At 32.8% G+C, this 144,179-nt stretch overlaps 1 protein-coding gene and 1 long non-coding RNA gene across 2 annotated transcripts; one reads left to right on the top strand and one right to left on the bottom strand.

Annotated features, from left to right (window-relative positions):
* The first annotated feature begins 41,504 nt into the window (after window positions 1-41,504).
* LOC143083959 (uncharacterized) lies at window positions 41,505-136,115 on the top strand. Its single transcript, XM_076260376.1, has 13 exons — window positions 41,505-41,566; window positions 44,984-45,085; window positions 67,959-68,051; window positions 96,446-96,470; window positions 108,364-108,603; window positions 113,805-114,341; window positions 115,478-115,584; window positions 117,424-117,877; window positions 120,546-121,324; window positions 121,909-121,939; window positions 127,970-128,241; window positions 129,033-129,060; window positions 133,859-136,115. Exons 1-13 carry the CDS (start codon window positions 41,519-41,521, stop codon window positions 134,242-134,244), a joined length of 3,102 nt encoding a protein of 1,033 aa, XP_076116491.1. The 5' UTR covers window positions 41,505-41,518; the 3' UTR covers window positions 134,245-136,115.
* Window positions 71,786-73,515, bottom strand: LOC143082043 (uncharacterized). Its single transcript, XR_012980234.1, has 3 exons — window positions 73,323-73,515; window positions 72,541-72,613; window positions 71,786-71,943 (listed from the first exon to the last, which is right to left on the bottom strand). It is a non-coding gene; the product is annotated as an uncharacterized LOC143082043 (long non-coding RNA).
* Window positions 136,116-144,179: the final 8,064 nt, after the last annotated feature.

Here is a 144,179-nt window from a genome sequence, read left to right as displayed (position 1 = left end):
GTAGTTTAGAGCGGTTTCATCAGTATTAAATACAAGATTACCACTAGTAAGAATAATTATTTTGGTGTTGGTTTTTTTATAAAACCTTCAGTTTTGCATAATTTCTCTGTCAAAATGCACTTTAAGGCACAAGAAAATTTTATAGAATGCTTTATCAGGGTCTGTGTATTGTAATTAAAGGTTATAATCAGAAGTTTTGTCCTTGATTTGACTAGTGGAGGTAATCTGGAAGAAATTACTTATACATACTCATTGTATTCAAAATAAATGAATATAGCGACGAAAGTGTCATTGCCTTATAGTGCTAAAACAACTTTATTTTTTTTCAGAAATGGACAAAAATACAAAGATTTATTCAGAATATTATACCGATGAAGATCACATAAAAATATTTGGAAAAATCAGAAGTATGGATTACAATATGGGACAACATCCCTAATGCGCCTTGAAATGAGGAACTCAAAAGTCACGTGTAAAGAAAAAATCTCTGTGTAGTGATATTGGACATGTTTCTATTTTTAGCAAATGACTGAACTTAATTATTTGTGGTGATTAGGAAAGAAGAGGAACATAGAATAAATGTGTAAAAACTATGGAGCTATTGAATGTGTTCAAAGTATTAAATTTTCAAAGAACTTATTGTGTTAAAAAGGGGATATATTACCACTAGGAGCCGCATCACAACAGGATGTTCGGGGTTTGCTAATTTACGGAAAAAGTAATCTCACTTCGTACCCCGAAAATTTAACCACATATGTGAAAATGTCACAGCTTCGAAACAAGCTATCATACATATCCAAGTTAACGATATGGACTGAGCTACAGGAAAAAACGTTACCATTACCGCCTATGTAAAAACAATTAAAGATTTTGACCCATATGCACATGTACAACACAAACAGTTAGGTTAATGTATTAGAAATCAAGGAATAGGAGATGATAAAACATTTTGCGGCTCATTTTTAACTTTATTTTCTAACTGTGGAGTGCTACCTTATGGCACATCAGAAAGCACAGAAATGCACTTTTTAAGATAAGATTGACCACAAATCTTTAGTCTTTTATGTTCTTGTTTTAGTTCTGAAGGTAAAAAAACTGCTAGGAATGCAATTTATGTTAATTTTATTGTTTACTGTCCTTAGCAACCAAGTATACACATTTTGACACTTAGACATGTTGCGGTCTTAAATTTTTACTCCGTAAGCTTTGCCCTTGTAACCAAAGATTGCGCTTTATATGATAATCTCAGAATGTATCGCTTTATATTTTTGAATGCGAATAAGTCAAATAAACATTTTTAGCAGGATTTTATATTATAATTTGGCATTAATTAAATTTAATGATGCCAGTACTGTTAGAAATTTATACCCTGCTTGAGAGCTTCTAAACCAAGGTTAGGTATGCTATTCACAGCAAAAATTACCTATAAGTGCTTTCAAACACCTAAAATTTGTACAATTTGTCCTCTTATAAGGTAATTTTATAATTTCAAATAAAAAAAAGGGGAAAGTTTTAGAAATTTACCCCAAAAATGAGACAGACTTGGGGTTTTTCACTATGATCCAGCATTTATTTTTAAATCACTTTTTGTCGCGTTTCAACATCAACTGCTAACCTTCATAAAATCTTTATTACTGAACCAATTTTTAAAACTAAGGTACCACTTTCATCGTAACAGCTAGTAGAACACAGAAAATATAAAAAATGATGATGCAGAAGGGGAAAAATTTCACCTTAAGGTAGCACTCCACAGTTAGGTGTGTAGTTTCGCATTTTGGCCCCTGTGGATTTTTCAAATATGAGAGCTAGTGTGCAATAAAATTCATTTTTGGATAGCTGAGTATTAAAATAGCCTTTGTATTGGGTTTATATGAACATCAAGGTTATGTAATGTATGTAATATAGGCTGTTTTCTGTATGACAGTCCGTATTTGCATGTCCATACCATACATTGGTCCGGCAATTATTGCAATGTTTTTTTCCAACTTTTTATCGCACGAACTTTGTGATTGGATTTTACGAAAAAATGAGGCGAAAGACACCCAATTTTTATTTGATCATAAGGAAGATTTAAGAAAACAGTTTCTAAAAAGGTATCACTCAAAGGCATTGAAATTCTAGTTTGATCCAAATTTTGGGGGGATATATGACATGTTCACCCCCCTTTTTGCAATATTCTATGGTAAATAAATGCAGAATGTTGCCATGGATACACATGAAAGGATTTAACTTTCATCCTTTTAACTTTTGAAAATTGAATCTATGGAAGATACTGATTACATACATATGCACATGTACAACACAAACAGTTAGGTTAATGTATTAGAAATCAAGGAATAGGAGATGATAAAACATTTTGCGGCTCATTTTTAACTTTATTTTCTAACTGTGGAGTGCTACCTTATGGCACATCAGAAAGCACAGAAATGCACTTTTTAAGATAAGATTGACCACAAATCTTTAGTCTTTTATGTTCTTGTTTTAGTTCTGAAGGTAAAAAAACTGCTAGGAATGCAATTTATGTTAATTTTATTGTTTACTGTCCTTAGCAACCAAGTATACACATTTTGACACTTAGACATGTTGCGGTCTTAAATTTTTACTCCGTAAGCTTTGCCCTTGTAACCAAAGATTGCGCTTTATATGATAATCTCAGAATGTATCGCTTTATATTTTTGAATGCGAATAAGTCAAATAAACATTTTTAGCAGGATTTTATATTATAATTTGGCATTAATTAAATTTAATGATGCCAGTACTGTTAGAAATTTATACCCTGCTTGAGAGCTTCTAAACCAAGGTTAGGTATGCTATTCACAGCAAAAATTACCTATAAGTGCTTTCAAACACCTAAAATTTGTACAATTTGTCCTCTTATAAGGTAATTTTATAATTTCAAATAAAAAAAAGGGGAAAGTTTTAGAAATTTACCCCAAAAATGAGACAGACTTGGGGTTTTTCACTATGATCCAGCATTTATTTTTAAATCACTTTTTGTCGCGTTTCAACATCAACTGCTAACCTTCATAAAATCTTTATTACTGAACCAATTTTTAAAACTAAGGTACCACTTTCATCGTAACAGCTAGTAGAACACAGAAAATATAAAAAATGATGATGCAGAAGGGGAAAAATTTCACCTTAAGGTAGCACTCCACAGTTAGGTGTGTAGTTTCGCATTTTGGCCCCTGTGGATTTTTCAAATATGAGAGCTAGTGTGCAATAAAATTCATTTTTGGATAGCTGAGTATTAAAATAGCCTTTGTATTGGGTTTATATGAACATCAAGGTTATGTAATGTATGTAATATAGGCTGTTTTCTGTATGACAGTCCGTATTTGCATGTCCATACCATACATTGGTCCGGCAATTATTGCAATGTTTTTTTCCAACTTTTTATCGCACGAACTTTGTGATTGGATTTTACGAAAAAATGAGGCGAAAGACACCCAATTTTTATTTGATCATAAGGAAGATTTAAGAAAACAGTTTCTAAAAAGGTATCACTCAAAGGCATTGAAATTCTAGTTTGATCCAAATTTTGGGGGGATATATGACATGTTCACCCCCCTTTTTGCAATATTCTATGGTAAATAAATGCAGAATGTTGCCATGGATACACATGAAAGGATTTAACTTTCATCCTTTTAACTTTTGAAAATTGAATCTATGGAAGATACTGATTACATACATATGCACATGTACAACACAAACAGTTAGGTTAATGTATTAGAAATCAAGGAATAGGAGATGATAAAACATTTTGCGGCTCATTTTTAACTTTATTTTCTAACTGTGGAGTGCTACCTTATGGCACATCAGAAAGCACAGAAATGCACTTTTTAAGATAAGATTGACCACAAATCTTTAGTCTTTTATGTTCTTGTTTTAGTTCTGAAGGTAAAAAAACTGCTAGGAATGCAATTTATGTTAATTTTATTGTTTACTGTCCTTAGCAACCAAGTATACACATTTTGACACTTAGACATGTTGCGGTCTTAAATTTTTACTCCGTAAGCTTTGCCCTTGTAACCAAAGATTGCGCTTTATATGATAATCTCAGAATGTATCGCTTTATATTTTTGAATGCGAATAAGTCAAATAAACATTTTTAGCAGGATTTTATATTATAATTTGGCATTAATTAAATTTAATGATGCCAGTACTGTTAGAAATTTATACCCTGCTTGAGAGCTTCTAAACCAAGGTTAGGTATGCTATTCACAGCAAAAATTACCTATAAGTGCTTTCAAACACCTAAAATTTGTACAATATGTCCTCTTATAAGGTAATTTTATAATTTCAAATAAAAAAAAGGGGAAAGTTTTAGAAATTTACCCCAAAAATGAGACAGACTTGGGGTTTTTCACTATGATCCAGCATTTATTTTTAAATCACTTTTTGTCGCGTTTCAACATCAACTGCTAACCTTCATAAAATCTTTATTACTGAACCAATTTTTAAAACTAAGGTACCACTTTCATCGTAACAGCTAGTAGAACACAGAAAATATAAAAAATGATGATGCAGAAGGGGAAAAATTTCACCTTAAGGTAGCACTCCACAGTTAGGTGTGTAGTTTCGCATTTTGGCCCCTGTGGATTTTTCAAATATGAGAGCTAGTGTGCAATAAAATTCATTTTTGGATAGCTGAGTATTAAAATAGCCTTTGTATTGGGTTTATATGAACATCAAGGTTATGTAATGTATGTAATATAGGCTGTTTTCTGTATGACAGTCCGTATTTGCATGTCCATACCATACATTGGTCCGGCAATTATTGCAATGTTTTTTTCCAACTTTTTATCGCACGAACTTTGTGATTGGATTTTACGAAAAAATGAGGCGAAAGACACCCAATTTTTATTTGATCATAAGGAAGATTTAAGAAAACAGTTTCTAAAAAGGTATCACTCAAAGGCATTGAAATTCTAGTTTGATCCAAATTTTGGGGGGATATATGACATGTTCACCCCCCTTTTTGCAATATTCTATGGTAAATAAATGCAGAATGTTGCCATGGATACACATGAAAGGATTTAACTTTCATCCTTTTAACTTTTGAAAATTGAATCTATGGAAGATACTGATTACATACATATGCACATGTACAACACAAACAGTTAGGTTAATGTATTAGAAATCAAGGAATAGGAGATGATAAAACATTTTGCGGCTCATTTTTAACTTTATTTTCTAACTGTGGAGTGCTACCTTAAGGTAGCAATACACAGTTAGGAGTTTAGTTTCGCATTTTGGCCCCGGTGGATTTTTCAAATAGGAAAGTTATTGTGTAATAAAAATCATTTTTAGACAGATGAGTGCTAATTTAGCCTTCAAAGATGGTTTATAAGTGCATCAAGATTATTTTTTACATGTTTTATGGGCTGTTTTCTGTTTGACAATCCGTATTTTCATAGCTAGACCGGCCATCGGTCCAGAAATTAATGTACTGTTTACAAACACTCTTTTTCTACACGAAGTTTTTGACGCAATTTTACAAAAAAATGAGACGAAAGACATATGATTTTCATTGGAATTGCTGAATGATATATGTACACAGTTTCAGAAAAGGTATTACTTCAAGCGATTGAAATTCTACTTTTAGCCAAATTTTGGGGACATATGTGACATCTTTCCCCCCCTTTTTGCAATATTTTTTAACAAATAAATGCAGATTGTTGCCATGGATACACCAAAAAGAAATTATATTTTACCATTTTATATACTGGATATAAAATCTATGGAAGATTCTGATTACATACATATGCCCATATATGACACAAACAGTAAGCTTGATATTGCAAGAAAGCAATGAAAAGGGGATGGTAAAATTCATAAGGGCAAACTTTAGTATTTTTTTCCTAACTGTTTATTGCTACCTTATGGCATACTTACCAAGCTCAGAATTGTATAATTTAAGACTTTTCATGCCACAAATCTATTGATATTTAGATTCTAAATCACCTTCTGAGTAAATTAAGTGTTTAAGAATGACAATATATGTCAATTTTATTGTTTACAGTCCTTAGCAACCAAAATTAGACATTTTGACACAAGGCTTATATTTGTACTCTATCGGCTTAACTCTTGCTTCTGATGGATTGGGCTGCATGTAGTAGCCTAAGTATTGAACGCGTTGGTTTTTTTCTTGCGAATATATCAAATTATTGTTTTTATCAAGATTTCATGTTACATTTTGGCATATATTAAATGTATAGTTAAATCAGATGTAAGAAATTGATTCCCTATCACCAAGTTTTTTAATCAAGTCTTTGGTATGCAATAAGCATAAAGATTAACATTTTTATGCTTGAAATTGCTAAATTTTATACAATGTTGCATCATCAGAGATCTTATTAAGATATTCAACATTAAAAACTGACAAAAGAAGTTACAGTTTTTAAGATTTGGCTAAATATTGAGGTAGAGACAAGATTTTACACTTTGACTTGGCACCTTTCTTTAAAATCAGTTTTTGTCGCGTTTTAGTGTCAACTGCTAACCTTCATAAAATATTCATTACTCAAACAATTTTCAAAAATAAAAGGCCATTTTACTCGTATTAGCTAGCAGAACTCAGAAAATAAGTTAAAAGGGAAAATTTGAAAAAAATATATACTATTAAGGTAGCAATACACAGTTAGGAGTTTAGTTTCGCATTTTGGCCCCGGTGGATTTTTCAAATAGGAAAGTTATTGTGTAATAAAAATCATTTTTAGACAGATGAGTGCTAATTTAGCCTTCAAAGATGGTTTATAAGTGCATCAAGATTATTTTTTACATGTTTTATGGGCTGTTTTCTGTTTGACAATCCGTATTTTCATAGCTAGACCGGCCATCGGTCCAGAAATTAATGTACTGTTTACAAACACTCTTTTTCTACACGAAGTTTTTGACGCAATTTTACAAAAAAATGAGACGAAAGACATATGATTTTCATTGGAATTGCTGAATGATATATGTACACAGTTTCAGAAAAGGTATTACTTCAAGCGATTGAAATTCTACTTTTAGCCAAATTTTGGGGACATATGTGACATCTTTCCCCCCCTTTTTGCAATATTTTTTAACAAATAAATGCAGATTGTTGCCATGGATACACCAAAAAGAAATTATATTTTACCATTTTATATACTGGATATAAAATCTATGGAAGATTCTGATTACATACATATGCCCATATATGACACAAACAGTAAGCTTGATATTGCAAGAAAGCAATGAAAAGGGGATGGTAAAATTCATAAGGGCAAACTTTAGTATTTTTTTCCTAACTGTTTATTGCTACCATAATTATGGCATACTTACCAAGCTCAGAATTGTATAATTTAAGACTTTTCATGCCACAAATCTATTGATATTTAGATTCTAAATCACCTTCTGAGTAAATTAAGTGTTTAAGAATGACAATATATGTCAATTTTATTGTTTACAGTCCTTAGCAACCAAAATTAGACATTTTGACACAAGGCTTATATTTGTACTCTATCGGCTTAACTCTTGCTTCTGATGGATTGGGCTGCATGTAGTAGCCTAAGTATTGAACGCGTTGGTTTTTTTCTTGCGAATATATCAAATTATTGTTTTTATCAAGATTTCATGTTACATTTTGGCATATATTAAATGTATAGTTAAATCAGATGTAAGAAATTGATTCCCTATCACCAAGTTTTTTAATCAAGTCTTTGGTATGCAATAAGCATAAAGATTAACATTTTTATGCTTGAAATTGCTAAATTTTATACAATGTTGCATCATCAGAGATCTTATTAAGATATTCAACATTAAAAACTGACAAAAGAAGTTACAGTTTTTAAGATTTGGCTAAATATTGAGGTAGAGACAAGATTTTACACTTTGACTTGGCACCTTTCTTTAAAATCAGTTTTTGTCGCGTTTTAGTGTCAACTGCTAACCTTCATAAAATATTCATTACTCAAACAATTTTCAAAAATAAAAGGCCATTTTACTCGTATTAGCTAGCAGAACTCAGAAAATAAGTTAAAAGGGAAAATTTGAAAAAAATATATACTATTAAGGTAGCAATACACAGTTAGGAGTTTAGTTTCGCATTTTGGCCCCGGTGGATTTTTCAAATAGGAAAGTTATTGTGTAATAAAAATCATTTTTAGACAGATGAGTGCTAATTTAGCCTTCAAAGATGGTTTATAAGTGCATCAAGATTATTTTTTACATGTTTTATGGGCTGTTTTCTGTTTGACAATCCGTATTTTCATAGCTAGACCGGCCATCGGTCCAGAAATTAATGTACTGTTTACAAACACTCTTTTTCTACACGAAGTTTTTGACGCAATTTTACAAAAAAATGAGACGAAAGACATATGATTTTCATTGGAATTGCTGAATGATATATGTACACAGTTTCAGAAAAGGTATTACTTCAAGCGATTGAAATTCTACTTTTAGCCAAATTTTGGGGACATATGTGACATCTTTCCCCCCCTTTTTGCAATATTTTTTAACAAATAAATGCAGATTGTTGCCATGGATACACCAAAAAGAAATTATATTTTACCATTTTATATACTGGATATAAAATCTATGGAAGATTCTGATTACATACATATGCCCATATATGACACAAACAGTAAGCTTGATATTGCAAGAAAGCAATGAAAAGGGGATGGTAAAATTCATAAGGGCAAACTTTAGTATTTTTTTCCTAACTGTTTATTGCTACCTTATGGCATACTTACCAAGCTCAGAATTGTATAATTTAAGACTTTTCATGCCACAAATCTATTGATATTTAGATTCTAAATCACCTTCTGAGTAAATTAAGTGTTTAAGAATGACAATATATGTCAATTTTATTGTTTACAGTCCTTAGCAACCAAAATTAGACATTTTGACACAAGGCTTATATTTGTACTCTATCGGCTTAACTCTTGCTTCTGATGGATTGGGCTGCATGTAGTAGCCTAAGTATTGAACGCGTTGGTTTTTTTCTTGCGAATATATCAAATTATTGTTTTTATCAAGATTTCATGTTACATTTTGGCATATATTAAATGTATAGTTAAATCAGATGTAAGAAATTGATTCCCTATCACCAAGTTTTTTAATCAAGTCTTTGGTATGCAATAAGCATAAAGATTAACATTTTTATGCTTGAAATTGCTAAATTTTATACAATGTTGCATCATCAGAGATCTTATTAAGATATTCAACATTAAAAACTGACAAAAGAAGTTACAGTTTTTAAGATTTGGCTAAATATTGAGGTAGAGACAAGATTTTACACTTTGACTTGGCACCTTTCTTTAAAATCAGTTTTTGTCGCGTTTTAGTGTCAACTGCTAACCTTCATAAAATATTCATTACTCAAACAATTTTCAAAAATAAAAGGCCATTTTACTCGTATTAGCTAGCAGAACTCAGAAAATAAGTTAAAAGGGAAAATTTGAAAAAAATATATACTATTAAGGCATACTTACCAAGCTCAGAATTGTATAATTTAAGACTTTTCATGCCACAAATCTATTGATATTTAGATTCTAAATCACCTTCTGAGTAAATTAAGTGTTTAAGAATGACAATATATGTCAATTTTATTGTTTACAGTCCTTAGCAACCAAAATTAGACATTTTGACACAAGGCTTATATTTGTACTCTATCGGCTTAACTCTTGCTTCTGATGGATTGGGCTGCATGTAGTAGCCTAAGTATTGAACGCGTTGGTTTTTTTCTTGCGAATATATCAAATTATTGTTTTTATCAAGATTTCATGTTACATTTTGGCATATATTAAATGTATAGTTAAATCAGATGTAAGAAATTGATTCCCTATCACCAAGTTTTTTAATCAAGTCTTTGGTATGCAATAAGCATAAAGATTAACATTTTTATGCTTGAAATTGCTAAATTTTATACAATGTTGCATCATCAGAGATCTTATTAAGATATTCAACATTAAAAACTGACAACAGAAGTTACAGTTTTTAAGATTTGGCTAAATATTGAGGTAGAGACAAGATTTTACACTTTGACTTGGCACCTTTCTTTAAAATCAGTTTTTGTCGCGTTTTAGTGTCAACTGCTAACCTTCATAAAATATTCATTACTCAAACAATTTTCAAAAATAAAAGGCCATTTTACTCGTATTAGCTAGCAGAACTCAGAAAATAAGTTAAAAGGGAAAATTTGAAAAAAATATATACTATTAAGGCATACTTACCAAGCTCAGAATTGTATAATTTAAGACTTTTCATGCCACAAATCTATTGATATTTAGATTCTAAATCACCTTCTGAGTAAATTAAGTGTTTAAGAATGACAATATATGTCAATTTTATTGTTTACAGTCCTTAGCAACCAAAATTAGACATTTTGACACAAGGCTTATATTTGTACTCTATCGGCTTAACTCTTGCTTCTGATGGATTGGGCTGCATGTAGTAGCCTAAGTATTGAACGCGTTGGTTTTTTTCTTGCGAATATATCAAATTATTGTTTTTATCAAGATTTCATGTTACATTTTGGCATATATTAAATGTATAGTTAAATCAGATGTAAGAAATTGATTCCCTATCACCAAGTTTTTTAATCAAGTCTTTGGTATGCAATAAGCATAAAGATTAACATTTTTATGCTTGAAATTGCTAAATTTTATACAATGTTGCATCATCAGAGATCTTATTAAGATATTCAACATTAAAAACTGACAAAAGAAGTTACAGTTTTTAAGATTTGGCTAAATATTGAGGTATAGACAAGATTTTACACTTTGACTTGGCACCTTTCTTTAAAATCAGTTTTTGTCGCGTTTTAGTGTCAACTGCTAACCTTCATAAAATATTCATTACTCAAACAATTTTCAAAAATAAAAGGCCATTTTACTCGTATTAGCTAGCAGAACTCAGAAAATAAGTTAAAAGGGAAAATTTGAAAAAAATATATACTATTAAGGCATACTTACCAAGCTCAGAATTGTATAATTTAAGACTTTTCATGCCACAAATCTATTGATATTTAGATTCTAAATCACCTTCTGAGTAAATTAAGTGTTTAAGAATGACAATATATGTCAATTTTATTGTTTACAGTCCTTAGCAACCAAAATTAGACATTTTGACACAAGGCTTATATTTGTACTCTATCGGCTTAACTCTTGCTTCTGATGGATTGGGCTGCATGTAGTAGCCTAAGTATTGAACGCGTTGGTTTTTTTCTTGCGAATATATCAAATTATTGTTTTTATCAAGATTTCATGTTACATTTTGGCATATATTAAATGTATAGTTAAATCAGATGTAAGAAATTGATTCCCTATCACCAAGTTTTTTAATCAAGTCTTTGGTATGCAATAAGCATAAAGATTAACATTTTTATGCTTGAAATTGCTAAATTTTATACAATGTTGCATCATCAGAGATCTTATTAAGATATTCAACATTAAAAACTGACAACAGAAGTTACAGTTTTTAAGATTTGGCTAAATATTGAGGTAGAGACAAGATTTTACACTTTGACTTGGCACCTTTCTTTAAAATCAGTTTTTGTCGCGTTTTAGTGTCAACTGCTAACCTTCATAAAATATTCATTACTCAAACAATTTTCAAAAATAAAAGGCCATTTTACTCGTATTAGCTAGCAGAACTCAGAAAATAAGTTAAAAGGGAAAATTTGAAAAAAATATATACTATTAAGGTAGCAATACACAGTTAGGAGTTTAGTTTCGCATTTTGGCCCCGGTGGATTTTTCAAATAGGAAAGTTATTGTGTAATAAAAATCATTTTTAGACAGATGAGTGCTAATTTAGCCTTCAAAGATGGTTTATAAGTGCATCAAGATTATTTTTTACATGTTTTATGGGCTGTTTTCTGTTTGACAATCCGTATTTTCATAGCTAGACCGGCCATCGGTCCAGAAATTAATGTACTGTTTACAAACACTCTTTTTCTACACGAAGTTTTTGACGCAATTTTACAAAAAAATGAGACGAAAGACATATGATTTTCATTGGAATTGCTGAATGATATATGTACACAGTTTCAGAAAAGGTATTACTTCAAGCGATTGAAATTCTACTTTTAGCCAAATTTTGGGGACATATGTGACATCTTTCCCCCCCTTTTTGCAATATTTTTTAACAAATAAATGCAGATTGTTGCCATGGATACACCAAAAAGAAATTATATTTTACCATTTTATATACTGGATATAAAATCTATGGAAGATTCTGATTACATACATATGCCCATATATGACACAAACAGTAAGCTTGATATTGCAAGAAAGCAATGAAAAGGGGATGGTAAAATTCATAAGGGCAAACTTTAGTATTTTTTTCCTAACTGTTTATTGCTACCTTATGGCATACTTACCAAGCTCAGAATTGTATAATTTAAGACTTTTCATGCCACAAATCTATTGATATTTAGATTCTAAATCACCTTCTGAGTAAATTAAGTGTTTAAGAATGACAATATATGTCAATTTTATTGTTTACAGTCCTTAGCAACCAAAATTAGACATTTTGACACAAGGCTTATATTTGTACTCTATCGGCTTAACTCTTGCTTCTGATGGATTGGGCTGCATGTAGTAGCCTAAGTATTGAACGCGTTGGTTTTTTTCTTGCGAATATATCAAATTATTGTTTTTATCAAGATTTCATGTTACATTTTGGCATATATTAAATGTATAGTTAAATCAGATGTAAGAAATTGATTCCCTATCACCAAGTTTTTTAATCAAGTCTTTGGTATGCAATAAGCATAAAGATTAACATTTTTATGCTTGAAATTGCTAAATTTTATACAATGTTGCATCATCAGAGATCTTATTAAGATATTCAACATTAAAAACTGACAAAAGAAGTTACAGTTTTTAAGATTTGGCTAAATATTGAGGTAGAGACAAGATTTTACACTTTGACTTGGCACCTTTCTTTAAAATCAGTTTTTGTCGCGTTTTAGTGTCAACTGCTAACCTTCATAAAATATTCATTACTCAAACAATTTTCAAAAATAAAAGGCCATTTTACTCGTATTAGCTAGCAGAACTCAGAAAATAAGTTAAAAGGGAAAATTTGAAAAAAATATATACTATTAAGGCATACTTACCAAGCTCAGAATTGTATAATTTAAGACTTTTCATGCCACAAATCTATTGATATTTAGATTCTAAATCACCTTCTGAGTAAATTAAGTGTTTAAGAATGACAATATATGTCAATTTTATTGTTTACAGTCCTTAGCAACCAAAATTAGACATTTTGACACAAGGCTTATATTTGTACTCTATCGGCTTAACTCTTGCTTCTGATGGATTGGGCTGCATGTAGTAGCCTAAGTATTGAACGCGTTGGTTTTTTTCTTGCGAATATATCAAATTATTGTTTTTATCAAGATTTCATGTTACATTTTGGCATATATTAAATGTATAGTTAAATCAGATGTAAGAAATTGATTCCCTATCACCAAGTTTTTTAATCAAGTCTTTGGTATGCAATAAGCATAAAGATTAACATTTTTATGCTTGAAATTGCTAAATTTTATACAATGTTGCATTATCAGAGATCTTATTAAGATATTCAACATTAAAAACTGACAACAGAAGTTACAGTTTTTAAGATTTGGCTAAATATTGAGGTAGAGACAAGATTTTACACTTTGACTTGGCACCTTTCTTTAAAATCAGTTTTTGTCGCGTTTTAGTGTCAACTGCTAACCTTCATAAAATATTCATTACTCAAACAATTTTCAAAAATAAAAGGCCATTTTACTCGTATTAGCTAGCAGAACTCAGAAAATAAGTTAAAAGGGAAAATTTGAAAAAAATATATACTATTATGGCATACTTACCAAGCTCAGAATTGTATAATTTAAGACTTTTCATGCCACAAATCTATTGATATTTAGATTCTAAATCACCTTCTGAGTAAATTAAGTGTTTAAGAATGACAATATATGTCAATTTTATTGTTTACAGTCCTTAGCAACCAAAATTAGACATTTTGACACAAGGCTTATATTTGTACTCTATCGGCTTAACTCTTGCTTCTGATGGATTGGGCTGCATGTAGTAGCCTAAGTATTGAACGCGTTGGTTTTTTTCTTGCGAATATATCAAATTATTGTTTTTATCAAGATTTCATGTTACATTTTGGCATATATTAAATGTATAGTTAAATCAGATGTAAGAAATTGATTCCCTATCACCAAGTTTTTTAATCAAGTCTTTGGTATGCAATAAGCATAAAGATTAACATTTTTATGCTTGAAATTGCTAAATTTTATACAATGTTGCATCATCAGAGATCTTATTAAGATATTCAACATTAAAAACTGACAAAAGAAGTTACAGTTTTTAAGATTTGGCTAAATATTGAGGTAGAGACAAGATTTTACACTTTGACTTGGCACCTTTCTTTAAAATCAGTTTTTGTCGCGTTTTAGTGTCAACTGCTAACCTTCATAAAATATTCATTACTCAAACAATTTTCAAAAATAAAAGGCCATTTTACTCGTATTAGCTAGCAGAACTCAGAAAATAAGTTAAAAGGGAAAATTTGAAAAAAATATATACTATTAAGGCATACTTACCAAGCTCAGAATTGTATAATTTAAGACTTTTCATGCCACAAATCTATTGATATTTAGATTCTAAATCACCTTCTGAGTAAATTAAGTGTTTAAGAATGACAATATATGTCAATTTTATTGTTTACAGTCCTTAGCAACCAAAATTAGACATTTTGACACAAGGCTTATATTTGTACTCTATCGGCTTAACTCTTGCTTCTGATGGATTGGGCTGCATGTAGTAGCCTAAGTATTGAACGCGTTGGTTTTTTTCTTGCGAATATATCAAATTATTGTTTTTATCAAGATTTCATGTTACATTTTGGCATATATTAAATGTATAGTTAAATCAGATGTAAGAAATTGATTCCCTATCACCAAGTTTTTTAATCAAGTCTTTGGTATGCAATAAGCATAAAGATTAACATTTTTATGCTTGAAATTGCTAAATTTTATACAATGTTGCATCATCAGAGATCTTATTAAGATATTCAACATTAAAAACTGACAACAGAAGTTACAGTTTTTAAGATTTGGCTAAATATTGAGGTAGAGACAAGATTTTACACTTTGACTTGGCACCTTTCTTTAAAATCAGTTTTTGTCGCGTTTTAGTGTCAACTGCTAACCTTCATAAAATATTCATTACTCAAACAATTTTCAAAAATAAAAGGCCATTTTACTCGTATTAGCTAGCAGAACTCAGAAAATAAGTTAAAAGGGAAAATTTGAAAAAAATATATACTATTAAGGTAGCAATACACAGTTAGGAGTTTAGTTTCGCATTTTGGCCCCGGTGGATTTTTCAAATAGGAAAGTTATTGTGTAATAAAAATCATTTTTAGACAGATGAGTGCTAATTTAGCCTTCAAAGATGGTTTATAAGTGCATCAAGATTATTTTTTACATGTTTTATGGGCTGTTTTCTGTTTGACAATCCGTATTTTCATAGCTAGACCGGCCATCGGTCCAGAAATTAATGTACTGTTTACAAACACTCTTTTTCTACACGAAGTTTTTGACGCAATTTTACAAAAAAATGAGACGAAAGACATATGATTTTCATTGGAATTGCTGAATGATATATGTACACAGTTTCAGAAAAGGTATTACTTCAAGCGATTGAAATTCTACTTTTAGCCAAATTTTGGGGACATATGTGACATCTTTCCCCCCCTTTTTGCAATATTTTTTAACAAATAAATGCAGATTGTTGCCATGGATACACCAAAAAGAAATTATATTTTACCATTTTATATACTGGATATAAAATCTATGGAAGATTCTGATTACATACATATGCCCATATATGACACAAACAGTAAGCTTGATATTGCAAGAAAGCAATGAAAAGGGGATGGTAAAATTCATAAGGGCAAACTTTAGTATTTTTTTCCTAACTGTTTATTGCTACCTTATGGCATACTTACCAAGCTCAGAATTGTATAATTTAAGACTTTTCATGCCACAAATCTATTGATATTTAGATTCTAAATCACCTTCTGAGTAAATTAAGTGTTTAAGAATGACAATATATGTCAATTTTATTGTTTACAGTCCTTAGCAACCAAAATTAGACATTTTGACACAAGGCTTATATTTGTACTCTATCGGCTTAACTCTTGCTTCTGATGGATTGGGCTGCATGTAGTAGCCTAAGTATTGAACGCGTTGGTTTTTTTCTTGCGAATATATCAAATTATTGTTTTTATCAAGATTTCATGTTACATTTTGGCATATATTAAATGTATAGTTAAATCAGATGTAAGAAATTGATTCCCTATCACCAAGTTTTTTAATCAAGTCTTTGGTATGCAATAAGCATAAAGATTAACATTTTTATGCTTGAAATTGCTAAATTTTATACAATGTTGCATCATCAGAGATCTTATTAAGATATTCAACATTAAAAACTGACAAAAGAAGTTACAGTTTTTAAGATTTGGCTAAATATTGAGGTAGAGACAAGATTTTACACTTTGACTTGGCACCTTTCTTTAAAATCAGTTTTTGTCGCGTTTTAGTGTCAACTGCTAACCTTCATAAAATATTCATTACTCAAACAATTTTCAAAAATAAAAGGCCATTTTACTCGTATTAGCTAGCAGAACTCAGAAAATAAGTTAAAAGGGAAAATTTGAAAAAAATATATACTATTAAGGCATACTTACCAAGCTCAGAATTGTATAATTTAAGACTTTTCATGCCACAAATCTATTGATATTTAGATTCTAAATCACCTTCTGAGTAAATTAAGTGTTTAAGAATGACAATATATGTCAATTTTATTGTTTACAGTCCTTAGCAACCAAAATTAGACATTTTGACACAAGGCTTATATTTGTACTCTATCGGCTTAACTCTTGCTTCTGATGGATTGGGCTGCATGTAGTAGCCTAAGTATTGAACGCGTTGGTTTTTTTCTTGCGAATATATCAAATTATTGTTTTTATCAAGATTTCATGTTACATTTTGGCATATATTAAATGTATAGTTAAATCAGATGTAAGAAATTGATTCCCTATCACCAAGTTTTTTAATCAAGTCTTTGGTATGCAATAAGCATAAAGATTAACATTTTTATGCTTGAAATTGCTAAATTTTATACAATGTTGCATCATCAGAGATCTTATTAAGATATTCAACATTAAAAATTGACAACAGAAGTTACAGTTTTTAAGATTTGGCTAAATATTGAGGTAGAGACAAGATTTTACACTTTGACTTGGCACCTTTCTTTAAAATCAGTTTTTGTCGCGTTTTAGTGTCAACTGCTAACCTTCATAAAATATTCATTACTCAAACAATTTTCAAAAATAAAAGGCCATTTTACTCGTATTAGCTAGCAGAACTCAGAAAATAAGTTAAAAGGGAAAATTTGAAAAAAATATATACTATTAAGGTAGCAATACACAGTTAGGAGTTTAGTTTCGCATTTTGGCCCCGGTGGATTTTTCAAATAGGAAAGTTATTGTGTAATAAAAATCATTTTTAGACAGATGAGTGCTAATTTAGCCTTCAAAGATGGTTTATAAGTGCATCAAGATTATTTTTTACATGTTTTATGGGCTGTTTTCTGTTTGACAATCCGTATTTTCATAGCTAGACCGGCCATCGGTCCAGAAATTAATGTACTGTTTACAAACACTCTTTTTCTACACGAAGTTTTTGACGCAATTTTACAAAAAAATGAGACGAAAGACATATGATTTTCATTGGAATTGCTGAATGATATATGTACACAGTTTCAGAAAAGGTATTACTTCAAGCGATTGAAATTCTACTTTTAGCCAAATTTTGGGGACATATGTGACATCTTTCCCCCCCTTTTTGCAATATTTTTTAACAAATAAATGCAGATTGTTGCCATGGATACACCAAAAAGAAATTATATTTTACCATTTTATATACTGGATATAAAATCTATGGAAGATTCTGATTACATACATATGCCCATATATGACACAAACAGTAAGCTTGATATTGCAAGAAAGCAATGAAAAGGGGATGGTAAAATTCATAAGGGCAAACTTTAGTATTTTTTTCCTAACTGTTTATTGCTACCTTATGGCATACTTACCAAGCTCAGAATTGTATAATTTAAGACTTTTCATGCCACAAATCTATTGATATTTAGATTCTAAATCACCTTCTGAGTAAATTAAGTGTTTAAGAATGACAATATATGTCAATTTTATTGTTTACAGTCCTTAGCAACCAAAATTAGACATTTTGACACAAGGCTTATATTTGTACTCTATCGGCTTAACTCTTGCTTCTGATGGATTGGGCTGCATGTAGTAGCCTAAGTATTGAACGCGTTGGTTTTTTTCTTGCGAATATATCAAATTATTGTTTTTATCAAGATTTCATGTTACATTTTGGCATATATTAAATGTATAGTTAAATCAGATGTAAGAAATTGATTCCCTATCACCAAGTTTTTTAATCAAGTCTTTGGTATGCAATAAGCATAAAGATTAACATTTTTATGCTTGAAATTGCTAAATTTTATACAATGTTGCATCATCAGAGATCTTATTAAGATATTCAACATTAAAAACTGACAAAAGAAGTTACAGTTTTTAAGATTTGGCTAAATATTGAGGTAGAGACAAGATTTTACACTTTGACTTGGCACCTTTCTTTAAAATCAGTTTTTGTCGCGTTTTAGTGTCAACTGCTAACCTTCATAAAATATTCATTACTCAAACAATTTTCAAAAATAAAAGGCCATTTTACTCGTATTAGCTAGCAGAACTCAGAAAATAAGTTAAAAGGGAAAATTTGAAAAAAATATATACTATTAAGGCATACTTACCAAGCTCAGAATTGTATAATTTAAGACTTTTCATGCCACAAATCTATTGATATTTAGATTCTAAATCACCTTCTGAGTAAATTAAGTGTTTAAGAATGACAATATATGTCAATTTTATTGTTTACAGTCCTTAGCAACCAAAATTAGACATTTTGACACAAGGCTTATATTTGTACTCTATCGGCTTAACTCTTGCTTCTGATGGATTGGGCTGCATGTAGTAGCCTAAGTATTGAACGCGTTGGTTTTTTTCTTGCGAATATATCAAATTATTGTTTTTATCAAGATTTCATGTTACATTTTGGCATATATTAAATGTATAGTTAAATCAGATGTAAGAAATTGATTCCCTATCACCAAGTTTTTTAATCAAGTCTTTGGTATGCAATAAGCATAAAGATTAACATTTTTATGCTTGAAATTGCTAAATTTTATACAATGTTGCATCATCAGAGATCTTATTAAGATATTCAACATTAAAAACTGACAACAGAAGTTACAGTTTTTAAGATTTGGCTAAATATTGAGGTAGAGACAAGATTTTACACTTTGACTTGGCACCTTTCTTTAAAATCAGTTTTTGTCGCGTTTTAGTGTCAACTGCTAACCTTCATAAAATATTCATTACTCAAACAATTTTCAAAAATAAAAGGCCATTTTACTCGTATTAGCTAGCAGAACTCAGAAAATAAGTTAAAAGGGAAAATTTGAAAAAAATATATACTATTAAGGCATACTTACCAAGCTCAGAATTGTATAATTTAAGACTTTTCATGCCACAAATCTATTGATATTTAGATTCTAAATCACCTTCTGAGTAAATTAAGTGTTTAAGAATGACAATATATGTCAATTTTATTGTTTACAGTCCTTAGCAACCAAAATTAGACATTTTGACACAAGGCTTATATTTGTACTCTATCGGCTTAACTCTTGCTTCTGATGGATTGGGCTGCATGTAGTAGCCTAAGTATTGAACGCGTTGGTTTTTTTCTTGCGAATATATCAAATTATTGTTTTTATCAAGATTTCATGTTACATTTTGGCATATATTAAATGTATAGTTAAATCAGATGTAAGAAATTGATTCCCTATCACCAAGTTTTTTAATCAAGTCTTTGGTATGCAATAAGCATAAAGATTAACATTTTTATGCTTGAAATTGCTAAATTTTATACAATGTTGCATCATCAGAGATCTTATTAAGATATTCAACATTAAAAACTGACAACAGAAGTTACAGTTTTTAAGATTTGGCTAAATATTGAGGTAGAGACAAGATTTTACACTTTGACTTGGCACCTTTCTTTAAAATCAGTTTTTGTCGCGTTTTAGTGTCAACTGCTAACCTTCATAAAATATTCATTACTCAAACAATTTTCAAAAATAAAAGGCCATTTTACTCGTATTAGCTAGCAGAACTCAGAAAATAAGTTAAAAGGGAAAATTTGAAAAAAATATATACTATTAAGGTAGCAATACACAGTTAGGAGTTTAGTTTCGCATTTTGGCCCCGGTGGATTTTTCAAATAGGAAAGTTATTGTGTAATAAAAATCATTTTTAGACAGATGAGTGCTAATTTAGCCTTCAAAGATGGTTTATAAGTGCATCAAGATTATTTTTTACATGTTTTATGGGCTGTTTTCTGTTTGACAATCCGTATTTTCATAGCTAGACCGGCCATCGGTCCAGAAATTAATGTACTGTTTACAAACACTCTTTTTCTACACGAAGTTTTTGACGCAATTTTACAAAAAAATGAGACGAAAGACATATGATTTTCATTGGAATTGCTGAATGATATATGTACACAGTTTCAGAAAAGGTATTACTTCAAGCGATTGAAATTCTACTTTTAGCCAAATTTTGGGGACATATGTGACATCTTTCCCCCCCTTTTTGCAATATTTTTTAACAAATAAATGCAGATTGTTGCCATGGATACACCAAAAAGAAATTATATTTTACCATTTTATATACTGGATATAAAATCTATGGAAGATTCTGATTACATACATATGCCCATATATGACACAAACAGTAAGCTTGATATTGCAAGAAAGCAATGAAAAGGGGATGGTAAAATTCATAAGGGCAAACTTTAGTATTTTTTTCCTAACTGTTTATTGCTACCTTATGGCATACTTACCAAGCTCAGAATTGTATAATTTAAGACTTTTCATGCCACAAATCTATTGATATTTAGATTCTAAATCACCTTCTGAGTAAATTAAGTGTTTAAGAATGACAATATATGTCAATTTTATTGTTTACAGTCCTTAGCAACCAAAATTAGACATTTTGACACAAGGCTTATATTTGTACTCTATCGGCTTAACTCTTGCTTCTGATGGATTGGGCTGCATGTAGTAGCCTAAGTATTGAACGCGTTGGTTTTTTTCTTGCGAATATATCAAATTATTGTTTTTATCAAGATTTCATGTTACATTTTGGCATATATTAAATGTATAGTTAAATCAGATGTAAGAAATTGATTCCCTATCACCAAGTTTTTTAATCAAGTCTTTGGTATGCAATAAGCATAAAGATTAACATTTTTATGCTTGAAATTGCTAAATTTTATACAATGTTGCATCATCAGAGATCTTATTAAGATATTCAACATTAAAAACTGACAAAAGAAGTTACAGTTTTTAAGATTTGGCTAAATATTGAGGTAGAGACAAGATTTTACACTTTGACTTGGCACCTTTCTTTAAAATCAGTTTTTGTCGCGTTTTAGTGTCAACTGCTAACCTTCATAAAATATTCATTACTCAAACAATTTTCAAAAATAAAAGGCCATTTTACTCGTATTAGCTAGCAGAACTCAGAAAATAAGTTAAAAGGGAAAATTTGAAAAAAATATATACTATTAAGGCATACTTACCAAGCTCAGAATTGTATAATTTAAGACTTTTCATGCCACAAATCTATTGATATTTAGATTCTAAATCACCTTCTGAGTAAATTAAGTGTTTAAGAATGACAATATATGTCAATTTTATTGTTTACAGTCCTTAGCAACCAAAATTAGACATTTTGACACAAGGCTTATATTTGTACTCTATCGGCTTAACTCTTGCTTCTGATGGATTGGGCTGCATGTAGTAGCCTAAGTATTGAACGCGTTGGTTTTTTTCTTGCGAATATATCAAATTATTGTTTTTATCAAGATTTCATGTTACATTTTGGCATACATTAAATGTATAGTTAAATCAGATGTAAGAAATTGATTCCCTATCACCAAGTTTTTTAATCAAGTCTTTGGTATGCAATAAGCATAAAGATTAACATTTTTATGCTTGAAATTGCTAAATTTTATACAATGTTGCATCATCAGAGATCTTATTAAGATATTCAACATTAAAAACTGACAACAGAAGTTACAGTTTTTAAGATTTGGCTAAATATTGAGGTAGAGACAAGATTTTACACTTTGACTTGGCACCTTTCTTTAAAATCAGTTTTTGTCGCGTTTTAGTGTCAACTGCTAACCTTCATAAAATATTCATTACTCAAACAATTTTCAAAAATAAAAGGCCATTTTACTCGTATTAGCTAGCAGAACTCAGAAAATAAGTTAAAAGGGAAAATTTGAAAAAAATATATACTATTAAGGTAGCAATACACAGTTAGGAGTTTAGTTTCGCATTTTGGCCCCGGTGGATTTTTCAAATAGGAAAGTTATTGTGTAATAAAAATCATTTTTAGACAGATGAGTGCTAATTTAGCCTTCAAAGATGGTTTATAAGTGCATCAAGATTATTTTTTACATGTTTTATGGGCTGTTTTCTGTTTGACAATCCGTATTTTCATAGCTAGACCGGCCATCGGTCCAGAAATTAATGTACTGTTTACAAACACTCTTTTTCTACACGAAGTTTTTGACGCAATTTTACAAAAAAATGAGACGAAAGACATATGATTTTCATTGGAATTGCTGAATGATATATGTACACAGTTTCAGAAAAGGTATTACTTCAAGCGATTGAAATTCTACTTTTAGCCAAATTTTGGGGACATATGTGACATCTTTCCCCCCCTTTTTGCAATATTTTTTAACAAATAAATGCAGATTGTTGCCATGGATACACCAAAAAGAAATTATATTTTACCATTTTATATACTGGATATAAAATCTATGGAAGATTCTGATTACATACATATGCCCATATATGACACAAACAGTAAGCTTGATATTGCAAGAAAGCAATGAAAAGGGGATGGTAAAATTCATAAGGGCAAACTTTAGTATTTTTTTCCTAACTGTTTATTGCTACCTTATAAAGGGTAATTTCTGTTATATCTGACTCAGGTGAAGAAATGACACATTCATTTTAGGTCATTTTAAAAATATTTGTTACAGTTTGAACACAGCAACATGTCGATCGATGCAAATATTTCCGGGTTTTCATATCTCTTTTTCTTTGCATTAAGACGAAATGTTAACAATGACTGAGAAGAAATTTCATTTGAACATTTAACTGAGTAATTTTATTTTCTTCAAGGTATTTAAAAGTATTTATGAATTCAAATTTGAAAGTTAAAAGACAGTAAACTGTTGAATAGTTTTTAGACACCAGGCGGCGCTGATGTTTGTACTTTTTTGGTAAACAAGTATTTTTTTTTATAAAAAGCTTGTCTTAACACAGGGACTTGTTTCAATCCATGGAAAGCCGAAGAACCACTATAAACGTATATTTAGAAGGTATCAAACTACTTTTTCACCTCTCCGCTTCAAAACCTTATTTTGCTGTCAATTCCATGCTCAAATTTCTTCCCATGGATCTGTGTGTCTGAATCTCTCATTTATCAGTCAAGGGTCTATAATTTAAATAAGTTATTAGAGAAAAATAACATACATGTTGTTATTGTGAGCTAAATATTAAAAAAAACTGTGATAACATATACATGTATGTTACATGTTTCCAAGGGAAAATATACAACCTTTATTTTGTTAAATTTTTCTCAAGTTCTATTGTATTGATATCATAATTTTCTTTATGTATACTAATCTTTGCAAAGATATAACAGCTCATAGTTTACCAATCATGCATAGTACACCTATGTTATTACAGAAAATGTATTCCTGCAATAACAAAAGGGTGTTATTACTGCTTCTCTTATATCTCTTTAAAGGCTTTGCTCTGACTTGCATAACAACGTATTTCATTTCATTGTAAGAAATGATGATCAGAGCTTGTAATGAGGCACTGCGCAAGATTCCTGGTGTCTCATTTACTCTCATATAGTAAGTAACATGCTTGTAATAACTTAAGCTTTGTTATTACTGCTTAGATTGCCCTTAAAGGCCTTGTCTCATTGATTTACCATGGGTGATCAAAATTGTACATGTAATATAGGAATTAGAAAATTAGTTATCAAGGTAATATATTAAGCTACTGCGCAAAGTTTTAAGAATTCCCAAGTGCCCATTAAAGATAAAATACTTATGATATATTTAACTGATATTACAGATAAAGGAAAAAAGAGTAGACAACTCATGAAAGTGTCTGTAATAACAGATGCATGTTATTTTTCTCTGATAACTTATTTAAGTTAGACCCTTGACTGTTTATAATTTTATAAATGCATATAGTATCAAAATTACAGATTTCTTGAAATTTTTTTTTTCATCATGTTCATTGTGGTCCTAAAATTGAGCCCAAGCGGGTCTGAGGTCAAATCCATGGAAAGCTGAAGAACCACTATAAACGTATATTTAGAAGGTATCAAACTACTTTTTCACCTCTCCGCTTCAAAACCTTATTTTGCTGTCAATTCCATGCTCAAATTTCTTCCCATGGATCTGTGTGTCTGAATCTCTCATTTATCAGTCAAGGGTCTAATTTAAATAAGTTATTAGAGAAAAATAACATACATGTTGTTATTGTGAGCTAAATATTAAAAAAAACTGTGATAACATATACATGTATGTTACATGTTTCCAAGGGAAAATATACAACCTTTATTTTGTTAAATTTTTCTAAAGTTCTATTGTATTGATATCATAATTTTCTTTATGTATACTAATCTTTGCAAAGATATAACAGCTCATAGTTTACCAATCATGCATAGTACACCTCTATGTTATTACAGAAAATGTATTCCTGCAATAACAAAAGGGTGTTATTACTGCTTCTCTTATATCTCTTTAAAGGCTTTGCTCTGACTTGCATAACAACGTATTTCATTTCATTGTAAGAAATGATGATCAGAGCTTGTAATGAGGCACTGCGCAAGATTCCTGGTGTCTCATTTACTCTCATATAGTAAGTAACATGCTTGTAATAACTTAAGCTTTGTTATTACTGCTTAGATTGCCCTTAAAGGCCTTGTCTCATTGATTTACCATGGGTGATCAAAATTGTACATGTAATATAGGAATTAGAAAATTAGTTATCAAGGTAATATATTAAGCTACTGCGCAAAGTTTTAAGAATTCCCAAGTGCCCATTAAAGATAAAATACTTATGATATATTTAACTGATATTACAGATAAAGGAAAAAAGAGTAGACAACTCATGAAAGTGTCTGTAATAACAGATGCATGTTATTTTTCTCTGATAACTTATTTAAGTTAGACCCTTGACTGTTTATAATTTTATAAATGCATATAGTATCAAAATTACAGATTTCTTGAAATTTTTTTTTTCATCATGTTCATTGTGGTCCTAAAATTGAGCCCAAGCGGGTCTGAGGTCAAAGTACCTGGTGGTATTGGGTTCGAAGAGGCGAAGCCCCCGAAAGCTATCTATTTATTCAGGAATAAAATACCATTCCTGTCATTCAAAACTCATCAATAGTAACGTTAACAGGCTTAGAATGTAATGGTGTATTTTTGATGTTGAATGTAACTTTGGAATCTAAGGTCATTGGTTTTATAGAAAACGTACAAAACAATAACTTCGAGATAAGTTTTAAAGAAGCCGTTGGGTAAAGCATTCAATCGAAAAATAAAATCGTAAGTAAGCATGGAAAAATTAGTTTTCAGACATGTGCCGGTACAATATCAAAACTCGTAAAGAGTTCTGTGGAACCCTGGGTCCTGTCTTGGAGTTCTTCTCGCAAATAAGTTTATCCATTTACCAGTCATGTCAGTTCTTTACAGGATTTAAATAAAATAATTAAACATTTTCTTTAAATATGCTTTGAAGTTTCTTGATCTAGAATATTAACGTTTGCCTGTTTTGTAAAGGAGAAGGTTCACGAAGGGTTAAAATCGGCCCTAAATTTTTGACGTTTTTAAAATCGGGCCAATAAATTACAAATTTTGCATAGAAATACTTATGACAATAATATCAATATAAAAATATATTTTATTGGCACCTTCCTTTTAAATTTATGAAGCTATGACCCCTGAAATATACATTATTTGTATTTTTGGTCAATTTTGGTCAAATTTTTCCACAATTTTAATTATTTTTGGAATAATTAACCTTGGCCTCCATCCACAATCCAAAAAGTCTTTATACATGTTATATTGATGAATTCTGCATCAAAATTCGAATCTTTTTGATTCAAAACATTTTGGATCGTAGGTGGCGGCCAATGTTTTCCGAAAGCTTTTAAGTCTGAAAATTGAACAAATTTACCATATTTTGACAAAATGTCCAAAAATGGGCCTTCTTTGGAGAATATTATGTACTTTTATGAAAAGAACTGATTTATTTAGCATTAGGTCTTTTAAAATAGTTCCATTTAGGAATCAAATTGTAACCTTTTTGGGGTTTTATGATAAAGTTGATATTTTAGGCCATATTGTGCCATAAGTGAACCTTGTCCTTTAGCCATAAAAGATTTAAGAACCCTGCAACACAGACCAAAGTTCATCTATTACTGTATGTTCCAAACAATAAGTCATCATCTTATACACGTACACGTTTGAATGTCGATTTCTACCCGAAGCAGCTCATTTGACATGATTCTTGGTTGAAAAGAAAATTTCATCCCTCTTATTCGAAATTCATTGAAGAAAAAAGTAAAAGGCTAATGTGTATTTTACCAGTTATTTATAATTCTTTTTAGATTATAATTCATTTCATCAAAATTCAAGTGTACGCCCGGGCGTTTTGACCTAAATGTAGCTACGCGTCTGTTTTCGTTCATTTTTTTTACATAAATATAAGGCAGTTAGTTTTCTTGTTTGAATTGTTTTACATTGTCTTATCGGGCCCTTTTATAGCTTTAAGCTTACTATGCGGTATAGGCTTTGCTCATTGTTGAAGGCCGTACGGTGACCTATAGTTGTTAATGTCTGTGTCATTTTGGTCTTTTGTGGATAGTTGTCTCATTGGCAATCATACCACATCTTTTTTTTTTATATTTAACATCTATTTACAAGGATGTGCTAACGTGTGCATATGAACTCCCTGTAGGGCTTTAGACTTGAGATAAGTTTTTATGCCCCACCTATAATAGTAGAGGGGCATTATGTTTTCTGGTCTGTATGTCTGTTCGTCCGTTTGTCCGTTCGTCGGTCCGTTCGTTTGTCCGTTCGTCGGTCCGTTCGTTTGTCTGTCTGTTGTCCCAATTCAGGTTAAAGTTTTTGGTCAAGGTAGGTTTTGATGAAGTTGAAGTCCAATCAACTTGAAACTTAGTACACGTGTTCCTTCTGACATGATATTTCTAATTTTAATGCCAAATTAGAGTGTTTACCCCAATTTCATGGTCCACTGATCATAGAAAATTACAGTGCGAGTGGGGCATTCGTGTACAGGGGACACATTTTTATTAACATCAGTTCACAAGGATGTGCTAACGTGTACATGTGAACTACCTGTAGGGCTTTAGACTGGAGACAAGTATTTAATATCAGTTTACATGGGTTTTTCTAGCATTCCACAGGGTCAGGTATTCGGACCCATTCCCTACATGTATGGCAAAACCCCTTCATTTTTCCCAATTTCAGCAGGAAAATTCCCAAACAAGATTTTTAGGGACATCTGCCGGCTGGATTGAAAATTTTTCAAATTGCGTTTTCATCTATATTATTCATGACAGCGATGTACTTTTTGCTTAACTGCTAGCTTTATGCCGAAAATCGCAAACAAGCAATGTGTAAAACCGAGTGAAAAACATATCCAACTGACAAAATACAACCATGACAACTTCGACAAATGGCGGCTATAAACTGAAAATGTAGACAAAATCAATAATGGACCAGATTCCGGAAGTGGACAATCAAATAAAACTCTTGAATTGAAAATTATGAAAAAGAAAAACATGAAAAAAGAAAAAAGTAATATATTTTTTTTACAGAAACTAATTGGAAGAGTTAACAAATGTTCATGTATAAATCTAATAAAATGTTACTTTCACTTTCTTCCTCACTAAAAATTGACATTAGATATTTGTATAATATAATAAAATTGAGAATGGAAATGGAGAATATGTCAAAGAGACAACAACCCGACCAAAGAGCAGACAACAGATGAAGGCCAGCAATGGGTCTTCAACGCAGTGAGAAAATCCCACACCCTTCATGTACAGTGCTTTAGGTGGTCATTGATCAGCTGGCCCCGAAATAAAATTGTGTATTAGACAGTGAAAATGGACGTCACACTAAACTCCAAAACATATAAAGACTAACAAAGGCTAACTAAACACATTACTACGAATCTATGAGGTAATTCTTTCTCAATTTTGAAGGAAAAGTAAATATCAGAAAGGGCAAATGAATTTAGAAAAGTGTTAGCCTGCTTGGCCAGTTAAAAAAAAATCTTATTTTATAGGCTATCCCAGAATTTATTAACTGTAATCATGGTTTCTGTCTTTGAAGGAGAAAAAAATCTTATCACATGTGGAATATAAGAAGTACTGTATTTTGATGCCATGTCATGCATGTTGTCAAGTTTAAAAACGAAAAGGACAGGACAATAAAATTATAAATGGCAATCATGTAGTTTCTTTTTTTCTTATTTTCACAAAAGAGGTAATTTCTAATGAACTATACACATCAAAACTCACATCTGGTATATTTGTTGGGTTTTCCCAATTTCATTGAAAATTGTGTGAAAAATTCCCCCCAAACTGCCCAGGGTCCTTTTTCCCAAAATAATCAGGATTTTAACAAATAAAAGTTTTTCTATGCGATTTTTACATGTATCCAGTATATTTGTAGTTTTATTTTCTGAATCTTTATTTTTTTATTTCTGGAAAAGAATAAAAGTTATATATATTGAAATATTATTATCCTGAAATCCTGAACATACAGTGTTTATAAAGGCTGCGCATAAAAGAACCATTGCAACAACTCTCATGACTCTTGGGAGGCTTAATGTACATGTCTATTCCCATCAATCATATATACCCTTTTTTCCAGTGGCAATCAAATTCCCTTCCCTCTTTTGTACCACTTACATTTTTATATGCCCGTTTACGGGACGTATTATGGTACACTGTTTTCCGTCGGTCTCTCTGTTCATCTGTCCGTCCGTCAGTCCTGTTCATCATGTTCATGTCATTGCAACTCCTCTAAAACCAAACAACAAAAATTCATGAACTTTGTAGATAATAAAGACATACATGTACTATGAAGATGTGCATATAGACAGAAAATTACGATTCGATTTTTATACAACCACAAATTGAAAATTTTTTGGTCGTATATTGGTATCACGTTGGCGTCGTCGTCGTCCGAAGACATTTGGTTTTTGCACTATAACTTTAGTATAAGTAAAATGAAATCAATGAAGTTTTAACACAAGGTTTATGACCAAAAAGGAAGGTTGGGATTGGTTTTGGGAGTTTTGGTCCCAACAGTTTAGGAATTAGGGGCCAAAAACCCTTGCAGAAATAAATCCTGACAATTTTTTTAACCAGGATATCTCAAGATTATCCTGGGAAATCCTGAAAATATCCTGTAAAGCATTTAGCCCCTTTTTTAGGGAAAAAGTTAATGGGAGAATTACAGGAAATGTCAGGACTTTCAAATCAAGCAGCTTTAAACTAGGGGAATTCTCAGGATATCTCAAGACTTTCAAAAATAAATATACTATAGACCAGGATATGTCAGGACTTTTCCTTCAACATTCATCCTACTTTCAGAAACTTTACACTTTCTTCCTGAATGAATAAACCGAAATAAAGTCCTTAATGATTCCTGGTATTGGGACTTAAGAAATACTATCATCTGCAAATGATCTGTATCACAAATTCAAATAAAAACAATCTTTGGGACTGAAATTAACTATTGTTTGTTAAATTAAATAAGTTTTTTTGGCCTTCAGGATTTGTGAAGGGTGATAGAATCGGGAGAAGAAACACAAATTATTTTGTCAAACATTTTTAAAATACACAAATTATGGTGATAATTAAAAATATTAAACATATTTTGACAGTTAACTTATTTACACAGTTACTGCTGATCTTCCTGTTCAGGAAGCATAACGAGTTTTAGTTTGACAGTATTTCAAAGTCAGAGATTTTTGCGATAAAAACCGCAGGGTGTCCAAGAAAGACCCAAGCTTGTCTAGCATAGTCAAGGATTACAATGTCCAATGGCAGTTTTGCAAGACGGGGCCACAAGCTGGGTCCGTAGCCCCAGCTTGTCCAGAGGCGGATTTAGGGGGAGCCCAGGGGCCCCAGGCCCCCTTTTTTTATGGAAATTTTTTTTTTCATTATATAGGGAATCACTGAGGCATGACCGAAGCGGCCCCCTCTTAGGCAGTCAGTGGGCCCCCACTTATGAAATTTTTTAGATCCGCCACTGTTGTCAGTACTTCAGAGTAATCTTGGACTAAGCCTTAGCAGGTTAAGATCATACATGATCATAATTATGTCATGTTTTGAATTCCCGCATCTGCGCAGAAATCTACAATGTACTTCCTTTTTCCGCCTCGTTTGCATGAAAGGAGTATGTTCGATAAGGTCCTAAAATGGCCCCCATTTTTAGCGTAAATTTCAAATTCGGATTTATTTACCAATATCACGATAAATTATTGCTAATACATTGACTAGATAGGATATAAGCCGTTTTATTGAAAATTTCACGTTTCTGCGTTTCATTATGACGTCACAAGTTCTACTCATATTGATTTTTGACGAAAAAATCAATAAAAATGGGTAAATTTCCATAGATTATTGGACAGGAAACATAGAGCGCATACGTCGACAACAAAGATCTTTTAAAATAATGTTTGTGAAGACATTTCACATGTCTTATTTGAATATTAAGCTTGTCGACGCCTGCGCTCTATGTTTCCTGGTCCTTTATTTGGTTGAAATCCAGCTGATTTTGTTAAATTTCACAAAAATCCCTTATCTTGACCTTTTTGGGATGTAAAAATCAACGTGTTAGAATTAAACTTTGACAAAAACAGTTCTGTTTAACTTTCTCACATGTCTTTAAGGCAACTTAAAGCATTTATTGTCTTGTAACTATGAACTTTATAATTGGGGCCAAATATGACCCTTACCGAACTTACTCCTTTTGAGTAAAATATATAATTATCAGTCTAGTATAACATGTATAAAATAGGAAGGAACACAATATCAATTTCATTTTTAATAATTCCTTGATATGAAAAAATGTTACCTAATGATATTGATAGTGTTTCTTTGTTTACATTGCATATGACGTCATAACTTAAATAACGTCACAACTAAAATCCCTAACAACAGATTTAAAATCGGAAACGTTACGGTACATCCGTTTTGAAATTAAGATATGTTTGAATTAAAAAAAGATCATAGTTGTTTGGTTTTATTGATCATACAGCTAAATTTTAATTTTATCTTCATATATATATGTGTGTTAAGAATCAGAGTTGTAACTTGTCATTATGTCCCGTAATTAGGGGCCCTTAATTGTAAAATAAAGAACTTTGAACTTTGAACTTACAGTGCTGGTGGTACATTTATTTGTACATGTTGTAACTGGTATCTTTTGACTTTTCCTTTCCCTACAGATGTAAATTCTGATTTTCTCCAAGTTTATATATGTGCCTTAAGCTTTCTATTAATTGTCGTCCGGCATATAAATAATTTAGAAAAAATATCAGATCAATGATAGATTTCTCAACGTATGCAAAATGTAAACAAATTTTGACCTCATGGTTTTTCGTAATTGTACTGAACAGTTCGGACCTAAATATATCGTCCTAGATAGTGACTCCACTTCGGCACTTGTTCATTCGCATGTACCATGTTCTGTTTAAAATAAAGATTATTTTTATTATACTTAATAAAAAACTGCATAATATTAATAAATATTTGTTTGCGACATCCTTGATTTATTTTCATAATACCGTTACCGTGACGGATCAACTTTTGGCCGATATAATTTGGGACGATATTGTCACCTCTATGTCATGTATGTGAGCTTACATAATCTGTGCTCTTGGAATATTTCTGTACCTTCCCAATTCAATGCCTAGAGAATGATCACTCAGTCTAAATTTAACTGTCTATGTATAAAATTATTGCAATTTAAATATTCCTCAGACTGACAATTAGTTTTTAATTTCCCATTAAGACAAAGTTTGGATGAGGAATCCAATTTTGAAAGTTTATTTAAAGTAGTGTTTTCATATTCCTCTGAAACACACTTTTTAATATTACATTTTAACACGTTTTTGATTGCTTAAAAGTTACATTAATATAAGAGTAATTTTCTGGGTTTATTTTCATATCTTTAAAAAATTTATCTGCAAATGAGTACCAAGAATAAATTCCTGCAGAATGTAAATTTATGTTTGTTTGTAAATATTCTTTAACCAGGGGATAAATATCATTATAGATAAAGATAAACTGTAAGCCGCAATAATGTTCAGCAAAGTAAGATTTACAAACAAATCAACATGACTGAAATGATCAGTTGACCCTTTTAACCCTTTAACCCCCAATCCCGCCTGTAGGCGTGATGGCGACAACCATTCTTTGATGGCCCGTATGACCCTCCATACTTTTTTTGAACTGCCCCAGTTGAACTGTCATGATAGCAGGGACTTCAACCAAGCAGTTCATGGTCCATTATCTCTTCTCAGATGTCTGTTCATGAAAATATGGCACTTTGAAAGCCGTTTAAGAGTTCAAAATCGGAAAAACATGAAAAGTAGCCAAAATCAGGTGGGGGTGGGCATCTTTTGATGGCCACTACGTAATGGAAGTGACTGTTGGTAAAAACTATTATCATATATGCATGCATAGGTGGTATAGGAACACAACGAGGTATAATATGGCCAATAGGAATCTAGTCTGTAAAATCTAGGTCACCGTTTTGTCAAAAATCCATAAAAAACGGACATTTAGGCAGACCTGACTTGACAATAATAATTCCCAAGCAAGACACTGAAGTCCAATATACTCCCAGTTAGCATGAATGGACTACTGTAACTATAGGGTAATACTTGAATGACAAAAAAACACAGTCGTGTCAGTGTTCACCTCTCAAGGTCGTTTTGAAATCGGAAAATAGACGGAAAATTACCATTTTTCACTGGGGGTGGGTTCAAACCCACGAGAAAATATTCCACCTCCCACCACACCCCCCACCCATGCCATCCGCCCCCAAATCCCAATAGTTTAATAGATGAACATCAGTTACAGCATCAGGAGTTTGCTCATTTGCATATAATTTGCATATGTTTGCAAATTTTCGAAAATGCCTCATTTTCCAAAAATGTCTTGGGGGCGAATGAGTTAAGAGTTATTGCCCTTTATAGTCAATTTTTAATCATTTTTCGTAAATTTTAGTAATCTATTACAAAAATTTTCTCCTCTGAAACTACTGGGACAAATTAAACAAAACTTGGCCACAATCATCAGAGGGGTATCTATTTTAAAACGTGTCCGGTGACCCGGCCAACCAACCAAGATGGCTGCTATGGATAAAAATAAAACATAGGCATGATAAGGGTAACATGCAGTTTTTGGCTTATAACTCAAAAACATAAGCATTTAAAGCAAATCTGACAAGGGATGAAATTGTTTATCAGGTCAAGATCTATCCGCCCTGAAATTTTCAAATGAATCAGACAACCCATTGTTGGGTTGATGCCCCTTAATCTGTTATAATTTGAAGGAAATTTTGCTGTTTTCAATTATGGTTATTATCTTGAATATTATTATAGATAGAGATAAACTGTAAACAGCAATAATGTCCAGCAAAGTAAGATTTACAAATAAGTCATTACATGACTGAAATGGTCAGTTGACCCCTTTAGAAGTTATTGCCCTTTATAGTAAATTTTTAATCATTTTTCGTAAATCTTAGTAATCTTCTTCTCTGAAACTACTGTGCCAGATTATTCCAAACATGACCACAATCATCTTTTGGGTATCTAGTTTGAAAAATGTGTCCAGTGACCCGGCCATCCAACTAAGATGGCTGCCACGGTTAAAAATAGAACATAGGGGTAAAATGCAGTTTTTGGCTTATAACTCAATAATAATGAAGCATAAACAGAAAATCTGACGGGGTTAAATTGTTTATCAGGTAAAGATCTATCTGCCCTAAAATTTTCAGATGGATCTGACAACCCTTTGTTGTTGGGTTGCTGTCCCTGAATTGGTAATTTTAAGGATATTTTGCCTTGTTAGCTCACCTGGCCCAAAGGGCCAAGTGAGCTTTTCTCATCACTTTGGGTCCGGCGTCCGACGTCGTTGTCGTCCGTCGTCGTTAACTTTGACAAAAATCTGCTCATTCTTGTTAACAGCAATAATGTTCAGCAAATTAAGATCTACAAAAAGTTCATGTGACAAAAATTGTCAATTGACCCCTTTAAGGAGTTATTGCCCTTTAAAGACAATTTTACACAATTTGTTCATCAAGTTTGTTAACATTTAAAAATCTTCTCCTCTGAAACTACTGGGCCAAATACCTGCAAACTTTAATTGAATGTTCCTTAGTTACACTTTACACTTTCAACACATGTCAACATTCAATGATTATCAGTAAAGCAGACAAAACAGATTGTGCACTTTTGTTTACAGGTTTTCATATGTGTATTTGTTTAACATTTTTTATAAAACTTTATTTGCAGTTTCTTATCATGCTAATTGACTGTTGGCAGAAAGGGTATGTAATATAAAGTGGCATTAAGGCCATGAAGACAGACTTTACATAACATGCTGAAGTTGAAATTAGAGTTTGACGAAGGCCCACGTGTAAACCTTTATTGACATTTGCAGAACTTGGACCTACAGATTTCACTTTGGGTATTTAATAAAATTGATAATTAGCTTAAGATAGGGGCTTTACTTTACTTTAAGTTTTTTTGAATGATTTATGCTGAACACATGCTGAAACTGATAATATTTTAACAATATAAAAATAACGAGATGTGGTATGATTGCCAATGGGACCACTCTCCACCAGAGACTAAACATGACTGAACCAGTTTAGACAAATGGTTGCTACAAAGACTTTTACATTTTCATTTTTCTGATTAAGGGCTATTGTCCTGATTGATTGAAAAATAACTGTTTATGACATTTCTGTGTAATAACTTGCATTCTATAATGAAAGTGCCAATTTTCACCTATACTGCTCAGGAGTTATGGCCCTTGATTGTTTTAACAATGACGCTAAAATGTATGCAAAATCTGAAAGTACAGCATCTATTTAAAAAAAAAGTGATTTTGTTCTAAAATTATCTAATACAACTTTATATATGTTATATGATTGTATGTAATAAGATAAGGTTGGATGCTAATCATAGTTCGGAGAAAAACCTAAATATGACATCATGATTACAATTACAATATTCCTCTTCAAATTACACCTCCTGTGTACAAACATGATAAAATGTTTTCTTTTTTCTTTTGTAGGATAAAATGGCAAGTTGGGATCCGGTAAGATTTTCTCCTTAAAAGTCAATGGTCATGTGACCTATGTTGTCAATAAACTACAGAAAGATACAGGCGTGTAGTATTCTCAGAATTAGAATAGGAGAAAAACCATATCATTACAGTCAATATACAAAATTCCAGGACACAAACAAAGAGACATAAGATATCAAAGGACATTCACAACTCTTTTCAAGTCAAAGAGAAACTGTCGACACCATGGCAAATGTGGCAAAAAATGAAAAACAACCAAAATACAAACAACATTCTTCAAAACATTACATACAAGACCCTACAATACTAACCCCAACAAAAACTCAAAAGGCTCATCTCAAAACTGATGCATAATTAATACAATTGTCTAAAGATTCTTCTAAGAAAACTCTGAAATTATAGACAATTTCATTCCCTCTTCATACATGTACATTGTTATAGTCATTGTATTTAAATGTTTAGTATAAGCTATTGAAACTGTAAACATATAGCTTATTAAATTCAATTATTATATTTATGATACATTTGTATGTTCTAGAGGAAAATGTTAAAACTTTGTTTTGCTTACAGAAACTTCTTACAGCTGCAGAGGAGGGGAATATAAAAGATGTAGAAATATGTGTAAAGAACAGAGCTAATTTGGAATGTAGATCTGATGATTTGGTAAGTGAAGTAAAATGTATTTATTATATATAGTAAACACAATATGAATCAGTTAAACATTGCTCTTGTTAGTGTTCAGTGATTCAATGTTAATTTCTGATTATTGCAAATAGTCTTCAAAATATTATGAAACATGATTACACATCCCAAATGCATATAGAACTCTTGTATTCCACAAAAACAGTGCAAAACATTATTTCACAACACCAATATAGTCAACTCCAGTATTCAACATAAACAATGAGAAACATCAGTACGCAACATTAATGTATACAACTCCTGTATTCAACACCTATACCCAAGTAAAACAGCAAAAAAACACATGAAGTAGAAAGAGAATGCCATGGCCAGACAAAAAAACAAACAACAGCCCCAAACAAACTTGAAATACTTCATTACACTGATGAATACCACTCCAGTTTGTATGTCAAAGGGTTGCTGTCTGATTACTCCTAACTGTATACAACTGACATATTGTGATTGACTTCATTACACTGATGAATACCACTCCAGTGTGTATGTCAAAGGGTTGCTGTCTGATACTTCCTAACTGTATACAACTGAAATATTGTGATTGACTTCATTACACTGATGAATACAACTCCAGTTTGTATGTCAAAGGGTTGCTGTCTGATACTTCCTTACTGCATGAACTGTATACAACTGACATATTGTGATTTACTTCATTACACTGATGAATAAGACTCTAGTTTGTATGACAAAGGGTTGCTGTCTGATAATTTGTAAGCGTATACAACTGAAATATTGTGATTGACTTCATTACACTGATGAATACCACTCCAGTTTGTATGTCAAAGGGTTGCTGTCTAATAATTTGTGAGCATACACAACTGAAACATTGTGATTTATTCATTTCACTGATGAATACCACTCTAGTTTGTATGTCAAAGGGTTGCTGTCTAAAACCTCTTAACTGCATACAACTGAAATATTGTGATTTATTTTATTATACTTTAAGACACTTAACATACACTTTCATGGTATTCTATTAAAAAATTCCTTTGGTTTTACATAAATCTTGCATCATCATGACACAAGACATGACACAGGATCATACAACAATCATTTACAAATTCTGTATTAAACATGACATGTGTCACCTGATCATACAACATTCACTACCACTCCTGTACTGAACATGACATGTGACACCTGATCATACAACATTCATTAACCACTCCTCTACTGAACATGACACATGACACCTGATCATAAAACATTCATTAACCACTCCTGTAATGAACATGACATGTGACACCTGATCATACAACATTTGTTACCACTCCTATACTGAACATGACATGTGACACCACATCATACAACATTCATTAACCACTCCTGTACTGAACATGACATGTGACACCTGATCATACAATATTCATTACCACTCCTGTACTGAACATGACATGTGACACCTGATCATACAACATTCAATTAACACTCCTCTACTGAACATGATATGAGACACCTGATCATACAACATTGATTTACCACTCCTGTACTGAACATGACATGAGACACCTGATCATACAAAATTTGTTACCACTCCTCTACTGAACATGACATGTGACACCTGATCAAACAACATTCATTAACCACTCCTGTACTGAACATTACATGAGACACCTGATCATACAACATTTGTTACCACTTCTCTACTGAACATGACATGTGACACCTGATCAAACAACATTCATTAACCACTCCTGTTCTGAACATGACATGTGACACCTGATCATACACCATTCATTTACCACTCCTGTACTGAACATGACATGTGACATCTGATCATACAATATTCATTAACCACTCCTGTACTGAACATGACATGTGACACCTGATCATGCAACATTCATTCACCACTCTAGTACTGAACATGACATGTGACACCTCATCATACAACATTCATCCACCACTCCTGTACTGAACATGACATGCGACACCTGATCATACAACATTCATTCACTTCTCCTGTACTACACATGACATGAGACACCTGATCATACAACGTTCATCCACCACTCCTGCACTGAACATGACATGTGACCCCACATCATACAACATTCATTAACCACTCCTGTACTGAACATGACATGTGACACCTGATCATACAATATTCATTTACCACTCCTGTACTGAACATGACATGCGACACCTGATCATATAACATTCTTTACCACTCCTGTACTGAACATGACATGTAACACCTGATCATACAATATTCATTTACCACTCCTGTACTGAACACGACATGCGACACCTGATCATACAACATTCATTCACCACTCCTGTACTACACATGACATGAGACACCTGATCATACAACATTCATCCACCACTTCTTTACTGAACATGACATGTGACACCTGATCATACGACATTCAATTAACACTCCTGTACTGAACATGACATGCAACATCTGATCATACAACATTCGTTACCACTCCTGTACTGAACATGGCATGTGACACCTGATCATACAACATACATTTACCACTCCAGTACTGAACATGACATGTGACAACACATCATACAACATTCATTAACCACTTATGTACATAACATGACATATGACACCTGATCATACAACATTCATTACCACTCCTGTACTGAACATGACATGTGACACCTGATCATATACCATTCATTTACCACTCCTGTACTCAACATGACATGTTACACCTGATCATACAACATTCATCCACCACTACTGTACTGAACATGACATGTGACACCTGATCATACAACATTCATCCACCACTACTGTACTGAACATGACATGTGACACCTGAGCATGCAACATTCATCCACCACTCCTCTTCTGAATATGATATGTGACACCTGATCATACAACATTCTTTTACCACTCCTGTACTGAACATGACATATGACACCTGATCATACAACATTCATCCACCACTCCTATACTGAACATGATATGTGACACCTGATCATACAACATTCATTTACCACTTCTGTACTGAGCATGACATGTGACACCTGATCATACATCATTCATTCATTACTCCTGTAATGAACATGACATGTGACACCTGATCATACGACATTCACCCACCACTCCTCTACTGAACATGACATGTGACACAACATTTTACAACATTCATTTACCACTCCTGTACTGAACATGACATGCATATATGTGTAACCTGATCATACAACATTCATTCACCACTCCTGTACTGAACATGACATGGGTAACCTGATCATACAACATTCATTCACCAGTCTTGTACTGAACATGACATGTGAAACCTGATCAGACAACATTCATTCACCAGTCTTGTACTGAACATGACATGTGAAACCTGATCATACAACATTCATTTACCACTTTTGTACTGAACATGACATGTGATACCTGATCATACAACATTCATTCACCACTCCTGTACTGAACATGACATGTGAGACATGAGCATACAACATATATTTACCACTTCTATACTAAACATATCATGGGTAACCTGGTAACATGTGACATAGTAATCACATACTTACACCAACATGTGAAATTACAAAATCACTCTTATACTCAACACCAACCTGACATAACAATAACACTCTTATACTAAACTCCAACATGTGACATATCAATGACACTTTTATACTCAACACCAACATGTGACATATCACTGACACTCTTATACTCAACACCAACATGTGACATAGCAATTACACTTTTATACTCAACACCAACATGTGACATAGCAATAGCACTCTTATACTCAACACCAACATGTGACATAGCAATAACACTCTTATACTTAACACCAATATGTGACATAGCAATAGCACTCTTATACTCAACACCAACATGTGACATAGCAATAACACTCTTATACTCAGAACCAACATGTGACATAGCAATAGCACTCTTATACTCAGCACCAATATGTGACATATCACTGACACTCATACTCAGCATCAACATGTGACATAGCAATAACACTCTTATACTCAACACCAACATGTGACATAGCAATGACACTCTTATACTGCTCACAACATGTAACCATACCTGTACTCTTATATTTAACAGAAACATGTGACATAGCACATTGTAGCAATGACACTCTTATACTCAACCCAAACATGTGACATAGCAATAACACTCTTATTCCCAACCCCAATATGTGACATATCAATGACACTCTTATACTGCTCACAAACATGTGACATATCAGCAACGCAAACAAAAAGTAAAAACTTGGCTTATTGAAATTCTTCACTTATACTCAACACAAACATACACCACTGCTATATTACCATAATAAGCAACAGCACATATAATTTGAAGTAACTGTTCTACACCACACAAACATTTTACATGGAAATACCACTGAATTCTTTTTAAGCTTTGATCATTATTCTGAATCAACACAAAATACTGTTAATCAGACAGGTTTTAATGGACAACAAATATTTGTTAGAATTATATAAAGTAGGATCTCATTTTTCCTGTTTCATTAATATGAATCAGAAAATATAATTTGTTTTTATTTTTCTTGAAATTATTTTTTTTAACTTCGATCATCATTGTTAATCAGACACTGAGACAGATTTAAAAAAAAAACTTATATCAAGTGGGGTCTTATTTTATTTGTAACACAGAACTGAATCAGATAGTAAAGGTTTTATTTTGTTTTTTGACAAAAAAAATATTTTGTAAACATTTGATTTTAATGAGAAGTTGATGAGAACAAGTTGTGTTAACATCTTTAGTCAGATAATGTTAATTCTACAGATCTAATCTAAAACATCTTTGTAAAAATAACAAATACTTGACAGAATTATATAAAGTGGGGTCTTATTTTTCTTGTCTCTTTGAACTGAATCAGAAAATATTACTCGTTTTTATGTTTCTTCAAAAAAGTTATTTTTTTTAACCTGACAGTTCTGATGGAAGTTCTGACATCTCACAATAAAACATGCTGTTTATTTGTTGTTTATGTAGAATATAAATACAAGTGTGACTGGTCATTTTATTCAGTTTTGACCACTGATTCATGTGATATCTATTTTGTTTATATTTATTACACAACATTGTCCAGTTTATGACACAAGTTTTGATGTCTGTTATATGTTGATATTACAGGGTGGACAGACACCATTAATGAGGGCGGCTGTGAGAGGACACCTGGAGGTAGTGATGTACCTTGTCAGTCAGGGCAGTCAGTTAGAGGCCACATCCACCGAGGTAATGATAGATATAATGACCTTACTCTGACCAAACATCACTTTATACATAATCTACACAAAATCATGTTGTTAATCAGACAGGTTTAATGGACAACAAATATTTGTTAGAATTATATAAAGTGGGGTCTCATTTTATTTGTAACACAGAACTGAATCAGATAGTAAAGGTTTTATTTTGTTTCCTGACAAAAAATTATTTTTTAAACATCTGATTTGAATGAGAAGTTGATGAGAACAAGTTGTGTTAACATCTTTAGTCAGATAATGTTAATTCTACAGATCTAATGTAAAACATCTTTTAAAAATAACAAATATTTGTAAGAATTATATAAAGTGGGGTCTTATTTTTCTTGTCTCTTCGTACTGAATCAGAAAATATAACTCGTTTTTATGTTCCTTGAAAAAAACTTTTTTTTTTAACCTGACAGTTCTGATGGAAGTTCTTACATCTCACAATAAAACATGTTGTTTATTTGTTGTTTATGTAGAATATAAATACAAGTGTGACTGGTCATTTTATTCAGTTTTGACCACTGATTCATGTGATATATATTTTGTTTATATTTATTACACAACATTGTCCAGTTTATGACACAAGTTTTGATGTCTGTTATATGTTGATATTACAGTGGGGACAGACACCATTAATGTGGGCGGCTGAGGAAGGACACCTGGAGGTAGTGATGTACCTAGTCAGTCAGGGCAGTCAGTTAGAGGCCACATCCACCGAGGTAATGATAGATATAATGACCTTACTCTGACCAAACACCAATTTATACAGAATCTACACAAAATCATGTTGTTAATCAGACAGGTTTAATGGACAACAAATATTTGTTAGAATTATATAAAGTGGCGTCTCATTTTATTCGTAACACAGAACTGAATCAGATAATAAAGGTTTTATTTTGTTTCATGACGAAAAATTATTTTGTAAACATCTGATTTTAATAAGAAGTTGATGAGAACAAGTTGTGTTAACATCTTTAGTCAGATAATGTTAATTCTACAGATCTAATGTAAAACATCTTTTAAAAATAACAAATACTTGACAGAATTATATAAAGTGGGGTCTTATTTTTCTTGTCTTTTCCTACTGAATCAGAAAATATAACTCGTTTTTATGTTTCTTGAAAAAAAGTATTTTTTTTAACTTTGATCATTCTACTTAATCATTGTTAATCAGACAGGTTTAATGGAGACCTAATATTTGACAGAATTATATAAAGTGGGGTCTCATTTTAATTGTCTTGTCCAGCTGAGTCCATCGATATAAATATTGTTTATGTTTCTTGATAAAAGTTTTTTTTTAACCTGACAGTTCTGATGGAAGTTCTGACATCTCACAATAAAACATGTTGTTTATTTGTTGTTTATGTAGAATATAAATACAAGTGTGGCTGGTCATTTTATTCAGTTTTGACCACTGATTCATGTGATATATATTTTGTTTATATTAATCACACAACATTGTCCAGTTAATGACACAAGTTTTGATGTTTGTTATATGTTGATATTACAGGATGGACAGACACCATTAATGTGGGCGGCTGAGGAAGGACACCTGGAGGTAGTGACGTACCTGGTCAGTCAGGGCAGTCAGTTAGAAGCCACAGACCGGGTAATGATAGATATAATGACCTTACTCTGACCAAACACAACTTTATACAGAATCTACACAAAATCATGTTGTTAATCAGACAGGTTTAATGGACAACAAATATTTGTTAGAATTATATAAAGTGGGGTCTCATTTTATTCGTAACACAGAACTGAATCAGATAATAAAGGTTTTATTTTGTTTCATGACGAAAAATTATTTTGTAAACATCTGATTTTAATAAGAAGTTGATGAGAACAAGTTGTGTTAACATCTTTAGTCAGATAATGTTAATTCTACAGATCTAATGTAAAACATCTTTTAAAAATAACAAATACTTGACAGAATTATATAAAGTGGGGTCTTATTTTTCTTGTCTTTTCCTACTGAATCAGAAAATATAACTCGTTTTTATGTTTCTTGAAAAAAAGTATTTTTTTAACTTTGATCATTCTACTTAATCATTGTTAATCAGACAGGTTTAATGGAGACCTAATATTTGACAGAATTATATAAAGTGAGGTCTCATTTTAATTGTCTTGTCCAGCTGAGTCCATTGATATAAATATTGTTTATGTTTCTTGATAAAAGTTATTTTTTTTAACCTGACATTTCTGATGGAAGTTCTGACATCTCACAATAAAACATGTTGTTTATTTGTTGTTTATGTAGAATATAAATACAAGTGTGACTGGTCATTTTATTCAGTTTTGACCACTGATTCATGTGATATATATTTTGTTTATATTAATCACACAACATTGTCCAGTTAATGACACAAGTTTTGATGTTTGTTATATGTTGATATTACAGGTTGGACAGACACCATTAATGTGGGCGGCTGAGGAAGGACACCTGGAGGTAGTGACGTACCTGGTCAGTCAGGGCAGTCAGTTAGAAGCCACAGACCGGGTAATGATAGATATAATGACCTTACTCTGACCAAACACAACTTTATACAGAATCTACACAAAATCATGTTGTTAATCAGACAGGTTTAATGGACAACAAATATTTGTTAGAATTATATAAAGTGGGGTCTCATTTTATTCGTAACACAGAACTGAATCAGATAGTAAAGGTTTTATTTTGTTTCCTAACGCAAAATTATTTTGTAAACATCTGATTTTAATGAGAAGTTGATGAGAACAAGTTGTGTTAACATCTTTAGTCAGATAATGTTAATTCTACAGATCTAATGTAAAAACATCTTTTAAAAATAACAAATACTTGACAGAATTATATAAAGTGGGGTCTTATTTTTTATGTCTTGTCGTACTGAATCAGAAAATATAAGTCGTTTTAATGTTTCTTGAAAAAAAGTTTTTTTTTTTCACTTTGATTATTCTACTGAATCATTGTTAATCAGACGGGTTTAATGGAGACCTAATATTTGAGAGAATTATATAAAGTGGGGTCTTATTTTTCTTGTCTCTTTGCACTGAATCAGAAAATATAACTCATTTCAAGGTTTCTTGAATTTTTTTTTTTTTTTTTAACTTTGATTATTCTACTGACATGACAGAATCAACATAAAATCATGTTGTTAACCAGACATGTTAAATGGACAACAAATACTTGTTAGAATTATATTAAATAGGGTTTGCTATTATTTTTTCATGTTTTGTAGAACTGAATCAGAAAATATATATTTAGTTTATAATCTTAATCTACCATTTATCAGTTTATACACAAGTATAATTGGATATTTTCTTAGCCAATGTTATATTTCTTACATTTAGATAAATTGTTTGACACCTCTCTTGATTTATTATCTCACACCGTTAACATGTTTATATTTTTATATTGTTATAGTTTGGAGAAACAGCTTTACATCATGCTGCTGAGTATGGACGGATTGGTGTAACAAAATGGTTAATAGACCAAGGATGCAGTCCTTGGGTGAAATCAGAACAGGTAACATTCATTTTTATTCGCGATCTTTCTTAACAAAAAATGTATACATTTTAAATTGATCTATAGAACAAAATTTCACTTGATATTATGTGAACAAAGTATTTAACATGGTGTAGTCACTTGATTTACAAACATTAATCAGACCAACCCACAGACCACACTTTAAATCACCAATCAACACAGACAAATAATCAAAGTATTTAACATGGTGTAGTCACTTGATTTACAAACATTAATCAGACCAACCCACAGACTACACTTTAAATAACCAATCAACACAGACAAATAATCAAAGTATTTAACATGGTGTAGTCACTTGATTTACAAACATTAATCAGACCAACCAACAGACCACACTTCAAATCACCAATCAACACGAACAAATAATCAAAGTATTTAACATGGTGTAGTCACTTGATTTACAAACATTAATCAGACCAACCCACAGACCACACTTTAAATCACCAATCAACACAGACAAATAATCAAAGTATTTAACATGGTGTAGTCACTTTATTTACAAACAATAATCAGACCAACCCACAGACCACACTTTAAATCACCAATCAACATGGACAAATAATCAAAGTATTTAACATGGTACAGTCACTTGATTTACAAACATTAATCATACCAACCCACAGACCACACTTTAAATCACCAATCAACACAGACAAATAATCAAAGTATTTAACATGGTGTAGTCACTTGATTTACAAACTTTAATCATACCAACCCACAGACCACACTTTAAATCACCAATCAACACTGACAAATAATCAAAGTATTTAACATGGTACAGTCACTTGATTTACAAACATTAATCATACCAACCAACAGACCACACTTTAAATCACCAATCAACACGAACAAATAATCAAAGTATTTAACATGGTGTAGTCACTTGATTTACAAACATTAATCAGACCAACCAACAGACCACACTTCAAATCACCAATCAACACGAACAAATAATCAAAGTATTTAACATGGTGTAGTCACTTGATTTACAAACATTAATCAGACCAACCCACAGACCACACTTTAAATCACCAATCAACACAGACAAATAATCAAAGTATTTAACATGGTGTAGTCACTTTATTTACAAACAATAATCAGACCAACCCACAGACCACACTTTAAATCACCAATCAACATGGACAAATAATCAAAGTATTTAACATGGTACAGTCACTTGATTTACAAACATTAATCATACCAACCCACAGACCACACTTTAAATCACCAATCAACACAGACAAATAATCAAAGTATTTAACATGGTGTAGTCACTTGATTTACAAACTTTAATCATACCAACCCACAGACCACACTTTAAATCACCAATCAACATGGACAACCAATCAAAGTATTTAACATGGTGTAGTCACTAGAATTACAAACATTAATAAAACCGACCCACAGACCACACTTTAAATCACCAATCAACATGGACAACCAATCAAAGTATTTAACATGGTGTAGTCACTAGAATTACAAACATTAATAAAACAAACCCACAGACCACACTTTAAATCACCAATCAACATGGACAAATAATCAAAGTATTTAACATGGTGCAGTCACTTGATTTACAAACATTAATCAGACCAACCCACAGACCACAATTAAAATCACCAATCAACATGGACAAATAATCAAAGTATTTAACATGGTGTAGTCACTTGATTTACAAACATTTATCAAACCAACCCACAGACCAAACTTTAAATCACCAATCAACATGGACAAATATTCAAAATATTTAACATGGTGTAGTCACTTGATTTACAAACATTAATCAGACCAACCCACAGACCACACTTTAAATCACCAATCAACACGGACAAATAATCAAAGTATTTAACATGGTGTAGTCACTTGATTTACAAACATTAATCATACCAACCCACAGACCACACTTTAAATCACCAATCAACACAGACAAATAATCAAAGTATTTAACATGGTGTAGTCACTTGATTTACAAACAATAATCAGACCAACCCACAGACCACACTTTAAATCACCAATCAACATGGACAAATAATCAAAGTATTTAACATGGTACAGTCACTTGATTTACAAACATTAATCATACCAACCCACAGACCACACTTTAAATCACCAATCAACACGGACAAATAATCCAAGTATTTAACATGGTGTAGTCACTTGATTTACAAACATTAATAATACCAACCCACAGACCACACTTTAAATCACCAATCAACACGGACAAATAATCAAAGTATTTAACATGGTGTAGTCACTTGATTTACAAACATTAATCAAACCAACTCACAGACCACACTTTAAATCACCAATCAACATGGACAAATAATCAAAGTATTTAACATGGTGTAGTCACTTGATTTACAAACATTAATCAAACCAACCCACAGACCACACTTTAAATCACCAATCAACACAGACAAATAATCAAAGTATTTAACATGGTGTAGTCACTTGATTTACAAACATTAATCAAACCAACCCACAGACCACACTTTAAATCACCAATCAGCACAGACAAATAATCAAAGTATTTAACATGGTGTAGTCACTTGATTTACAAACATTAATCAGACCAACCCACAGACCACACTTTAAATCACCAATCAACACGGACAAATAATCAAAGTATTTAACATGGTGTAGTCACTTGATTTACAAACATTAATCAAACCAACCCACAGACCACACTTTAAATCACCAATCAGCACAGACAAATAATCAAAGTATTTAACATGGTGTAGTCACTTGATTTACAAACATTAATCAGACCAACCCACAGACCACACTTTAAATCACCAATCAACACGGACAAATAATCAAAGTATTTAACATGGTGTAGTCACTAGAATTACAAACATTAATCATACCAACCCACAGACCACACTTTAAATCACCAATCAACACAGACAAATAATCAAAGTATTTAACATGGTGTAGTCACTTGATTTACAAACATTAATCAGACCAACCGACAGACCACACTTTAAATCACCAATCAACACGGACAAATAATCAAAGTATTTAACATGGTGTAGTCACTTGATTTACAAACATTAATCATACCAACCCACAGACCACACTTTAAATCACCAATCAACACGGACAAATAATCAAAGTATTTAACATGGTGTAGTCACTTGATTTACAAACATTAATAATACCAACCCACAGACCACACTTTAAATCACCAATCAACAGGACAAATAATCAAAGTATTTAACATGGTGTAGTCACGATTTACAAACATGAATCATACCAACCCACAAACCACACTTTAAATCACCAATCAACACAGACAAATAATCAAAGTATTTAACATGGTGTAGTCATTTGATTTTCAAACATTAATCATACCAACCCACAGACCACACTTTAAATCACCAATCAAATCTTAACACACGGACAAATAATCAAAGTATTTAACATGGTGCAGTCACTAGAATAACAAACATTTATCATACCAACCCACAGACCACACTTTAAATCACCAATCAACACAGACAAATAATCAAAGTATTTAACATGGTGTAGTCACTAGAATTACAAACATTAATCATACCAACTCACAGACCACACTTTAAATCACCAATCAACACAGACAAATAATCAAAGTATTTAACATGGTGTAGTCACTTGATTTACAAACATTAATCATACCAACTCACAGACCACACTTTAAATCACCAATCAAATCTTAACACACGGACAAATAATCAAAGTATTTAACATGGTGCAGTCACTTGATTTACAAATATTAATCAAACCAACCCACAGACCACACTTTAAATCACCAATCAACACAGACAAATAATCAAAGTATTTAACATGGTGTAGTCACTTGATTTACAAACATTAATCAGACCAACCAACAGACCACACTTTAAATCACCAATCAACACGGACAAATAATCAAAGTATTTAACATGGTACAGTCACTTGAATTACAAACATTAATCAGACCAACCAACAGACCACACTTTAAATCACCAATCAACACGGACAAATAATCAAAGTATTTAACATGGTGTAGTCACTTGATTTACAAACATTAATCAGACCAACCCACAGACCACACTTTAAATCACCAATCAACACGGACAAATAATCAAAGTATTTAACATGGTGTAGTCACTTGATTTACAAACATTAATCAAACCAACCCACAGACCACACTTTAAATCACCAATCAACACAGACAAATAATCAAAGTATTTAACATGGTACAGTCACTAGATTTACAAACATTAATCAAACCAACTCACAGACCACACTTTAAATCACCAATCAACATGGACAAATAATCAAAGTATTTAACATGGTGTAGTCACTTGATTTACAAACATTAATCATACCAACCCACAGACCACACTTTAAATCACCAATCAACACAGACAAATAATCAAAGTATTTAACATGGTACAGTCACTTGATTTACAAACATTAATCAAACCAACCCACAGACCACACTTTAAATCACCAATCAACACGGACAAATAATCAAAGTATTTAACATGGTGTAGTCACTTGATTTACAAACATTAATCAAACCAACTGACAGACCACACTTTAAATCACCAATCAACACAGACAAATAATTAAAGTATTTAACATGGTGTAGTCACTTGATTTACAAACATTAATCAAACCAACCAACAGACCACACTTTAAATCACCAATCAACACGGACAAATAATCAAAGTATTTAACATGGTGTAGTCACTTGATTTACAAATATTACTCATACCAAACCACAGACCACACTTTAAATCACCAATCAACACGGACAAATAATCAAAGTATTTAACATGGTGCAGTCACTTGATTTACAAACATTAATCAGACCAACCCACAGACCACACTTTAAATCACCAATCAACATAAACAAATAATCAAAGTATTTAACATGGTGTAGTCACTTGATTAACAAACATTAATCAAACCAACCCACAGACCACACTTTAAATCACCAATCAACACAGACAAATAATTAAAGTATTTAACATGGTGTAGTCACTAGAATTACAAACATTAATCATACCAACCCACAGACCACACTTTAAGGATCTGCTTACCCTTCCGGAGCACCTGAGATCACCCCTAGTTTTTGGTGGGGTTCGTGTTGTTTATTCTTTAGTTTTCTATGTTGTGTCATGTGTACTATTGTTTTTCTGTTTGTCTTTTTCATTTTTAGCCATGGCGTTGTCAGTTTGTTTTAGATTTATGAGTTTGACTGTCCCTTTGGTATCTTTCGTTCCTCTTTTAAATCACCAATCAACACAGACAAATAATCAAAGTATTTAACATGGTGTAGTCACTTGATTTACAAACATTAATCATACCAACTCACAGACCACACTTTAAATCACCAATCAAATCTTAACACGGACAAATAATCAAAGTATTTAACATGGTGTAGTCACTTGATTTACAAATATTAATCAAACCAACCCACAGACCACACTTTAAATCACCAATCAACACAGACAAATAATCAAAGTATTTAACATGGTGTAGTCACTTGATTTACAAACATTAATCACACCAACCAACAGACCACACTTTAAATCACCAATCAACACGGACAAATAATCAAAGTATTTAACATGGTACAGTCACTTGAATTACAAACATTAATCAGACCAACCAACAGACCACACTTTAAATCACCAATCAACATGGACAAATAATCAAAGTATTTAACATGGTGTAGTCACTTGATTTACAAACATTAATCAAACCAACCCACAGACCACACTTTAAATCACCAATCAACACGGACAAATAATCAAAGTATTTAACATGGTGTAGTCACTAGAATTACAAACATTAATCAAACCAACCCACAGACCACACTTTAAATCACCAATCAACACACACAAATAATCAAAGTATTTAACATGGTGTAGTCACTTGATTTACAAACATTAATCAAACCAACCCACAGACCACACTTTAAATCACCAATCAACATGGACAAATAATCAAAGTATTTAACATGGTGTAGTCACTTGATTTACAAACATTAATCACACCAACCAACAGACCACACTTTAAATCACCAATCAACACGGACAAATAATCAAAGTATTTAACATGGTACAGTCACTTGATTTACAAACATTAATCAAACCAACCCACAGACCACACATTAAATCACCAATCAACATGGACAAATAATCAAAGTATTTAACATGGTGCAGTCACTAGAATAACAAACATTTATCATACCAACCCACAGACCACACTTTAAATCACCAATCAACACAGACAAATAATCAAAGTATTTAACACGGTGTAGTCACTAGAATTACAAACATTAATTATACCAACTCACAGACCACACTTTAAATCACCAATCAACACAGACAAATAATCAAAGTATTTAACATGGTGTAGTCACTTGATTTACAAACATTAATCATACCAACTCACAGACCACACTTAAATCACCAATCAAATCTTAACACACTGACAAATAATCAAAGTATTTAACATGGTGTAGTCACTTGATTTACAAAATTAATCAAACCAACCCACAGACCACACTTTAAATCACCAATCAACACAGACAAATAATCAAAGTTTTTAACATGGTGTAGTCACTTGATTTACAAACATTAATCAGACCAACCAACACACCACACTTTAAATCACCAATCAACACGGACAAATAATCAAAGTATTTAACATGGTACAGTCACTTGAATTACAAACATTAATCAGACCAACCAACAGACCACACTTTAAATCACCAATCAACACGGACAAATAATCCAAGTATTTAACATGGTGTAGTCACTTGATTTACAAACATTAATAATACCAACCCACAGACCACACTTTAAATCACCAATCAACACGGACAAATAATCAAAGTATTTAACATGGTGTAGTCACTTGATTTACAAACATTAATCAAACCAACTCACAGACCACACTTTAAATCACCAATCAACATGGACAAATAATCAAAGTATTTAACATGGTGTAGTCACTTGATTTACAAACATTAATCAAACCAACCCACAGACCACACTTTAAATCACCAATCAACACAGACAAATAATCAAAGTATTTAACATGGTGTAGTCACTTGATTTACAAACATTAATCAAACCAACCCACAGACCACACTTTAAATCACCAATCAGCACAGACAAATAATCAAAGTATTTAACATGGTGTAGTCACTTGATTTACAAACATTAATCAGACCAACCCACAGACCACACTTTAAATCACCAATCAACACGGACAAATAATCAAAGTATTTAACATGGTGTAGTCACTTGATTTACAAACATTAATCAAACCAACCCACAGACCACACTTTAAATCACCAATCAGCACAGACAAATAATCAAAGTATTTAACATGGTGTAGTCACTTGATTTACAAACATTAATCAGACCAACCCACAGACCACACTTTAAATCACCAATCAACACGGACAAATAATCAAAGTATTTAACATGGTGTAGTCACTAGAATTACAAACATTAATCATACCAACCCACAGACCACACTTTAAATCACCAATCAACACAGACAAATAATCAAAGTATTTAACATGGTGTAGTCACTTGATTTACAAACATTAATCAGACCAACCGACAGACCACACTTTAAATCACCAATCAACACGGACAAATAATCAAAGTATTTAACATGGTGTAGTCACTTGATTTACAAACATTAATCATACCAACCCACAGACCACACTTTAAATCACCAATCAACACGGACAAATAATCAAAGTATTTAACATGGTGTAGTCACTTGATTTACAAACATTAATAATACCAACCCACAGACCACACTTTAAATCACCAATCAACAGGACAAATAATCAAAGTATTTAACATGGTGTAGTCACGATTTACAAACATGAATCATACCAACCCACAAACCACACTTTAAATCACCAATCAACACAGACAAATAATCAAAGTATTTAACATGGTGTAGTCAATTGATTTTCAAACATTAATCATACCAACCCACAGACCACACTTTAAATCACCAATCAAATCTTAACACACGGACAAATAATCAAAGTATTTAACATGGTGCAGTCACTAGAATAACAAACATTTATCATACCAATCCACAGACCACACTTTAAATCACCAATCAACACAGACAAATAATCAAAGTATTTAACATGGTGTAGTCACTAGAATTACAAACATTAATCATACCAACTCACAGACCACACTTTAAATCACCAATCAACACAGACAAATAATCAAAGTATTTAACATGGTGTAGTCACTTGATTTACAAACATTAATCATACCAACTCACAGACCACACTTTAAATCACCAATCAAATCTTAACACACGGACAAATAATCAAAGTATTTAACATGGTGCAGTCACTTGATTTACAAATATTAATCAAACCAACCCACAGACCACACTTTAAATCACCAATCAACACAGACAAATAATCAAAGTATTTAACATGGTGTAGTCACTTGATTTACAAACATTAATCAGACCAACCAACAGACCACACTTTAAATCACCAATCAACACGGACAAATAATCAAAGTATTTAACATGGTACAGTCACTTGAATTACAAACATTAATCAGACCAACCAACAGACCACACTTTAAATCACCAATCAACACGGACAAATAATCAAAGTATTTAACATGGTGTAGTCACTTGATTTACAAACATTAATCAGACCAACCGACAGACCACACTTTAAATCACCAATCAACACGGACAAATAATCAAAGTATTTAACATGGTGTAGTCACTTGATTTACAAACATTAATCAAACCAACCCACAGACCACACTTTAAATCACCAATCAACACAGACAAATAATCAAAGTATTTAACATGGTACAGTCACTAGATTTACAAACATTAATCAAACCAACTCACAGACCACACTTTAAATCACCAATCAACATGGACAAATAATCAAAGTATTTAACATGGTGTAGTCACTTGATTTACAAACATTAATCATACCAACCCACAGACCACACTTTAAATCACCAATCAACACAGACAAATAATCAAAGTATTTAACATGGTACAGTCACTTGATTTACAAATATTAATCAAACCAACCCACAGACCACACTTTAAATCACCAATCAACACGGACAAATAATCAAAGTATTTAACATGGTGTAGTCACTTGATTTACAAACATTAATCAAACCAACTGACAGACCACACTTTAAATCACCAATCAACACAGACAAATAATTAAAGTATTTAACATGGTGTAGTCACTTGATTTACAAACATTAATCAAACCAACCAACAGACCACACTTTAAATCACCAATCAACACGGACAAATAATCAAAGTATTTAACATGGTGTAGTCACTTGATTTACAAATATTACTCATACCAAACCACAGACCACACTTTAAATCACCAATCAACACGGACAAATAATCAAAGTATTTAACATGGTGCAGTCACTTGATTTACAAACATTAATCAGACCAACCCACAGACCACACTTTAAATCACCAATCAACATAAACAAATAATCAAAGTATTTAACATGGTGTAGTCACTTGATTTACAAACATTAATCAAACCAACCCACAGACCACACTTTAAATCACCAATCAACACAGACAAATAATTAAAGTATTTAACATGGTGTAGTCACTAGAATTACAAACATTAATCATACCAACCCACAGACCACACTTTAAGGATCTGCTTACCCTTCCGGAGCACCTGAGATCACCCCTAGTTTTTGGTGGGGTTCGTGTTGTTTATTCTTTAGTTTTCTATGTTGTGTCATGTGTACTATTGTTTTTCTGTTTGTCTTTTTCATTTTTAGCCATGGCGTTGTCAGTTTGTTTTAGATTTATGAGTTTGACTGTCCCTTTGGTATCTTTCGTTCCTCTTTTAAATCACCAATCAACACAGACAAATAATCAAAGTATTTAACATGGTGTAGTCACTTGATTTACAAACATTAATCATACCAACTCACAGACCACACTTTAAATCACCAATCAAATCTTAACACGGACAAATAATCAAAGTATTTAACATGGTGTAGTCACTTGATTTACAAATATTAATCAAACCAACCCACAGACCACACTTTAAATCACCAATCAACACAGACAAATAATCAAAGTATTTAACATGGTGTAGTCACTTGATTTACAAACATTAATCACACCAACCAACAGACCACACTTTAAATCACCAATCAACACGGACAAATAATCAAAGTATTTAACATGGTACAGTCACTTGAATTACAAACATTAATCAGACCAACCAACAGACCACACTTTAAATCACCAATCAACATGGACAAATAATCAAAGTATTTAACATGGTGTAGTCACTTGATTTACAAACATTAATCAAACCAACCCACAGACCACACTTTAAATCACCAATCAACACGGACAAATAATCAAAGTATTTAACATGGTGTAGTCACTAGAATTACAAACATTAATCAAACCAACCCACAGACCACACTTTAAATCACCAATCAACACACACAAATAATCAAAGTATTTAACATGGTGTAGTCACTTGATTTACAAACATTAATCAAACCAACCCACAGACCACACTTTAAATCACCAATCAACATGGACAAATAATCAAAGTATTTAACATGGTGTAGTCACTTGATTTACAAACATTAATCACACCAACCAACAGACCACACTTTAAATCACCAATCAACACGGACAAATAATCAAAGTATTTAACATGGTACAGTCACTTGATTTACAAACATTAATCAAACCAACCCACAGACCACACATTAAATCACCAATCAACATGGACAAATAATCAAAGTATTTAACATGGTGCAGTCACTAGAATAACAAACATTTATCATACCAACCCACAGACCACACTTTAAATCACCAATCAACACAGACAAATAATCAAAGTATTTAACACGGTGTAGTCACTAGAATTACAAACATTAATTATACCAACTCACAGACCACACTTTAAATCACCAATCAACACAGACAAATAATCAAAGTATTTAACATGGTGTAGTCACTTGATTTACAAACATTAATCATACCAACTCACAGACCACACTTAAATCACCAATCAAATCTTAACACACTGACAAATAATCAAAGTATTTAACATGGTGTAGTCACTTGATTTACAAAATTAATCAAACCAACCCACAGACCACACTTTAAATCACCAATCAACACAGACAAATAATCAAAGTTTTTAACATGGTGTAGTCACTTGATTTACAAACATTAATCAGACCAACCAACACACCACACTTTAAATCACCAATCAACACGGACAAATAATCAAAGTATTTAACATGCTACAGTCACTTGAATTACAAACATTAATCAGACCAACCAACAGACCACACTTTAAATCACCAATCAACACGGACAAATAATCAAAGTATTTAACATGGTGTAGTCACTAGAATTATAATCATTAATCAGACCAACCAACAGACCACACTTTAAATCACCATTCAACACGGACAAATAATCAAAGTATTTAACATGGTGTAGTCACTAGAATTATAATCATTAATCAGACCAACCAACAGACCACACTTTAAATCACCAATAAACACAGACAAATAATCAAAGTATTTAACATGGTACAGTCACTTGATTTACAAACATTAATCAAACCAACCCACAGACCACACTTTAAATCACCAATCAACACAGACAAATAATCAAAGTATTTAACATGGTGTAGTCACTTGATTTACAAACATTAATCAAACCAACCAACAGACCACACTTTAAATCACCAATCAACACGGACAAATAATCAAAGTATTTAACATGGTACAGTCACTTGAATTACAAACATTAATCAGACCAACCCACAGACCACACTTTAAATCACCAATCAACACGGACAAATAATCAAAGTATTTAACATGGTGTAGTCACTAGAATTATAATCATTAATCAGACCAACCAACAGATCACACTTTAAATCACCAATCAACACGGACAAATAATCAAAGTATTTAACATGGTGTAGTCACTTGATTTACAAACATTAATCAGACCAACCAACAGACCACACTTTAAATCACCAATCAACACTGACAAATAATCAAAGTATTTAACATGGTGTAGTCACTTGATTTACAAACATTAATCAGACCAACCAACAGACCATACTTTAAATCACCAATCAACACAGACAAATAATCAAAGTATTTAACATGGTGTAGTCACTTGATTTACAAACATTAATCAAACCAACCCACAGACCACACTTTAAATCACCAATCAACATGGACAAATAATCAAAGTATTTAACATGGTGCAGTCACTTGAATTACAAACATTAATCAGACCAACCAACTGACCACACTTTAAATCACCAATCAACACGGACAAATAATCAAAGTATTTAACATGGTGTAGTCACTTGATTTACAAACATTAATCAAACCAACCCACAGACCACACTTTAAATCACCAATCAACATGGACAAATAATCAAAGTATTTAACATGGTGTAGTCACTTGATTTACAAACATTAATCAAACCAACCCACAGACCACACTTTAAATCACCAATCAACACAGACAAATAATCAAAGTATTTAACATGGTGTAGTCACTTGATTTACAAACATTAATCAAACCAACCCACAGACCACACTTTAAATCACCAATCAACACAGACAAATAATCAAAGTATTTAACATGGTGTAGTCACTAGAATTACAAACATTAATCAGACCAACCCACAGACCACACTTTAAATCACCAATCAAATCTTAACACACAGACAAATAATCAAAGTATTTAACATGGTGTAGTCACTTGATTTACAAACATTAATCATACAAACCCACAGACCACACTTTAAATCACCAATCAAAACAGACAAATAATCAAAGTATTTAACATGGTGTAGTTACTTGATTTACAAACATTAATCATACAAACCCACAGACCACACTTTAAATCACCAATCAACACGGACAACCAATCAAAGTATTTAACATGGTACAGTCATTTGAATTACAAACATTAATCATACAACCCCACAGACCACACTTTAAATCACCAATCAAATCTTAACACACGGACACATAATCAAAGTATTTACATGGTGTAGTTACTTTATTTACAAACATTAATCATACAAACCCACAGACCACTCTTTAAATCACCAATCAACACGGACAACCAATCAAAGTATTTAACATGGTACAGTCACTTGAATTACAAACATTAATCAAACCAACCCACAGACCACACTTAAAATCACCAATAAAATCTTAACACACGGACAAATAATCGAAGTATTTAACATGGTGTAGTCATTTGATTTACAAATATTAATCAAACCAACCCACAGACCACACTTTAAATCACCAATCAACACAGACAAATTATCAAAGTATTTAACATGGTGTAGTCACTTGATTTACAAATATTAATCAAACCAACCCACAGACCACACTTTAAATCACCAATCAACACAGACAAATAATCAAAGTATTTAACATGGTGTAGTCACTTGATTTACAAACATTAATCAGACCAACCCACAGACCACACTTTAAATCACCAATCAACACAGACAAATAATCAAAGTATTTAACATGTTGTAGTCACTTGATTTATCAACATTAATCATACCAACCCACAGACCACACTTTAAATCACCAATCAAATCTTAACACACGGACAAATAATCAAAGTATTTAACATGGTGCAGTCACTAGAATAACAAACATTTATCATACCAACCCACAGACCACACTTTAAATCACCAATCAACACAGACAAATAATCAAAGTATTTAACATGGTGTAGTCACTAGAATTACAAACATTAATCAAACCAACCCACAGACCACACTTTAAATCACCAATCAACACAGACAAATAATCAAAGTATTTAACATGGTGTAGTCACTTGGTTTATAAACATTAATCAAACCAACCCACAGACCACACTTTAAATCACCAATCAACACAGACAAATAATCAAAGTATTTAACATGGTACAGTCACTAGATTTACAAACATTAATCAAACCAACTCACAGACCACACTTGAAATCACCAATCAAATCTTAACAAACGGACAAATAACCAAAGTATTTAACATGGTGTAGTCACTTGATTTACAAACATTAATCAAACCAACCCACAGACCACACTTTAAATCACCAATCAACACGGACAAATAATCAAAGTATTTAACATGGTGTAGTCACTTGATTTACAAACATTAATCAGACCAACCAACAGACCACACTTTAAATCACCAATCAACACGGACAAATAATCAAAGTATTTAACATGGTGTAGTCACTTGATTTACAAACATTAATCAGACCAACCCACAGACCACACTTTAAATCACCAATCAGCACAGACAAATAATCAAAGTATTTAACATGGTGTAGTCACTTGATTTACAAACATTAATCAGACCAACCCACAGACCACACTTTAAATCAACAATCAACACGGACAAGTAATCAAAGTATTTAACATGGTGTAGTCACTTGATTTACAAACATTAATCAAACCAACTCACAGACTACACTTTAAATCACCAATCAACATGGACAAATAATCAAAGTATTTAACATTGTGTAGTCACTAGAATTACAAACATTAATCATACCAACCCACAGACCACACTTTAAATCACCAATCAACACGGACAAATAATCAAAGTATTTAACATGGTGTAGTCACTAGAATTACAAACATTAATCATACCAACCCACAGACCACACTTTAAATCACCAATCAACACAGACAAATAATCAAAGTATTTAACATGGTGTAGTCACTAGAATTACAAACATTAATCAGACCAACCCACAGACCACACTTTAAATCACCAATCAACACGGACAAATAATCAAAGTATTTAACATGGTGTAGTCACTTGATTTACAAACATTAATTAAACTAACTCACAGACCACACTTTAAATCACCAATCAATACAGACAAATAATCAAAGTATTTAACATGGTACAGTCACTTGATTTACAAACATTAATCATACCAACCCACAGACCACACTTTAAATCACCAATCAACACGGACAAATAATCAAAGTATTTAACATGGTGTAGTCACTTGATTTACAAACATTAATCAAACCAACCCACAGACCACACTTTAAATCACCAATCAACACGGACAAATAATCAAAGTATTTAACATGGTGTAGTCACTTGATTTACAAACATTAATCATACCAACCCACAGACCACACTTTAAATCACCAATCAACATGGACACATACTTAAAGTATTTAACATGGTCTAGTCACTAGAATTACAAACATTAATCAGACCAACCCACAGACCACACTTTAAATTACCAATCAACACAGACAAATAATCAAAGTATTTAACATGGTACAACACACCGATCACCAATCAAATGTTAACACTTGATTTACAAATATTAATCATACCAACACACAAACCACACTTCATATGATGTCAACACACTGATTACCAATCAAATGTTAACACACGGACAACCAATCAAAGTAATGAACATGGTGCAGTCACTTGATTTACAAATATTAATCATACCAACACACAAACCACACTTCATATGATGTCAACACACTGATTACCAATCAAATGTTAACACACGGACAACCAATCAAAGTAATGAACATGGTGCAGTCACTTGATTTACAAATATTAATCATACCAACACACAAACCACACTTCATATGATGTCAACACACTGATTACCAATCAAATGTTAACACACTGACAACCAATCAAAGTAATTAACATGGTGAAGTCACTTGATTAACAATTATTAACATGAGTCATGCAACTGATATACCATAATTCAAACAATGTCAACAAAGGGATAACCAATCAAAGCATGGCAATACAATGATCACCAAGCAATCACTACAAACACACCTTCCACCAATCATACATTGCAAATACACCTTCCCCCAATCATACATTGCAAATACACCTTCCACGAATCATACATTGCAAATACACCTTCCACCAATCATACATTGCAAATACACCTTCCTCCAATCATACATTGCAAATACACCTTCCACAAATCATACATTACAAATACACCTTCCACCAATCATACATTTTAAACACACCTCCCGACAATCATACATTACAAATACACCTTCCACCAATCATACATTACAAACACACTTTCCACCAATCATACATTACAAATACACCTTCCACCTATCATACATTACAAACACACTTTCCATCAATCATACATTACAAACACACCTTCCACCAATCATACATTACAAACACACCTTTCACCAAGCATACACTACAAACACACCTCCCACCAATCATACATTACAAACACATTTTCCACAAATCATACATTACAAACACATCTTCCACCAATCATACATTACAAATACATCTTCCACCAATCATACATTACAAACACACCTGCCAATCATACATTTCAAATACACCTTCTGCCAGTCTTACATTACAAACACAACTTCCACTAATCATACACTACAACCACACCTTCCACCAATCATACACTACGAACACATCTTCCACCAATCATACATTACAAATACATCTTCCACCAATCATACATTACAAACACACCTCCCACCAATCATACATTACAAACACATCTTCCACCAATCATGCATTACAAACACAACTTTCACCAATCATACATTACAAACACACCTTCCACCAATCATACATTACAAACACACCTTCCACCAATTATACATTATAAACACATCTTCCACCAATCATACATTACAAACACACCTTCCACCAATCATACATTACAAACACACCTTCCATCAATCATACATTACAAATATACCTTCTGCCAATCATACATTACAAACACACCTTCCACCAATCATACATTACAAACACACCTTCCACCAATCATACATTACAAACACACCTCCCACCAATCATACATTACAAACACATCTCCCACCAATCATACATTACAAACATATCTTCCACCAAACATACATTACAAACACATCTCCCACCAATCATACATTGCAAATACACCTCCCACCAATCATACATTACAAACACACCTCCCACCAATCATACATTATAAACACACCTCCCACCAATCATACATTACAAACACACCTTCCTCCAATCATACATTTCAAACACACCTTCCACCAATCATACATTACAAACACACCTCCCATCAATCATACATTACAAACACAACTTCCACCAATCATACATTACAAACACAACTTCCACCAATCATACATTACAAATACATCTTCCACCAATCATACATTACAAACACAAGTCACACCAATCATACATTACAAACACATCTTCCACCAATCATACATTACAAACACATCTTCCACCAATCATACATTACAAACACACCTTCCCCCGATCATACATTACGAACACATCTTCCACCAATCATACATTACAAACACATCTTCCACCAATCATACATTACAAATACATCTTCCACCAATCATACATTACAAATACACCGTCCACCAATCATACATTACAAACACATCTTCCACCAATCATACATTACAAACACACCTTCCACCAATCATACATTACAAACACATCTTCCACCAATCATACATTACAAACACATCTTCCACCAATCATACATTACAAACACACCTTCCCCCGATCATACATTACAAACACATCTTCCACCAATCATACATTACAAACACACCTTCCCCCGATCATACATTACAAACACATATTCCACCAATCATACATTACAAACACATCTTCCACCAATCATACATTACAAATACATCTTCCACCAATCATACATTACAAACACACCGTCCACCAATCTAACATGACAAACACATCTTCCACCAATTATACATTACTAACACACCTCTCACCAATCATACATTACAAACACACCTTCCACCAATCATACATTACAAACATAACTTTCACCAATCATACATTACAAATACACCTTCCACTAATCATACATTGCAAATACACATTCCACCAATCATACATTACAAACACACCTTCCACCAATGATACATTACAAACACACCTTCCACTAATCATACATTGCAAATACACCTTCCACCAATCATACATTACAAACACATCTTCCACCAATCATACATTACAAACACATCTTCCACCAATCATACATTACAAAGACATCTTCCACCAATCATACACTACAAACACATCTTCCACCAATCATACATTACAATCACATCTTCCACCAATCATACATTACAAACACACCGTCCACCAATTATACATGACAAACACATCTTCCACCAATCATGCATTACAAACACATCTTCCATCAATCATACACTACTAACATACCTTCCACCAATCATACACTAAAAACACACCTCCCAACAGTCATACATAACAAACACACCTTCCACCAATCATACATTACAAACACACCTTCCACCAATCATACATTACAAATACACCTTCCATCAATCATACACTACTAACATACCTTCCACCAAGCATACACTACAAACACACCTCCCACCAGTCATACATAACAAACACACCTTCCACCAATCATACATACAAACACACCTTCCACCAATCATACATTACAAACACACCTTCCACCAATCATTCATTACAAATACACCTTCCATCAATCATACACTAGTAACATACCTTCCACCAAGCATACACTACAAACACACCTCCCACCAGTCATACATAACAAACACACCTTCCACCAATCATACATACAAACACACCTTCCACCAATCATACATTACAAACACACCTTCCACCAATCAAACATTACAAACACACCTCCCACCAATCATACATTACAAACACATCTTCCACCAATCATACATTACAAACACATCTTCCACCAATCATACATTACAAACACACCTTCCACCAATCAAACATTACAAACACACCTCCCACCAATCATACATTACAAACACATCTTCCACCAATCATACATTACAAACACATCTTCCACCAATCATACATTACAAACACATTTTCCATCAATCATACATTACAAACACATCTTCCACCAATCATACATTACAAACACATCTCCCACCAATCATACATTACAAACACACCTCCCACCAATCATACATTACGAACACATCTCCCACCAATCATACATTACAAACACATCTCCCACCAATCATACATTACAAACACACCTCCCACCAATCATACATTACAAACACAAGTCACACCAATCATACATTACAAACACATCTTTCACCAATCATACATTACTATCACATCTTCCACCAATCATACATTACAAACACAACTTCCACCAATCATACATAACAAACACACCTTCCACCAATCATACATTGCAAACACACCATCCATCAATCATACATTACCAACACACCTCCCACCAATCATACATAACTAACACATCTTCCACCAATCATACATTACCAACATACCTTCCACCAATCATACATTACAAACACATCTTCCACCAATCATACATTACAAACACATCTTCCACCAACCATACATTACAAACACATCTTCCACCAATCATACATTACAAACACATCTTCCACCAATCATACATTACAAACACATCTTCCACCAATCATACATTACAAACACACCGTCCACCAATCTTACATGACAAACACATCTTCCACCAATTATACATTACTAACACACCTCTCACCAATCATACATTACAAACACACCTTCCACCAATCATACATTACAAACATACCTTTCACCAATCATACATTACAAATACACCTTCCACTAATCATACATTGCAAATACACATTCCACCAATCATACATTACAAACACACCTTCCACCAATGATACATTACAAACACACCTTCCACTAATCATACATTGCAAATACACCTTCCACCAATCATACATTACAAACACATCTTCCACCAATCATACATTACAAACACATCTTCCACCAATCATACATTACAAAGACATCTTCCACCAATCATACACTACAAACACATCTTCCACCAATCATACATTACAATCACATCTTCCACCAATCATACATTACAAACACACCGTCCACCAATCATACATGACAAACACATCTTCCACCAATCATGCATTACAAACACATCTTCCACCAATCATACATTACTAACACATCTTCCACCAATCTGACATACATTACAAACACATCCTCCACCAATCATACATTACAAATACACCTTCCATCAATCATACACTACTAACATACCTTCCACCAATCATACACTAAAAACACACCTCCCAACAGTCATACATAACAAACACACCTTCCACCAATCATACCTTACAAACACACCTTCCACCAATCATACATTACAAACACACCTCCACTAATCATACATTGCAAATACATCTCCCACCAGTCATACATTACAAGCACATCTTCCACCAATCATACATGACAAACACACCTTCCACCAATGATACATTACAAACACACCTTCCACTAATCATACATTGCAAATTCACCTTCCACCAATCATACATTACAAACACATCTTCCACCAATCATACATGACAAACACACCTTCCACCAATCATACATTACAAACACACCTTCCACCAATCATACATTACAAACACACCGTCCATCAATCATACATGACAAACACATCTTCCACCAATCATACATTACAAACACACCTTCCACCAATCATACATTACAAATACACCTTCCACCAATCATACATTACAAACACAACTTCCACAAATCATACATTACAAACAAACATTCCACCAATCATACACTACCATCAAACCTTCCACCAGTAAAACACTACCAACACACATTCAACCAATCAAATACTACTAACACACTTTCTACCAATCATACACTACCAAAAAACCTTCCACCAATCATACACTACAAACATACCTTCCACCAATCATACACTACCAACATACCTTCCACCAATCATACACTACCAACATACCTTCCACCAATCATACACTACAAGCATACCTTCCACCAGTCATACACTACCCACATACCTTCCACCAATCATACACTACAAACACACCTCCCACCAGTCATACATAACAAACACACCTTCCACCAATCATACATACAAACACACCTTCCACCAATCATACATTACAAACACACCTTCCACCAATCAAACATGACAAACACATCTTCCACCAATCATACATTACAAACACACCTTCCACCAATCATACATTACAAATACACCTTCCACCAATCATACATTACAAACACAACTTCCACAAATCATACATTACAAACAAACATTCCACCAATCATACACTACCATCAAACCTTCCACCAGTAAAACACTACCAACACACATTCAACCAATCAAATACTACTAACACACTTTCTACCAATCATACACTACCAAAAAACCTTCCACCAATCATACACTACAAACATACCTTCCACCAATCATACACTACCAACATACCTTCCACCAATCATACACTACCAACATACCTTCCACCAATCATACACTACAAGCATACCTTCCACCAGTCATACACTACCCACATACCTTCCACCAATCATACACTACAAACATACCTTCCACCTATCATACACTACAAACCTACCTTCCCAAAATCCCCGGCTTAGAAACATGAAATCCTGAGGTGTGTATTTAAAAAAAATTCATTTCCCGACATCCCATAATTAAAAAAAATATTCCCGCATCCCGTAAAGATCAATCCCGAAATCCTGAGCTAAAAACACACGATCCTGACGTCCCGAATAAGTCCTGCCTCCCTCTTATCTCTACACTTTCTTTATTTTGGTCAAATCACTACTTTCACTTTCAACAATAATTTTTTATGCCCCATTTATGGGAATTATGTTTTTTTGTCTGTTCGTCCGTTCGTCCGTTCGTCCGTCCTTCTGTCCTGCTTCAGGTTAAAGTTTTCACTTTTAACAATAAATTTGTATGCCCCATTAATGGGAATTATGTTTTCAAGTCTGTTCATTCGTTCCTTCGTTTGTCCGTCTGTCTGTCCCTCTTCAGGTTAAAGTTTTTTGTCGAAGTAGTTTTTGATGAAGTTGAAGTCCAACCAACTATAAACTTCGTAAATATGTTCCCTATGATATTATATTTCCAATTTTAATGCCAAATTAGAGCTTTTACCCCATTATATAATCCTTTTAACATAGTAAAAGATAGTGCTGATATGGCATCTGTATAATATGGACAAATTCTTGTTTCCACATGTTTTACTTATTTCAATATATATGCAACTGGTATGACCCCTTAGATAGTAAATTTTTCACAAAAAAAGGTAGACAGAATACAGAGAGTCTCTGTATATTATAGTAATATAATCGTAGTTTACACGTGGATAAACGCAAAAACATAATTGTCTCTAAGGAGGTATAATAGTTGTGGTTCTTGCGACCTTAAAACCATGATATGGAGAACGCTCTGATTGGCTTATTTATTTTTCATTTTTGTAATCTATCATACGATTGGTTGTTCTTGTGCACGTTTAAAACCGGAAGTCTTATCCATGACTAAAAGTTAGTCTGATAACGGAAACAATATCCGGACACCTATTTTGTCGTTTTTCTCCCAAAATAACTCTATCTGAATAGTCATAAGAATGGATGACAAATTTGCTATTCATGTTACCTAAAGAACACAGAGGCATGATGATTAATTTATTGTGGAAGGAAGAGAAGCGACACACAAAATGAGGTCTTCTCGTGTAATAGTATAGATAGGTAAAATTTATTCAACAATTAGCTATTATCTATCGTTTTACAGTTTATAAAATAAAAGAAGATGTATATGTGTATGATTGATGAAAGATTATTTGATTGTATTTCAGGGTCAGACTCCTTATGATCTGGTAACAATGGAAAGCTATAATGAGTATTCTGAAAAGAATAAGAGGAAGAAAGAAGTGATGGACTTCCTTAAGGTAGATAGTTTTTCTTAATAAAAAAGAGATATTCACAAATATGTCACAGATTGTTAGAGTCACAACAAACTTGGTACAAAGAAGTTACAATAAAACATTTGCCTTTAGTTGTCTATGTGGTATTTGTTGTCAGTTAACAATGTAAGTTGACAATTACAAGCGTGATGCCTAATGTAGATGTTGGCATATGTGATACGTGTTGTCAGTTAACAATGTAAGTTGACACTTCCAATTTTTTGCCTAATGTAGATGTTGGCATATGTGAAAGAAAAATGTTTGAAAACTGTGTACTCATCTGTTTTGATATCTTTTTGGTATTTGTTTTGTTGGCTTGCTGTCTTCTTGGTTGATACATCACATCTCCTTTTATTTAAGCAAAATATGTGCATTATTTATCAGTGTATGAAAAGATTGATTTAAATGTTTCTCTAATTCTATGGAAATTTATCCCTTTCCAAACCCATTGTTTAAAAAAATTTAATCCATGTGTGGTTGCCGGTGATCTCAACAAATCATTGGATGATTTTAAGGGTCATAACCTTTCTACCTAACTGGATGAATCAAAATATGCTAACAGGTGTTAATGAAATTGACAACATTGGTGACAGGCCTCTACAATAACTTTTTTTTCAACTTGTCCAGTAAGACAAGTACATACCAAAACTTACTTGTCCGAATGAAATTGTTACTTGTCCAAATTTTTTTTACTAAAAATAACCTTTTTACATCTTAAGTTGATTAAAGGAACAAAACGAATTTAAACAATAGAACTGAATTTGATCTTTTTCTTTTGAAATACTTTTCAAAAATATGAGTCAATTACAAAAAAAGGATGACGAAAGATACCAAAGGGACAGCCAAACCCACAAATCCAAAACAAACTGACAACGCCATGGCCAAAAATGAAAAAGACAAACAAACAACAATACACAAGACACAACACAGAAAACCAAAGAATAAACAACTCGAACCCCACCAAAAAACTAGGGGTGATCTCAGGTGCTCCAGTAGGGTACAACTGAATCTAGTCATGTCACAGGACTTAGGTTCTAGTTTTCATCAATGCTAGTCTCATCAGACTCTTCACATGAGGCACCATCTGATAGGCCTCTACACTCATTTGACATTTCATTTGTATCCTATATTTTTCTAAGTCGAAAAATGTGTATTCAAATACAATCAATAAAAAGAAGATAAGGTCTGATTGCCAATGAGACAACTCTCATCAAGAGACCAAATGACACAGAAATTTACAACTATAGGTCACTATATTGCAAGTATTGTTTTTTCTACTTATGATCAAATATGATTTTGTGAATTTTATGGTAAATAAAAAAAAATATTTTTGTGAAAAAAATACTGGTATGGTATGTATTATAAGGAACAGAATAAGGTAGCAACATGAGGTACTGATTTGTTTTGGTCCAGAAATGTCTCCTGCCTTGCCAAACTGTCTATCAATCATGACTACTAAAGAGATCTCCTACGGTGCCAAACTGTCTATTTAACTTGCAGCTAAACCTGTCGAGGTGACGAACTGTCCTGTAAAGTTACCTTATCTACAAAGCGCATCATTGATTCGGATCAGTTAGACTGGTTTCCGAGAATAGTATACCTTTTACATTTTAAAACGTACCTGACAAAGAACCAGTTAAAAATTATCGATCAGACAAGCGTTATTGTCGAGGCCTGTCGTGGAATGTGAAAGGCACACGAAGGGGATTTTTGTTTAACAAAAAAAGAAAATTTATTATTTTTAATCATTAGAGAAACAGATTCTCACATAGTTACACATGGATTATCGGATTTATCCGATCTCACTAGTCTAGTTAAATTATAAATTTTAAAGTACTCGCCGAGGCTTGGATTTTAGAATTGATAATATAACTTAACTCTCGTATATAAGCTAATCAGACAGCTGTTACGTACATAATAAAAGCTGACATTACAACATGATAAAATTTCAGTTAAAAAAATATAATACTATCTTTTCTGTGACTGTTTTTTTAATTTTTTTCACTTGTTAATCGATAAAAGGATAACATAACTAATTTTTGTAAAAGAAATAAATTGTCTTTTTGACACATTCCCTATCAAGTCCATTCTAATTTTAGACCTAATGTATATTAAACTTGTATTTTGTGTATCTTCTCAAGGGATGTAGAAAAGACATTTCCTTACTCAAGAGAAGCACACCTTGTATCTGTTAGATAATGAGGAACAAAAAGATTCAGTGTCTTTTTGTTTTTGGAATGTACAAGTACCCGGCCACGTCCCTTTATTTGTTTATTTATTGATCTTAGCCTTTTTTTAACTGACTTTAATAGTTTGTTCTTATGTTTTACTGTTACACCACTGTCCAAGGTTATGGTGAGGTTACATGTTTAACCTGCCACATTCTCTATGTATGTGCCTGTCCCAAGTCAGGAGCATGGAGTCAGTTTCTCAAAAAAAAACTTACGAGTAAGATTGATCGTGAGTCATGAACAATTCAGTATACTTACGATCATTCTTAGTCGTAAGTTTTTTTGTGAAACTGACTCCTGTAATTTAGTGGTTATTGTTTGCTTATGTGTTACATATTTGTTTTTGGTTAATTTTTGTCTCCATATATTAGGCCGTTGGTTATATTGTTTAAATCGTTTGACATTGTTATTTCGGGGCCTTCTATAACTGACAATGCGGTATGGGCTTTGCTCATGTTGAAGGCCGTACGATTGTTAATTTCTGTGTCATTTTGGATTTTTGAGTGGAGATTTGTCCCATTGTCAACCATACCACATCTTCTTATTTATCATTTTATAATAAATGCATTGAACAAAATGACTAAAACCACTAGACTCCTATCATTTTTCCGGATTGCCCAGGATAGATATGTTATTATTCTATTTTTTCATGATATATTCATCTTTTGTCTTAGATTAAAAATAAAACTGTAAAAGAACCCAAGGTCATCACCCCTATCCTCTCGGCCCCAGTTGAAAAATATCAATATGTAGATTAATTTAACAATCACAGTGTTCAGTATGCACCAATTTACTCAATGTTCTAAATAATAATTGGAATGGTACTACTTTTTACTGCATTAAATTTATTTTACAACTAAAAGGTTTTGAAAACAATGGAGGTTTATGTAAATTTTGAAAGTAAGCAGCCCGTCCCTAGGATTTTCATGGCATTCCATGGAATTTCCATGGCAAAATTGTTGCCATGAAAAGGATGGAGTATTGAAACGAGCTTTTTCATGGATTTCATGAAATTCATGGCATCGAAAAAAAGAGTGACAGAGATTGTATACTCAGTATTTCCATCGTTGCCATGAAATCATAAAAGGATGGAAATCATGGCATCGATGGATTTCCATGGAAAGTGTGGCATCAATGGCAGGTTGACATGGCCTCTATGAAAAGTATGGCATTTATGGCAGGTTGCCATGAAAATGATGGCAACAATTACAGATTGCCATGGAAAGTATGGCATCCATGGCATTTCCCTGGTATTCACTCACAAATGGACATGCAGACCTGCAATATTACCATGTATAGTTCTGTATAGTTTAATAACATATTCTTGTCCTTTGTCCTTTTCAAAATAGGACACTGGGAAAGTAAATATCTGCAGGAGTTCTCATCAGATTGAATTAACCTCATTACTTTCAAAATAAAGCTTCACCATTAAAGTTTCATTGCCATATATTGCTAGCAAAATAGATAAAAAAAATAAAAACTATTAAAATTAGACTATGTTTTAATGTAAATTTAAGTTAAACATTTTGGAAATGTTCAAAGTTCATTATTGCTATCTGACGTCTATCTTGTATTGTGTTCCTTTCTTGGCTTCGGCAGATGGTTGATGACCTAGTGGACAACTTTCCATTTCTTTCGTATGATGCCTAAAAAAAAGTCACCATATATATTAATATCTATTCTGAAAAATATCATATATATACTAGTGAAATAAAACAAGTAGGTGGGGTTTTCCTTCGTTTTGACATATTGACTTGATGGGCTTTTCTCATTGTTGAAGGCTGTATGGTGAACTATAGTTGTTAATGTCTGTGTCATTTTGATTTGATAGTTGTCTCATTGGCAATCATGCCACATCTTCTTTTTTATATTGAATTTACCATTTTTACCATATATCATTCAATATACAACAGAAACATCTAAAACTTGAAATTATAAAATTAAACTATGAAAAATAAGATGTTAAGCATGTTTTAAAGAGTAATTTATATTTTTAGAAAAGAATCCTTGTAAAATCAAGGGCAGATAATTATAATGACCTGTTTCGGGATTTTTTCAATAAAATAAGACCTGTGGGCTGTAACCCCAAATTTTCAAATATGTATATCATGTTTATATAAAAATGAATATTACAGATGGTTTTACAACTTTTTATTTTTTTCCAAAATGTTTTGAAAGTCCAATATGTGCAAAAAATACTTAAAAAGCATTCATAAGAATTTCTTTCATATAAAACTACTTACTCCAAGTCTGATTGAATGTGTCCATTCTTCAGTCCTATCACAAAACAATTGTCTTTTGTTTCACCATGCAGTTCTGAAATATAAAACATATTACAATTAAAATATAAGAAATATTTCAATTAAACAAAATAATTATTGCATATTCTGTATGCAGTGTATAGGTTATTCTTTACTGTGATTAGTATTGGTCTTTTATTTCACTTTAATATCATAGGCCCATATTTACATGTATGTCTTGCCATTTTTAAAATCTTAAATTTGATCCATATCATGATAGTTCAGAACATATGTACTAATTTTAAAAGATAATACTTTTTGATTTTTCCGAATAGATGTCTATATATATCATGTATATAATTATTAAAGTCATACTCAGTGGCGGATCCAGAAATTTTCATAAGTGGGGGCCCACTGACTGACCTAAGAGGGGGCCCGCTCCAGTCACGCTTCAATGATTCCCTATATAAGCAACCAAATTTTTTCCCAAAAAGGGGGGGCCCGGGCCCCCTGGGCCCCCCCTCTAAATCCGCCTCTGATACTACAGATCTCTAATTTTGCCAAAACTACTATCGAATAATATTCTATAAAATTGTCTTAAAGATATAAGTCTTGTCATAATACCACAGTAATTATGTACATGATGTAATTATGCAAAAATTGCATGGTCTTTTATAGTTATTCTCTTGATCCTACATGGTACTTATGTCACAATTTATTTGAAGGAAATAACAGTTTCATAATATTCAAAAAGGTTGAAATACTTATTCATAATTTGTACTTACCAGAAGATTTAATCCAAAATATATGAAAACATCAATCTTCACAAATCCAATTATTATAAGTCATATGTCATCAGAATAATACATCTGCACTTTTTAATGTTAATAGAATACTTTGGCTCTTTTTAGGCCACAACTCTACATCCATGGTAAAATTCATATTTTGGTCAAGATAAATAAGACATCTTTTCTTGTAATGTCTATGGTGTACCATTTGGTTCAAAAGGTATTTTTGTCGGTTAACCGCTATTTATATACCGGTTAACCGCTAATTTTATCGGTTAATCGCTATTTTTATCGTTTAACCGCTATTTATATGTCGATTAACCGCTAATTTTATCGGTTAACCGCTATTTATACCGATTAATCGCTATTAATATGTCGGTTAACCGCTATTTTTATCGGTTAACCGCTATTTTATCGGTTAACCGCTATTTCTTAGTGTTAATAACTTTTAATTTATCGTCTATGCACAAAACAAATAATTATTAAAAATAAGTAAGTGATTGATGGAGGAGGTTTATCGCTTAACCTGTTAACACAGTAATTTTAATTGCTTACTCCTCCCATTTTGGTCAATTAAAATTACTTGAAGAACGCCCACATGTTCCGAGCGTTGAGCACGTGGCAATATTATAGCACATACCACTATATCGCACGTCAGTAATCTTTATTTTATTTATGACAAAACGGATTGTTTTGCATGAATTAATCACCAAAAAATGGATTCATTTACTTATCAGCTTCCCCTCTTCTCCCACCCTACCTCCTTTTTATATTTACGCCGACATAACCACACGGTAGACGCTTTCCTGGTGGTAGAATTTCTCCTCTTAATTCCTTAATATCATAATTTCAAGATCGATTTGTGAATTATTGTTGGTTGGTTCATTCTCTTTATAAAAAAAAAATGGGAAAACATATTAAGCGCTAGTTGTTTTTGGCTTTTTAACCATCTTTAACGCTTCCAAAGGATACGTAAGACGCAGAAATTAACAACTATAGGACACCTTCAACAATGAGTAAAACCCATACTGCATAGTCAGCTATATAAGGCCTCGAAATGACAAACGTAAAACAATTCAAACGAAAAAACTAACGACCTAATTGATGTACAAAATAATAAACGAAAAACCAAAACTGTAACACAGCAACAAAAAGTAAATAAAAAAACATTGGATGACAATAAAGTAGAATGTGCCATGGGAGTTTAAAAAACATTTAATGGCACAAGTAACACGATACCGAATTGCATATCTCCCGATTTTTTAAATATTTTGTACACTTTTTGACTTTAATCCGAATTAAATCGGAATATGAAATACAAAATAGAGGTCACAATTTTTGTTTTTTTGCAATTTTCATTGGAAACTTAAATTGTATGCCAGGTTCACACTGCCGATCAGATCAATTCGATGATCCCTATTGTCCCTATTCCACCACCAAGCGAAACCAAAATCTTGATCGGGCCTGTTTACAACTTCTACCCGACTGTTATTCGACAGACTGTACACGACTTTAACTCGACCATCCACGACTCCAACCCGACCACTAATTGATTAAATATTCGATAATTCCGACCAATTTACGATCCACACGATGTTTACTCGACTTGTTAGACCAAATCAATGATACTCGTTCACAGCCTGATCTCTACCAAACCAGATCGACCGAATCGTATAGATAGTCGGGAATTAGTCGGGTATATACAATTTTTATATAAAAACATCATATTTTATTATGCGACGCCGCAGTGTAGGGGTCATTAAGACTAATACCGAGTTCCACTATAAAATTTATACGTCGGGTTGCTTTGCTACAACTAAAAGTGAAAAAATGGGGTATAAGTGTTGCCTTTGTCCATCCGTAAGTACATTGTGTACGTACGCTCTCTTCAAGCTTCGTCACAACCTTTGACCTGTCTCTCAGTGCTCTATAAATCCAACTGCTTCATTTCCATATAGATATTCTAATGGTTTTACTCGGACCTTCTGTGCACTACTGAATTTAACCAAACAAACGAAGAATGTGTCCATGGGACATAGATATTGCCCCAGCATGCATATAACGTTATAAAGGTTCATTCCCCAAGAACGACAAAAGTGACGCCTTCCAAATTCGATCTTGATCTGTGTTTTATGATAATAAGTGTTGTGTGTAAGTTTCATAAAATTTTATTGAGGCTAAACAAAATTAGAGAACGGAAACAAATTGTGAGGACATACGTAGAAGACGAACAAGAAGGCGTAGACAGCAACGGATGCCGAGACGTCTAGGTTAGGCAGTGTGTAACACGGCGACCACTGTGTGAGTAGCATCAGAGACTTGCAGGAGTTCGACAAAGAGGACCCCAATGGTTGAAAAACTTCTTCAGAGTCTAAGCTGATATGTTTTGGGAGTTTAACTGGTCTTTACATTTCTTGAAAATGACACCACAAAATGAGATTTGTCACTGGATTAGTACTTATGTTAGATAGCAATATACATAAATTTGACCATCCCCTTTTCCTTGCTTTTTTACAAATGAAGCTTGCTGTTTGTGTCATATATATATGCATACATGTATGTGTGTATCCATGGCAATTACCTATTGGCTAAAAACTATTGTAGAAAGGTGGTAAAGCTGTCATATATTTCCCAAAAATTGACCAGAAGTAGACTTGTAATCCCCTGGAGTGAAACCTTTTCTGAAACTGTTTACGTATAACTATCAAGAGATCAAATCAAAATCAGTTGTCTTTCGTCTTATTTTCTGTAAAATGGCGTCATAAAGTTCGTTTGTACGGTAACAAAAAGTTGTTCATTTCTGTACTATTTGGTGTCCTGTGGAGAGTTACCTCATTGGCAATCATACCTGATCTTATTTTTATACTACACAACAGTCAAACAGAAAATAGTTCATAAAACAGGTAAACCCCACTTTGGAGGCTTTATTAGTCATTAGCATTCTAATAATCATTTTTTATTGCACAATTACTTTCATATCTGAAAAAAACCAAGGGACCAAAATGCAGAATCTATTTCCCTTCCGGAACACCTGCACGAGATAGTCCCAGGTTTTGTAAGGTTTCGTGTTGCTGAAAAAAGTCGGATTGTCTTATGCCCCGCCGAAACAAAGAGACATTTAGTGTTACACTTGTCAATCCATTCGTCCGTACGTCTGTTCATTCCACATATTAGTTTCCGTTCTCTAACTTTGGTTTGCCTCTATTAACCTAATGTTATGAAACTCATACACACTGCTTATTACTAGTATCCTAATCAAATATCACAGATTAACGAACGGGGACTAAAGCGTCCTGATAAAGTGCACCAAGGACTCTGATACACTGTACTGCAACTACAAAGGATTATTCTCAGTCACACTATTAGCCCTCGTTGACGCATATTACAAGTTTATATGGTACAGAGATGGAAGTGCGTCTGACTCTTCAACCATTCTGAATAGAGGACTTTGATTGAGGAACTAGAAACACCCACTGCCCGGCGATATGGAGAACACTCATACCGGTACCTCATGATGAATATGATGCATTACCATTGAGATCTGGATGAAGCCGTACTCCAGATATATCAAAACCGAGACTATCTTATGCACTATTTCAAAATGCCAGCAGGTTCAGTTGAGTGGCAAGAGAGTATGATTTTGTTCATCAGTGCTATTGTAAATTAAGCTACTTGTAGTTTTATCGTTAAACCACTGGTAGATGTTTTGCCTTTTTTTACGTTTCAAAAATGATTCGAAACGTTTGTATTTATTTATTTATTAGATTTACTGCTCTTTTCTTGAAAATGACACCACTAAATGAGACTCGTCACCGGATTGGTACTTATGCAATATGACAGGCGCAATGTGTATTTGGTGGGTTTCGTGTTGCTAAGATTTTAGTTATAAAAATTAATGAGTTGTGGACTGCTGTTTGTCTTGTCGTCGTTTTTAGCTTTTTTCCATGGCTGGGTCGGTTTGTTCTTGACCTCTGGGTGTGATTGTTTGTTTGGTATATTTGCCTCTGTTAACGTACAGCTAAGTACGGTACACGGGGAAATTTTTGCGAATTTCATTTTCGTACATTTCAAAATAACAAGGACAATATATTCTTGCGGGAAAAGTTATGAGAGTTAATTAGACCTACACAACGAAAAGTGGTTGCGTTTGGTCGAATAGAGATTGGGTATTGGTCGAGTTGGTCTAGGATAAAAAAAAATATTAGTAGTCGCAGTGATCGATGACGTTGGTTGAGAAACGATCGCATTTTAGTCGAACAAAGGTCGTGATGATCGAGTACTGATTGTTCAAATATTTGTATTCAGACCAAACTCGATCCCTTTACGATCCTTTTTCGATTGACTGGCTTCTCGATGCTTACTCGAATGTTTTTGAAACGTCAAAAACTCTCTGAAAGAAAGTCAGATCGATGACGAGTAAGGTAGACCACCCCGAACATTCTTGTCGAACTAGCCAGACCAGCCTCCCGATCACTTTATCTGTCTTGATCGGAATTGATATAGTTGATCTGATCGGCAGTGTCAACCTAGCTTTAGCTTCAAAAATACTAGACTTCTTTGTTACTTAATTAAATTCTCATCAATAAAATGACCTTTAGCTGTCATATATCACCATTTCAAAACCAAATTCTAAATTGTTGAATTAAACAGCTTTGCATAAAGTTTAAGCTATAGAAACCATGTATATGTTCTTCTCATATATTTTATGATAGTATGATACTAAACCCCTTACGGGAGGGATTGTACCTGATATTCATATGATGAAGACATAATCTTTCAATCAGTTTAATTGAGGTCTGGAGCTGGCATGTCAGTTAACTGCTAGTAGTCTGTTGTTATTTATGTATTATTGTCATTTTATTTATTTTCTTTTGTTACATCTTTTGACATCAGACTCGGACTTCTCTTGAACTGAATTTTAATGTGCGTATTGTTATTCTTTTACTTTTCTACATTGGCTAGAGGTATAGGGGGAGGGTTGAGATCTCATAAACATGTTCACCCCGCCGCAATTTTGCGCCTGTCCCAAGTCAGGAGCCTCTAGCCTTTGTTAGTCTTGTATGATTTTAAATTTTAGTTTCTTGTGTATAATTCGGAGTTTAGTATGACGTCCATTATCACTGTACTATTATGCATATTTTAGGGGCCAGCTGAAGGACACCTACGGGTGCGGGAATTCTCGCTACATTGAAGACCCATTGGTTGCCTTCGGCTGTTGTTTGCTCTATGGTCGGGTGGTTGTCGCTTTGACATATTCACCATTTCCTTTCTCAATTTTATATCCCGAATTTTTCGTGTATAATTTGTTATGCCAATTCATAGCCAATGTTTAAATCTTTAAGAAACAGATGCCGAATCACTATAACGACCGAAAAAAAAATCCCTAGGACAGTGTGAAAACCTTAACACATTAGCACATTTACCCTAAAGTCTTGATGCAAATTAATTGACTAAATTTGTGGCTAAATTATATCATCTTATAATTATTTTGCATTAATTTTTTATCCCTCATTTTTTTGCCAAGTAACAACATCAAAAGAGCTATATAAATGTTCGTGAGAGTCGGGCTCGATGATATTAAAATTGGCTTTAACGAACGCAACCTATGTATTACTGGTAAATTATTAAACCAGGGATATCGTTACCATAAATTACTTAAAACCTTTACTAAATTTTTCCATAGATATAAAGATTTGGTTTTGAAGTTTGGTTGTACCTGTAGAAAACTTATTTCAAACGGGATAGCACATCCTCATGTTTACGGAAATGTTGTTAACCGTGCCCGGAAATTTAGAAATGATCCATGTAAACTTGTAGCTCCTTTAAATAGATTTATTCTTAAAGGTTACCTATTCAACACTGTAATAAGATCATTGAATATTGTTTTTATTGGTATAAATATTGATTTTGTTATCAGTAGATTAAAAGCTAACTAAATATTACTAGTATGTTATATACATATACATTTTCATGGATCTACAATCTGTCGATACCTGTAACTTGGCATTGCACAAGGTCATGTTTTTCTCTGGCTGTTTATGACGTCTTTACACTAAATCCATTGTATGTTGGATGTGTACGGATTGAGTTTTTAGTCTTAGAGGCATGATTTTTTTATTAGTTGTTAGTGGCTTTAAACTAGCTGTCAGATAACTGCGAGTACTCTCAGATCTGTTCATTGTGACTTTTTGTGTCGGGATGTATAAGTACCCGGCCACGTCCACTTGTATTTTTTGTCTATCTGATGAGTTAAGCCTTTTTCAACTGATTTTTATAGTTCGTTCTTATGTTGTACTGTTATACCACTGTCCCAGGTTAGGGGGAGGGTGTCGTCTGATAGTACCCGACACTGCTATAGTATGTCGGCAGTTATAGCTTGGGTTTGTCCTCTAGCTTAGACTTGATTATAATTAAATAAAAAAAAATCATTTACCAGTACATGTTAAATCAGTCATAAATCTATAAATGATTCATCAATATCATGACAGATATGCCATCATTAGGGCATACAACTATCAATTATCAATTTCCCCTAGACTTTTGTGATTGCTCTACATAACTAATGGTTCAACATTTAACACTTGTCCTCGTCAGACTGCAATAAATTTATGCGAATATTTCATGATACTTTGTATTTTGCTATTAAAAAATAATGAATATATTCTTTCTTGTTTAAGTTTCTGTGCTGCAATATTTCAGTAGAATCAATAAATAATAATAATACATATATATATGTTTTGTAATTATACTAGTTTCGTCGTTTTTGACGTTATCATAACCACTTATACTAATCTAAAATTTGTTAGATTTGTATTAGTATGAAATTCAAAACAGTGTAGCTGTGGCCATTGATTGACCCATCAAAATCATCCATTGACTGGGACAATTTACGTGAACGTTTGTCTGTAACAACCACTGTTCATGACGTACCTACGATAGACATTTAAACTGTGGGGTCAACAAAGGTTTCTTAACGCCTTTAATTATAAAATAATTCGAAAAATTAATCAGGAATAACCTTTGTGTTTTGATTTATATAATTGATATAAATCAAAATATCGTGTTATTTCTGATTAATTTTTCGAATTACTTTATTTAGGTGTTGAGAACCTTTGGTGACCCCATAGTTTAAGTGTCTTTAAAAAGTACATAGTGAGCATTGGTCGTTACATACAAACGTTCACCTAAATTGTCCCAGTCAATGAATGATTTTAATGTGTCAATCAATGGCCACAGCTACACTGTTTTGAATTTCATACTAATTTTAATGGTCACCTGTTGTTTCTGTATCAGTCGCTTCATCTTTAATAAACCCTTGGAATACATGCTGTGATGGACACTATTGTGATTCAGATTGATAACATTTGTTTCTTTTAAATGTATTTCAAGGTCAAGAATGCCATATGTTGTAAATCTTAAACCTTTAGTTACAATAACACCTATGAATAGTTTGACCAGACGATGCTGATCTGATGCTCCATTATATATTATAAATCCATAACCCTGAATTTTCCGTGACGTTTCGTTTTCAGCAGAAACTATCTTATTCATTATTTCAAACATATAAAAATTTGCCACAGATTTCAGGTTAAAAGACTGCCGTCAATTATCGGACCTAGTACATTTATTGTGGTTTTTTTATTTATATTTTTTAATATATATTTTTTCCAATAAATTCAAACAAAAAGTAATCTATAATGAGTTTCAGTCAACAGATGTATTTTATTACATTGACCGTTTGAACATCGACTTTGACTAAGTCAGTTTGGATTTTATAATTTTATATGGAGCCCAGGGCCGTAACTACATGGTCTGATGTTGGAAATAAATTTTAAAAAGTTGAAACAAAAGCTTTTCTTCAGATCATATTGTTTTCACGGCGAGTGTCTTGCAAAAATCAGCTGATTTCTCTTCACTTTTTGATGTTGCCCCTGTATATTTTTCGTGATCCATCTTTATAATCAGTGTTAAAGGTCTATTAATTGTAGTTATGTGTCTTATCTGTACCCGGGTTTGTTTTTTGTTCATTTATTGTCCTACTTTTTGACTAAATTCTAAGTGTTGATTTCTTTTGCAAATCTAGTAATTTTTTTTAACTTGGGAGTTTTCTTATACGAAGGACCTTTTGTCTAATTAAAAAAACTACATGAAATTGTTAGAATATTATCGAAATTAGAGCTACGATGACGGGTGAACGGTTGTGTGGTTTGACAATGCTGCATGTCCACCGATGTCCAGATATTGTGCGAGAAAATATTTTAAGAAAATACGATGCTACTGAACACAGAAAAATTTATCCTTTCTTTATGGGAGAATTGACTTAATATTAAAGAATAAAAACTGGCCCTCTTTTTTGTAGATAAAACTAGATAGCTGACATGCGTTAAATTAACACGAGGCCACCAATCTCCCGGTATTAAGTCAATTAAAAAAAAACCATCAATGTATTGCCATATGACCTTTAACATTGAAGGACTAAACTTGCATTAAGTCGTGCGAATATCAATCTTTTTATGCCATATGTAGATCTTATTTGAGTTGTTGGGTTACTGCGTGTTGATGTTTAAATCCAAAATCATTATTATTTACTTCTTAAATAAGAAAAGTCAAACAAACTTTAGTTAATCGCATGAATTCACCGTTACAACGTACGGCCATGGTTACAAGTAGAATATAAAATGAATGAAGTGGTTATCGCGCATTAAATTACATACAATCAATGTTTCAAAAATATAGTCTCATCATTGTATGCCATTTATATCAATACAATATGCATTAAAATCTTTTATCTTGAATAATGCAGTTAGGTGAAATTAAACAAATATCTGAAATTAAGAATTGATACTAGTACTCTAAATCCGAAGAGTATTAGTACAGAAGCGTATTAGCGCCACACATTTTTATTTTTTGTTTTTCTTCCTATCTTATCGTTATAACACAAACCTTTGCGAAATAACACAAACATGTGTGTTCTAACACAAAGTGATATTTGCGATATAACGCAAATCTTTGCGAAATAACGCAAACCTTTGCAATACAACGCTAACCTTTGCGTTATAACGCAAATATCTTGATTGCAATCATTCATTAAGTTTTGTATAAATGTCCGTCTCTCATTCATTTCGGTTGTAATTTACTAGTTATTGTAGATAAAAAAAAAATCCTATGATGGTTTACTTTAACGAATAGTGACTTAGATGGAGAGTTTCTCATTGGCACTCATACCACATCTTCTTATATTTTCTGCTCATTATTATTCAATGATATGTTCTCATTATTCAAGCATTTTACTTTGCAATGACTACAAAGGTGATAAATTTTAATATATTCAGGCTCCTGCATTAATAACTGCTGTTTCTTTTAAATCCTTAATAAGATTATATTAAAAAAAAATGTGTGGCGCTAACACGCCTTCCGTATATTAGTTTAAGTATAAGCTAAAATAATTGATAGGTAATCGGGATTTCCTTTTTGAGATATTTTTTTTCGCGGGAATTGGCTGACTTGGACTTTTACCTTATTTAGCATAGGCAATATTTGGCTCTCAATCGTGAGAGAAGAAAAATAGAATCAGCTTGAATTTGGTTAATGACCTTTTATGAGATATTGATTGATTGATTGTTGGTTGCTAGGCGTTCAATGGCAAATATTTCATGCATATTCAGGACGAGAAAAAATTAAAAATAAATGCATAGGTAGGTTCTGTAATAGAGCATCCGGGATTAAGGTCAGATAAATTAAGACAACCAAGGAAATGAGGGTATATTGGATAGGGACAGACATTTAGCCATGCGGACTCAGCATGGAGTTGTTGCAAGGAATCTTAATTTTCAAAGAGCGTGTCACTCTCTTTACACATGACATCGGATTGGATGTCTCCATTCTGACCAGATGTTGCTGCACATTTGTACATCCCGCACAGCCAAACAGATGACCCAATTTGACGAGGGTTTTAATACCGGTCTCCAGTTACCCTTGTGGATATGATAAATTGAAGTCTTATATGCAATGAAAAGAGGGTAATACATGTATGGGGGAAACATGTTACCCTGTATTGTTAAAAAACAAACCACAAGGAGTCCGAAAAGTTCACACAAATTCCTAAACCTGAGATGAATACATGCTTACATGTATTCCTCTGTTTCTAATTTCCGTCCCATATTCCTTTTTTGCTTTAAAAAAAAACACCCATTTTCAAGTTGGTTACTTACTAGTAATCCTCATTCCTTATTCGTTACATTACACGCTTATATTGTAATTTCACCTCTAAGAATCCATAGCTAACACCTGGGGTTTAAGTCATAAAACTTTGCTCAGTGTTCGGAGCACACAAATTATGCTCGAAACATGAAATCTAGCATTTTGATTGGTTGATTTTGGAGTATGAGTACAACAAATTTATTCGAAAGTTTTATGACTTTAAGGCCAGAGACAGCGTATACCACACTCATTACAAGCGAATAAGGAATGAAAGGTAACAGTGTATCAGTCGAGCGCCGAAACCAGTGTGTACACACTAATAGGGTTACTTCACATAAAAGAACCCATAGCTAACACCAGAGACAAGAATAAAATCGGAATTAAATGGAACGTAAAACACACGTATTACAAACGAATAAGGAACGAATATTAGTAACTGAGTATCAGGCGAGCGCTCAAACTGGTTCATACGACTTAATGGGGTGATTTCACCCCGAAGAACTCATAGCTACATGTAACACCAGAGACAAGAAAACAATTGTAAAGATTTGTTTAAAAGGTACAACGTATTACACACGTATTACAAGCGAATAAGAAACTAATAGGTAAAAGGGTATCAGTTGAGCGCTGACACGGGTACATACGCGCTAATAATGTTATTTTACTTCTAAGTACCCATAAGTTACACTAAAGACAAGAAATTTGTTTACAATAATTTATTTGAAAAGTGCAAAGTATAACACACGTATTACAAGTGAATAGTAGACGACGAAAAAGTAACCGGTATCAGTCGAGCGCTGAAACGTGTATATATACACGCTGATAGGGTTATTTCACCTTTTAGAACTCATAGCTAACACCAGAGACATGAACAAAAATGAAAAGATAAAATTGAGAATACATGAGAATGCATATGTCAGGCAAAAAGACAACAACCCGACGAAAGTGCAGATAACATCCGAAGGCCACCAATGGGTTTTCAACGCAGCGAGAAAATCCCGCACCCGGAGGTGGTCATCAGCTGGCCCCTAAATAAAATTGTGTACTAGTTCAGTGAAAATGGACGGTCACACATAACTCTAAAAGTAAACATATACAAGTACTAAAATAAAACTAGATACCCTAAGGACCATTTAGTTAAAGTTTGAAGGTATTTGGCCCTTTATAGTTTCAGAGGAGAAGATTTTTTAATAGTTAACCACGACAGACGACGGACGACGACGGACGCAAAGTAAAAGCATAATCTTAGATGGGGCCCTTCGGGCCCCGTTGAGCTTAAAATACACAGACTGACAAAATCAAGCTCATGACTTGAGACTGACGCGAAATTTTCAATTGGCATTTATCCGTTTCAGATCCGTTCACCATCCGTTTTATCCGTTATACGTCCGGTAGGAGTCCGTTTCTCATTCGTTTTACATCCGTTTTATCCGTTTAACGCCCGGTAGAAGTCCGTTGGTGAATTTATCTCCCAGACCTCCAACGGACGTACAACGGACACGTAACGGATATAAAACGGAAACGAAACGGACAAGTACCGTACAAAACGGACGGCTAACGGACGTTCACCGGACATTTTATCCGTTGGACGTCCGTTCAAAGTTTTGAACATGCTCAAAATTTTCCACCGGACAGAACGGACGTTGACGGATAAAACGTACGCTTAACGGACATGCAACGGATATGGACGGACGTCTAACGGATAAGAACGGACGTCTAACGGACATGAACGGATTGAAAAAAAGTTATCCGTTAGGCGTCCGTTCGAGCTATCCGGTAAGGTGTGACCGAGGCTTTAGTTTTTCTCGTTTAAACTTTTTTACATATGTCATTTCGGGGGCTTTTATAGATGACTATGCGGTATGGCTTTGCTCATTGTTCAAGACCGTACAGTGATCTATAGTTGTTAATTTCTGTGTCATTTGGGCTCTTGGGGAGAGTTGTCTCATTGGCAATTATACCACATCTTCTTTTTTATACATATGCGCTAATAGGGTTATTTCACCTCCAAGAACCTATTGCTACATGTCACACAAGTGACAAGAAAAAAAGTAACCGTTTTTTAAAAGGTGCAACGTTTAACACATGTTACAAGCAAATAAGTAACAGGGAATCAGTCAAGCGCTGAAACGGGTACTTTCGCGCTTAAAGTAATTTCACCTATTATATACAAACAAGAAATTTTACCAGTGATATTAAGAAAGTAAAGCACGTAAATTGTAGACATATAAGGAGTAACAAATAAGGACTAATGAATAGGTAATGAATAAGGAATAAGTAACGAATAGGTAACAAATAAGGAATAAGTGACGAATAGGTATCGAATAAAGAATAAGTTACGAATAAGGAATAAGGAATAGTAACCAACTTGACGACCCTCATTTTGAGTACTATTTTACTTCAAATTCAGCATTTAACATTACATACGTAATTTTTCGAGAGCAATATTAAAAACGTCTAGTGTTTCTTTGTTTAGATTGTAATGGAGCTGATTTGAATTAATATTTTTTTTAGTTTTTTGTCGAGCCTGCGACTTTTGTCGCAGAAAGCTCGTCATAGGGATAGTGATCCGGCGGCGGCGGTGTTAGCTCACTTCTTAAAAGCTTTATATTTTAGAAGGTGGGAGACTTTGTATATGGATGCCTCATGGTTACGAAGTTTCCGTCAGTCACATGTCCAATGTCCTTGACCTCATTTTCATGGTTCAGTGACTACTTGAAAAAAAGATAAGATTTTTTGTAATGTTAAATTCTCTCTTATTATAAGTAATAGGATAACTATATTTGGTATGTGCGTACCTTGCAAGGTCCTCTTGCTCGTCAGACAGTTTTCACTTGACCTCGACCTCATTTCATGGATCAGTGAACAAGGTTAAGTTTTGGTGGTCAAGTCCATATCTGAGATACTATAAGCAATAGGTCTAGTATATTCGGTGTATGGAAGCACTGTAAGGTGTACATGTCCAACTGGCAGGTGTCATCTGACCTTGACCTCATTTTCATTGTTCAGTGGTTATAGTTAAGTTTTTGTGTTTTGGTCTGTTTTTCTTATACTGTATGCAATAGGTCTTCTATATTTTGTGTATGGGATGGTTGTAAGGTGTACAGGTCTACCTGGCAGGTGTCATATGACCTTGACCTCATTTTCATGGTTCAGTTGTCAAAGTTAAGTTTTTGAGTTTTGGCCTTTTTTTCTAATACTATATGCAATAGGTCAACTATATTTGGTGTATGGAAATATTTCATGATCTACATGTCAGTCGCGCAGGTTTTATTTGACCTTGACCTCATTTTTTTACGGTTCATTGCTCAGTGTTAAACTTTTGTGTTTTGGTCTGTTTTTCTTAAACTATAAGCAATAAGTCAATTTTATTTGTTGTATGGAAGAATTGTTAGCTGTACATGCCTACCTGGCATTGTTCATCTGACCTTGACCTCATTTTCATCGTTCAAAGGTCAATGTTTAGTTTTTTTTGGTTTATGTTAAGTTTATGTGACAGTTGTAATAAAGCTATCAACATAATATCAATGATTAGTAAAGAAGGCGAGACATTTCAGTGTGTGCACTCTTGTTTTTTTATATCAATTATTATACATAAATTACGTTACTTGAAATCTAATATCCTATTGCATACGCCGGCATATAGAGAGAAAATACACACAATAATCTGGGTCCAAAGCAACTTTGCCGTCAAAAAAAGGAAAATTAACAACAAAGAACAAAAATTCGTCTCTTTTTTGAATAGTAAGAGTTTTTCGTGTGAAACTGGAATATAATAATTCAAGTCTAGCAAAATACAATCATTTCTGTATATTAAAGATTTATTTTCAGCAAGTTCCTATGCGTAAATTTCCGCAGAAAATGCGATTTTTTTTTTAGTTTAAGCAAAAATATCATCAAGATAACGGTAAGTGTTTTTTAAATTTACTCCAGACGGATCTTTTCTGAGATTGACAATTAACACTCTTATCACAGTTTCAGAAAAAGGCTTTTGTATGAGTTACAGAAAAATAAATCTGCAATCGTGAATTTAACATAACATCAAAATAAAACCTTATAACATGACCGATTAATTACCGAACCACACTGTGATATGATTGGTCTTCCAGGTGAAATACCATTCAAGTTCATTTGATCCAGCCTGTGGTCACTGTTGTATTTGTTTTAACTTCTGCGTTTCGAGACGGGAGCTTTTTGGAGGAATATAAACTCTACCTTTATTTAAAAGCTGGAAATGATCAAATTGACAAAGATAATTGATTGTGTCATTAGTAAGTAATATTCCAAGATAGGATTGCCTTGAAGTTACACCATGACCTTCCCTTTCTGTATTTTGATTCTAATGCAGATGATTTAAGTCCAAAGTGTTCAGTTTCAATAAGAAAACCCTGAGTATATTAGATATTGTTTTTATTTCATGATTTTTTTTTCGAATATAAAAACTGACGAATTCATGTTGACATTGGACAAAATAAAATGATAAATTATAAAAATATCTTGCAATTTAACTTAATCCTTAATGTACAAATAGTCCCCGAACATCCTATTTCCATTACTGATTTCCCCGGTTATAAGTACTGATGCTCCCAAATTTTGAAGCAGAATGCAGTATAATCCTTAAAAAATAAAGATATACCAGGAATATTTGCAGTACATATAATATATATATATAATAGTACGAATGAGGGTTTGGTGAAGAGGGGAAGAGAAAGAAGATGTTGGGTCAATTAAGAATTCAATATATACGAGTGTCCCATTTCAGTGTCAAATGTTACAACCGAATGTTTATATGACTTAGCAATTGGAATGTTCTGGCTTTATAAAATAAAGTTTAGATCTGGAAAGTAAAATTAGTAACTATACTTTGTTTTACGTCTTATCTAAATTGTAAAATAAATTGCCATTCCCTTAACCCTTCGTCCGACTTATTATTTCGTGGTCAATACCTGGTTCGATTGGCAGTGTATTAAGACCGAGATGCTGGTCCAAACATCATCAGAAAAAATATCTACTAATAAAACGAGTTAATCAAATATATCATTAGTTTATATGAAATATTCTAGTCTTAGTTTTTACTGATTCTTGAAGGACTTCAGCGGGAAAATGACTAAATACAGATTGTTTATTATCCAACGTTATCAAATAACTTAGAAAAGTCAGACAAAAAACAAAAAATAGAAGTAGCTAATTTTTTTTAGACTGAGTAATTATAATTAAACTGCTTAAAAAAACACCAGGTATATACATTTCAATGAGTTGATGAACAGTTTGCCATTTTAGGCGGAATTTTGACAATATTTATAACACGTTTGTTTCTCGTTTTTAAATACAGTTAAACTTTCATATTAAAACACTCTCTCCATTGCTCTATACCATCACGACTTGTTACATATATCGGACATAAATCGGAACGTGGATGCTATATCCACCTTTTTTTTAAGATTTCAATAACAATTGCAATAAAACAATTATAGAGAAGATACATTCTTCAAGTGATTTATTAAAAAACTATTGAATTAAAGCATTGATAGAGTTTTTGAATATCATCAACAACGTAATTCAATAATATAGAAAACGTATAATAGATACTGTTTCATGTCTGTGGGCGAAATATGGTAGACGACACTTTTTCCTTTTCTTTTTTAAAAATAAGACAAAATTAATATATGTGCATGTTAGAAGATTACGTTTCTCGTCTTCATTACACATGGTATCATCAATCGAATTATCATTTATACAGATTTGTACCTTTATATTGTAGGAGTGGAGTATATACAAGTACCTCTATTTAAATTTAAAACATCGTCATAATTATTTAAAATTGGTCCATGAAATCCAATATATTTTGTCGTATTAAAAGTGTAAAATAAAATAAATAAAACAAAAATTGTTGCATACAATAAAGTGTAATGTGCTACATAGAATTGCTACGTGTTCAACACTAAAATTTTGTGTGTTCGTTTGCCGATTAACAATTCTATAACTTGGGTGGGAGTGATTGGCCAAAACTAGATATATGGGAGGCGTAAACAATCCACACTATTGTTTTAACAGGTTGAGCGATAAAATTTGTCAATCAATCACTTACTCATTTAAAATAATAAGTTATTATGTGAATACACTATAAATTAGAATTGATTATGTTATAAAAATAGCGGTTAACCGATAAAAATAGCGATTAACCGATAAAACAGCGGTTAACCGATAAAATTAGCGGTTAATCGACATAAAAGTAGCGGTTAACCGATAAAATTAGCGGTTAACCGACATAATAGTAGCGGTTAACCGATAAAAATAGCGATTAACCGATAATAGTACCGGTTAATCGATAAAAATACCTTTTGAACCAAATGGTACACCATAAATGTCTGCAAGTTCAAATTTTGAATCTGACCAGTGTTGGGGTTGTTTGAGGAGTTGTTTGATTCCTTGAAATGTTTCCCTAAATATACTATTAATTACCTAAATCTTAAATATTAGATATATATAATAATAAATACAAAATATTCACCAATTTTTATCTATTATTTTTATATTTTGGACTGTAGAAATTTAAGAGAAATGTACAAAGCCATATGGTCTCCTTCTTTGGGCCCCAACTCTTGTCAATGAATGTGTACATATCATTTCCTGTCCATTTCACAGAAGCAAATGAAACCAGATGGGGAACCTACATAACATTTCTATCACTAATTGTTAAGGAAGAGACTGCATGGAAATAATATTTGTGTATTATCCACACTGTATCATGATTATTACTTAATTAAAAAGAGATACACTTAATAATTATAATTGTACTTGAAAATAAATTAATTTAACCTGCATCTCCTATGTTGGAAAATTAAAAAATAACTTATTGTCTTAATTACTGTTAGTGAAATAAGTATATAATATTCTGGTCACTTTTTATTTGTTTAAATGTATATAAATAGCAACACATAAAATAAAGTTATAAATTACCTAACAATGCTATCACATTTTATATTTAATTGAATTTAATATGCAATCTTTAAGACTCTTCAAATATATGTTGGATTTCAGGGTGGTACAAATACTGGCTTTATGGCACAAATAATTATCATGCACACTCTCATCAGTATTGATATATTTTTCATTTGAAAAAAAAATTAAAGGATCTTTATTTTTAGATGGATTCCATCTTGGGGCCAGCTATTTTTAAGCGGAATCCTCCTAATATTCTCATACAGTAGTATTGATAATGTTTCAGTAACTTTTAATGTTTCAAATCATCAAAATATTCTAAGTCCAATTTTGCCTTCGTTTTCATCTTAGAAAATTTCTAAGTATTGCCTTCCTTAAAAATTTCAAAGTCCAAGTTTGCCATCGTTTCCATCCCCCCAAAAAGTTAAAGTCCAAACTTTGCCATCGATTGCCATAGATTTTCATCCTTTCCATGGAATTTCTTTTATACATAATATGAAAACGATGGCAATTTTTGCCATAGAAAATTTTTGCCATGAATTTTATGGAATTTCATAAAATTTTACATCGTTTCCATCCTTTTTCCATGAAAAATTGATGGCATAGATGGAATGCCATGAAAATCCTAGGGACGGGTGCCAAGTTTACACATCAATAATTTCTACTCTTATAATTCTCAACTATTTTTTTGTGCTCCACGTATGTAGTAAAGATCATGCATACTTCCTCTCAGTACCGGAGCGAGCATTACGTTGTTCCCTTGTCCGTCTATAAATACGTACATACATACATTATAGGTCTGTCCGTCTGTACGTTCCAAAATTGGTTTCCAATCTCTAACTTTAGTTTGCCTCGATCAACCAAATGTTAAGAAACTTATACACAATGCTTATCACCACAAAACACAGGTCAAGTTCGATTTTGCTGGCGTCACTTGATACTAGAGTTATGCTCCTTAACAAAAGGAAAAAATGCTGATTTTTTGTTTCCGTATTCCAACTTAAGTTTGTCTCTACCAAATGATATAAAACTTATACACACTATTCATTACCACAAAACACAGATAGAGTTTGAAAGTTGATGGCGCCACTTTTCCAGTTCAAGAGTTATGCCCCTGTACAAAAAGCAAAATTGCTAAGTTGTTCGTTTCAGTTCTCTAACTTTAGTTTGCTTCAACAAAATGTTATGAAACTTATATACAATGCTTATTACCACAAAACACAGACCCAGTATGAACTTTGGTGATTTCTTTTTTCTGTTCTAGGGTTTTGCTCCTTTACAAGGTGTAATACCACCAAATCATGGTACGTCACATCCGGTTGTATACGAAAGTAGGTCGAAAAAAATATTCCCTTGAATTTGACAGTTGTAGGTAATTAATCCCACATTTTATTTCAGTAAAAACATGTCTGTGTCATAAACATATGTCTTGGGTATTTCAAAGCACCATTATTTTTTATTTGGGATTTCTATAGAAAATTTTGCAATCTTGAGGTTACATGGTGACTAAACCTTGTACACAGATAAAATAAGGGGAGAAATTTGATTGGTTAACTTCCAATGATGGTTATTTTCTTATATGCAATGAAATGTTATGTGAAATTTTTTCTATAGTACTGGATAGGATTAAACTTTACTCATGCCAAGTATTTCTTTATTTGAAACAAAGATAAATTCTGCAAATTGTTTGAACACTGCAAATTTAATAAAGACTAATAGGAGAAAATCAATGGTGGTATTACACCTAATATGGGAAGCTGTACATGCACCTTTTACCTTGTGAGTAATCTCATGTGTTAAAATTTCTTGCTATTTAAGTGAAATATTACAAAATATGAAATGTTCTGAGTGGATTGAGTCTCCAAAACACATTTTATGAGAAAATTGTCTTAAATAGGACTCCAATCTAATTAAAAACCGATCTCTCATCGCTCCTGTTTCTGATATGTCGCGTGGGAGATCTAACGAAACCCGCTTTGAGGTCACATGTGAGTGACCTCGTAGGTGTGTCTTTTTCGACCAATGAAATTGAGTCTTCCACGATCTTGGAAGTTTAACGTAAGGCAAAGGGATGTAACTCCATTTATTTACGACGAAATCGTCAGTCATAATAATTGATAAACTTTTTTGATTGGCTTATTAATAGGTCGTCAACTCATTTGCATATCTTTATAAATTCATGACTTTTAGTTCACTCACATGTGACCTCAAAGCCGGTTTCGTTAGATCTCCCACGCGACATATCAGAAACAGGAGCGATGAGAGATCGGTTTTTAATTAGATTGATAGGACTCTACCATGAATATTCAGTTGACAGAACAAGCCATACTAAGTAAAATTGAGAATGGAAATGGCGAATGTGTCAAAGAGACAACAACCCGACCAAATAAAAAAACAACAGCAGAGGGTCACCAACAGGTCTTCAATGTAGCGAGAAATTCCCGCACCCAGAGGCGTCCTTCAGCTGGTCCCTAAACAAATATATACTAGTCCAGTGATAATGAACACCATACTAATTTCCAAATTGTACACAAGAAACTAAAATTAAAATAATACAAGACTAACAAAGGCCAGAGGCTCCTGACTAAGTGTTGTTTTTTTTTTGGGGGGGGGAGGGGTCTCTTTATTTCTTATATTCTGCAATGATGGAATTTTTTTCCCTAGGATATACTAAAATAAATATATAGTTATAAGTAGATGAAATTATTTTTAATGCTTTAATGACAAATTATTTACTAAAAGAGAAGCCTTTGATGTCCCTCTCTGGAACACGGCGTAAATTTAATTTTTACGTAAGGACTTAATGAAACCTCCTTGGAGACAGTAATCTTTTATATGGATTGTTCATTCTGTTAAAATGCTTCAAATAATCATTTTTATAACATTTCTAACATAAATGAGTGAAAGTTACCCCATAATTTTTATTTATTGGCCTGAAAGTTGAAATTTTGAGGAAATAAGAGGTATAAATTGACCAAAAGAGACCTTATAAAGAAGACAAAGAGGTCCATTAGTGGTATTTATCTTCTTAAAATCATCTTGTGTATCATATTCAACTGTTTGTAGGTAGATAAAATAGATATTCATGATCATTTGTTGGTCCACACTCTATTCTATCTTGATGCGACATGGTTTGGATTTGTCAAAGAAATTTTGCTCGAGTCGCTGTAGATGTCGTCTTTCACTATACTAGATTTTTCTCAAACTATTGAACTGATTATGACAAATCTTGACAGAAATGCTTGAAATAACCAGTATTAAAAAGGAAAAAAGTTACATGCAGTTTATTGAACAATCATGTCTTCTTTAGGTGTAATACCACCAAATCATGGTACATCACATCCGGTTGTATACGAAAGTAGGTCGAAAAAAATATTCCCTTGAATTTGACAGTTGTAGGTAATTAATCCTACATTTTATTGCAGTAAAATCATTTCTGTGTCATAAACATATGGGGCAATATGCGCAATTGTTTCTACATAGGCGGTAATGGTAACGTTTTCTTCTGTTGCTCAGCCCATATCATAAACTTGTATATATATGATGGCTTGTTTCGAAGCTGAGACATTTTTACATATGTGGTTAAATTTTCGGGGTATGAAGTGTGATTCATTTTTCCGTAAATTAGCAAACCCCGAGTATCCTTTTGCGATGTGGCTCCTCATGGTAAAAAATCCCATTTTTGACACAATAAGTTCTTTAAAAATTTAATACTTTGAACACATTTAATGGCTCCATAGTTTTTACACATTTATTCTGTGTTCCCTTACTTTCTAAATTAACACAAATGGTTCAGCTCAGTCATTTGTTTATCATAGAAATGTGTCAAATATCACTACACAGAGATTTTTTGTTAACACGTGACTTTTGAGTTCCTCATTTCAAGGCGCATTAGGGATATTGTCCCATATGTCTTGGGTATTTCAAAACACCATTATTTTTTATTTGGGATATCTATAGAAAATTTTGCAATTTTGAGGTTACATGGTGACTAAACCTTGTACACAGATAAAATAAGGGGAGAAATTTGATTGGTTAACTTCCAATGATGGTTATTTTTTTTATATACAATGACATGTTATGTGAATTTTTTTCTATAGTATTGGATAGGATTAAACTTTACTCATGCATGCCAAGTATTTCTTTATTTGAAACAAAGATAAATTCTATTTTTTGAAAGTGCAAATTTAACAAAGACTAATAGGAGAAAATCAACGGTGGTATTACACCTACAAATGAAAAAAATGCTGTTATTTACGACTTCTAACTTGAGTTTATCTCAATTCAATGTTATGAAATGCATATACAATGATTATTGCCGCAAAACTCAGTTTAAGTTCAAATTTTAGTAGCGTCACTTTTAAAGTTCTTGAGATATCATGTCTCTGTATAACTTTATATGTTAGCCGGGAAACTGAGTCCCTATGCCAATGGACACATTCTCCATTTATCTAAGTTAAATTGTTCAATCTTTGGGCGAAGAAAAAAAAGAAATTAATTGAAACCTGATTTGCGATGGTTGCTGAGCAAGATATTATATCATGGATACATTCATGTGTAACCATGGAAACACTGAAATAAGAATTATATTAGAATTGCACTCCTGCACTAAAGGTACTCATAAATATCCTTTAGTTCCACGTTTCAAGCTTAAAAATTACACTCAGTGATACTAAACATCTTTTTAAATGTTCTTCAATTGTTAACTTAAAACTAACTATGCGTTGCTAAGGAAAACTCGGGTTGTTTTGACGGATTATTTAGATACAAAATCAATATGATTTTTCATGCAAACATTGTTTCTTAATATATCAGTATAGGAGTCGACTTAATATGAGTTGTATGAAATTCATTTTTTTTTATGGATAACATTGGATAAAAAAGTACTTTTGTGTGGTCATTAGGCAACATTGCCCCTTATCATACCTTGTCCTTTGAATACATGAATCTTGTCCTTTGTGATTTATTTGTATGCTAATCAAATATAACAGTATTAACAAGAAGAAGATGCATAACCCTTATAATGTAAATAGACTTTTTTGTGGTTTGTAAAAGATTTTAAAGATGTTGTTTTGATTGTTTTTATGCCCCAGCGACAAAATGTCGAGGGAGCATATAAATTTACCCCCGTCTGTCTGTCCGTCTGTTCTTCCGTTCATATGTCCGGATTAGCATACATTGTTCGTCCGGCCATCTCGTCCTACAGTTTTGGAGGTACAACTTTAATATTTTGTAGGATGTTCATACACATAATAGAGGTGTGCATGGCCACAGATTTGATTTTTTTCAAATATTCTGAAAATGACAGGTAGTTGGACAGTCATTTTTTTGGTACTAGCTCCATAAAGAGATCATGGTTTGTCTGGCTATCTCCTCCTACAGTAACATCATCATGCATAGTGTTAAATTTATAATTTCCTATGGTCAAGCGGAGGCATCATTTGTGTCTTACAGACAGTGTAACAATTTCAAGTTGTATGCCAACATTACTGTTTGTCTAATCTAAAATATGTGGAACTATACTCATGCATGTGGCAGAGCAGAAAAGGAGGTGGGGGACATTGTCCATATCTAGTATTGTGTATAGTCATGTTTACATTTTTAATGGTTTTTAGCTCACCTGTCCTGAAGGGCCAAAACAGCTTTTGTCATCACTTTTCGTCCATTTCAAAGTGATACATCAGATATTTTCAAACTGATATGTTATTGTGTTGTGTTGTTGCACCACTGTCTCAAGTTTAGGGGGAGTGAGCACTCACAAACCTGTTTCACCACAACATTCTGTATATGCATGTTCAAAGTCTGAAGCCAGTACTTCATAGGTTGTTTTTAGTTGCTGTCTGATATATTTGTATTTCTATTATTGATTGCTTGATATCAGACTGTTGATTTTCTCGTCTTAATGGCTTAACATTTTACCGTGGACACACCAAGTTTATGAATTGTTATGTGATATCAGATTGTTTATTCTTTTGTAGACTGTCATGTTAAAGACTCCAGAAGGTAAGTCTAGTTATGATCTGACAGTATTATTATCTATCATACCGTTATTTAAGAATAAAGTGTTTTTCCTGTACTGATAGTTAGTTTTTATACGCCCGTTGTCTTTTAGACGGGACCTATTATGGTATACCGTTGTCCGTCCGTCCGTCTGTCCGTCCGTTCGTCGTCCACACTTCGGACAATAACTCAAAAATGCTTTCACCAATTTCCATGAAACTTAAGTGAATTGTTTATATCTATTGACGTAAGCTCCCTTTCGTTTTTTTTTAATTTCAGATTTTAAGTTTGGGATTTATGGGGCTTTATTCATAAAAAAGGGGGGATTTTCAACACTTCGGACAATAACTCAAAAAGGCTTTCACCAATGTCCATGAAACTTTGGTGAATTGTTTATATCTATTGATGTAAGCTCCCTTTCAATTTTTATAAATTTCAGATTTTAAGTTTTGGATTTATGGGGCTTTATTCATAAAAAAAGGGGGATTTTCAACACTTCGGACAATAACTCAAAGAGGCTTTCACCAATGTCCATGAAACTTTGGTGAATTGTTTATATCTATTGATGTAGGCTCCCTTTCAATTTTTATAAATTTCAGATTTTAAGTTTTGGATTTATGGGGCTTTATTCATAAAAAAGGGGGGTTTTTAACACTTCGGACAATAACTCAAAAAGGCTTTCACCAATGTCCATGAAACTTTGGTGAATTGTTTTTATCTATTGATGTAAGCTCCCTTTCAATTTTTATAAATTTCAGATTTTACATACAAATTCCGTGTTATGAATTTTTATGCTTAAAAAAGGGGGGATTTTCCAATTTTGGGACAATAACTAACACTTTCAGAAAATTTTATGCAACTTTGATAAATTGTTTATATCTATTAACATAAGCTCCCTTTCCATTTTTATAAATGTTAAAGAGCAACGGGCGTATCATGCGCTAAAGCGCAGCCCTTTATTGGATGTCTGTTTTGTTAAACTTCTGATCGTGAATAAAAGAAGGTTGGGGGTTGAGATATCAAAACACTAATTTAAAACTTCCATATATCTGTATATTCATGTGCTGTCCCAAATCAGAAATCCTGAAAAGAGTATTATTGCTATAGCTTTTCGTTATTTTCAGAATTTTGTCTTTATGGCAGATCTTGCGTTGTGTTTGTTTAAAAACATCTTCTGTACTAATTTTTTCTGCACCAGGAACAACCGTCCACATTACAATTATTTCAGTGATTTCGTAGCCTAAAAAAACGAAATAATGTTTATTTACTTTACAATGCAACCATCTGTAACCACACATAATGAGGAAAGTAATCCATGTTAAGTAAAAATGTTCAATTAAATAAATGTGATATACTGATATAGATAAATCAGGTCCATTTGAACTCTCTGGAAGGTTTATGATGTCAAACTTGGTGCACTTTGGCTACCAACTTAAATTATGTCTTTTCATAAACATAAATAGACCTTAACAAGTCTGTCATTCTCTGACTAAAATAAGTCTGAAAATGAAAGTACATTTTTATGATAAATACATTTTTTATACGACCGCAAATTGTGATCGTATATTGGTATGAGGTTGGCGTTGTCATCGTTGTTGTCGTCGTCGAAGACATATTAGTTTTGGCACAAGGAATTAGGGGCCAAAAAATGGGCCGAAAATAAGCATTTTTGTAACTTCTAGACACTAACTTGTGTGTTAGTGTATGGATCTCTATGACATTATACCACAAGGTTCCATATCACAAAGGGAAGGCTGTGATTTATTTTGGGGGTAATTGGCCAAAAATTTTAGGAATTGGGGGCCAAAAAAGGGGCAAAAAACAAGCATTTTTTTCTAGTTTCATGACAATAACTTGTGTGTAAGCGTATGGATCTTTCTAAAATTGTTCTACAAGGTTCCATATCATAAAGGGAAAGCCTGAATTGAGTTTGGGGTAATTGCCCAAAACATGTAGGAATTAGGGGCCAAAAAGGGGCCAAATATAAGCATGTTTCTAGTTTTTATACAACTGCAAAAATTGAAAAACTTTTGGTCGTATATTGGTATCACGTTGGCGTCGTCGTTGTCGTCGTCCTCCTCCTCCGAATACTTTTAGTTTTCGCACTCTAACTTTAGTAAAAGAGAATAGAAATCTATGAAATTTTAAAACAAGGTTTATGACCATAAAAGGAAGGTTGGGATTGATTTTGGGCATTTTGGTCCCAACATTTTAGGAATTAGGGGCCAAAAAGGGCCCAAATAAGCATTTTCTTCGTTTTCGCACTATAACTTTAGTTTAAGTAAATAGAAATCTATGAAATTTTGACACAGGGTTTATGACCACAAAAGGAAGGTTTGGATTGATTTTGGGAGTTTTGGTTCCAGCAGTGTAGGAATTAGGGGCCAAAAAAGGGCCCAAATAAGCATTATTCTTGGTTTTCGCACAATAACTTTAGTATAAGGAAATAGAAATTAATGAAATTTAAACACAAGGTTTATGACCACAAAAGGAAGGTTGGGATTGATTTTGGGAGTTGAGGTCAAAACAGTTTAGGAATTAGGGGCCAAAAAGAGGCCCAAATAAGCATTATTCTTGGTTTCCGCACCATAGCTTTAGTATAAGTTAACAGAAATCTATGAAATTTAAACACAAGGTTTATGACCATCAGGTCCGAGACCACAATTATTTCTTAGTGCATTTCTTTTAGAACATAAATGAAAATTTAAAAAAATCCCACCTGCACTTTCTCAAAGAAACTTATACAGTGTGTTGTACTACTTTTGGGACAAATTATATCAAAATTATAGAAAACTTCATCGTCTCTAACTCAAAATATGGACAATTTTCTGTTTAGGGCGTCTTGAAATCTTTTGACAGCTTCCGAAGTGCTAATTTTAAACCTTTTTCAGCTGGACCAAATCACTACTTTCCTTTAAAAATCTGGACCCAAATTTTTTTACAGTGTAATTTTATCCCCCTACTTGCAATTTGAGGCATTAAACATGGAGAAATAAATTTGGAAGGGGTATACAAATTAATGGCAAGTAACCCACTGTCAACACTAGGGACTATATTTGTGAACAACGAAAATCAAGGGACGACAATGGTGGTCTCGGACCTAATAAAAGGAAGGTTGGGTTTGATTTTGGGAGTTTTGGTCCGAACAGTTTAGAAATAAGGGGCCCAAAGGGTCCAAAATTGAACTTTGTTTGATTTCATCAAAAATTGAATAATTGGGGTTCTTTGATATGCCAAATCTAACTGTATATGTTGATTCTTAATTTTTGGTCCCGTTTTCAAATTGGTCTACATTAAAGTCCAAAGGGTCCAAAATTAAACTAAGGTTGATTTTAACAAAAATTGAATTCTTGGGCTTTTTTGATATGCTGAATCTAAACATGTACTTAGATTTTTGATTATGGGCGCAGTTTTCAAGTTGGTTCAAATTAGGATCCAAAATTATTATATTAAGTATTCTGCAATAGCAAGAAATTTTCAATTGCACAGTATTCAGCAATAGCAAGAAATCTTCAATTGCACAGTATTGCGCAATAGCAAGAAATTTTCAATTGCACAGTATTGCGCAATAGCAAGAAATATCTAATTGCACAATATTGTGCAATAGCAAGAAATTTTCAATTGGAGTTATCTTTCCTTGTCAAGAATAGTAGTTGAATCAACTTAAATCATTGTTTTATACAATTTACAATGTATATATTCACTTTTACTACCAACTGATAAATTAAAACAATCTTTACCATTCAGTGATGACAAGCACTTTATTTTACATTTTAATATTTTATGATGTATTTAAATGAGTAGTTATTGTTGCAAACTCCATTAGAAATTTGAATTGAGATCAGTTTTGGAAAAAGGGAAAGGGGGATGTGAAAAAAAAAGGGGGGGTTAAATTTTTCTCATTTCAGATTTCATAAATAAAAAGAAAATTTCTTTAAACATTTTTTTGAGAGGATTAATATTCAACAGCATAGTGAATTGCTCAAAGGCAAAAAAATATTTTAAGTTCATTAGACCACATTCATTCTGTGTCAGAAACCTATGCTGTGTCAACTATTTAATCACAATCCAAATTTAGAGCTGAATCCAGCTTGAATGTTGTGTCCATACTTGCCCCAAGCGTTCAGGGTTCAACCTCTGCGGTCGGATAAAGCTGCATCCTGCGGAGCATCTGGTTAGACAATAACTTGTGTTCAAGCGTATGGATCTCTCTCAAATTGTACTGCATGCTACAATACCACAAAGGGAAGGCTGGGATTGATTATGGGGGTAATTGCCTCAATATTTTAGGAATGAGGGGCCAAAAATCGGCAAAAAACAAGCATTTTTCTAGTTTCATGACAATAACTTGTGTGTAAATGTATGGATCCTTCTAAAATTATACTACAAGGTTCCATATCACAAAGAGAAAGCTTGAAGTGAGTTTGGGGGAAAATGCTTGAAACGTTTAGGAATTAGGGGCCAAAAAGGGGCAAAAAATAAGCATGTTTTTAGTTACCAGACAATAACGTGTGTTCAAGTGTATGGATCTCTCTGGAATTGAACTGCGAGGTACCATACCACAAAGGGAATGCTGGGGTTGATTATGGGGGTAATTGCCTCAATATTTTAGGAATTACCTGCCAAAAACGGGCAAAAATCAAGCCTTTTTTCTAGTTTCAGGACAATATCTCATGTGTACATTACATTTCGTTCTCATTATTAGACATTTAAATAATGAACATTTTCCAAATTTGAATATTGCACAGTAAATGAATAATGAAAAATTGTAGCATTTTTTATTTTTCAATATCAAACGTCAAATTCAAAAAATGCTCCAAATTGGAGCATTTTTCATTTTTCAATATCAAACGTCAAATTCAAAAATGCTCCAAGTTGGAGCATTTTTCATTTTTCAATATATGAAGTAAAATTGAAAAATGCTCCAACCTAGAGCATTTTTCATTTTTAGCTCACCTGGCCCAAAGGGCCAAGTGAGCTTTTCTCATCACTTGGCGTCCGTCGTCCGTAAACTTTTACAAAAATCTTCTCCTCTGAAACTATTGGCCCAAACTTAGCATTTAGAGCAAATCTGACATGGGGTAAAAGTGTTTATCAGGTCAGGATCTATCTGCCCTGAAATTTTCAGATGAATCAGACAACCTGTTGTTAGGTTGCTGCCCCTGAATTGGTAATTTTAAGGAAATTTTGCTGTTTTTGGTTATTTAATATCTTGAATATTATTATAGATAGAGATAAACTGTAAACAGCAAAAATGTTCAGCATTAAGTAAGATCTACAAATAAGTCAACATTACCAAAACGGTCAATTGACCTCTAAGGAGTTATTGCCCTTTATAGTCAATTTTTAACAATTTTTCGTAAATCTTAGTTATCTTTTAGAAAAATCTTCTCCTCTGAAACTACTTGGACAAATTAAACCAAACTTGGCCACAATCATCATTGGGGTATTTAGTTTAAAAATTGTGTCCGGTGACCGGGCATACCAACCATGATGGCTGCCACGGTTAAAAATAGAACATAGGGGTAAAATGCAGTTTTTGGCTTATAACTCAAAAACCAAAGCATTTAGAGCAAATTTGACGAGGATAAAATTGTTTATCAGGTCAAGATCTATCTGCCCTGAAAATTTCAGATGAATCGAACAACCCGTTGTTGGGTTGCTGCCCCTGAATTGGTAGTTTTAAGGAAATTTTGCTGTTTTTGGTTATCTTGAATAATATTATAGATAGAGATAAACTGTAAACAGCAATAATGTTCAGCAAAATAAGATTTACAAATAAGTCAACATGACCGAAATGATCAGTTGACCCCATTAGGAGTTATTGCCCTTTATAGTCAATGTTTAACCATTTTTCGTAAATCTTGGTAATCTTTTACAAAAATCTTCTTCTCTGAAACTACTGGGCCAAATTAAACCAAACTTGGCCACAATCATCATTGGGGTATCTAGTTAAAAAATTGTGTCCGGTGACCCGGTCAACTAACCAAGATGGCCACCATGGCTAAAAATAGAACATTGGGGTAAAATGCAGTTTTTGGCTTATAACTCAAAAACCAAAGCAATTAGAGCAAATCTGGCATGAGGTTAAATTGTTTATCAGGTCAAGATCTATCTGCCCTGAAAATTTCAGATGAATCCAACAACCCGTTGTTGGGTTGCTGCCCCTGAATTGGTAGTTTTAAGGAAATTTTGCTGTTTTTGGTTATTATCTTGAATAATATTATAGATAGAGATAAACTGTAAACAGCAATAATGTTCAGCAAAATAAGATTTACAAATAAGTCATCATGACCGAAATGGTCAGTTGACTCCTTTAGGAGTTATTGCCCTTTATAGTCAATTTTTAACCATTTTTCGTAAATCTTGGTAATCTTTTAGAAAAATCTTCTCCTCTGAAACTACTTGGACAAAATAAACCAAACTTGGCCACAATCATCATTGGAGTATCCTAAGTTAAAAAATTGTGTCCGGTGACCCGGTCAACTAACCAAGATGGCTCAGTGATATTGTTTGCCTTAAATTACTGGAGAAGAATCCCAATTTGAAAAAAAAATGGCTTAAAATTATTCCCAAAAAGACAACTTTTTTCCCAATCAGTGCAGTCTCAGTCGTAATTGTGCAAGATTACAAACTAAAAAACACTCATTTAAACATTTTTCATGCCTAAAATGACTATATGTGCAGATTTGAGGGTCTATTTATGTATGATCACTGACAATAAGGCCAACTAAAATTGATTAGTAGATTTTCATCCAAAGTTTTGAAAAAAATGGGGTGGGTGGGAGGATTTTATTTTTTAAATTTTATTTAATTTGAAACCTTCTTGTGGCGTGAACTTCATATGTATGCAAGTGTTATAATTACAAAATGTAGCATATACCATGTAAATGTGTAAACATGTTGAAAGAATCGTACATATTTTTCATAATTCTTGAATAAACATCTCTGATTTGCAATGACTGTTCTACATGCAATTGCTACTTTAGAAACCTATTTTCAGTAAACAGTAAAACCATGAAGAAATTTCCTATTCAGTTTGACTACCAACTTCAAATTTATTTTGCTCTCTAAGCGATGGTTTGTAGTCTCTATAAACTTATGCAAATGCATTGGTATGCAACACAAGTATTATGAATGAAATGAAAACTCAAATAAATGTTGGGAATAGTTAAGTTGGCGCTTTTAAGATTCTCAAGTAATGCAAGAATGACGCATATATAATTACATTGTAAAACATGAAGTTGTTTCAATACTCTTTTAATGGTATTTTGTGTTTTTAAACAAAAAAAATAGCCATAGGTAAATCTAAGGGTTTTTTAGTACACAATGTGTATGTTTAACGACTTTTTGAACTCAATATACGGTCATATTAGATCTAACAAGTTCATGCTTTTGTCAATTTCTTTAATTCAGTAATATTTTTTCTACCAATTTGTTCCACAATTCTTTGTACATCATTCACAGCCCAAATTTGCCAAAAGTCAATGTATTATTAAATAAATCCACAATTTTCTGATGAAAGAAATTTCCAATTAGTGACATACAACGATTTGTGTTCTTGGACACAGCGTATTTAATACTCGTAACCCGAATATTTCATGCCCTTCTGGTAATCTATCTCTATTCTCTGTAGATGATACTGTCATCATTGAGCAGCAGAATTTGTCAACATAATCGTTTTAAAGTACTCAAAACCACAGGGACTCGGTTAGCAGATTAAAATTTTGTAAATCAATGTTTTTAATTTATTTTTTATTATTTCCTGTCTTTTTGCATTACTATATTAACGTATTTAAAGTTGCCATCACTATTTCTTTGTTTTCTGGCAATGTGCAGATTACTATCCATATCCATATACTGAAAAAACCTAAAGGGATCTAAGTCGCCATCTTGAATTGCCTTCCCTACTTTAGATAAAAAATAATTAAAAATATGAATAAATTACTATATACCTTACAACAGCCCTCATTTTCTTCCGAAATGATTCTTCTATAACATGCATATTTTGATTTGTGGATTAACAGAACCCTTACGAAGTTTCAGTTGCATTCGTGTCAGAATATTCAAATTTCCCGGCGAAAGCAACGTATCATTCGGAAACTTCTGGGTTGATGCGTTTACCACAACGATAAATCCTTATAAACAGACGAGTGCTGTCCCTTTATTTAATTTTACATATCGAGCGCAAAGTTAACGAATATAGAACCTTTCTTCAAACGGGGTAACATAAATCATTGACTTTTTCGAAGACACATCAATAAAATAAAGAAGTTACTAAAAATATTGACACGTTCAATGGGATTTATAAGGTTTACTTGTTGTACCAGGATATAAAAAAGGGGGAGGGCCGGTTGGTAGGTCAACTTGGAGTAATACTTTGAAAAGTATATTAACTTATTATACATGCATGTATGAAGTTCAATCGGAAGGCCCCTTTTCCATATACATACATACTCCTCTGATTATATAAGTGTAAGTGTTGTTAAAATATCAGGATGTCAGAAATACAACCCGATAGTTTGGGACAATCATTTGATATTTTCAATGGGCGGAAGGATAGGAGGATAATCTGATATTGAAACAATACATGCACTAACTGTTCAAAGACATTTTTGTTTGATAGTTAATTTATATGAAGGATATCTTGGTGTGGCGTAGGTATGAAGTTAGGGGACAGCACTCGTCTGTTTATAAGGATTTATCGTTGTAGTAAACGCATCAACCCGGAAGTTTCCGAATGATACGTTGCTTTTGCCGGGAAATTTGAATATTCTGACACGAATGCAACTGAAACTTCATAAGGGTTCTGTTATTCCACAAATCAAAATATGCATGTTATAGAAGAATCACTTCGGAAGAAAATGAGGGCTGTTGTAAGGTATATAGTAATTTATTCATATTTTTAATTATTTTTTATCTAAAGTAGGGAAGGCAATTCAAGATGGCGACTTAGATCCCTTTAGGTTTTTTCAGTACATGGATATGGATAGTAAACTGCACATTGCCAGAAAACAAAGAAATAGTGATGGCAACTTTAAATACGTTAATATAGTAATGCAAATAGACAGGAAATAATAAAAAATAAATTAAAAACATTGATTTATAAAATTTTAATCTGCTAACCGAGTCCCTGTGCTCGAAACAAGAAATATGAAAACCGAAATTTGAAACAGGAAGTTTGAATGAAACGAAATTATTGACGGTTACCAGTAACGGAAATGAACAAAATCGGGAAATCGTAAATTTTTCAAAATAAAAAAAATCGGGGCGGGACGATTTCAGAGGGGCAGGGGGGGATGAAAATCTATCAATTAATTTTAATTGGCCTAAGGGGTATTATTTCAAATGAGAGTTTACCTCTTGAAAGTGGGTCTGCAAATTGAAGTTCCAGTCAAATTCATGGTTTATTATAAATTTTCCAATAAGATAAAAATGACGCATATTTTCCCAATAAAAAAGGGTAGAGGTAGTTTTGAAAAAAGCCAACAATATCACTGTGGCCGCCATGGCTAAAAATAGAACATTTGGGTAAAATGCAGTTTTTGGCTTATAACTCAAAAACCAAAGCATTAAGAGCAAATCTGTCATAGGTTAAATTGTTTATCAGGTCAAGATCTATCTGCCCTGAAAATTTCAGATGAATCGAACAACCCGTTGTTGGGTTGCTGCCCCTGAATTGGTAGTTTTAAGGAAATTTTGCTGTTTTTGGTTATTATCTTGAATAATATTATAGATAGAGATAAACTGTAAACAACAATAATGTTCAGCAAAATAAGATTTACAAATAAGTCAACATGACCGAAATGGTCAGTTGACCCCTTTAGGAGTTATTGCCCTTTATAGTCAATTTTGAACCATTTTTCGTAAATCTTGGTAATCTTTTACAAAAATCTTCTCCTCTGAAACAACTGGGCCAAATTAAACCAAACTTGGCCACACTCATCATTGGGGTATCTAGTTGAAAAATTGTGTCCGGTGACCCGGTCAACTAACAAAGATGGCCGCCATGGCTAAAAATAGAACATTGGGGTAAAATGCAGTTTTTTGCTTATAACTCAAAAACCAAAGCATTAAGAGCAAATCTGGCATGAGGTTAATTTGTTTATCAGGTCAGAATATATCTGCCCTGCAAATTTCAGATGAATCAAACAACCCGTTGTTGGGTTGCTGCCCCTGAATTGTTAATTTTAAGGAAATTTTGCTCATTATTATCTTAAATGATATTATAGATAGAGATAAACAGTAAACAGCAATAATGTTCAGCAAAGTAAGATTTACAAATAAGTAAACACGACCGAAATGGTCAGTTGACCCCTTAAGGAGTTATTGCCCTTTATAGTCATTTTTTTACTTTTTGTATAAATTTTTGTAGATTTTTAGAATTTATTTTCCACTGTTAATACTGGGCCAAGTTCATTATAGATAGAGATAATTGTAGCAACAGGAATGTTCTGTAAAGTAAGATCTACAAACACATCACCATCATCAAAAGACAATTTTGTTATGAATTTATCTGTGTCCATTGTTTAATATGCACATAGACCAAGGTGAGCGACACAGGCTCTTGAGAGCCTCTAGTTAAGTAATGTCCCTGCCAGTCAATGTTATATTCATTATTCATTTTAGTTAGTATAGTCAGTTGTACTGTTCATTTGTATATTTAGTACATTGTTTTGGGGACATTAAGGTGTACCCTTGTTTGTCAGTCGCGTCGTACATACATCCCTCAATTGGTATACCGCTCTAAACTTTAGTTGGTCTCAACTTAATTGTATGAAACTTATAAACAGCGGTTATTACCACAAAACACAGATCAAGTTTGAATGCAGGTGGCATCACTTTTACCATTCTAGAGTTACGCCCCTTTACAAATGGAAAAGTTGCTTAAATTATCGTTTCCGTTCTCTAACTTAAGTTTGCCTTTTACAACTTGTGATGAAGCTAATACACAATGCTTATTACCTCAAAACTTTGATCAAGTATGAATTTGGGTAGCATCACTTTCACTGTTATTGAGTTGTGTCCCTTTATATTAACAATATAACCAAGCGGGGGCATCATCTGTGTCCCATGGACACATTACTCATTAATTTTATCATCTTTTCCCCCCAGATACCATTGGTATTCATATAATTTAAGGTAGCACAATACAAAGATTTTTTTACTTCCAATCACTAACATTTGAAATGCTGTAACTTTCTTATGAATGCATAGAAAATAAAAAAAAGAGGTACATATAGATAGATAAAAGATTAATCTTTTAAATGAATGTAATATTTTTATTATGCAATCATTATGTAATCAATTATTATGTAATTAGTGGCAAAATCTGGGTAAGGTCACTTGAATGAATTTAGCTCTTTTATCTCTTTAACTATACAGAAAATTTTAACGAAATCTTAATCAACACATCATGGGCTTCAAAAGGGTGTCTCAGATTGTCTCTATGGTATTCTATTCTCTCATAAATCTCCAATTAGTGAAACATCCTAACCACATAAAAGAAGATAATGTTTAATAAGGTGTAAAATTTGTTCTATACATTCTATCTGAAATCTGAGACACCCTTTTGTAGATAATGGCCATAGGAACAACATATTCTAAAATCAAGCCTCTAGGGATACCTATGCAGAAGCTAATTTCATTTGAAAGTGGAAATTTGGTGAAAAATATTTTAGACACCGTTAACATTATAATTGGTTACATAATTGTGGCATAATGCTAACATTGCATTAATTTGAAAGAGTAATCTATTAGCTATCCAAAACTACCACTTTTATAAATTTTCAAGCATTATTAAGAAAGTTACAGCATTTTAAAACTTGGTAGTTGGAGTTATAAAATCTTTGTATTGTGCTACCTTAAGTAAAACATATTCATGTCATTTTTACAGAATATAACAACTTGAAGAAAAAACAACAGTTAAATCGTTTAACGGGTAAAGGTACCTACGAATCGTATGACATGCGCTGTATGGTAACTGGCCAGTTCGCCGTCGGAAAAAGTACTCTGGTGAAGCTATTAGTGGGGGACGTCATTCCCGAAGGGAGACATCCTACAGATGGTATCTCGCTTCTAGAAGGTCGCTGTGGTCTTGACGTCCAAACAAGAGAATGGATTCTTATAAATCCAGGTAAGAGCATGTTTGTTTATGCCCCTGTCGCATTGGAGGGGGAATTAAGTGTTACCCCGGTCCGTCTGAACGTCTGTCCAAGCATTATTGGGAAACAATACTTGAAAATTTTACCCCACCAAACCCAGGTATATGCAATTATCCCTCAATACTGCATGCTTTGCAGAGAAGCATAAATACGAAATTAGATTGTCATGCCAATTACTCGTTCCACTAAAAATAGAAAATGATAGTGCGAGTAGGACATCCATATACTATGGACACATTCTTGTTTGAAACCTATATACTATGATCATTACCACAAAACTAACAACAATTTTTTGAATTTTGGTGACGTCCCTTTTAACGTTCTTGAGTTATGTCCCTTTATAACATTATATGCAAACAGGGCATCATGTGTGTCCCATGGACACATTCTCAATATATTTTAAAAGATTTAAGGTGACTCGGCCCTTTAAAAGTGCGCAGTTTAATTAGATATAGGAAGATGTGGTGTGAGTGCCAATGAGACAACCCTCCATCCAAATAACAATTTAAAAAAAGTAAATCATTATAGGTCAATGTACGGCCTTCAACACGGAGCCTTGGCTCACATCGAACAACAAGCTATAAAGGGCCCCCAAAATTACTAGTTTAAAACCATTCAAACGGGAAAACCAACAATCGAATCTATATAAAAAAAAAACAACACATTTTTGTCGAGCCTTTGACTTTAGTTGAAAAAGCGAGATATAGCGATCCTACATTCCGTTGGCGTCGTCGTCGGCGGCGGCGTCCACAATATTCACTCTGTGGTTAAAGTTTTTAAAATTTTAATAACTTTCTTAAACTATCCTGGAATTGTAAGAAACTTGGCCAGAAGCTTGTTTATGATCAGAAGATAGTATCCAGAAGTAAATTTTGTAAAAAATAAAATTCCATTTTTCCCGTATTTTACTTATAAATGGACTTAGTTTTTCTTCCAGTTAACATTACATACAGTCTGCAGTTAAAGTATTTAAAACATTTTTAAGATTCTTAAACTAGCCTGAATTTTTACCAAACTTGGACAGAAGCTTCTGACAATCAAAAGATAGTATGGAGAGGAATAATTTTATTGATTTTTTTCATCATTTTTGATGAGTGTGTGATTAACAGCAAAAGTAGGCGAGACACTGGGTTCCGCGGAACCCTTACAAATTTTTGTAATAGTTGTTAGTGGCTTTGAACTAGCTGTCAAATAACTGTGAGTACTCTCAGATCTGTGCATTGTGTCTTTTTGTGTATAAGTACCCGGCCACGTCAACTTGTATTTTTGTCCATCTGATGAGTTAAGCCTTTTTCAACTGATTTGTATAGTTCATTCTTATGTTGTACTGTCCAAGTCAGGAGCCTGTACTTCAGTGGTTGTCATTTGTTTATGTGTTACATATTTTTTTTTTATATATAAATAAGGCCGTTCGTTTTCTCATTTGAATTGCTTTACATTGTCTTATCGGGGCCTTTTATAGCTGACTATGCGGTATGGGCTTTGCTCATTGTTGAAGGCCGTTCATGTATAGTTGTTAATGTCTGTGTCATTTTGGTCTCTTGTGGACAGTTGTCTCATTGGTAATCATATCACATCTTCTTTTTTATATTGACCTGTTAGTCCCTCATAATCATCAAACTGTCCGTCTTATGCTTGCCATTGCACCCATCTGAAATTACAGCACAAAACTTTAATAATACTAATGACATAATATTTACATATGCATCTCGACATGATAGTATTATTCAGTATCTGTTCTAGGAGTTATGTCAGCGCAAATTCTCTTTCAAATTTTAATACACAGTTTGAGTTTACTGTTTTTAAGACGTTTTTTGTTTGGTAAGGAATTGGGGGTGGGGGTGGGGTGCTTTTGTTCATGTATTGTCATTTTTGAGTTAGATACATTTATTAGTTATGTACAATCAATTGAAGAAATCATTCATGCAAGCCATTTATATCTAAGACATTTTTGCATGTGCAGTTATAATTGATATTCAATACCAATCAAAATTTAGCTTTATTTGACATCATTTTTCAACGCGTCTTTTTACAATCAAAATTTAAATTGCTAAATTGCAAATATTTTTACTCTAAGTGAGAGGTTAATTGTTGTCGAGCCTGCAACTTTTGTTGCAGAATGCTCGACATAGGGATAGTGATCCGGCGGCAGCTACGGTGGCAGCGGCGTTAGCTAACTTCTTAAAAGCTTTATATTTTAGAAGGTAGAAGACCTGGATGCTTCATACTTTGTATATAGATGCCTCATGTTACAAACTTTCCATCAGTCACATGTCCAATGTCCTTGACCTCATTTTCATGGTTCAGTGACTACTTGAAAAAAAAGTTAAGATTTTTTGTAATGTTAAATTCTCTCTTATCATACATGTGTTATAAGTAATTGGATAACTATATTTGGTATGTGCGTACCTTGCAAGGTCCTCATGCCCCTCAGACAGTTTTCACTTGACCTCGACCTCAATTTATGGATCAGTGAACTAGGTTAAGTTTTGGTGGTCAAGTCCATATCTCAGATACTATAAGCAATAGGTCTAGTATATTCAGTGTATAGAAGGACTGTAAGGTGTACATGTCCAACTAGCAGGTGTCATCTGACCTTGACCTCATTTTCATGGTTCAGTGGTTATAGTTAAGTTTTTGTGTTTTTGTCTGTTTTTCTTATACTATATGCAATAGGTCTTCTAAATTTGATGTATGGAATGATTGTAAGGTGTACATGTCTAGCTGACAGGTGTCATCTGACCTTGACCTCATTTTCATGGTTCAGTGGTCAAAGTTAAGTTTTTGTGTTTTGGTCTGTTTTTCTTTTACTATATGCAATAGGTCTTCTAAATTTGGTGTATGGAATGATTGTAAGGTGTACATGTCTAGCTGACAGGTGTCATCTGACCTTGACCTCATTTTCATGGTTCAGTGGTCAAAGTTAAGTTTTTGAGTTTTGGTCTATTTTTCCAATACTTTATGCATTAGGCCAACTATATTTGGTGTATGGAAATATTTTATGATCTATATGTCTGTTTCGCAGGTTTTATTTAACCTTGACCTCATTTTCACGGTTTATTGCTCAGTGTTAAGTTCTTGTGTTTTTGTCTGTTTTTCTGAATTTATAAGCAATTAGTCAACTATATTTGTTGTATTGAAGAATTATTGGCTGTACATGTCAGCCTGGCATGGTTCATCTGACCTTGACCTCATTTTCATGGTTCATTGATCAATGTTTTGTTTTCTTGGTTAATGTTGAGTTTATGTGACAGTTGTAATAAAGCTTTATATTTGGTCTATCAACATAATATCTATGATTAGTAAAGAAGGCGAGACGTTTCAGAGTGTGCACTCTTGTTATATTTTATAGTGTGTGTTTCTATGTTAGGATGATACACTATTGTTCTTTATAAAAGTGAAAGTCGGTACCTATTAGATTGTTTAAACCATGAGTTCCAAATGGTGAAGTTGAAATCATCCCTTCGTAAAGTTTAAGGACGCAATCACAAGTTGGTTGACTGTTATGGAATAACCGTTTCACAGATAATATCGGACATGTTCCTTATGTCGAAACTACAATACCCTTACCTTTACACGAATGTGACCTACCGAATTAGACTTTTTACTGGATTTGTAATAACATAATAAACACGACGGGTGCCACATGTGGAGCAGGATCTGCTAACCCTTCAGAAGCATCCGATATCACCTCAGTTTATGGTGGGGTTCGTATTGCTTAGTCTTTAGTTTTCTATGTTTTGTTATATGTACTATTATTTGTCTCTTTGTCTTTTTATTTTTGGTCATGGCGTTGTCAGTTTGTTTTCGATATATGAGTGTGACTGTCCCTCTGGTATTTTTAGTCCCGCTGCAAGTCTTTCTGATGTTCAGTAGTTGTCTTTGTTGATGTGGTTCATAACTGTTTATCGTTTCTTGTGATATATATATATATCCTTTGATTACCTCCCTCACACTTCTTGAAAATTATGCATACAGAAATGATGATTGTCTTGAGATGATCAGCTGTAAAAAAAAGTTATTAGTTACTATTGATTAATATTAATTTTAACCATGACTGTATGTCATTTTATATTTTGATATTTAATGAGGTATTTAAATGAGTAATTATTGTTGCAAACTCCATTAGAAATTTGAATTGAGATTATTTTTGAAATAAGGTAAAGGGGAGGTAAAATAAAATTGGGAGGGAGATACACATTTGTCGGTGGGGTGGTACAATTTTGCTCATTTTAGATTTCAGAAATTAAAATGAAAATTTCTTCATTAATTTTTTTTAAGGAGATTAATATCCAACATCCTAGTGTATTGCTCAAAAGCAAAATAAAATAATTTCATTAGACCATATTTATTCTGTGTTAGAAACCTAAGCTGTGTCAACTTTTCAATCACAACCCAAATTCAGAGCTGTATCAAGCTCGAATGTTGTGTCTATACTTTTCCCAACTGTTCAGGGTTCGACCTCTGTGGTTTTATAAAGCTGCGCCCTGCGAAGCATCTGGGTAATATATATATATATATATATTATTGACCTATCATGGTTTACTTTTATAAATTGTTATTTGGATGGAAAGTTGTCTCATTGGCACTCACACCAAATCTTCCTATATCTAGACCGTTGGTTTTCTGTTTGAATAGTTTAACAGTTGTCAATGTTAAGACCCTGTATAGCTTGCTGTTTGGTGTGATTGAAGGCTCTGTGTCGAAGTTCGTACTTTGACCTTAACGTGCTATGATAGTTTACTTTTAACATTTGTGACATGGAAGGGGAGTTGTATCTTTGTCACTCATACCACATCTTCCTACTTCTATTGTACATATTTTCAGTCTGGGTTAGGAATATACACATAGAATGTTATCACCCTCTAATGTACAATGCCATAGAAGCGCATCATATAGAACACCGTATAGCGGATTATTTTAGCGGGTGTAAAATATCGCGGTTGACATCTAAAAAGGTATACGAAATATTTAGGCAGTAATTATTTTGGCGGATTAAAAACTTTTATCAATTTTATTGCATGTGCGCTTTTTAATTGGCGGAATTTATTTTGGCGATTTTGTTCTATCTGCGAAAATAAGCGAAAATGTACACACCGCGAAAATCACCCGCTTTAAGTTAAGCATTTATTTTAACTTTTTATACTAGAATTCTTTTTTGTTCTTCTTATAGGAAGTTATAACGCCATGGATGTTGTTTACAATAAGGTTTTAATGACTTCAAGAGACGAGAAGGGAACAAATTCAAGTGAAAAGTTAGACCAACATCAAGCATCAGGAAGTAAAGACGATAACATGGGTAATCCAGGTGTCCTACAGCAATCACAAGCTATGGCATTGCCTCTGCCATCAAACACATCAGATACTATCTCTAACCAACCCCCATCAGCCATACCTTTATCACCGGAGACGTCCTCCAGTGTGCCTCTATCACGACAGCAGTTGAAACAGAAAATGAAAGCAAAGATGACTATAGATGAAATCAGAAGAAAAATGGAAAAAGTCCTAAAGAGTGGAAAGTACAAGATGAAAGTTGGAAGACTCATCTTCTGGGATTTTGGTGGACAGTATGTTTATTATACAACACACCAGACCTTCATGACCTATAGAGCTTTGTTTCTTGTTGTTTTTGATGGAAGCAAAGGATTACATGAGCAGGTTCCTGATGTCTTGTGCTTTCCAGGGCAGCATATGACTCCAACCCCAGCAGGTATTATTATGAAACTATTCATTTTATTAATCAACTTTGTACTTGTTTGGCTCTATAAATATTTTGATATGAGCGTCACTGATGAGTCTTATGTAGACGAAACGCGCGTCTGGCGTACTAAATTATAATCCTGGTACCTTTGATAACTATTTACACCACTGGGTCGATGCCACTGCTGGTGGACGTTTCGTCCCCGAAGGTATCACCAGCCCAGTAGTCAACACCTCGGTGTTGACATGAATATTAATGATGTGGTCATTTTTATAAATTTCCTGTTTACTAAACTTTGAATTTTTTAAAAACTAAGGCTTTTCTTATCCCAGACATAGATTACCTTAGCCGTATTTGGCACAACTTTTTGGAATTTTGGATCCTCAATGCTCTTCAACTTTGTACTTGTTTGGCTCTATAAATATTTTGATATGAGCGTCACTGATTAGTCTTATGTAGACGAAACGCGCGTCTGGCGTACTAAATTATAATCCTGGTACCTTTGATAACTATTATTAATATAAACATATAACACGTTCAAGACTTACAAATCATTAAAACATGAACTTTGTTGTTAACTGATCATACGAATTCTAAATTCATCGATTGAACCAGAGGGTGTAAGTAAGAGGATGGAAATCAATGATGAAACATGCTGACAGACGGAAGCTTTTATACAAAATGAAAAATCCAGAGAGAAACAGGTGTTTGGAATCGCGATCTTTAATATATTTCAATCAAATGGGGTTCGCAAGGTATTGAATGAATGAATGAATGAATCTTTATTGCATTAGCAACAACATTGCTTTAGCATAAAACTCGGTCAAATTAAATATTCAAAATTCCATTGATGGTTTTTTGGAATTAATCCATGATTCATTGGAAAATAACATATTGTTAACTTGGTGATATGGGCAGTGATCAAAATTGAATGCATAGTGACATTGAGTCAGAGAACTCACTTTGAAATGGCAATAACCTTTAAAAATAAAAGAACATTTTATGTATTTAGTTACAGACAAAAAACACAAGGAATTACTAGAAACCAATATCGATATTGCAAACTCAAGCCAGCTATTTATCCCGAGTATCCATATAAATGGACGTAAGAGATGTATTGTATTGATATGATGTTTTATTTTCAGTATTCTTACAACACTGGGTCAACTGTATCCTTACCTATTGTAAGGCAGTATATACAGGCATTCCAAAGATCTTGTTTGTTGCAACTCATAAAGACAAAGTACCAAAGGTAAGTGAAATAATGTTAAGTTATATACAGCATAGGTGGATCCAGGGGCCCCCCTTACGTATGAAAAATTTAGTTGATTATATAGGGAATCACTGAAACATGACTGGAGTGCCCCCCCTTTAGGTCAGTCAGCGCCATCCCCCCCCCTCCCCCCCTTTAAGAAAAGTTCTGGATCCGCCACTGTACAGACACGTCTGATTATGGCACATAGTATTCTTTACATCACTTATTTACACTAACAATTCAGCACATGATCGATGAAAATGAAAATGCGAACTTATTTAATGTTTGCCTATAATTTAGTATTAGAAGGGCGTTGGTGATCGAATGGTCTGAATAGTTCATATATTGTAATACCATTCCGTTAATACCGAGAAGTGAGGTACAAATAATCAATTAACATATTAAAGAAACTACCTGGGGTGTAATAATGCAAATTGGTCATGTTGGCAAAAATTTATAATATTATTTTATTGTTTGTCCAGCTGTAAGGAGAAACTAAAATAACATTTTCTTGAAAAGTTTATTGTTTTATAATTAGATAATTCATAATAACTACTGTCCCTACTGTAACAAGGTTGCAGAAGTGATATTACTAACTGTTGTGTGGTTTATGCGTTAACGTTTGTGAATTAATCAGTTAGAGGTAACCACTTAATATGAAGTCAATACTGTTTGTTATAAAGTTTCATTAGCATTAGTTAGTGCTACGAATGAGCAAAACACGTCGTACCTTTGTTGCATAAATTACAATGAAGTAAAACTTATATGTAAAATCTTTCAATCATTCGTCAAACCTTTATCATTTGCTTGATTTGTCCATTGTGAAGGAAAATATTCCTTCTTTTTTCGGGGGAAGTTGTTTAATAATAATCCAAACTTAAGGTAAATAAATTTGTGTCAAACAAATATGTTACACAAATGTTTGGACAAATATTAGATCAATTGAGAATGAAGCATCGTTTCAGTCAAAGATCAAAATCACAGCAGCAAATTGAAATTAAGGCATGTTTGTTGTTAGAATATAACAGAAAAAGGCAAATTTAGGATTATTGAGAATACCTATACAAGATCTGAAATCATTATTTTAATTGCACCAGATGCGATGCACATTTCTGCAATGTCTCTTTACTAATTCGAAAGGTTCAAATATTTTAAAATCAAGAATCTATTACAGACTTTGAAGATAGGATTTTTACCAACAAAATTTAAAAACCCGAGTTTTTTTCAGTTCAATAACTTTAGTTTTAATGATGACACAATGGAAATCAATTTCTATATTGACATATTTCACTGTTACTGTTATCGTGTAGTGATCTTTGATTGTATTGAAAATGTACCAGAATGTCGTTTCTGTGCGAAAACTTCTATAGCTAGTTCTCTTCCAAAATGATGTTTGTGATGAAAGTATGAAGGTCAAATTAAATATTCAAAATTCCATTGATGCTTTTTTGGAATTAATCCATGATTGATTGGAAAATAACACTTTATATCAATTTTGTGCAATTACTAAGAACATTTAACATAGTTTAATGTAATCACATTTCAATCTCAATATGTTGATTCGTTGAATATTCTATTTTTTGACATTTAGGAGTTGGACCCATGGAATAATTGTTTTACATGAACAACCAATAAGCGGTTTGCTGTCATTTTGCACGCCCTTATTTAGTTTTTCTTTTAATTGTTCACGAGTATAAAACATGTCTAAAATCATCAACTTTTTACTTTGGATTACTGGACTCACTGATAACTTAGTTTTACATGAACTAAGGCAGTGCATACATTGCATCTCACCATAAAATATTATTACTCTCTGTTCTTCTGTATTTTTCATAGGAAGATATTGAAACACGACGTACAGAGTTATATTGTGGAGTAGAAGAGTTATTTAAAGACCATGAAGGACGAGGACATCTGATCATCGACAACAAAATATTTGTCAATGCAACAGACAAAACAGATCCGGAGATCGATGTTCTTAAGAAAGCAATCACAGATCTTACCTTTCAACATCCTTGTTGGGGAGAGTCAATGCCCAATGCCTCTGTTCCTCTTGAACTTGAGATTGCTAACCTGGTAGCAAAGGGGACACAAGTATTGTCATTGAGAGAAGTTGAAGAATTAAATTCCATCAGCAAGGTGTCCGTCTTGTCAAACGAAGAGCTGAGAAAATTTCTACAATTTCACCACTCACTGGGGAAATTAGTCTATTTTGATACCCCACAGTTGAAAGGTTATGTGATTATCAGTCCGCTGCTTCTGGTCGAAGTGATGAGATCCTTTGTTACAGGTATTATATTATATACTATCCACTTGTATATTCTTCATGGTCATCAAACACAGCCAGGTGTCTATATAATATGATAATAATCTCATTATCGCCTTAGGCTAGATAATTGTCATAACAATTCAAAAGACTTTCAAAAATAAAAATTTGCAGTCATAAACTTTCTAGAAAAAATTGCAAACACAGACTTAGACATTAACCAATCAAGATTATGGATATGATGTTCAAAGAAGTACAAATGAAAGTTTTAGGACTAAATGGCCTGCTATTATCTGAAACTACAGAAACAGTTGTAACCAAATGTTCATTGGGTTATCTCTTTTAAAGAGTGTTTTATCGTTCCTGTCAGTCAATCAACTGGCTGCCAAGGCTAAAAATATTACAAATGGTTAACATGTGTTAATGATCTCAATATTTTGAAGTATAATAGATAGGGGGTAAAAGATTGAACATAGGTGTGACATGCAAGTTTTGTTTATTTTTATGAATATAAATAGAGAAAATCTGAAAGGGCCAAGAAATATCAGAAGGTTGAGATCTACTAAAAAGCTACTGTCTGTTTACATCTTATATATGTTATTGCCCTTTAAACACAAATGCTACCAGTATTTTGTTGTATATGTTTGCCTATGCAGTTATAAACTATAAAACAAAGATTGAAACATAAAAATGCAGACATGATCAGCAAGACAAGATCTTCAAATAAGTCACATGTTTTCCATAATAGTAAACTCTTTATAGCGGAATTATTAACTTTCAATGGCTCATTTTACCTGTTTGTGTTTTGAGTTCGTTTCTTTAAGATACTTTTGATACTTTTTTAGCTCACCTGGCCCGAAGGGCCAAGTGAGCTTTTCCCATCACTTTGCGTCCGGCGTCCGTCGTCGTCGTCCGTCGTCCGTCGTCCGTCGTCGTCGTCCGTCGTCGTTAACTTTTACAAAAATCTTCTCCTCTGAAACTACTGGGCCAAATTAAACCAAACTTGGCCACAATCATCATTGGGGTATCTAGTTTTAAAAATGTGTGGCGTGACCCGGCCAACCAACCAAGATGGCCGCCATGGCTAAAAATAGAACATAGGGGTAAAATGCAGTTTTTGGCTTATAACTCAAAAACCAAAGCATTTAGAGCAAATCTGACATGGGGTAAAATTGTTTATCAGGTCAAGATCTATCTGCCCTGAAATTTTCAGATGAATCGGACGACCTGTTGTTGGGTTGCTGCCCCTGAATTGGTAATTTTAAGGAAATTTTGCAGTTTTTGGTTATTATCTTGAATATTATTATAGATAGAGATAAACTGTAAACAGCAATAATGTTCAGCAAAGTAAGATTTACAAATAAGTCAACATGACCGAAAAGGTCAGTTGACCCCTTTAGGAGTTATTGCCCTTTATAGTCAATTTTTAACCATTTTTCGTAAATCTTAGTAATCTTTTACAAAAATCTTCTTCTCTGAAACTACTGGGCCAAATTAAACCATACTTGGCCACAATCACAATTGGGGTATCTAGTTTAAAAAATGTGTGGCGTGACCCGGCCAACCAACCAAGATGGCCGCCACAGCTAAAAATAGAACATAGGGGTAAAATTCAGTTTTTGGCTTATAACTCAAAAACCAAAGCACTTAGAGCAAATCTGACGGGGTAAAAATGATTATCAGGTCAAGATCTATCTGCCCTGAAATTTACAGATGAATCGGACAACCTGTTGTTGGGTTGCTGCCCCTGAATTGGTAATTTTAAGGAAATTTTGCTGTTTTTGGTTATTTATCTTGAATATTATTATAGATAGAGATAAACTGTAAACAGCAATAATGTTCAGCAAAGTAAGATTTACAAATAAGTCAACATGACTGAAATGGTCAGTTGACCCCTTTAAGAGTTATTGCCCTTTATAGTCAATTTTTAACCATTTTTTGTAAATCTTAGTAATCTATTACAAAAATCTTCTCCTCTGAAACCACTGTGCCAAATTAAACCAAACTTGGCCACAATCATCATTGGGGTATCTAGTTTAAAAAATGTGTGGCGTGACCCGGTCAACCAACCAAGATGGCCGCCACGGCTAAAAATAGAACATAGGGGTAAAATTCAGTTTTTGGCTTATAACTCAAAAATCAAAGCATTTAGAGCAAATCTGACACACAGTAAAATTGTTCATCAGGTCAAGATCTATCTGCCCTGAAATTTTCAGATGAATCGGACGACCTGTTGTTGGGTTGCTGCCCCTGAATTGGTAATTTTAAGGAAATTTTGCTGTTTTTGGTTATTATCTCGAATATTATTATAGATAGAGATAAACTGTAAACAGCAATAATGTTCAGCAAAGTAAGATTTACAAATAAGTCAACATGACTGAAATGGTCAGTTGACCCCTTTAGGAGTTATTGCCCTTTATAGTCAATTTTGAACCATTTTTCGTAAATCTTAGTTATCTTTTACAAAAATCTTCTCCTCTGAAACTACTGGGCCAAGTTCATTATAGATAGAGATAATTGTAAGCAGCAAGAATGTTCAGTAAAGTAAGATTTACAAACACATCACCATCACCAAAACACAATTTTGTCATGAATCCATCTGCGTCCTTTGTTTAATATTCACATAGACCAAGGTGAGCGACACAGGCTCTTTGGAGCCTCTAGTTTATTGTTTTTGTATTTTACTTTACAGATATTGCCTTCTGGCCCAAAAAAGGTCTCATAAGAAATACTTTTGAAAGGATGTCAGGCAGTGGAATAATACAAAGAAAAGATCTTTATCTTATTTGGGAACAAAAGCACTTCAATAAAATATCACCCTACAAAGAGTTCATATTTGATATGCTCATCCATCTTGATATTCTATCAGAGCAGCGAAGATATGATACTAATACGGGAAGTCGGTTACCAGTGGAAAACTTCTTTGTTCCCTGTATGCTCACTCAAAGAAATGACACAAGATTCATGACCAATGAATGTACACCAGAGAAAGCCATCAGTCTAGCTTTTGTTTTCAAAGGAACAATAATACCACCAGCCTTACCGAATCGTCTCATTAGCGCATGTCTAAGTATGTGGACCGTAAAGACATATGAAGGAAAACAACTCCAGTTTTCAGGGTTCATTGGATTATCATTCGATAAAGCACATGACATTGTTGTATGTGTTGAAGGCAACAAGATATTGCTCTTCATAGTCCATGAAACCTCCAATGGACTGATTGTACCAGATATTGCCACTGGTATCAAGGAATGTATGTTTACAACATTAGAGAGAATCTCAGAGTTCTATAAGTCTACAGTCCATGTCTCCTCTATCAGCCATAAACTACCCTTCCACATAGAATATGCATGCTCCAGGTTAGAATGCCATATAACTGAAGAGGCAGCATTGACAATTGATGAATGGATCTGTGAGGAACATAAGATTGTACATACTAAAGAAAAGTGGAATATTTGGAATCAAGATCAGGTATATATAGATCATGTAGCTTTTCCTTTTAGGTGTTTATAGTTTTTGACAATTTTGTGCTTCTGTTACAGTTTCCATCTGAAGCAGTAATTGCGTTGTGTGGTGTATAGGATGCAGTTAGAAAAGATTGTACATGTCCTTTTGTAAAAAACACATTAAATCTATGTTTATTCTTGTAAACTGATGTTTAATATAAAGATAGACAATAATAGCTATTGCTTTTGATTATATGTAAAATATTTAATTTTTCTTATCCTGATATGTTATTCTCACTATGTTGTTTCTTGTAAAAAAATACATTCTAGATATATACTTTTAGCTGAAAGACGCCTCCGGGTGCGGGAGTTTTTAGCTACATTGATGACCCATTGGTGGCTTTGGGCTGTTGTCTTTTCTTTGGTCGGGTTGCTGTCGCTTTGACACATTCTCCATTTCCTTTCTTAATTTTATTTTAATATAATCTATAAGCATAACAGATTCATTTTTTACTTTGTAAGAAAGGGCTAGTCCAAAATTACAAACACAGGTATCTTTATACCACTCTTGTCATTAATATATTTATTTAGAGCAATATCTTGTTTCAGGCAAAAGAACAATGTGAAGTGGACTGTCCAGGTAAATAGTATAGATAATTATTGTCAAACTGTTTTTACAATGGTTCAATCTCAAGGTGTAAAACAGAGTACTTGCAAGTATGTAATGCCTATTCTTATTGTAAAATTGTGTATCAAGTCAAGATCTATCTGCTCTTAAATTATCAGATAAATCGGACAACCGGTGTCATATGGTATTTTGAACCCCATGGTAAATTGACCCCGGGGTCAAAATACTGCTATGGTGAATTGAAACCCTCCATGGTAAATTGAACCCCCCCCCCCTTGTTTGAAAAATTGAACCCCCATGGTAAATTGAACCCCCTGCTTTTTTTCATCCCAGATGATTATTAGAACATTATACATTATTCTAAAGCTTATCATAGATAAAAATCATCATACAAGAAGGGGAGGTTCATTTTTAATGCTTAATTAAAAGAAATATCTTTGCTTGGTATAAGTGCTCTGAAGTCTTTACCAACAAAATGTCATTCAAAATACTAATTGACACATTATAACTATACCATATGTAGCTTGAATGCTTTAATTATTTGTAATTATAACATATGTATATATATATATATAAGGGTAGTTTTGATTGTCCATTGTAAAAAAGGGGTAGGGGTCAAAATACCTTGGCAAAGTAAAATATTAAAAATATCTTTTCCAGAAAGTAAAATACATACAAACTACTTATTGGTGTATTCTAACTACATAAAAGAGTAAGAATTGCCAGAATTTTTTAAATTAAAGGTCTAGAGTAAGGGGGTTCAATATACCGCATGGGGGTCAATGTAATACCATGGCTAAGTAAAATTTTCAAAATATCTTTTCCAGCAAGTTTAATACATACTAACTACTTGTTGGTGTATTCTAACTAAATAAAGGAGTTATAATTGCCAGAATTTAATTAAATTAAAGGTCTTGAGTAGAAGGTTCAATATACAATGGTAGAAGGGGTCAAAATACCATGGAAAAGTTAAAATTTCAAGAAATCTTTTCCAGCAAGTTTAATACATACAAACTACTACTTATTGATGTATTCTAACTACATATGAGTTAAAATTGCCAGAATTTTTTTTAATTAAAGGTCTTACAGTAGGGGGTCCAATATACCACAGGGGGGTCAAAATACCATGGCAAAGTAAAAATTTTCGAAATATTTTTTCCAGCAAGTTTAATACATACAAACTACTTGTTGGTGTATTCTTACTACATAAACAGTCTACAATCTAAGCCCAAGAATTTGCATCAAAATGATGTAGAATAAAAAGTTAACTTATCACATGCACCACTTAGAAAACACCATAATTTCAAATTAAACTGTCACATCAATTATATTATGTTAGTTCATAGACACCACATGGTTTCTCTCTCAATTCATAGGTGACAATTGTTGCCTGAGCGGATAAAATGAAATACACAATACCAATCAAGAAAAGTATCTTTTTCCCATTATATACCAAATTTTTTTTTTAACAAATTGCAAGATTGAAATAATATAAAAACCATATATAGAAATAATAAGTTTTCAAATAAATCTTGAAAGTCAGGTTAACAACATCAAAGAATATTTCCAATTTTTTATTATTTTTTTTTTAATTTAAAAAAAAGGGGGGAGGGGAGGGTCAACCCCAATTGTGCGTGTGCATTTTCCTCAAACTTTTAAAGTTTTACAATTTTGTGTCTAAAACATCTGTTAGATACGTAATATTATCGGTCGCCTTATCAGTATGAAATGACAGATTTACAGCCCTACTTCACCTTTTTATAATTGAGAGAAGATATGAAATTTTCACTTTCTTGTGCATGGATTTAGCCTAGAACTGTAAAAGAGTTAGAATTGCCAGAATTTTTTAATTCAAGGTCTAGAGTAGGGGGTTCAATATACCGCAGGGGGTCAAAATACCATGGCAAAGTAAAAATTTCAAAAATATCTTTTCTAGCAAGTTATATACATACAAATACAAACTACTTATTGGTGTATTCTAACTACATAAAAGAGTTTAAATTGCCAGAATTTTTTTAATTAAAGGTCAAGAGTAGGGGGTTCAATATACCAAGGTAGGGTGTCAAAATACCATGGCAAAATTCTAGCTTTTCTAGCTTCTTAACATAGTAATAGTACTCCAATAAGTAGTTTGTATTATTTAACATGATGGAAAAGATGTTTTGAAAATTTAATTTTGCCATGGTGTTTTACCCCCCCCCCCCCCCCCCTCCCCTGTGGTATATTAAACCCCCTACTATAGACCTTGAATTTCAAAATTTCAAGCTGTTTTAACTCCTTTACATAGTTATAATACTCTAATAAGTAGTGTGTATGTATTTAACATGATGGAAAAGATATTTTGAAAATTTTACTTTGCCATGGTATTTTGACCCCCCTGTGGTATATTGAACCCTTAATTATAGACCTTGAATTTCAAAATTTCTAGCTATTCTAACTCCGTAACATAGTAATAGTACTCCAATGAGTAATTTGTATGTATTTAACATAATGGAAAAGATATTTTGAAAATGTTACTTTGTCATGGTATTTTGACCCCCCCCCCCCCCCTTTGCGGTATATTGAACCCTCTACTATAGACCTTGAATTTTAAAAAATCAAGCCATTCTAACCCCTTTACGTAGTAATTTTACTGTAATAAGTTGTTTTTATGTATTTATCATGATTGAAAAGATGTTTTGAAAATTTTTCTTTGCCATGGTATTTTGACCCCCCTGCGGTTTATTGAACCCCTTACTATATAGACCTTGAATTTCAAAAATTCAAGCTATTTTAACTCCTTTACATAGTAATAATACTGTAATAAGTTTTTTGTATGTATTTTACATGATGGAAAAGATGTTTTGAAAATTTTACTTTGCCATGGTATTTTGACCCCCTGCGGTATATTGAACCCCATACTATAGACCTTGAATTTCAAAAATTTAAAGCTATTCTAACCTCTTTATAATACTACTAATAATAAAATTCTTTTAATATTTAACGAAGGTAATACATTTTACAATTACATGTTAATCTTCCATGAGGCCTTCAAAAACTATTAATACAAATAGAAAACAGAAGAAAAAAAATACATACAAAATAAAATACATAATACAATTAAATATAGCAGCTGAAATATTGAATAAGTACATATGCATTCAGTAGAAGAAGAAAAAAATAAATTAGTTTCGTGCATCTTTATTCTGTTCAGTTAGAAAATAGTTTGAACAGTTGGTCTTAAATGTATCTAAATTATCTATTTCTTTAATATTATTTGGTAAATCATTCCAGGTAATAAGACCAGAATATTTAAATGTTCTTTTTAAAAAGTCAGAATTAGGTCTTGGTACATGAAGAAGTCCTGATGTTGTCGACCTCAGACAATAATTATAAAGATCAGCACAAGCAGTAAATTTAATAGATATATAATCAGGTGCTAGACCATTCATACATTTAAACATTAACACAGCTTGAAAATAGTGTATCCTCGTAAATATAGTCATCCATGCAAGTTTTTTAAACATTACTGTTGATGGACAATCAAAAGAAACAGATAAAACTAATCTTGCAGCACGTTGTTGGAGCTTATGTATCCTCTCCAGATTAATGTGTGTGGTAAGACCCCATACTGTACTACAGTAGTCAATAATGGGTAATATATAGCTATTGTAAAAAAGAATAAGACCCTTAAATGGTAAATAACGTTTCAACCTTTTAAACAAATATATTCTGGTTGAAATAGTTTCGCATATTTTATCAATTTGAATTGACCATGATAGGTTTTTGTCAATATGAATTCCGAGAAGTTTTTCCACTTCAACATTATCTAAAGCGATATTATCTTGTGATAAAACACATAAACATTCATTACAGTTTACCAGTTTTCTGTCTGATCCAACAAGCATACATTTTGATTTCTTGCAATTTATCGTCATATCATTTTCTTTACACCATTTTAAAATAACATTGTCTAAGTCTTTATTCAAACATATATTTTAATTTAGAATAGATTTAGATGATAAATTTAAAGTTGTATCATCAGAATATAGATCAGATTCTGTATATTCTAAGGTTAATGGTAAGTCATTTATATAAATTAGGAACAATAAAGGTCCAAGTATAGAACCTTCAGGAACTCCAAAAGTTACAGTTTTATATTCTGATTCAGTGGTTCCTAACTTAACTTTTTGCATTCTCTGAGAGAGGTACGATGAAAACCATTTTACAGAGTGGTCATCGCATTTGTATAATTTGAGTTTTGATAAAAGTATATTGTGATTTACTGTATCAAAAGCCTTCTTAATAATACTGTAATAAGCTGTTTGTATGTATGTATCATGATTGAAAAGATGTTTTGAAATTTTTTCTTTGCCAGGGTATTTGACCCCCCTGCGGTATATTGAACCCCTACTAAAAACCTTCAATTAAAAAAAATGATAGCCAACTAATTGAAAATTAGATTATCTGCAATACTATTTATCTAAAACAGGGGGTTTCAATATACCGCAGGGGGTTCAAAATACCATATGTGAAAAATGACCCCGGGGTCATTTTACCGCATGGTAATTTGACCCCAGGCTCACTTTTTAGGGGGTTCAAAATACCATATGACACCGGTTGTTGGGTTGCTGCCCCTGAATTGGTAATTTTAAGGACATTTTACTATTTTTGGTTATTATCTTGAATATTTTTATAGATAAAGAAACTGAAAACATGCAATAATGTTCAGCAAAGTAGGATCTACAAATAAGTCAACATGACCAAAATGGTCCGTTGACCCCTTAAGGAGTAATTGCCCTTCATAGTCTTTTTCTATTAATTTTTAGTATTTTTTTGTAATCTTTTACAAAAATCTTCTCCTCTGAAACTACTGGGCGAATTGTAACCCAACTTTGCCAAAATCATCATTGGAGTATCTAGTTTGAAAAATGTGTGGGGTTACCCGGCCAACCAACCAAGATGGCCGCCATGACTAAAAATAGAACATAGGGGTAAAATGTAGATTTTGGCTTATAACTCTTAAACCAAAGCATTTAGAACAGTTCTGACTGGATTCAATAGTTAATTAAGTCAAGATCTATCTGCCCATTAATTTTCAGACGAACTAGACAACTGGTTGTTGGATTGCTGCCCCTTAATTGGTCATTTTGAAGGAAATTTTACTGTTTTTGATTATTATCTTGAATATTTTTATAAATAGAGATTAACTGTAAACAGCAATAATGTTCAGCAAAGTAAGATCTACAAATAAGTCAACATGATAAAAATGGTCAGTTTACCCCTTAAGGAGTAATTGCCCTTTATAGTCATTTTTTAACAGTTTTTATACATTTTGTAAATTTTTGTTAATTTTATGAAATCTTTTTCTCTGTTACTAATGGGCCAAGTTCATTAAAGATAAAGATAATTGTTAGTAGCAATAACGTTCAGTAAAGTAAGAACTTCAAACACATCACCATTACCAAAACACCATTTTGTCATGAATATATCTGTGTCCTTTATTTAATATGCACAAAGACCAAGGTGAGGGACACCCTGCTCTTTAGAGCCTCTAATTTTTTAATTTGGTTAATCAAAAACAACATATCCAATACAGTTATGCAATACTATAGTCAAAAATAAAAACGGCGAAAAGACAATTAACAATGATAAAACATTTCACAAAAACTATTGAGGATTGGGCTTAGATGCCAGTGTTACCCAAGGAGAAACAGTTTCAAAACTAAGAGTTGAGATAGACCGACTTGAATAAAGTGCACTCTTGTATCTGGCTGTGAACATTATGTGGTGATTTGTTAAATGGACACTATTCTCTTTTATCAGACAATACAGTGAATAATCTGTGGTTTTTTGTCCTGTTTAGACTGTACATGTAAAATTTATCCTGTGTATATTGTACAGGTACAGACATTGACAAATTCGTTATAATTGATTCTATGTAAACTATCATAAGTATACTTTGGTTTCATCTCTTGTAAACAAAGCAACAATCAAATTAGAACCATATGAGCAGTCCTTTCAAGATTCTCTGTATAAGAAATATATTTTGTACATACTTAGGTTTACATGAAGGTGCCTTAAATCAGATACCGAGTGACATTGAACTCCAAAGATTTGCCTCAGCTTGTGATGAAAACACCATCCGTGAATTGGCCATACATCTTGGTATGACGTTCAAAGCATGGGAAGAACTTCAAAGGAATAACCCTGATTATATTCAGATTGTCAAGTACAGAATTCTGGTCAACTGGAGAGAAAAATGTTCAGGAAAATTCATCAACATAGCGAAGGCTTTAACAGAAATGAAACTAACTACACACATGTTGTGTCAGGTAAATTAACAGAGATAAAACTAACAACACACATGTTGTGTCATGTAAAGTAACAGAAATGAAACTAACTACACACATGTTGTGTCAGGTAAATTAACAGAGATAAAACTAACAACACATATGTTGTGTCATGTAAAGTAACAGAGATGAAACTAACAACACATATGTTGTGTCAGGTAAAGTAACAGAGATAAAACTAACAACACATATGTTGTGTCAGATAAAGTAACAAAGATAAAACTAGCTACACATATGTTGTGTCATGTAAAGTAACAGAGATAAAAACCAACTACACATATGTTGTGTCAGGTAAAGTAACAGAGATGAAATAACAACACATATGTAGTGTCAGGTTAAAGTAGATTCTTAAAACACTGCTAGATGAGTTACCTTCAGATTGTCTTTTAGAATCCAATCAAATCTGTTTTTACACACAATCGGTATTTTTTTACTAGCGATGATCAAATAGTTGTTGAGTTAACTAAGAAATATTTCCAGATTTAGTATGAACATTGATTTTTCTAACCATGTAGCTTCCTGACATCCATTAAAATACTTTCATTCACACACTTGAGGGTAAATCTAGTCTCATTCTCTCAGCAAGCAAAACAGTAAAGTGTCATCCATTTAATTACTTATTATACCTACAACTTACACCAATATGGGAATATGTTTTCCAGTCTGTCGTCTGCCGTTTCAAGTTCAAGACTGCTATCTATGGAGTTGTAGTCACATCAACTTGAAACTTAAAAAATATATATGTTTATATATCTATTTTATTATTTTTGTAGGTTAAAAGAATACGAAAAGGACAATGCGGTATGTATCTAGGTAGGAGTAAGGGGCCAAAAAGAGGCCAAAACAAGCATTTGTCTAGTTTCTAGTACAAGCCTTGTGTATAAGTATTTTAAGTGCTCTGAAAGTTTACCAAAAGATTCAATACCACAAATAGAAGGTTGGGATTCATTTTTGGGAAATTATTGCCCAAACCGTGTTATAATTAGGTGCTAACAAGGGTATAAAACAAGCCTTTTTCTAGTTTTCAGACAATAACTTGTGTTTTAGTGTATGGACATCTCTTAATTTGAACCACATTTAAAAAAAATAAAAAAATATTCAATATAGGTCTTTTTTTAGGGGTAAACAAATAATTTTGGGGGGTCAACTGTTTTCCCCTCAACATCTAAGAAATTGTCATTTTTCCATCTAACAAAAGGGGTTCACAATTTATTTTGCTAATTCTTTGTATATAGTCTGAAAACATATTTACTAAGCATTGCATAACAGCACAGTATATTGCAGAACAGCCATACACTTCAATCGAATATCAATTCAAATTATACGTTTGGATCCAGGATCAAAAGGTTCAATCCCACAAAAAAAAGGTTGCAATTTGTTTTGGAGGTGATGGATTGGTCCCAATCGTTTAAGAATAAGGGTTCAAAAAGAGGCCAAAACAAGCATTTGTCTAGTTTCAGGATAATAATTTGTGTGTATATTAAACTCATCATAGATACCAGGATTAAAATTTTATATTTACGCCAGACGCGCGTTTTGTCTACAAAAGACTGATCAGTGACGCTCGAATCAAAAGAACATTTAAGACCAAATATTCATAAAAGTTTTGCCAAATACAGCTAAGGTAAAATTGAGAATGGAAATGGGGAATGTGTCAAAGAGACAACAACCCCACCAAATAAAAAACAACAGCAGAAGTTCACCAACAGGTCTTCAATGTAGCGAGAAATTCCCGCACCCGGAGGCGTCCTTCAGCTGGCCCCTAAACAAATGTATACTACTTCAGTGATAATGAACGCCATACTAGTTTCCAAATTGTACACAAGAAACTAATATAAAAATAATACAAGACTAACAAAGGCAAGAGGCTCCTGACTTGGGACAGGCGCAAAAATGCGGCGGGGTTAAACATGTTTGTGAGATCTCAACCCTCCCCCTATACCTCTAACCAATGTAGAAAAATAAAGGCATAACAATACGCACATTAAAATTCAGTTCAAGAGAAGTCCGAGTCTGATGTCAGAAGATGTAACCAAAGAAAATAAACAAAATGACAATAATACATAAATAGCAACAGACTACTAGCAGTTAACTGACATGCCAGCTCCAGACTTCAATTAAACTGACTGAAAGATTATGATTTCATCATATGAAGATCAGGCACAATCCTTCCCGTTAGGGGTTTAGTATAATACCATCATAACATATATGAGAAGAACATAACCCGTGTCATGCCAACAACTGTTTTTAGAATAAATGTCTTTAGTTCCGACGCAAAGACCTTATCAGTGACTCAATATTAACGCTAAAATATGCAATCTTTAATGACTTGACAACAGTATCGTAGTTATATCCCTTCTTAATCAGTCTATTTAAAGGTTTTGTAAGTTTCTGAGGTGAATACTGACACCTTTGTGCTTTATAAAGAATATTTCCATAAAAAATTGGATGTGAAATACTTGAACGTATAAAAAGTCTACATGTTGAGCTATATTTACGAATGATGTCTTTATACCGATGATTAAATTTAGTAAAAGTTTTGACTAGTTTGTGATATCGAAAACCCTGGTGTAATAATTTTTCAGTAATACATAAATTTCTCTCGTTAAAATCTAAAACATTGTTACAAACACGAGCGAATCGTACAAGTTGAGATATATAAACACCGTAAGATGGTGACAAGGGAACGTCACCATCTAAAAACGGATAATTAACGATAGGAAATGAAAAATCATCCCTTTTATCATAAATTTTAGTATTTTTAAATATAGAGTTTTATTAATAGTTAATTTATATTTATAAACATACCAATGCTAACTCAAGTCAACACAGAAGTGCTGACTACTGGGATGGTGATACCCTCGTGGAAATAAATCTCTACCAGCAGTGGCATTAACCCAGTAGTTGCAAATAAACTCATCATAGATCACAGGATTAAAATTTTATATTAACGCCAGACGCGCCTTTCGTCTACAAAAGACTCATCAGTGACGCTCGAATCAATACATGTTGAACAGGCTAAATAGAGTACGAAGTTGAAGCGCATTAAGGACCAAAAATTCATAAAAGTTTTACCAAATACAGCTAAGGTAATCTATTCCTGAGGTAGAAAAGCCTCAGTTTTTCTAAAATATAAAGTTTTGTTAACAGTTAATCTATAATTATAAACATATCAATGATAACTAAAGTCAACACAGAAGTGCTGAGTGCTGAGCTGGTGATCCCTTCGGGGAAATAAATTTCCACTAGCAGTGGGATCGACCCAGTGGTTGCAAATAAACTCATCAAAGATAACAGGATTAAAATTTTATATTTACGCCAGACGTTCGTTTCGTCTACAAGAGACTCATCAGTGACACTCGAATCAAAACATGTTTAAAAGGCCAAACAGAGTACGAAGCTGAAGAGCATTGAGTACCAAAAAGTTTTGCCAAATACAGCTAAAGTAATCCATTCACGAGGTAGAAAAGCCTTAGTTTTAAAAAAAAATATAAAGTTTTGTTAACAGTTAATTTATAAGTATAAACATATCAATGAGAACAGAGGTGCTGACTACTGGACTGGTGATACCCTCGGGGAAATAAATCTCCAACAGTATTACAATCCTTGTGTATAAGTATTTTAAGTGCTCTGAAATTGTACCAAAAGGTTCAATACCACATGAAAAAAAAACAAGATTCATTTTAAAAGGTAATTGTCCAAACCGTCCATTAATAAGCGGCTTACAAGGGTATTAAACAAGCATGTTTATACTTTTCAGACAATAACTTGTGTTTAAGTGTATGGATGTATCTTACTAGTAATTTGTACCACATTTTAAAATAAAATCATTTTTGAAAAGGGAGGGGAGGGTAAAATTTTTTTTATTGGGGGGAGATGCATATTTTTTCCTCAAAAGAAAGGTCTCATTTTGTAGGGGATAGAAATTATGAAAAAAAATTGGGCGGGGGGGTCTACTGTTTTCCCCTCAAGATTTAAAAAATTGGCAATTTTCCAAAGAAAAATTAGGTGTCACAATTTATTTGCTAATTTGTTGTATATGGTCTGAAAACAGATTTAGAAAATGTTGCACACCAGCACAGTGTATTGCACAACAGCAATTAATCTTCTATTGGATATAGATTCAAATCATACAACCAATGTAAGGTTCTTTGACTACATGTATTCTGTGTCATTTACCTAAACTCTGTCAAAAAAGTAATTAAAATCCAAATTCAGACGTGTATCAAGCTTGGATATTGTGTCCAGTTTTGCCCCAACTGTTCAGGGTTGGACATCTGCGGTCGTTACCAGCTGTGCTCGGCGAAGCAGTTTTTTTGTTTTAGCTCGGATGATTTTTTTACAGAGTTATAGTCCTTGGAATAAGAACATTCTCTTATGTTCGAAGATATTGACTTGATATTTGTTTTATAGTTAATCAGGAAACGTTATAAATGTTGTTTGGTTTTTATTTTCCTTTCAGATGATTTTTTTTATCGATCTGTCTACAACTCCTTCAGTGAAGTTTTATTCACAAAAAACAAAAATCATTTGTTTTAGTATAAATATTTGCACCCGAGATATTTGGACTTTTTTTATAAAGAATTTTACAAATTACCGATTAGGTTATCATTTTTGATCCAATACAATGCATTTTTAACCGGTTTAGGGACTATGTATTGGCATGCAATACTCTAAGAGTGCTTTTTTCAAAGCGATTATTACCAACCTACCTATAAATTCTGTCGAGGATCATACATTCCTTCGTCAACTTCTTTAGCATTGTCAGTGTTCTCAACATTCAGGTTCAGTGTGTATTTAAACTTTTTGTTTATACATTGTTGTACATCAATAATGTTGTCAGACTTTCATGGATTTTTTAAAACTTGAACAGAAGCTTGTTTATGTCAAAGTAAGTATCATATGTATATTATTTTTGTTATATTTTTGTTCGTTGCTCCATATTTTGCTAATGAAAGGACTAAAAGGTTTATTTCATAGTTTACATAGAAAAACTATCAGGGGTTCACATTTTTCAGACATAAAATATTTTGTCAATCCTTCATGGAATGACATAACACTAAATTGTTCAGAAATCTTTTTTATCATCAAAAGACAATTTCCACAGCAAAACTTTGAGCACATTTTTTTTTTCATTATATTTCTGATAAAAAGACTTTACTTTTTTACAGTTAACATTTAGCTGTGTTTTTACAGTGTGTTTCATGTGTTTTCAGTCATCATTAAGTTAAACTTTAATAGAATGTTATGAGACTGCAGGAGCATCTGCAATATAAAAAGATTTTAATTATTCCTGCAGTTGACATATAAATGGCCTTGGTTATTTGCAATAGAAAATACACTTTTACACTCACAGCAACATTCTATGGCTAGACACAGGTTTCCACGGAACGCGTTACAAACTTTCAAATAAGTGGTGTAAGCTTTTAAGAATTTATGTTTTTACACCTGTGAAATACTGTGCGTAAGTTTTTGCTCATGTAAACTAATATTAGTGAGCTTATGTGAATAAATGCATTTAGGGTGAAAAAGAGTGCGTCAGATTTTGTAAATTAATGTTTTTATGAAATAATTTCTCTTATATTTGTCATTTTTACAGATATTACTGCAGAATATATGGATTTAATTCCAACAGATGAAATATTGGATGAACTAGCACAAGTCATAGGAGTAGTATCCTTCCAACTGGGTATAGAATTGGGATTATCTATAACATCATTAGATGCAATTCAATACAACAATGGAAGAAATTTAGTCGCTCAATGCAAAGATATATTATTCCAGTGGAGAGAAGATCAACGAGTGAAGCCAACCATTGGTGTACTGGTACAAGCTCTAGTTAATATTGAAAGAGGTGCATCATGTTTGGGGGAAATCATTAAAACAGTAGGCGTGAAGAAATACATTCCACACGAAGAAGATGAGAAGGAAGGAAAGGTTATGACACTTTTTAAAAGATTGAATCCTTTTCAGAAGAGGAAATAGTACCAGAACTTTTTATTAGTATAATTAATCAAGACTTAAGCTAGGAACTTTCTTGGCTGTATGTTCATTAAAAAAAAGAGGTAACCGTTCTGATACGCTCCTTGTGTTAGTAATAATTGTCTAAACTAAATATGGTTTTGCAGACAATACAAGGCAAATATGAAATTCAACTCAGAGCAGACAAAACACAAGAAATCGTATTCCTTTTTTTAAATATGTTCGTTTCCAAAACCCTTCACAGAGAGCACTTTTTGAAATTGACCCTCCTGTTATAAAAAAATCAGGGGAAATTGGCCCTTCCTCTTTGTTCCGGTCTGATGATTTTGTGCAGAGTTATGGTCCTTGGACTTAGAAAATTTACTTAAATGATCAGTTTACCACACATGTTTTCATGCTTGAAGATATTGACATGATATTTGTTATGTAGTTTACACTATGACAAGTTATTTAATGATCAAGTTAGCATTCTGTTACAGTACAATGAATGTTAAACCGGTAGGGGACTATATAAATGTATTGCTATGCATTCCTATCAGAACGCTTGTTTAAATCTTATTATATATTGTGAATGTATATTAAAATTGTATCTTCCGTCCGTAGTAAAAACACTACATGTCAAAAACTGCAGGTATTTAAGGTGCATCTTTAAGGCAAGAATGATTGGATAAACGCGTTGAATCACTAGTTACAATATAAGTCATGTACATTCCGTTGACAGAAAATGTGAAACATCCTTATCAGGAAAGTGTACATTTCTAAGATGTTTTTGTTTGTTTTGTTTATGCTCTTTAAAAACATGCTTTTACATCAGTATTGCGTATGAGCAAATTTAGCTGTACAGCAAACTGAAATGCTATGCTATTCATCACTATGGTATGCAATATCTAATACAGATAGAAACCCATACCAATATCGCATACTTTGTATTACAAACCATGTATCGCATCTTTTTTGGGAATATCAATAGTTTTATGATGTTGATATATATTGCATTGTTTAATTACAGTTTTGAAGATCTGATTGGATAGAAAAAGTCTTAAATGTTAGATCACTTTATTATTAGCGGTGTGTTAATGTTATTCTTGGTTTAGTTAATATATATCAATTACTGTTCTAAAGATTTCATCTAATATCCAAAATATTCAATATACGATACTTTTGATAATTATAGATTATCTTTGATCATCTCAACGAGATTGCTGTTCTCGCTTGAGCTGAAACAGCGAAAGTGAGAAAAGCAATCGAGTTGAGAGGACCAATGATAATCTGTTTATCGCTATTTTACCTATGACGACGTTGTCAATTTCAATGTCAATTTCGTTAGCAACGCCACGTGGTCTCCTTAGTTTCTAGCAATATTTTTTCCATCTCAAGCGAGAAGCATGATATGAAAATTATCACAAAAAAGATCAAAGGAAAAACGCACACAATAGCGATAATTGTTTATTATAATATAAATATTATACTGTATTATTAATTTGTACATAACAACTAATTTAATTTGTCAAGAGAAAGTCGCAGGGTCAGCTATATTTCATGGGTAGACTTAAAACGGTCGATAGCATAACGATTTTGCACAGCTATTTTTAAAAATATCTAAGATATCTAAAAACCACAATAATTTATCAAGAAATCGTAACTACGACAATGAACTAATCTGATGCATTTTTATTGTTTTGACAATGATAATATATAAAAACAATAGCCCCAAAAAGCTTTTTACTGGTTTGCAGACAATAACCTGTGTATAAGTCTATAGATCGCTAGGAAATTTAAGCACAAGGATCCATAGCTTCAAAGGAAAGGTTGGGATTGATTTTGGGAGTCGTGACCCAAACTATTTAGGAATTAGGGGCCGAAAAGAGATAAGAAACTATCAAATATTTCGAGTATAAGTCTTATGGATTGATATTTAATTATACCACAAAGTTCAATACCGTAATAGGGGTTACACTAATGACTGGACCGAATGACAGGACCAAATGAAAAATGCTAATAACTTTTTCATTTCGCAAAGGATTGATCTCAAATTTGAAATATAATAAGATTTCATCATTTGATAAATAGATTTAAGAAAAAAATTTAAAAGTTTTGTAAGAAACTTTAGAAAACGTGACATGACCAACTCTGATAATGACAGGACCAACATCGAGAATGACAGGACCAAATCAAATTGCTAATAACTTTTTTGTTTTTCAAAGGAATTATTTCAGATTTGAAATATAGAATGGTATGTCATATTTTGAAACCAAAATGTTATAAAAATTATAGATTTATTTTCAAAAACTTTCGAAAACGTGACATGACCATCGCTGATTGACAGGACCAACATCGACAATGACCGGACCAGATGAAATTGCTAATTTCTCTTTGATTTCTCAAAATATTCTCAAAATATTTTTCTAAAATTTTAAATATAATAAGATTTCATCATTTATCAAATAAATTTTAAAAAAAAATACACAAAAAATATATAAGAAACTTTAGAAAACGTGACATGACAGGACCAACTTCGACAATAACAGGACCAAATAAAAATGCTAATAACTTTTTTATTTTTCAAAAGAATTATCTCAGATTTGAAACATAAAATGATATGTCACATTTTGAAACATTTATGTTATAAAAATTAATAATTTATTTTCAAAAACTTTCAAAATCGTGACATGATCCCATCGCTGACTGACATGACCAACCTCGACAATGACCTGAACAAATGAAATTGCTAATTATTCTTTTATTTCGCAGAATATTTCTCTGAAAATTAAAATATGTGAAGATTATACCATTTTATACATAAATATAAGAAAAAGGTATAAAAAGCTTGCTGAAATGTGACCTGGTTAACGTTGTCAATAACAGGACAATCCTCGACAATTAATGACAGGACCAAATAAAAATGCTAATTATGCATAACATTTGTCAGAATATTCCTCTCAAATTTGAAATAATGACAATTAAGACCATTTTGCACATCATATAAGAAAAATATAGAAAAAAAACGTATTGAAAGCTTGCGGTTGTGTGACCTGACCAACATCGGCTATGATCTGGCCAATGATTTTACTGAAATTGTTCAATTCTGATCCATAATTAGTAAGATATATCTTATAAATTCAGGAAAATATATTCTATGGTGGTTAAAATTCTTGACCTAGCTACTAAACATGCTAAACGTATGTTGGCAGAGAGTCACAGGACATGCAGAGTCACAGGACAAAAAGACACGAATGATCACTATATTTAAGAAAGAGATCTTGAAATATTTATATGTAATTACATATAATCATTTTATAGTTTAAGAGATTGTTCATTAAACTATAGATAAATTCAGATTTATTGAATTGTCATCATAATATTTCTTGACATCATGAAGCCCAATTTAAGCCACTTTGAAAAGGTATCAAACCTTTTAAAGTAGTCCGTGAAAATGTTTGATTCAGTATATTTTATGGAAATATTTGAAACTACCAAGAAATCATGCATGCAAGGGTCGGGCATACTTCAAGAAATGTTTATTTGTTTATTTATTATGAGGGGGGAAACTATCAAGATATACCCTGCATATACTCAAGCATACATGGAAATAATTATTTAATGTTCTGAAAATATTGAATAAAACAACGACATGAACTATTATGTGATTTTAATTACTGTCATCACAATCTTTATTGGATTTATCAACTTATTTATGGCTTATGTCACACCTTTTGTTTGTTACCTTATAATTGTTTTTAGACGTGTCAGATTATGTCCGGCAATTAATATACAAAATAATCTGAATGAATGAATGAATGAATGATCTTTATTCTCAACCCAAATACATAGTTAAAGAGTTAAGATATAGCATGTGTGAAATATCAATTAATATGATAAATATTTACACAAAAGATAAATAAAGTTAGCTTTTTCCCTTATTTTCTAAAAACTTATAAATCATTCAATCTTAATGTGTGTTTTTTAATTATTATTATTAATCTCAACCAGGATTTCTATAGTAGGAACTATGGTCATTTCACGTTTTCGCAATAAAAAAATTTAGATTTTTTTTCTTTAATTGATGTTTTAAAAGATGAGATCACATTTTATTTTAAATCTGACATAATTCCTTTTCAAAATTAAAAAGTGAATAGCATTTTTATTTGGTCCTGTCCTTGTCAAGGTTTGTCCTGTCATTGTTAGTGTTGGTCAGGTCTTATTACAGCAAGCTTTTAGTATTTTTTTTTCCTATATCATTCCTATTTTTATGTATAAAATGGTTAAATCTGACTATATCTCAAATTTCAGAAAGATATTTTTTAGAAATAAAAAGTAATTAGCAATTTCATCTGGTCCTGTTATTGTCGAGGTTGGTCCTGTCAGTCAGCGATGGTTATGTCACGTTTAAACTTTCTATATTTTTTATAACATTTATTTTTCAAAATATGACATATTATTTTATATTTCAAATCTGAGAGAATTCCTTTGAAAAATAAAAAAAAGTTATTAGCATTTTACTTTGGTCCTGTCATTGTCGATGTTGGTCATGTCATTATCAGAGTTGGTCATGTCACGTTTTCTAAAGTTTCTTACAATTTTTTTAATTTTTTTTTTTCTTTAAATCTATTCATCAAATGATGAAATCTTATTATATATCAAATTTCAGAAAAATATTTTGAGAAATACAAGAGAAATTAGCAATTTTATCTGGTCCAGTCATTGTCGAGATTGGTCCTGTCAATCAGCGATGGTCATGTCACGTTTTCGAAAGTTTTGGAAAATAAATCTATATTTTTTACAACATTTTGGTTTCAAAATATGACATACCATTCTATATTTCAAATCTGAAATAATTCCTTTGAAAAACAAAAAAGTTATTAGCAATTTGATTTGGTCCTGTCATTCTCGATGTTGGTCCTGTCATTATCAGAGTTGGTCATGTCACGTTTTCTAAAGTTTCTTACAAAACTTTTTAATTTTTTTCTTAAATCTATTTATCAAATGATGAAATCTTATTATATTTCAAATTTGAGATCAATCCTTTGAGAAATGAAAAAGTTATTAGCATTTTTCATTTGGTCCTGTCATTCGGTCCTGTCATTCGGTCCAGTCATTAGTGTAACCCCCGTAATAGAAAGGTTGGGATTGATTTTCGGGATTATTGTCCTAGCTGTTTAGTAATGAGCGGCCAAAAAAACAAGTATTTTTCTTGTTTCATGACAAATACTTGTGTATAGGTGTATGGATCCCTATGACATTTTATCACAAGGTTCGATAGCATACAAAGAAATCTTGGGATTGATGATGGGGGTCGTAACCCAAATAATTTAAAAATTAGGGGCCGAAAAGTAGTCAGAAACTCGGATTTTCTAGTAATCAGTTATATGTATGATTTAACAAAAAATCAATAAATATGGGGTATCAAGCTTAAGTGTAGTGTACGTATTTGCCCGAACTTTTCAGGGTTAGACCTTTTGTAATTGTATCAAGCTGCATGCAGCGGAGCATTTTATTTTACCAAGTAAAGTTTAACCAAGTAACGTAAGTAGCCTGAGAATAAAATTTTCTATAACTTTCATTCTATTATTCTATTCTCATATGTCTTGATCGGTGTGAGTAAAGTAGTTCTCATCTCTAAAGAAAACTTTGTTTTCGGCAAATCATTGGTCGATGACATCACATATAAAGAACAGAATTTACTGTAAATATTTGAAATGATAAAGTGTATGTAGATATCGTCTAAAATCATAAGGGAAAACAATTCCACCACTTTTATGTCGTGTGTTAAAATATTTATCACTCTCAACAGTTAAGTATTTAAAAAGAAAAAACTCGTTAAGCCTCACGTTTGAAATTTCTAAAAATAACTGTCTCGAGCAGAGAAATATCGTAACACACTTGATGCAGTGGTGAAATCTATATTACTCTTGCAGTGGTATACAAATATTGAGCAATCAAGGAAGGGTGTATATATTTTATTTGTTCTATATTGTAAATAAAAGCATGTTGAAATGTTTCTATGTTGTGTGTACACATATTTTGCACTATCGATGTAGATCATTGCTGCATATGATTGACGAATGTATCATGTAAATAAAAGCTTTTTGTTCAACTGAAACATGACTGATGTTTTTTTATATCCTTAATTTTGGTAAATGACATGACTGAATACAATGAGGGCGAAGATAAAAAAAAATACAATCAAAATCAATAACTTGGAAAAAAAAACGGATTAAACCAAGTAACAAAAAAAATTACAAAAAAAAAAACACAACATTCTCATGGTCTCTGCAACATTAAGCAAAATGGTAGAAAAAACGCAACACGATCACAAAAAAATCCAGGTGATCAGAAAAATAAGTTGTTCCTGCTCCACTGTTGTCAGTGAGTATAATACCGGAATGATCGCAGGTGCTCACAATGAGTATAAAACGGGAGTGATCGTAGCTGCTCATGAAGGATAAATAGTTCATAGTTCCTGCTCCACTATTGTCAATGCATATATTACGGGAATGATTGCAGGTTCTCATAAAGGGTAAATAGTTCCTTCTTCGCGATTGTCAATGAGTATAAAACGGGAATGATCGCAGGTGCACAGGAATGGTAATTAGTTCCTGCTTCACTTTATATGTCAATGCATATAAAACGGAATTATCAAAGGTGCTCCGAAATGTTAAGTAGTTCTTGTTCCACTACTGTGGATTCATTTATTTGTGTGGGTAAAAATTTTCGTGGATTAAGGAAAACTTACATGTTCGTGGATATTTATTTTCATGGTTTTGCTGAAATCTGCATACAACTTTATAGAAAACTTGCTATTCGTTGAACATTTAATTTCGTGGTTCACCTGTAACCACGAAATCCACGAAAAGTGGTATCCAACGAATAATAATGAATCCACAGCTATAATCAATGATTAAAACACGGGAATAATCGCAGGTGCTGAGGAAGGGTAAGTAGTTTCTGATCCACTATTGTCAATGAGTATAAAAAAAGAACGATCGCAGATGCTGACGAAGGAAATTGCTTCATAGTTCCTGCTCCACTATTGCTAATGAGTATAATACGGGAATGCTCACTGGAGCTTAAAAAGGAATTATAGTTCCTGGTCCACTATTGTCAATGTGTATGCAATCGGAATGGTCACAGGTGTTCAGAACGGGGTAAGTACTTCCTGGTCCACTATTGTCAGTGGGTATAAAACAGAAATGATTTCAGGTTCTCTGGAAGGGTTAGTAGTTCCGGTTCCATTATTTTCAAGAAGAATAAAATGGTAGTTATCGCGGCTGTTTATGAACAGTAAGTGATTCTTGCTATTCTTCAATTCTTTAATAAATTTGTAAGAAAAAAATCATAAAATTGAGATAGCTGTAGAGTTTTATGAAAGTTGATTTAGAAAAGTTAAACTTATGTTTGAAGATGACTATCTAGATTTAGCCTTAACTGAAAATTCTAACTTTTTTTACTTATTAATCAAATTGATCAATTTGACAGCAACAAACCAAACTACCAAAAACCATGGCATTCTGTAAATTAATGTTCAGTTGACACAGTTGATTTGAAAAAGTTATACACATTTGTTAAGGTGACTTTCTCAAATTTGTCCAACCTGAAAATTTAAGTTCTGTTTTACCTATTTTAATATTAAATCCTTAAATTTGACAGCAATAAACCAAACAACCAAATGACCTGGTATTTTGTAAGATCAATATAAAATTAAGGTAGCTGTATTTTTTTTTATGAAAATATAAGTTGATATAAAAAAGTTATACAAATGTTTGAAGATGACTATCTAGATTTAGCCTTAACTGAAAATTCTAACTTTTTTTACCCATTAATTAAATCGATCAATTTGGACAGCAACAAACCAACCTACCAAAGAACATGACATTCTGTAAATAAATATAATGTTGAGATAGCTGAATAATTTTGTGAAAATTCAAGTTGATTTGAAAAAAAATTAGACATTTTTTTAAGGTGATAATTTAGTCTGAACTGTTGTTTGCCTATTTTTCAAATCCTTAAATTTGACAGTAATAAACCGAACTACCAAACAAAATAGCAATTTTGAGGGAAGGATATATAATTGAGACAGATTAAGACCAGTCAATACTAAATTTATAGATCCAACCAAGTTCAGATCAAATTTTTGCATCAGTCCCACCTGCCTGATAATATTGCACGGTCCCTAAAGAAAGAGCATGACACGGTCTTCTATCTTGGTTTTTATAATAAGCATAAGTAATGTAGGAAGCAAGAAACAAATAAGCTGCAGAGCAGCAATTGTTGGAAATTGGAATTAACATGCATACCAAATGAAAAATCAATTTGTGTCGCTTACAGACACTGCCAATTTATACAATCTCCAGCAACAAATAACCTTTATTTGAAAGTGATTTCTCTTCTCATGCTTCTTCAGAATCGAAAAATTTTGCGCTGTCAAAAGTATTGGTAATTCTATTTCAAATGTATATATGCGTCTTGTGTAGCAAATTATATGCCTAGTATCTTCGATAAGTTTAAAATTTGTTTGTATGAAAAAAGGACGTCTCTAACTAAATGTTACTTAAAAAAGAAAGAAAAAAACACATTAAATAACTTCAGGCGTGCGTAGTTTGTATTCACGTGATATAATTGAAAATGAAAATGGGGAATGTGTAAAAGAGACAACAACCCGACCATAGAGCAGACAATAGCAGAGGGTCACCAACAGGTCTTCAATGCAGCGAGAAATTCCCGCAGCCGGATGCGTCCTTCAGCTGGCCCCTAAGCAAATATATCTGTAACACTCAGAAACGTGTCCTTCTTCCCAAACGTGTCAACAAAACGTCATTGAACTGCAAAACATGACTAAATGTAAAAGGGCGCCACACCGTGTTATATGTATAAACGCCCACACGTGTCCAATCCCCAAAACGTGTCCACATCAAGCTTTTTCTTCTTTTACTATCATTCGTGTTCATTTCATAAATACGTATAAGTAGTTGTTTTTTTCTTAACGTATACTCATTATACTATTTCATTAATAAAAAGAAATAAATAACTTTAGGCAGTATAACCCTAGTAAAAGTGTCCGTTCGGCTATGTTGGATGTAAATGTAAGCAGCCATGCTAAATTAAATTGTATTAAATCAGATACATGTACCTCGTGTAGATGAATGTCTTATACTCTGCGCATCAAAACCATTGTAGCATGCCACTCTTGTATTGTGCCATCAGATTTATTTAGAAGCCAGCATATTTTTTAATTTCCGCAACTGTAATGGCCTCTTTTACATAACGTAGTTTCTTACTGAAGTCACAAACAAATAGGTCTTTATTTTTTTTTATTTTTTAAATAAAAATCCCAGCTAGGTTAATCCCTAATAACAATGAATAACCGTAAAAATGTAGGCCCAATCCAAAATTCATTGTATCATAATAGAACCTGAAATATTTGGCACTGGACGTTATGACTATTGTTCGTGTGTATTCAGTGATACTCGAAACCTAATATTCATTCAAGAAAATGATAACCAGTTTATGATTTGAAGAGCTCTTTAAATACCAGAATTCTGCTAAAAGTCAGCCGTACAATATTTGGATTAATATAAAAGGTACCATTGAAGTTTGTTAGTACAAAATTGTGACGATTAATTCAACTGTACTAAAATTATTTGTCTGTTTGTTCTTAATAAGCATGAAATACTTGCAACTGGACAAGGAGCTCGTTTCCGTTAAAAATTTGTAATTATGATAATCGTTAACAACCGGCATTGAACAAACAAATGATAATATGACCTCTTCATCAACTGTGTCCCGCATCACCGTAAACGTTATTGATGTCATTTGGGACAATCATGTATTAGCGCTAAAGATGTGATAGCAGTGGACACGTTTCGGCGAATAACAATGATCGGACACATTTGGGAAAACTCAAGTATAACGGACACGTTTTGGGGAATTGGACACGTTTG

The sequence above is a fragment of the Mytilus galloprovincialis genome, chromosome 7 (genome assembly GCF_965363235.1).
Source record: "Mytilus galloprovincialis chromosome 7, xbMytGall1.hap1.1, whole genome shotgun sequence".
NCBI lineage: Eukaryota > Metazoa > Mollusca > Bivalvia > Mytilida > Mytilidae > Mytilus > Mytilus galloprovincialis.
Note: the sequence above shows the minus strand (reverse complement) of the source record. Positions and strands in the feature narration are given on the sequence as shown.

Excerpts from the sequence above, each read along its gene's own strand:
- LOC143083959 (XM_076260376.1), top strand. The coding sequence starts at position 41,519 with ATGTACCTTGTCAGTCAGGGCAGTCAGTTAGAGGCCACATCCACCGAG. Across the intron at positions 96,471-108,363 it reads CATGTTAAAGACTCCAGAAG|AATATAACAACTTGAAGAAA; the intron begins GTAAGTCTAGTT and ends TCATTTTTACAG. Across the intron at positions 115,585-117,423 it reads ATAAAGACAAAGTACCAAAG|GAAGATATTGAAACACGACG; the intron begins GTAAGTGAAATA and ends TATTTTTCATAG.